Source organism: Phoenix dactylifera, chromosome 3 (assembly GCF_009389715.1).
Source record: "Phoenix dactylifera cultivar Barhee BC4 chromosome 3, palm_55x_up_171113_PBpolish2nd_filt_p, whole genome shotgun sequence".
NCBI classification, from domain to species: Eukaryota; Viridiplantae; Streptophyta; class Magnoliopsida; order Arecales; family Arecaceae; genus Phoenix; species Phoenix dactylifera.
The window spans coordinates 15,698,688-15,809,101 of record NC_052394.1 but is presented as its reverse complement, the minus strand read 5'-3'; the positions used below and the strand labels follow the sequence as shown (position 1 = coordinate 15,809,101).

General features: G+C 37.7%; 2 protein-coding genes across 4 annotated transcripts; one reads left to right on the top strand and one right to left on the bottom strand.

The window, feature by feature from the left end:
• Window positions 1–14,402: 14,402 nt before the first annotated feature.
• Window positions 14,403–81,114, bottom strand: LOC103706318 (proteasome adapter and scaffold protein ECM29). 3 transcript variants are annotated; one of them, XM_039124736.1, is made up of 35 exons: window positions 80,833–81,114; window positions 79,894–80,061; window positions 79,706–79,795; window positions 78,374–78,510; window positions 78,186–78,289; window positions 78,000–78,081; window positions 77,793–77,899; window positions 75,305–75,457; window positions 73,871–73,935; window positions 70,716–70,803; window positions 70,495–70,573; window positions 70,286–70,394; window positions 65,604–65,663; window positions 64,976–65,094; window positions 59,236–59,617; window positions 58,954–59,135; window positions 58,772–58,844; window positions 43,770–43,920; window positions 43,490–43,659; window positions 43,030–43,380; window positions 41,216–41,383; window positions 40,814–41,107; window positions 39,198–39,374; window positions 38,714–38,977; window positions 35,484–35,582; window positions 35,127–35,311; window positions 32,547–32,882; window positions 27,109–27,262; window positions 26,789–26,899; window positions 23,819–23,986; window positions 18,595–18,721; window positions 16,829–16,987; window positions 16,624–16,730; window positions 16,466–16,525; window positions 14,403–14,902 (listed from the first exon to the last, which is right to left on the bottom strand). In XM_039124736.1, exons 1-35 carry the CDS (start codon window positions 81,019–81,021, stop codon window positions 14,699–14,701), a joined length of 5,472 nt encoding a protein of 1,823 aa, XP_038980664.1. In that variant the 5' UTR covers window positions 81,022–81,114; the 3' UTR covers window positions 14,403–14,698. The 3 variants fall into 3 exon arrangements, with proteins under 3 accessions (XP_038980664.1, XP_038980662.1, XP_038980663.1); XM_039124734.1 differs by lacking the exon at window positions 80,833–81,114 and having other exon boundaries at window positions 78,199–78,289; window positions 79,894–80,014; XM_039124735.1 differs by lacking the exons at window positions 79,706–79,795; window positions 79,894–80,061; window positions 80,833–81,114 and having other exon boundaries at window positions 77,793–77,894; window positions 78,199–78,289; window positions 78,374–78,473.
• Window positions 81,115–89,238: 8,124 nt separating this feature from the next.
• Window positions 89,239–91,362, top strand: LOC103706320 (probable mediator of RNA polymerase II transcription subunit 26a). Its single transcript, XM_039124049.1, has 7 exons — window positions 89,239–89,601; window positions 89,764–89,832; window positions 89,906–89,988; window positions 90,469–90,521; window positions 90,638–90,784; window positions 90,892–91,060; window positions 91,197–91,362. Exons 1-7 carry the CDS (start codon window positions 89,239–89,241, stop codon window positions 91,360–91,362), a joined length of 1,050 nt encoding a protein of 349 aa, XP_038979977.1.
• The last annotated feature ends 19,052 nt before the right edge of the window (window positions 91,363–110,414 follow it).

The window sequence follows — 110,414 nt, the reverse complement described above, 5'->3', positions numbered from 1 at the left end:
AAAAAAAGCTTGCTTAATAGAAGTCTTATTATTATCATTTTTTGCTTAACAATCGAAGTTTTATTTAAAAATAAATCTTATGTGCTCTTTGGCATTGCCTTTATTTTTTTATAAATTGAACAAGAGAAAAAATATTTTTTAAAATTTGTAAATTATAAATGTTTGGTTTTTTTTTTTGGGGGGGGGGGGGGGGGGGGGGGGTGTGGGGGTGATGATGGGCGGGTGGACGAAGTGAAGATGGTGGAGATAATGATTAAATCTTTCTGAAGCTTTTATGAATTTTTTTTTTGATAAATAAGAGTTACTTCCTAATAATTAACTATTTTTTTTAATGTAATGTTAATTGATAGGGTTTATTGGTAAGTGATATATGTTGGTATGGAATAGATTTTTTTTTCATATAATTTTTACTTTTGAAAATAATGAAAATAAAATATTTTGAAAGGCAGAAGATTATAATAATATTGGCAAATATTTTTTTATCTTTATTGTTATGATTTTATTTTTAAAATAAAAAACAACAAATAGAGCAATGCGAAACAGGTCTGTACTTCATATACATTTTAATATCATGATTATCATTAATATTGAAAGAATTTCCATAACTAATTATTCTTCTGAGCATAGAAGCATATATCTAAATGGTTATAATTGTGGGGAATATCACAATTCCTTTTGAGCATCGATGGTTATAATTGTGGGGAATATCTAAATGGCTAAATTACAATTTCTAGTATTCCAACAGTTTAGTAAAAAAAAGCGTGGATGCTTTGACATCAAGGTCTCTTCATGTTACAATAGGATAACTAGAAGTATATATGTCATGAATAAAACAGTTACGTTTGACTCCTTCGGAGAATAAATTTAAGAAGAGCAAGAATTACTGATTAGGACTTACAAATTTATCTTTACCATTATACAATTAAGAAAGTAATCAATATATTGTTGTCGAAAGAAAAAAGAATAATGAAGTTTATCATTGATGACAAGAAGGGAAATCGACGATGCATAAAATTATTATGCCTTCAAATCATTGCAATGGAAAAGAAAGAATTGCTTGAATCCGTTGCTATTATTACAGAGTCGCAAATCTTCCTAAGAGAGAGGCATGGAGGATTAAGAGAGATAATCTGGCAAATTTGTTTCTACTTCTCTTTTCCTAATGTTCGTTGAATGGACGTAAGGAATCATATGAGCAGCCGTTTGATTTAAAACATCTTTCCTTCTCTAATGGAATTTGACATTTCTAGTCTATTTTTATTCAGTATAGATTTCTTGTGCTTGTTTCTTAGATCAAGAATGCAAAAAATGAATAAACAAGTACAATTTAACAATGATAGCGGTAGTTGTGGATAGAATTAGAGAGGGAGCCAAACTAGAGAGATTTTAGGAGGTAATTAGGCCATGACATGAGTGGAGAATTTGGATAATTTTAATTAGCAAGGAATGAAAGATTCTCTGTTTCTTTATCCGTACTAATTAGAATTAATCCCAGAAAGTGAATTTAGAACGCCCCGGTAATTGCTTGAGTAAGATGTGTGCGCGTGTTTGTGTGGCTTCTGTTGGCCCAAAAAAATTGGAATTTTATGGGAGATATCCCTTCTCCTATTCAAAAGCGCAGAATAAGATACTTTCTAGCATTTGGCTGAATGGATGATTGCAGGAAATATGGGATTTAATATGCACTAAACTTAGCGGACTTCATGGCAGATAAATTGCCCTCTTACTTTTTTGAGTGTTCAGAGATTGGATAGGGGTAAAACAGTAATTAGGATGAAATAAGCTTCCTCTCTTCCATGGTATAAGTCTATTCCACCTAAATAATGAAATAGAGCTATGACTTGTAGGCCCACTCAGACCTTCATGCAGTATAAGGTCCTATTCTTGATCCTGCTTTGGTATTTAGTAGGGGGATATCCCTCCACTTAATCAGCATCCAAATACACGTTTAGAGGTACTGCAGAACAATTGAGAGGCGGAATAGGGACGTATACCATGTTAGAGTATAAGAGGGCCAACATGGTGTTATTTTATCCCATCCTTTTGGTTTAATAGGATTACTCCTCGGAAGAAGCTTGTCCTTATTCCATCAAACGCCTTTTTGCCTTTATCCACTCTTTAAACATAAAAAAACGTAGGAAGGCAAATTTGTTTTTGTGATAAAATTTAAAATATCTCAAAACCAAATTTGAATCAAATGCACCTCATTTTGGCAACTTGTTCCTTGCACTGCTCCCTCCAATCAAATACCAAAATGTTTTTATTTGCAGAATAGGTTTATCCCTCCAATAATATGTTGGATATCCCATCCAAAATTTATTCTGCAACGAAACACTACTTTATAGAAGAAGCAGAAGGATCTAAACTTAGGTATTTGCAGGGTGATTAGGTGCATCTCGCGCTCGTTCTCTAGTTCGTATTTGATGGACAGAATAAGTGGTGGGATATTCACACAAAATGAATATATAGCTAATGTGATATAAAATGTATTCTGATGTTCCAGTTGCAGAATAACTTTCAGAAAGAACTTCAAGGAAAAAGAAAATCAAGATGGTGGCTGGATATATGCATTTCCTCAAATGGATGTCGATGCTGGATGGCCACATCAATTTCTTTCTGCATCAATGAATCTTCGAGCAGCTTCAAGACTAAGTTCTTTGTAAACCTGAGATGTATGCACATTCCATACATGAAATTAGGAAAGTTTAGGAACTACTTCAGCTGAACAAGAAAAATAGTTTGATGGTTAAGTGGAAGAGCATACAAGTCGCTCGTGGATGCTTTGAAATGCCCTGCAAAAATTCCGTGCCTTCGCTGGACCTACCTGAAACATGGAGACATCTTAATCACTGCTTCATGCATCAGATGTGTAATATTTGGTTACAAGGTGGTCAGAAAAGTAACAGGTAATGCAAATGAGATAGAAAAATAAATTCCCTAAAAAAAAAAGAGATCTCTTATAGGACGAGCTACGATCCGATGACATAACGGTTTCAAGGTTTCACATAATAGTTTCTAATTTCTAATAATTCCAATAATTCCTTTAGACATGAGAAAATCCAAAAAAAATTTAAGGACTCGTTTTTAACAAAAATTCAGCAATGAGGTACCTTAGTTTTTTAAGGACTCGTTTGGTTCTCAAAAAAAAATTTTCTTACTGAAATATTTTTTCTGAAAACATAAATTTTGAAAATATGTTGCTATGGTTTTGGCATGTTTGGTTGATCATGAAAAAGTAGCAAATTACATGGTCCACGGTTCATGTTAGATGGACCTAATGCAAATCAAAAAGGTTGATGTAAGTTAGCTAAAGCTGGTTGAGATATTGTTACATTTCACTTGCCAACCTAATAATGCTTTAGAACTACCAATGCGGTACATATAGACTCAAACAAAGAATGAAGGTGTGAGGAACTAAATATCTCAGCCCATCCCACTTGATTAGTTTAATGGTGTTGTTCAGTCTCATTTCAATAACTAACGTGCTTTTGCGCGCGCGCGCGCGCGCGCACATATATATATATATATATATATATATATATATATATATATATATATATATATATATATATATATATATATATATATTTGTGCATATTTGTAATATGTGTGCGCGCGCACATTAATTCATGACTGTACTGAAAATTTAGATGCAAAAAAAAAAAGTACACTTAACTACATGATGCAGCATAATTTAAGGAATCTAAGAACAAAACACCATTTTTTCTGTCTTTTACGGACTTCTAACAATAACAAAAATATCTCTAATGGTCTACATGAGCAATGGAAGCTCTTCTAATAGGTATAACATGCTAACTCTGCAGTTCTTAGAGAAGCAGATAAATGCTGAATATAAATAATGTAACGCACCTTTTTTTCAGCTGCTACTCTTAGTTTCTGCCAAAATGGATCTGTTAAATAAATAAAAACAATTAGAATTTTATGAATCAGAATGTGAAGAACACGAGGATGTTAGCTCAATCATCCTGCTTGTTCAACTTAGGCCAATGGATATTTTTTCTCCTACACCAACATTATTCACATCTAGTGAAAAATAAACATTGGGAAGCCACTGCAAATGGATATTTTTATCAAATCTTAAAGACAGCAATTGGATCTCTCAACTTCACCAAACAAATGCATGCAGAAGAATTGTACCTTTACATGCTCCTCCATTCTATGCTAAGAAGGTTTTAATAGGCACATAGGGATGTAGAGATGATCCTAAGCAAGCCAAACCTTGCTAAAGCTCGAGCTACACTCTGCTTATTGAGCTGATCCTGAGCTCAACTCAATTAATATTGGGTTACAAATGAGGCGCTGACTAGCAGTTCATCAAGCATTCCATGACTCACTTTGGTAATTGAGCTGAGCTTGAGCTTCTCTATTAAAATTAAGCTCCACATGAACTGTTGAAGAAGAGCTCAATAATCACCTCATTATTTTTTTGATTTAAGATTAAAAATATTTCTTTAACCATAGGAAATGCTTCATCCGACGAGTGAGATTCTATTCAAGTTACATATGCTTATATTAATCATACAATGTGCAGGTGCACTTGTATTTGTATGGGTGGGTGGGGGGTGTGTGTTTTTCTCAATTGTGAATTAATTACTTATTGAGTGAGTCCTTATTGAGTTATATGCTAAACGAACCTAAACCATTCACATATGTGTTGTTTGCCACAACGGAATGTGTGTATTTCTATTTCCATGAAAGAAATTTCAAATTTATTGGCTTAAATTATAGATTCCATCTCCAAATGAATGCAGATAATATAAATAAAAGATAGGTTACCCATTTTATCTAACCTATGGCAGGTAATTTGCTTTTTAGTAAACAAACTTTCTAGCATAGTTTACTATCCCAGTACCGGGTATTATACTATTTTCTTACTGGTATGATAAGGTACACCTGATATCATATGGTATAACCTTTCATACTGCATAGGGTCCAGAGACCCTTGTCGCACGCCAAATATGATGCCGCTCGAAACCGGATAGTACAAGTTGGTACAATATGAAACTGGGCGAAACTAGTTGTTTCCACATGGTGCAAGCTAGTTCGACCCCTATACGATATCAAACTTAAGTATCATTCAAGTATGGTAAGGTATGCTCGGTACTCAATAGTCTAGGTCAGTATTGCAAATCATGCTCTCTAGTCTATGTTCAATGGAGGAATAATGTAATAGATGGGATGGATGAGAGAACAATGGGCAAAGGCAAGGAGAGAGGGCAGTCGTGGAACCTTAGTTATCTGAAATAGGTACAAATGTAGGCAAGCAGATCTCTAGAAATAAATAAAAAAAAAAGGAACCAGTTAAGAAGCAGGTGTAAGACTAAGAGTAATTTTCCTTGAGGTGGTTGCCGCATCCTAAATAGAATTTTTGCTCTTAAAGGTGAAAAATTCATGATTAATCATTGATAAAGATCGAGAGAAGATAGGTTACTAAGAAGGGTGTACTATCACTAGTAATTATAACCATACAAATATATTGCATGTGAATGGTTAAAAAAAGTTACATGCAATGATTATAATTTCAATCCATCCAAACATGAGCTATCTACTGATGCATTTTCACACTGGGCTACTACATTAATAATTATAATATACAAATATATCGTATGTCTACATGGTTAGAGAAGTAAAGCTTCTAATTGTAATCCATCCAAAGGTGAGATATCTAACAATGCATTTTTACATTGATATACAATGTTATCAAGTCTTCAACTTAAATTAACCAGTCACTAATAGAAGCTCTAATAATTGCATGACTATAAGAAAAATCACCGAGTACTAAACTATGCACATACATGTTACGCATAAGGAGATACCTTCATCACTAGTTTTAGCTAAATCATCTTTCTCGACCATCTTATTCTGGGCATTTCTACAGCTTGCTATCTGTAACACAATTATATATAAGTCTGCTAATAAGCAACAAATATACGAAGTCCAACAAAAAAAAAGAGAGTAAACAGATGCAATTTTAAAACCTCATTCTTTGCTGAATGGGAACATGATTCTCTTTCTGTGTCCGCCTGAAGTTTCATTAAGATCAGTAGGACAAAAGCATATAGAATAAGAAAGGAACAAGCATTCTGAATAAGAAACACAATCACACCATTATTAAGTAAAAAACAACTGAAATTCGTTATAAGGATACATTCTTTTGTCCTTTTTTTTTCCTTCAAGGAAATCCCACTTTTCTAAACATGAAAATTTGATACTAAAGCTAAAAAATGCCAGTAAATCCGAGAAGGTGTCTAGGTCAGTATTAAAAGAAGATCGTATTGTGGCAAATTATTATGTGCAGTGTGTGCAATATAGGCTTTCAAAGCCACAGCAGCAATTAGTTTTCATTCATAATATGGATCATTATGTACTAACTTAGTGCTAACTTGGTTTCCCATCAGGACTCAAATTGTTGCATCATATCATCATTCTATGGCTCAGCATATTATAATACTAGGATGGATGCTATGCTGGCAAAGCACTGGTTTCAGTCAAACGACATCAAAACAGATGGCTTCACAGAGAGCACAATTAATTTTCCAAGTACTTATGATGCTTTGTGGTGATTCTGGAAATGGTTAAATATAAATTCCAGTAAATCCGAGAAGGTGTCTAGGTCAGTATTAAAAGAAGATCGTATTGTGGAAAATTATTATGTGCAGTGTGTGCAATATAGGCTTTCAAAGCCACGGCAGTAATTAGTTTTCATTCATAATATGGATCATTAGGTACTAACTTAGTGCTAACTTGGTTTCCCATCAGGACTCAAATTGTTGCATCATATCATCATTCTATGGCTCAGCATATTATAATACTAGGATGGATGCTATGCTGGCAAAGCACTGGTTTCAGTCAAACGACATCAAAACAGATGGCTTCACAGAGAGCACAATTAATTTTCCAAGTACTTATGATGCTTTGTGGTGATTCTGGAAATGGTTAAATATAAATTCCAGTAAATCCGAGAAGGTGTCTAGGTCAGTATTAAAAGAAGATCGTATTGTGGAAAATTATTATGTGCAGTGTGTGCAATATAGGCTTTCAAAGCCACGGCAGTAATTAGTTTTCATTCATAATCTGGATCATTAGGTACTAACTTAGTGCTAACTTGGTTTCCCATCAGGACTCAAATTGTTGCATCATATCATCATTCTATGGCTCAGCATATTATAATACTAGGATGGATGCTATGCTGGCAAAGCACTGGTTTCAGCCAAACAACATCAAAACAGATGGCTTCACAGAGAGCACAATTAATTTTCCAAGTACTTATGATGCTTTGTGGTGATTCTGGAAATGGTTAAATATATTGAAATAAGATGGAAAGTCTATTGCTTAAAAAAAAAAGGAAATACAAAAGCATGTGAATTCAATAATTATTGCCACATAATGCCTATGCCATGAACCCAAAATATATGCAATTATGATCTTTAATAAAAAAGAAATTGTCTAAGATAAATAATCAAGGTTTAGTACACCATCCAAGTCAAATAGCCTTTTATCCTATATAGCAATGAAAATCATTATTTTGAGTCATGTCGCAAGGACCAATCTTGTTCTGATTGGGATTGTATCATAATTATAGAAGGTTGAATCAAATCGTATCGTGGGCGAGATTGCAATCTGCAAGATTCTTTGTGATTTGTTTTGAGGACAAAATACAGAGTTGAAACAACATGTGAGGCAAAATGCATACATAACATGGTGGTCTGAATGGATAATGGGTAAGAAGCCATCATATAGGGACAAGAAAAAATCACTTTTGAACAGCCATAAGCTCATAAATATCATGTCCAAGAAATAAACAATATGCTTGATTAATCAATAGAGGTTTATTCCACCATATAGGTCAATATAGTATTTCAATTTGAGCTACTTGAACAAAAAAAGAGGATTTTGCAAGGATAATACACCCGCTTTTCCATTTTGCAAATTCAAAATCATTTTTATCGTTTTGCAGATTTATAGTGTTTCAAAATCTGGACAATGCTGTCCCCCAGACCTTTCAGGTTGGGTTTAATTTTTGATTTTGTCATGTCAACATTTCGATTCAGAATGCTTCATGTGAGAATTGACATTTCATACGTAAATTCGTTGACGATATGTCTACGCTGGTTCAAATCCAGCTCGGCCCAATAATTCGTTGCTCCATGAATATAAAATAACCAATTTGTCCTCCAGAAACAGAAATGCCTGATCCGTAGAAATGAAAAACTTGTGTAAGTTTTTAATACCCTTTATACAAGTTTTAAAAAGGTATTTATGCAATTTTGTAAAGAACAGAGTTCAAAAAAGCATCTAACATGACAATTGGTTTATAAAATTGTTCAGCAATAAATATAAAGAATAAATAACTAATACTACAACTTGTTAGGGCACAATAGATGAGTACTAATATATTGACAAACTTGCACAATATCCATGTGAGTTTTCTATTATGCTAACGCATTCTAAAATCAGTTATTCAAGACTTTGTGCAAATTGCCTTCAGAACTTGTGCAACCTAGACGAACTTGAGCATTGGTAAGCTACTGCAGAGGGGTGCCCCTAGCCCTTCCAAGTTAGATCTTTTTTTCCTTGCTATGTTGGCCTGTTGAAAATTTGCACATTTTTTTAAATAACTTTGACACAATTTTTGAATAGGATTTACATAGATTTGTAAAGGACAAAGTTTAATAATCCATTATAAAATTAATCAATAATAAATAAAAAAATAAACAACCAATGCTACAAGTTGTTAGAGCACAACAAATAGGTAAAGTATAAAGCTATAATATCGACGAACTTGCATAAGATCGATACATGCAGGTTTTCTATTATACTAACTATATGCTAAAATCAGTTGTTCAAACATTTGCGCAAATTGGACTTAGAACTACTGCAATCTAGACCAGCATTATGGGTTGGTGAGCTAATGTTGAAGGGCCAAGGGCAATTTTTCCTATTTTCAAAAATCTGTACCAAACCTACAAAAATAGAAAAACGATATTGAATGAAAAGGTGACTATATTTTTCTTCCAAAACCCACTAAAAAATATAGTAGACTTATTGAAATCCATTTTCCTGAGGTTAAGGGACCATAGACGGGACCGAATTTTTAAAAACAATAGAAGAGACAACTCTAAGCAATTAGTTTTTCTTTACTGTTGAAAGTCAAAAATTTTAAGGGAGACCATCAATCTGATGTCTTGGAACTTTAACAGTGATGAATTGATCATTCTATAAGTCAAAGAAATTAATTAATCTTAGAAGACAGATATATAAAAAGTTTCACTGCTGATACTAGTTGGTTGTTGAAAGAAGTTTAAGATAATACTTTCTCACATTCACAAAGGAGGTCTTGCACTTGCAGATGGACAAGAGAAACCCTTGGAAATTCCAATATATAGATACTTCTGATACAAGATATACATGAACAGCAAAGAGCTTCTTCTCAAATGATACTTATTTCTAGAGTGGCGTTTCATCAAAAGCAAAGAGAGTATTTATGCAAGAACCTTGATGAAAACCAAGGCGAGGTCTCAACCGATGGATATATCTCTCAAGTTTTTGTGACGAAGATTAATCACACATCATACCAACTTCCAACCCATTTAGAAAGGAAAGAAAAGCTACCAGGCATTTATGTTACATGATATAGCATATGCAGAAACTAGTTCTAAAGATCCACAAGTTTTCAAGATCAATTTCTTGGAATCCAAACATTAAGTAAATAAAAAAAAATCAATAACCAGTCGACGGACAACAAAATCACCGTGGTGATTAATTAGCCCATGTTTTGTAATTGTAGCCAAAAATAAGTTAATAAGAATGATCAGAAAATTTAAGTTTGGGAACATCAGAAAATTATCATGCAATATATTATATATGATAATAAGAATAATCAGAAAATTTAAGTTTGGGAACATCAATTCTAACAACAGAAAAAAGGGCAAATGCATATGTAAGTTCTTTTCATTGGCAAAAAACCAATTGAGACCCATTCATTTTCCTTCTTTTACCCTCATAGATTTGCTTTTCCTTACCATTTAAGGAATTGGGTAGCTACCATAATTTTCTGAATTCACACTTCTATAAGTCAATTTCAAGAACACCAAATAGTGTTCTATAATTTACTTTAATTATAAGTAAAGAAAAAGAACAAAATCCACATTACTTGAACAAACAAATGAATCAAGAAAAAAATGAAAATAGTGCAAAAAGAAATCCGCAGAAATTGACCAAAGATTTGTTTTAAAAGAAAAGAACAAAGAGAAGATGGGAGCACAGATTACACAGTAGTAACGAGAACGGACAACCGGGAAGCGGTCAAGAAGACGTCGGAAGTGGCGCTCTTCCATGGAGCTTCTTGAATTCGTCTTTTGGATGCCTCTAACTACGATTGGCCGTTTTATAACTGCCTGAAATAGTAAACCTTTAACTTAATGATGCCACATCAACCGTCTTTTCATTGGTATAAAACCGATTGAGACCCATATTCATTTTCTTTCTTTACCCTCATAGATTTACTTTTCCTTATTTACCCACCATTCAATGAATTGGCTTGCTACGATGTCTTTGTGAATTCACACTTCTATAAATCAATTTGAGGAACACTAAGGAGTGCTCTATAATTTATCTTAATTATAAGTAAACAAAAAGAACAAAATCCACATTACTTGAACAAACAAATGCATCAAGAATGGAATGAAAATGGCGCAAAAAAAAACCCGCAAACAATGACAAAAGATTTTAAAAAGAAAAGAACAAAAAGAAGGTGGGAGCATAGGTTACGCAGTAGTAACGAAAACGAACGACCAGAAAGCGATCAATAAGGTGTTGGAAGTGGTGCTCTTCCATGGAGCTTCTTGGATTCATCTTTCGGATGCCTCTAGCTGAGATTGACCGTTTTATAAATGGTGGACCTTCAACTTAACAATGCCATATCAACCGTCTGATGAATGCTTCATCAATCAGATAATTTGTTGAAATTCCTAGTGTTGCACACGTGCAATCCATGTGAGGTGATGCATGGATGGCTGCATTTTCTATTTTACAAAAAATATTTTATTATAATATGGAAAGTGTTTACTTAGGTGTTTAATACTATGTTAAAATTCTATCCGTAATCAGACGTTTAGATGGATGGATTCAAGAGTATATAAGCATCACAAAAATCCCTAATCTAGTTGTTGTGGGACTATCATTCCTCAACACCTACCAAGCTGATAATGTCTCGTCAGTTATACTCAAGACTTGTCATGGGAAAGAAAGGTAGAAAGAAATAAGGAAGTTCCATCCTTACCTTTATCCAGATTGAAGGAGAATATTTTTCTTATGTTGTATAGCTCTTATGACCTACAAATCTGTCATAATGGAAAAAAAATAAAAAAAAAGAGATATTGCCGCTGATCATGAAAAAATCAGTTTGCAGGTGACAGTTGTGGAATGGTGCAATGCACGGGAACAGTACACAATGTAAATATTGTGATAAATATTAGATGTTTATGAAAGAAAGCATATAGATGGTCTTTCTCAATGAGACGACCTTTTTATTGTTTTTGGTAGACAGGCGGCTGGCGTTTCGTCTTGGACGACTCTTTTATTTACCCCTAGTTTGCAGTCAGCACCTGATGGTCGCAAGAATTGGCTCTCTGTATAACTAGTATTCAGTTGTCATACAATGGATATGTATCCAATAACAGCTAATACCTGACATTATGAGTTGCATTTTTAAATTGGCATAGTGATTTGTGACAAGAAATAGAGCAGAAGTGAATGGTGCAAGACAGCTGAGTGACTTTTCTGGGTTATTTTTCTGAGTATTTTGTTAGCAATCAAATTGGACAAAATAATGATCAACTCGTTAGATTGCAACAGACCGCACTTAACAATAGGATTTTCTCAATGTTAAGTTCTGATGCAACTTTGTCGATGCTTTGTTGCTTAAAGGAAATTCAATTTGTGATGGGATAAAATGGAGAAGATTCTAGAGGAAATTTAATTTGTGCTCGTGATTGGAGAAAGGATGGCAAGCTAACAACTGCATGTTTTTTTTAATATATGCCCTATTTATCAAAATTTTTTGGAGAATCGGAAAGTATTTTCAGGCCCTTCAAAAATACTTTAGCTGGTTATTGCGATGTTTGGTGAAAAATATGAAAATTATTTTGGCTTTGACGTTTATTTCGAAGAAGCTCAACGTCTCACAAGTTCTGTGTTCCAAAATCTCTACTTTTCAAAAGCTCTACTGTCAAAAGCTCTAAAAACTCTGCTTCCAAAAGTTTTGCCAAACGAGATTTAAGTTATCTCAGGGGATTCTGCCCAAAAAAGTAATTAACGATAATCCTTTAATATATAATGAAACTGCAGATATGAAAGTAATTTTATCTTTTATGGCGAAAAAACTATTTGCCTTTTGGTCCCTTATTGTTAAGCACCAGATGGGCCTTACATGAGCTCGTATGTTCTTGATCTGGCTGCTGAAAAGCTTAAAGCCCTATTAGTGATGGTCGTGGAATGGCATATTTTTCGGTGCAGAAAAAATGTAACGGTCAAAGCTCCAAAACAATTTATATAAATCAAGCAGCAGTAATAAAAAAACGTATATATAAGAAATCTTCTTGAACAGAGAAGAAAGAACTTTTATTAAAAAGACGAAGAAAGTGGAACGGTAGCTCGGTTCCCTTGTAGACGCCTCAGGAGTTGACACTTTCCGACATCTTCATATCTCTCTCACCAAATGGAACACCTTTTTTTTTTTTCTTCCAGAAAACAGAAATGCACCGAACTCGTTGAAACAAGCATCGCTTTCCCACTAACGGACGAAAACTAATTATTTTATTGTTAACTAAACTCGACTAAAAGTCTTTTCTTATTAGAATTAGACTTTGTCAATTAAATCTAATGCTCAACCTAACTAACATGAACTAGCACCAACTTTAGTTAAAAATAAATAAATAAACTATCTAATACAGTTTAGAAGGTTCATAATTATTTCAGCATGCCGCTGCATGTTGAGCTCCATGCTAACTATATTGAATTTATCAACACCATGAAACACAGCATTAACCATTGCAGTTAGTACCACAGCGATAGTAACATGTAACAATTTGCCGAACCAATAATTAAATAATATAACTTTATTATTGGTTCGCATAATAACTCTTCAGTACATGTGTTGGAGTCGACAATATTCTCTAACAACTCTCTCTTAGCATCAACTCCATGATCATTACACCAAAGTTCCTTCGAATATCTAGTTGACACAAATGGTGTCAATTGCAATCACTGTTCATCATAGAATCAATCATAAAACTTTGGTCATATTTATATGCCTCCATTTGAGAAGTTATAAAATTAGCTAGCTTTTCCATCTCATGGATAATTACATCACTGCTAAGAACCTCCATATCCAGGGCAATTTTGCATGGGCCTCATCTATATGCTTCGGCTTATCGGCCTTAAGGCTGATTAAATCTTCAAAAGGAACATCCACATGTCAGATAGCTCCTGCATAGTTATCATCTACATGATTTGGCTCTTCAATATGGATCCCCATAACTGGATCATGTAGCATTCTTTGTCTCTTCTAAGCAACCATAAAATCAATTACCTCTTGAATTACAATCTCTTCTGAGTTTGATATAATATCTATTTGATTAGTCTCCTCTTACCCTCGATTTTTTTCTAGATTAAATGGATCCTTGATCTGATCAATCTTTCCTTGAATTTCTCCTAAACTCGATGCATCCTATAACCAACCGAGCTTCTCCTGCTATAAAACTTCATCGCTGAACCAGTCCTACATTTGATCTGGATCTGCTAGAAGCTTGGAACCAAAGTCCACCACATTTCCTTCTTGAGACTCCATGCGTCGGTTTCAGATCCCACTAGCCGGACGCCAGTTTTGTCATGCAGAACTGCATGCGACGACAACAAAATAACACAGACATAATATTGCAAAATTATGTCTTGAGGTTTGGAGGCCAAATACATTCAGGATGACGACAAATAGATAGGAAAACATTCTACAACTTTCAAACACCAACGTGTCATGGATTAGCATAACTAGCAAACCTGAAGAACAGCAACCTGAATTTTGGAGGGCTTTTATTGCATTTCATATTTACTATTAGAAGAAAATATCTGCAGGTCATATTGGATAGTTAGGAGCATAAATGCAATGCCTTGGTTCCAAGAGATGTGCAAGTATTTTAATGAGAACGTGGATATTACTATTTCCCCCTTGCTGGTCACTGTAGCACCCATAGGACAAGAAGCAGAATCCTTACCATCGCTTCACAAACAGCATACACTAATTGTTTTCCGTGACAATTAAGTTCCAGTGTTGTTTTTCTTAGCCCCTGATTTCATAGGCTAAGAGTTCCATCAAAACAAATTTGTCAATGCAACTTCAGCTGGTAATTTTTTCAAGCATTAAATCTACTAGAAATTACTCAGAAGTGCAATTTCTGAAACATATGAACTATTTTGCTAAAAAAAAAATTGTTACAACATATCATAAAATATGAGCATAATACAAAGAAAGAAAGAAAAAAGATCTTCTGGATTGCAGGATATTAGATGACTTTTCACTCAAAAAATGATGGCAAGAAAATAAGAGAAGGGCAAGAGAGCAAATGCTGATCGATGATGGTATATCACCATGTGGAAAGAATTTGGTATAGGTCCTCCCAACTTAGTTCATAGGTGTTATTTCTCGATCAAGATCTTCAAAAATGGCAATGCACTTTTTAAGCAATGTCTTTGCTTGCTCGCTTTTTTCCACCTCACATAGATGTATAAGCTCATCCTTGAACTCAATATCTTTTCTGTGTGTCAAAGGAATATCTCTATAGAGTCTGCTTATCTTCAGTAGGCACTCTGAAGCAGCAGTATGGACCTGTAAACGGAAAGCAGCAGGAATTTTACAGCAAGTGAATGCAGATGATAATTAATTTTAAAACTGGTTATATCTACTGAATGTTCTTAATTGGTTGATGACAGAATAACAGTTGGCAAAGAGGCCCTCTAGGAATCAATAACCGATCCATGGCCTTCAGCAAAGAATATCGTTATCCATTGAAGAGAATAAAACAGGATGATGGCAAGGAAATATCCAATGGAACATACTCTACTTACAAAAGTATATTTAGCAAGCCATTCTGTTATTAGAACTTAAGCTATGCTCATGTCGCATACCAAAACACATCTTCAATATTTAATACAGTTACCAGGCAGCAAAGTTTTAAAAACCAACAGACTTGTTAGAAGATCATGACAAGTAGAAGATTTCAGGAATTACAAATTTTGAGTCTACATCGACAGATGATGCACTAGTCAGACAAGCAATTCGATATCAACAGATAAAAGTCCGCTTCATTTCTAATTACCAGAACAATGCATAAGCAGTAGAAGCTAATCTGCAAACTCGGTTAGGTCTAAATTGAACGATGAGGGTCCTACATTGATGATCCGAGCTATTGGATATGTCTACTACCTCTACTAGCTTATCTATCAAAAATCATGTGATTTGGAGACCCCTAGCCTATGTATCAAGTGGTCAAAAATTGGACAACCTAAATAACATTGAATTATATATTTCTTTTGATCACTTGATGCATAGGCTAGGGGTCTCTAAATCACATGATTTTTTGTATGTAAGCAATTTAGAGATAGTAGATCACATTTTATAGATCGGCTCATCGATATGGGACTCCTATTATCCAATGTAGACTTGACCAGATCTGAGTAGCATAATCCAGAAACCACATCATAAAATATCAAAGAAAAAAAAGGGAAATAAGCCAAGCTATTCTTGTTAAATTGTAGATTTAAAATGTAAATTTTGAAGACAAAGTTGGGACTTCTCATTATGCCTTTAAGGCTGGTATAAACACCCTAACTCCTGCCTCCATTTCTCCTTATGGAATATCAACTATCCAAAATATGCCACAAATAATATTTGGTTTGCTCCTTTTCTTCATCAATACTGCAGCAGAGAACATCCACTTTGTCCGAAATGAAGGAAAACTTTCCACTTCACCCCTTATGAGAATTTACTAAGAGGATGAAATCATGCATCAAGGACATGCCTTTATCTCTTCAGAGTGTTTTTTAATCTTGGAAAGAATTTTTATTATCTAACAACTTGTAGCTCTACCTGACCTCTAATCAGTAAACTCACCAATATCCAGTGACAAGCAAATCTCAGTGGATAGGTTATTGGAAACAAGAAAGTGGCTGCAAGTTTTATGATCCCCTTAATATAAAGATCATAGAAAAGGGAAGAATACAATAATGAAAATCTGAGAGATAAGACCCCTGTGAAGATGAAAACTTTGAAGTAATGAAACAGAAGACTTATGTTCATCCACCTTTATGTATTGTTGGACAATAATTTAGTAAAAAACAGAAGCCAAACAACTATGCAATTTTGGAAAAAACAGCATAAGAGAATGGATACCTGAGAAATCTTTACCAAGCGAATGCAATCAACTATTTTTGGCGCCACAGAGTGAAATAACTGAATTAAAGAGAGAGAGAAAAAAAGTGAAGCCGCCAGAAAGAATTTGTTAGAAAAAGATTTGCTGAAAGATGCAGTCGCCAGGATATCAACATTACCTCATAAAGTAAAGCAGTTGCATCATGAGAATAAACAGGAGTACCATTGGAAATGGGGTGAAACTTTGAACATAACTCTCCAATTGATGAAAAAACTGACAATTTAACTGTCCATCAAGTTATGTAAAAATAGGTAAATATCCAAGTCTGTATCAACTAAAGTGCACTATTAACAAATTTAATGTCAGTACAGATTGCAAAATACCTGTCCAATTGAATCCAGGTGACAGGGAACTTGAAAAGACATATAATAATTTTTCTTTTTGTTTCAAAGCATCCTGAAGATGAGCTACATGGATACAAGATGCCACACAATCTAGAACCTTTTCAAGAGGAGCAGAGAAATCTTCAGTGCTGCTTTCTTCTGCAGCAAGAAAATTTTAAAAATACAAATTTAATTACAGCATTACAACTAATTTGATCAGTCAAGATTGAGCTCCATTTTACGTATCTCTACTATCAGTGACTATCACAAGTCACAGTGATCAAGTCAATTATAAAAACTGCTTCCACAATATATCCATACCTAACCACAAAATATTTATGCAATGAAAGAAGAAAACATCATATGGAGATTTCAGTATCACAGGTTTGTTTCATAAATGTCCCGTTGAACATGATGCTTTAGTAACTGGTCACAATTTTGAAGGATTGCTCATATCGTTCACCAGGCAGGAAAGAGTTGTCTAACACAAATGTTGTCATTCTGGTCATAACATTTGCATGTTGCTATTTATCCTAATCTCACGATCAAATTTCCTATGCGTGACTATACAACGCTCTGTCCCTGATGGTAGGGGACTGAAACAAGGAGGGAAGCGGTTCTTCCTACAAAAACCAAATTATGTCATGACACGAGCATCAGTGCTGATCAAAATTGTATCCATTATTTGTACTTGGTACAAACAGATTAAGAAGAAGATGGATATCATTGTGACCATGAATAAAACTAATTTTGTATCATGTGTCAGCCAACACATCATGGCCTTGGACATAGAGAGATGTCACGTATATCACATTCCCTGAATCCAGAACATGCTACATAAAATAACTGGTGCAGCACCATAAATGTTTAAGTCTATGCCAAATTGCCAATATTTAATAAATCAGGAATTTGTGGCATCAGCCAAATACCCCAAGCTCTTGCTTCTATGCATTTAAAACCTGCATTTCACTGGAAAGTAGAAGTTTGTGGGAGAATATTGACAAATTGTAGTGTGCCATATAAGAATTTTATATTTGGAAACAAATGGAGAAAGCACTACATGTACATTGACTGGAGACATGTTTATACAATCTCAATATAATGTTTATGCTTTAGCTTCTATCAGTTTTATGATGATATAGATGGAGGAACAATGATGGATGGAAATTGAAATAACTATCAAATCTGAGACACTCCACCATATTTGAAGTTGTCCTCTTCTTTCAATCAGAGACACATTACCTTTTTGCCACTCTTGTGAATACAATGTTATATAAATTTTTTGCTCATTCTTATGCTCCAGTGATATCCTTTGTTTATTTTTGCAATTCATTCAAATTTCAAATGCATAAAGAAGCACAGCAAGTTAATATCAAATAAATATTTCTCACGATAGGATACTGTTACTTTGAAGAAATAAACCTAGTATTGAAAAGAAGAGTTTAATGACTAAACAATGACATGCTTGCATATCAGATGAAAAATAAAATTCCATTTCATTATTAATGCAAAGGGTGATAATTTTCTCGTGTTAATAAACGATGCACAAATTATATAGAAAAAGAAAAGGACACATTTTCAAGCTTCATATCCCTAGTATGAAAGCATGTTGAACTATTTACCATCAGCACTGTTCAGAATCAATATGACAGATGCGTAACTTAAATCATACTACATTTTATCCACAATTAGATTTGATATTTCCCATAAAAGTATTTTTTAGCATGCTAACCCTTGTGCAGCCAACACTGAAACTTTGGCATTACCTGTACCCATGGCAGAGCTTACTAAAGGGGCATTCACAGTCTTGGAGACACCAGCTTTACTGCAAACCTCATATAGCATGGGGAAAACAGTGTTGAAAGAATCAGGGTTGCTAAATGCTGTTATAACCTGAAATTTGATGGAAATGAAATAAAAAATGAGAAGAAATCAGGGCAAAAATTCTAAGCAAACCATGTTAAACAGAAACACGACAATTGAATGTTGTGCTTCATACAAGAGCCATAGAATTGCTTGAAAAACAGGTTTGTCAGACAGCTTACGGTCATAAAAATTGGTCGATATAACCAAATATTGAATTCACAAACAAATAATTTAGTTGCATCTCTACAACATCCTAATATGTACTAGCTAGGTGTCTCAAGAAGTCAGAGCATGCATAATGCTTGTGACCAAAATGGTGCTTATTTGGATAACCCTCTAGTGGTAAATATAGTAAGCAAACAATTAGAGTTTTTCATCAAGATAAAAATTCACTTAAAATACGAAAAATAAGAAAAAAGGACACAAAAGAGAACCTCCAAAAAAAAGAAAAAAAAAACTATATCAGGAAATGAACATATCACTTTTATCTAGCTCATCATTGGAAACAAGTACTACTTCTAACTGGATGAAGTAGAGAAGTACACCTAGAGTGAGAAGTTTGAAACAACAAGGTTTTAAGAATAAAAGGAAAACTTTATATATGAAGGTAATACAGCCTGTGCCCAAAATGTTGGCAATCAAGAGGATCCAAGTATATGAGATGAGCAAGGTAGATAATACTCATGTAGATGTGTGGCAAAAGTCTCGACTCAACTCAACTAAGCCTTCATCCCAAACTAGTCAGGGCCAACTACGTAAATCCTTTTCCTCTATTCTGCTCTGTTTAGGGCTCACTTTCTAAAAGATGCAGCAATATCCAAATGTGTGGCAAAAGTATGGAAATAAAACGAGAATGAGTACATAAGAGGAAGTATAACAGTCCTAACAATAGAGAAGTAAGTGGTTAAAAATTTAGACTGTTACATTATTTGGTCATGGGCAGAAGAAAATAAGGAGGCCTTGGTAAAAAGGACTTAGATTTGTCCCAGGAATGAAGAAAGAAAAATGGAACGCTTGACAATATTATGGATAATAGTTGCTTGTTGCTACTACCTAGTAAGGACTCAAAAACATTCACTGTCAACAGATTAGCTCCTAATAAGACGTTAAAAATAATTGATAAAAAGGATTCACACAGTCAACCCCAATTACATCGAGCAATTCTTGTCATCATGATTATGCTCTAGGTTAACCGAACCATACTGAACTGGACCGGTCGGTTATTGGCATGATTCAAGACTTCGGTTCGGAAAATATAAGTATCGCCCTCCCCATTCTTCAATTCACTACGCTTCACTTCTCCCTCATTTCGAAACCCTAACCCAAAGCTCTCTCCACTCTCTCCACCTCACAATCCCTCCTCCATGTCGTCTTGCTCGTCATCAGCCTACCTCCATGGCTCCATGGCCACTCTCTCACACAATGGGGCGAAGGCCTTTGTCATGGACGTTAGGGACTGGCCTCATTGTTGACGTTGCAGCCTCTCTCCCCCACCATCATCCGACCCTAGATCTGGTCCCTGACCTCATCGCCGTCATGGCATGTCCTTCACCGGATCCATCGAAGGCCTCTGGATTCGGTCCAAGTGAGTCCCCCTCTCTCTCCCTCCCCTTCTTCCTCTCCACCCCGTGGTTCCAATATGCCGCAGTTCAGTAAGGTACGGACTGGTCCAACCTTGGTTATGCTCATTGTTGTCTATCCATTATCTTATGATTATACATGAGAGTAAGTTTAATTGATTATTGTTCATCTCTTTGCAAATGAAATGATTTAAGATAGCAAAAGATGAAACAAGAATGTAGAATCATCAACTAAGCAATCATAGGAATAGCAAGTTTGTAGACTGAATGGTGTTTTCTGTTGCTAAATTAGGACGTTGTCCAATGATTAGTTTAAGTTCAATGGCATGTTACAAGAATGACAAGCATTCGCCAGAGATACAAATACAAGTGACAAAGTGTACATACAAAGATCACCTACAAGGCAACAACCTTCAATAGTCATGACTCATATTCATCAGATAATTAACAATACTGATTTTTTAAAAAAAGATTTGTTCTAATTAACACATGTTTTTATCTGTACTTTAAAAAAACATTTTTTTAAATTTTGCATATATATTTAGATTTCATGAACCATAGCAAGTCAATCAAAAAGTCCTTTCTTACTACATGCTTCTCCTTTATTTTTTTTAATTTCTTTCTATTAATTATCATGATTTTTGCATGTTCCTGACCTCTCAGTTTGTCCAGAATTTTTGTCCTCATCAAACGAAGCTTAGAATTCTGAGATATGGAACTAGATACCACTTTGACAACAATTTGATATATGGTGGTATGTACACAGTATTTGGTGCACAGAAAAGAAAACCATATCTAGAAATCACTCACTACAAAATATAGTCCTCAATAATGACTCCTAAAATATTGACCACAATGGGCAATGTTGTATTATATCATATTTGATGTGTTCCCATCTTATTTGTTTGTATCTGTACTATAATTGCATGCCTCATGAGACATCCATATCCAATTGTTACTGTATGTACTGATATGGTTCTCTAAGTTGATCTTATTGCGTTTTTGCAACTAATCCTCACGTCTCAAGTTATATGGCTTAAGATTGGGGCTCTCACCATCCACTTCAAAGATTGATGTTTAGTATAGAATAATCATAACCAACTTCTGGTTTGATCAATACGGCATCATCTGCAAATCAATTTGTCATCAAATTTATTTATTGGTGAATTGCTATTTTTAGCCAGAATTTTTCAGATGGCTAGTGACACTGATAGCTGGGCCTTGCCTACCTTGACAAGGATAGGCTACACCTTGGTAAAATTTCCAGTTCATCTCTACATTATCATAAATCAGAATGGCTTGAAGGGTGCCTACTATATTGTTTCTAAAATCTCATGGGACAATGGAACTAAGCTTGCAAATATTCAAGGATAGTGTTGACACATGGTATGCTGGACCGACCGGTACCAGTCGGTTTAACCCGTACCGTACCGGTACCAACAGGCACCGATACGGTACGGCTATTGAAATCGGTTCCGATCCAATCGGGTCCGAACCGATCGGTTCATAGCTTGAACCGGTGCAAACCGGCTCGGGTCCACCGGTACATATCCGTACCAGTCGGTTCGCACCAGTACGGGGGGTGTTCTTCACGGGAGAGAGCGCATGGCTAAAGCCACGCGCTGTGGCATTTCAGTACGATATAGTACCGTACCGGTACCGATACGTTGGTACGACGAACTTTGGTACTTGACAGAATAGCAGCGCTAACATCACTATCTTGGATCAGACTCTAATCTAAATCACATTAAATACTCTTGTGGGTTTATCTAATCTCTAATTCTCTCTTCACTATTTGTGCTTCTTTTAAATTTTCTTGACCTTAAGCCATACAATTCTTTTCCTTTTCCTCTTTTTGGCACATAACTTTGTTAAGTATGGACATAGTTTAAGTCATATTTCAGCTTTCTTTCAAAGGATATTTTCTTGAATCTTACAATTTCCACCCCTTAAAGCTTTATTATAGCTTCCATTCACTGTGAGTGTTCTCTGACACCACTTTTGACCTGCTAATATGTTGCTACAAAGGAGAAGAAATACAATAGGAACTATAGCCTACACAAAAATGAAATATGATATAGTTCTTCTAATAGCGAGTGTTCTGTACAAAAACAGCTGGCCCACCTCATCTAAGCGATGCTAACATGATTCCATTGTTTTGTTATCTAAAGCTGGCATGTGTTGATTGCTTTAATTTCACCATATTCTCCCCAGTTCTATCTTTTCTCGCACCCTTCCATTCCTCTCAGGAGTCAAGGCCTAACCACATCTAAAGTTGTAGTAGCCATAAGTGGAGATTTGCAATCTTTGACATATTCATTATTTGGATCTTGCTGTCAAATTCATATTGGGAAGATTGTATCAACTATACACCCGGACCACATTAAAAATTTCCAAATCATTATCCATTTTGCAGGTTTAACTGAGAGCCAGCATCATCAATCATCATGCTCTTTTATGATACTAGCATGGGACATCATGATCCTCTTTCTATATGCTGCCATATTAAACATTGAAAGTTTTCATGCGATGCACAAAGTTTTGTCCATTACAAGCAATAAACTTAGAGTCAACTGGAGACCTGACGTCCACCATGGCCCTCTCCATTGCTTCCTAGTTATCGAGTCTTCCTATGGCACTTTCCCATTGGAGTTATAGCTGTTATCTAATTGACCTTCCTAGACAGACATCTGCATGCTTGATAACTAACTGAGCTTCATTAAAGGCTTTACAGCACCAGTTTTCACTTCCTAATCTGATTCACTATCAACTTTTATGTGGTTTATCTATTTGCTAATATCTGAATTGGGCAGTGCGCATCTGGTATATGTAATCAGGTTATCAGGTAGGGTTGTTAGTGCAAGCAAACATTATCAACTGATACTCCTAGAAGGAAACTTGGTTCCCTAAAATCCTTATCGCCACATTTGGACCACAACCTTGATGCAGTAACCTTTTTCCATTGCATGACAATGCAATAGTATGTCTCATAAATATTATTTCCTGTCAGTTCTCTGATACAACATGCCTGGCTTGTTCCTATAAATTGCAATGTGATTCTTTCCCTTTAGTTTACAAGAACTTGATTTACGCTATCTCATTGAGAAGGCTGCATTACTAAGCAAACCCAATGCCTTGATTTGAACTTACCCATTGTCACTGGATTTTGCTTTTAATGAAGGAGTGAACTATTACATGCTGGTAGCATGTTGTGCAGTGCCATTATATTCTAGTGTTTGACATGCTCAGTCATAGCAACATGCCAAATATTGGCAAGAAGCTGGTAGCATGCTGGGGTTGCATGCTGGCATGGCACTAGCACAGCATGTATCATGCCATTCCAAGCATGCCAACCAGCACTTAAACCCATTCTCCTAATGTTAATGACAAACAATTGCAGCAACAATTACGGATATAAAACAAAAAAAAACAAGAGCAAATAAATATTTGTTAGTCTCCATGTGAGCATCTATATAATCATAAACCTTAAATAGAAAATTTGATTCAAGAAATAAGGTAGAAAAATAAGAATCACAATTATTACTTGTTGTAGACATGAGAAAGCTGCTTCACGGTAAGATTTTACTTTTTTTGAGAATGCAGAAGTAATGGCAGTTAAAATAACAGCTGGAGTGGCAGAGTCTTCAGATGATATTGCATCATGGCAAGATGAACAGATTGAAGCAATTGCATATAAAATAACATCTTTTCCCTGCAAATGGGGCAAAAAGCATCAATGGTTAATTTACGAACATAACATCAAATTCTACTTGTCAACTTATGGCAACAAACAATATCACCTTTACTGAATCTTCTAATGTTGTTAAAATGCATTTCAAAATGGAAGGCCATATATTTTTCTTCTTTTTTCTATATTTATGTGCAATCTTTCTATTTTCACTGCTCTTATGGTTTTGATAACAACATTTACTACTGCAAGGAAAAACAAGACAATTTTCTGATATTTAAATTTGAATGGATAATTTGAGTTGCATCCTAATGGCACTCATCCATTTACTGATTATGCTGCTATGAGGAATTGTGCTTTTCCTGCACCTTGTAGAAATGCAGTTCTAGAACCCGAAGATGGCAATGGTTGGCAGTGGGCACCTTTTAAGGCCCCAACATGAATAACTCACTGTTATCATCAGCCCATAATGAACTCATTATTCTTGAGTTCATTAACATAATAAATAGTACCAAAAAGTGGGTCATTCCTTCTAAGTCATATGATGGCTGGGCTGAGTCTGAGCAGCAAAGGTCCTCACTGGCCAATCACCAGTTGTGCTTCTAAGGGAAGCTGTTCTTCGTATTTTCCTCCATCTTACTTTGGATCTGCACTCACGAATTCAACCACAGGATCTGAGTATGTACAAAAAAGACTCTGGAAAAGTTAATCGTGTTTCGCTTCTTTTTTTTTCTTCCTTTTTTGTGGGGGAATATGGTTCTCTTCGATTCAGGAAAGAATAGGAAAAAAAAGAAAGATGAATTACGGATGAAGAGAAGAAATAGATCCAAAGGGAGCAAAGACCTCAGGAACCTGCAATCTGGATTTGTTTATGGCAAGTCTAACAACTAAATTGAGAAGATAAGTAGCAGGATTTAATGGTCAATTATATTCAAGGAATCATTTCTCACAAACTAAATAAATTAGGACAGAGCAAGATATTATAGTGAAGTGTTGGGTTAGAATAACCTGAGTAGTCAATGCTAAAGAAATGAGCTGCAGCACATTAAAAAAGCTACCATGAAAGAGGTCCCATCAATTTGCAGTTGGTATTATGGTGCAACAACTGGTTCTGAGTCCAGTTCCATTACTCATATAAAATAGTCTTTAGTGATTGTCAGGGATTGTATATTTGCACAAACTTCTCTTCATGATGTGAGAAGGGATGGCTGCAAGTTGTCCATGGACCATATATTCATTCTTTTCTTAAATGTGGAAAGAACAAGACAATAGGACTAACTATTTATGTTTTAAGGAATATCTATGTGATTAGATTCTCATCCGAGGGAAGTTGGAGAAGTAACATCACCAGAAGGATTCTCGTAAAACTTGTTAAAGTTTATTTCACAGAGGATAATGCTCCCCAAAAAGTTATCTTTAAACACCAATCAACAAGATATCCAACATATAATGCCAAACCATCAAATATGCATTTTACAACATACTAAATATGCTGGTAAAATATAAGAGAAAAGCCATCCAGCCTAGGAACTTCTTACTCCTTGCTTCCTTTCTTCATTGGTCAACATAGGGTCCTATCACTACTGCATTATGGTATATATGCCATGCTACCTTCTTTCAACACCAATATGCCTTACTCTTGTAGCTGAATATTAGCTGCCACTAATTTATATCATAGACAAAGAATCAAACATCATCAGCAGATTCATTAAAACTTGCACCTTGCTTAGGAGCTTGTTTGTAAGATGTCATATACTCGATCACTCTAATTGCCAGCTTACTTGGAGATACTGGCAAATTTTTAAATCCCTATGCCACTTGCTATTGCTGCCATAAAATGCTTTCTAGAAACAAGTCTCCTTTGGGATGTGATGATGAGGCCAACAAGGGAGATATTGGGTAATTTTGATAGGAAGACAGAAATCTTGAAAAAGAGTTGGACAAAATACTACATTGTTGTCTCCTTTTATATTATATAAAGGTTGAGGTTGGATATAATTAATCTTGGCAAGTCTAACAATTTACAGGCTTATAATTAAGAATATGTCTTTATAGACGATCCAACCTTGGCAAGTCACAGCATCCGATTATCACATGTTGATTATTTTACAAACATCCCAGCTACCAAATTACTAAGATCCAGCAATCTGTAACCAAAAGCATTAAGATGAATGGAACTAAGTTTTTTTTCTTTTTACTGTATAGAACTCCTAAACTTATATTTTAAAAAATAAGGAGAATGTGTATATGCCTGCAAGTAAGAACTCGAGCCACCAATTTGTTTTTGAACTGTTCTTTCATCAGAAATAGTTAAACAAAGGAGGAAATAGAAACAATTGCATGTCCACTCTATCTGGATTTTTGGGTTAAAAATGTCAAGCAAAAAAGCAAAAGACAGGGTACTACATAGGAAGACCACAATATTTAAAATTAGTTGATCATCGAATTTGAGTAGGAATATATTTACTTGGAAGAAGGGTAGCAGTGAACCATGGAAAGTCTATTACATTTTAAAAATTAGAGAAACTGTGACAGTAGCATTACAATTATGTTTATGTTTTTTATCACATTTAGGACATCTGACAAGATGGTCTATGGTCTGCTGAAGGGATTCTGGAAACACAGACATGTAGAAAATTCTTTGTCAAAAAAATGGTTTCAATACTTTCACTGTTTGTTGAGACAACTGTTGTCTTCCTAACATCCATGATACTAATGTTCCTTCAAGTAATAGAAAATAAATCAGGATTAGAGGTATATAAATCATGTTATCTGCATTCCAAGGTGGGGGAAAACATTCTAATTTTGCATTCTATTAATGCATACCTCCCAAAGACGACCGGGTAGCTCTTTTAGAAGGCAATTGAGCAGATTGTGATGATGCGAAGAAAGAGATTCACCCAGGGTTTCACTCAGCTTCTTCATAGCCTTTGCTGACTGCAATTGTATACGAAATAAACCAATATCAAGGACAGAAAATCAAGTTAAGATAATATAAAATATATTATCCATATAAAACTACCATGAATTCCTGATTTTATATATATATATATATATATATATATATATATATATATATATATATATATATATATTGTAGACTTAGGTATAAATAACAGGATGAAAAAATGTTACAGAAACTGTACCTTTCTTTTACTTGCCCATGATGATGACGCAATGCAATCACAAAGAAGAGTAACAATTTCTGGTAAATATAACTGAAGGGTAACTCTTTCACTACTTGAGTTCTCTTCCCACAGCTCCTCAAATAAGGTACTAATATCCTTATCATCTTCAAATCTGCATATTCAAATCTTCATAAGAATTGAAATAATGGAGAAAAGTGTATGTTCTTTCTTTATCTACTCTGGTAATGGTGAATGTGACAGTCAATCAGAAGTAAAAGCTGGAGGTTAAGTGTGATTATGGTTTTAAGATGCACCAACAAGTTAAGAATCTTTTGAACATCAAATACTTCTGAAAGGATAGAACATAATAAGAATATAGAGGACTGTCCAATACAACGTGCACAGTAATAACAATCCATCATCTTAAGAGCATTGATCAGTGATTGTCAAGGCCAGCACTGGCAACTTTTATTGCTAACCTAGTATTTTGCTCCACAACAAAGTAAAAAACTATTATACAGAAACTCCCATAAGAAAGATTTACAAGAAATTCCAAGAAAAAGCCAGAGCATCTTATGTAGATTTGCAAGGGTTAAAATGCCTCCAAGATAAGAACACTAACCACCTAAACCACTTTAATAAGACTGTCAGAACGCAGACATGCCTTCTTATAATAATCATCATACAACCAGATATATTAGGAGCATTTCGTGAAATTCCAAACAAATTTGAACATCGATGATCCTGCTCGCAAGTTTAGCTTGCTGATGGACAAACACTCATTTCTATATCTACCGACATTGTAATAGGCAAGGTACTATGTACAAGGTTTGCAAGCTCCTACCATTTTACATTGAGATCTAGTGAATGGATAGGTAGCCAATTCTTTAGACATCATGCATGAGTACCTCACCAGCAATGGCCACAGTCAAATGTAAATCTGCAGATATATGACCTATATACCAATTAAATCTGAATTTGAGAACAGAACATTTATCATTACACAAATTAAGTATGACAGCATGACTGATACCCAACATCTTGCTCCTTGTGCTATTGCAAATATATAATGATCAGTATACAAAACAAATATATTGTGCTATAGTCAAGGATTTAACTCCCACCAAAACGGGATGGTACCGCCGGTTAGCATACCATTCCAACAGGAAACTAGGATCAGAACAACTACAGGATACCAGTCCTCTCTTGAACTAGGCTGTCCTAACTCTCTTGGTTGTGTCACGACTTGTCACATACCACGGCAGTTAAGAGAGACCAGGATGCATTTTTTTTATTTTTCCTTTCTATTGTTGTTGTTACTAGCTGTTTTGGTCAGTCTCGACTTTATTCTCCCATCCTGATATGGTACTGTCCCAGAAGCGAATCAAGACAGGGCCCAATGCCTAGATTTAAATCTTTGGCTGTGATATTGAAAACCGATCTAAAATTTTGCCTTTGGTTTGTTATATGAATGCATTTTTAGAGATGCCATTAGTTGTTATGAAAGCACATAACACCTTAGAGCAGCAAAATAGAAGCAAAACGGACTACTTTTATACTTTAGCATTTATACAGTAATATTCGAATTATTTGTAGAAATATAGATGTAAACAAGTGACTAAGCAAACAATGATCAGAAGCAACATCGATATCCCCCTCCACTTCCTCCTCTACATATCTTTTCTTCTTCTTCTATACATTTATAAAGCACCTATAAGCAAGGAATGTTGAACCGTACTGAATGAGCGGGTTCGAGGCATACCAAACTGGAATAATCGGGGCTAGCACAGTTTTTGCCTTTTAAAATGAGATAGGACCCTGGTTCATCTAAAGCCCCCCCCCCCCCCCCCCCCTCCCTCCCTCCCTCCCTCCCTCCCTCTTGGTTCGCTCAAACCATCCCGATTCGCTTAGATCCCGATTCAATTGTGCTTAAATTCCCCTCGCTCGCACTCAAGGTGTTCGAGTCTTCAAGAGGCCCCTGCCCCCAATTGTAAACAACACTCACTCCCCACCCCCTGGCTGCTAGCAATAGGCAGAGAGCATCCCCCCACCTCAGTAAGCCCCCCCCCCCTCTCTCTCTCTCTCTTTCACTCACACTCTCGCACGTGCACTCACTCCGAGGGTTAGGGTTTCATCCCTCCCTCTCTCCTTCTCCCTCCTCCCATATCAATATGCCCCAGAATGGCACAATATGGACCTGTACCGCACCGAACCGGTCGCTAGCTAGTACCCCCTATAGTACCGGTTCGGTGACCTTGCCTATAAGATTCTAGGTTAGAGACTTATCCTTGGAAAGAGGGCAGGTTGCCCAATGTCCTTTCCTACCTAAGTTCTACATGCTAACCATGTTGGTCAGTGTTGCCAAGTACATAGCATGCCAGGCTTGGATTGGCTAGGGCATGAAAACTTAGGATACCAAGTGGTATCAAACTGTGCCACCATGTATTAAACCAAGCTGGTTCATACAGTCAGACAACTCAATATTAACCTACACCGAGCTAAAAAAGTTTGAACACTTTTTTTCCTGTCATTTCATTGCCTAGGAGAGGGATTGAAATGTTGTTTCATGGCTATAAAGAGCTAAGAGCAGTTCCATTTTCATGGTACATGATAGTTATTGTATAAACAAAACCCAATTATTCCTTAAATATACTATAGTTATGCTTTAGCATATTATAGCTATAACAATTATAGGTATACTATTGTTGCTATGGCATACATATGATATAATTATAATCAAGGTCTGCGATACCAGCCGTACCGATGTACCGGTAGGTACGGATACTGGTATGGTACCGGTATCGTACCAACCCAGTTTGGGGACACAACACGCGAGAGCGCGGCCCCGCGCTCACGAAACGCGTGTCCTCGTTTCCCCACTTAAAACCGGAACCCAAACGTGTTTTCACGCGCCGTTTCCCTCGCAGGCGCATTTCCCTCGCGAGCCGGATTGCTTCTTCCCGAGCCTTCTGGTGTCTTCTCTTCTCTCCTCCGCTCTCCTCCTCTCTCCACTCTTCTCCCGCGAGCAAGCCCCGACAAGGATGCTCTCTCCTCCGCTCTTCTCCCGCGAGCAAGCCCCGACGAGGATCACCCCGACGAGGCCTGGTACCGGTAAGTCTCCTCTTTCTCTTCTTCTACTCTTTCTCTTCTTCTTCCTCTTCTTCTCCTCCTCCTCTTTTTCTTCTTCTTCCTCTTCTTTCTTCCTCTTTCTTCCTCTTCTTTCCAGTTCTTCTTCTTCCCCGATCGGTTCCGACCCAAAGGGTCGGAACCGATTTTATATGTCGTACCGTACCGGTGCGTGTCGGCACCGATTCGGTACAGGTTGAACCGACCGGAACCGGTCGGTTCAGCATACCATGGTTATAATATAGCTATAATATAGTTATATGAAGATCGAATAGAGATATGATATAACTAATCTATAGCAAAGATTTCGGTGCTGGTTGCTAGCATGGGAACTGGCACCGGTTCCTCAATCCGTGTTACATGAGTACATAATATAAGATTATAATATTATAGATACATTGAAGTTGTTAATAATATGCCTAATACAGATATGCTATAGTTACAATGTAGATACATAGAGTTATTCCACAGTTTTAACATAGTTACATAATAGTTATAGCACAATTGGGTGTATAGTTGTAATATAGTTATAAAATAATCATTATAGTAATACTGCAGTAAATATATAGCTATTCGTTAGTTCTATGCAAAGTTCGCCATCTCGGTACAAGACTCTATACCAGTGCCACACTAGCATAGTGTCGGTACATTACAGAATTTTTTGGTATTCCGAGTATCGATATGCCATCCGTACTGGATACCAGTATCAAACTGGTACGGTACGGTATGCCCTGTACCGCCAGGTTCAGGCCAGTACGGCATATCATGGTTCTATGTAATTTATTATTATTAGAAAATAATCATAATAGTTATACGATATTATACCATACTTATATTGTATAGTTGCACTACAGTTAGTATGTCACATTATTCAATACACTGAGTGCTTATCATGAATACATGCCTTCATTCTTGATTATATGACACTATATGGCTTGAACTTTTTTTGTTGTATGAAAAAAATCTTAACAATACTAAAAAATATACAAATTAGAAAGATATCAAAAAACATGCATGTGCCCATAGTGCCGAACCATGCTAATACAATGGCACTATGCCCAAGGAACGCCAGCCTATGCCATGCGTGCGCCAACCATGGCCAAAACAAGCATGGAACTTGATAAGTAATTCCTTCTTCCCATCTTTAAAAAAAATATAACCATCCCAACATTGTAGGCTAGTTCAAAAGCCCTACAAGTCGGTCATTTCCTAGACTGGTGACTTCTTCTAGAACTTAAGTGATGACTTAATTTCCCAAAACTTCATAGTGTGGCTTGTAAGTTTTAATTCCACAATAGCTGATCCAATATTGTGTACAGCTCTATTCTCAGACATTAGCTCAATGATACACTCTTCCAATCAATTGGTATTTTCAAAATCCCACTAAACTAGGGCCCATTTGGTATGGCTCTTATTTTCTGTTTTGTGTTTTAAAAAAACCAAAGAAAAATGAAACAGACTAAATAACGTTGGATGAAACCCATTTGGTATGGCTCTTATTTTCAAACTGTTTGTAAAAAATCTCTAGAGCTTTTGGAAGCAAAGATTTATGGCATGCAAAGCAGAGTGAAAAAAAAAAAAAAGCAAGGGATGGCAGAAGTTCTGTGCAAATGCTATCTTCAACACCAATCTCCATGCGATATTTCACTAATTTGTAAAGAAACAAAAACACAAAAACAAAAATGAAGCCAAACAGAACCTTAGTTAACCAATTTATCCCAATTCCCCATGATTTTACATAGCTCAACCAATATTTCTCAGCAATCTGTATTTTTAAAAAATAACAAAAAAATAGAGAAGGAATGGCTGGCAACTGCCCAAATTGTGCCTCTCATAAGCAAACTCCTTTAGCAATGTCTTCATTCAACAATTCTTAGAATTTCTATCATTCGATACTTTTCCTCATTTCTCAACCCACCCCCCCCCCCCCAACCCCACCCCTTTAGCCTCTCTCATAGCTCATGTAAATTGATCCATATCTCTAGTTTTCCTCTCCATGACCGTATTTAATTTATAGATTCCTTTGCTGTCTTATCTTGTGCTCGTGCTGAAGATAATTGTTTGGTCTTCACAGCAGGATGTGTTATTTATGATGTTACTGATCACATCGGCCAAGCAAGCAGTGGTAACAGTCAAAATCAAATCTTGACCTTGTTCACAGAATAAAACCAACCAGAAAGTACGGTCTAACATAGAATGCCAAAACAAACTGGTTTGTGAATCCAAATTGATGCATATCACAAAGTGTCGGCTACTATCATGATAGAATAAACATTTCAGAAACATATTTAACAGATCAATTGAAAGGTTCAGGAATGTCAGATACGAACCTTGAAACAAAAACAACGGGAATGACTATGGCATGGTAGCCACTGAGAACGTCTGCTGCAAGATTTAAGTAGTTTTTCAGAAGAATTGCGCAAGAAATCTGTGCATTTCTTTCACCCAAACTCAAACCAGCTGTCTCTTCAATCAATTTTTGGGCCTGAGAAGGGCTTGCATGCTTCAAAATGACAGCACAGGCAGCAGCAAAAGCTCGTTTTGCTGCACCACTCCTTTCTTCTATAACAGCATGATAAACAAGCTTGAGTAACATGCTTGTAAATGGCTTGATGTCTGCAGCTACTTGTTGAACCAACAAGGTGATGAAGCTGGCAACACCTACTCTGCAATTGAAACAGTTAGCAAAAGGAAAACTAAGAAGGTAGTTTCCTAAAAGACCTAAATTATTCTAGATAGAGATTCTTTTGAGAAAGAGATTAAAGTGATTAATATACTGATCAGTGATTACAGCACCTGCTTCTTCATTCAAAAACAGTCAGATATTTTAGTAACCTCTACAATGGCGTATGAGAAATACCATTTCTTTTGAAATGCACATATGCTATAGTTCTATTGATAGTGTTCGTAGTGTCCAGGAAGGAATGGTTACTCCTAATGAAGCTAGTGATTACTGAAACTGCAATAAGAAAGGTAATGAAAATGTGAAAGCTGTGATGCATGAAAGCTACAATATTGTATCACACGTCATTCAGATATAAGATTGCAAAAGGATAAGCTGGTATCATGAAACAAGATAGTGTTTCCAACTGTCTTCTTTAGATTAATACATTTATCTTAACAAAGGCAGATCAGTAAAGTAAATGTTAATTTTGAAAGGAATTTTTCTTTGATCATTTGATACTGCAGGGAATGACACTACTTAGTGTCTACAAGCAGTATACAAAAGTAATGTCTCATATTTTCTAGATATGGCATTTCCAAAATTAATCAAAACTTCTTTAGAGCTCGGCTTCCCTTCTCCCACTCCTAAACCTGCTTTGGCTCCATGCAACCAACTGTAGAGTCGAAATTTTGCAGACCAAGAATGAATAGGCCTATAGATGATGTTTCAATTATTAGAAAGGAAAGCAACTGACAGAGATAAGAAACTGTAAGAGGTAACTCAAACTTCGATCAAGTATTTCAAAACATAAAGCAAATTAAATTTACATAAGTAAGAAAAAGGAAAGCAACTAAAAATGATGCGCTTGCATTTTTTTTAAAAAAAAAAACAGGTGTGAAATAGTTAAGACATATACCAAGTACCTTAAGGAATTTTCTCAGACATATGAAAGAACCCACCCCCACAAAGAAAAAAAAAAAACGGAAGATAACAGGAAGGAATCAAGAAAAGAAATTATAGTAGAAGGAGGCTACGTTGTTACAATATCTGTCTTGACAATTAGAACCATTAATGTAGATAAGCAAGACCAACCAATAAGTACTACCAGTAACTTCACTGGAAGGTGAAGGAAGATTTCTAGGTGGTAAAAGACTCCAAAAAAGATTTGATTGACTTTGGTTGTTTAATCATTGAACTGGACATGGTTCATTGAACTGAAATACTGCAAACTTGAAAGCCAGTAACTCAATACACTCAATGGAGGATGAAAAAGAGATTAAATATGCTTGCTATCAAAACAAAATTTGTAGTCATGTTCTTGATAGTTGTTACAAACACAAACTTGAACCTCACAAGTCTTGGATGTTAGATTTTCATTTAGCATGCAACAAGGTTTTGAGCATAGATGCCAACAGGATATTCTGTTCACCTGCAGGTAAATCACCCATTGGCAAGGTACATGCCATGCTATGTTGGCATGTATGCTGACTGTGTTGACAAAAAGTTTCAAAGCTTTTCTAAAACTATAATATATATATATATATAAAGTGTTAAATAGGTGCTATAGATGCTGATCTGTGCAGCCTGCTGGTACTGGCCTGGCACAGCCAGGGCTGACTGGCACAGACTGGCAGTTAGAAACCATTTCATGCAATATATAAAGCGCATTCTAATGAATCTCCATAACATGCTTGAAAATTTAAAACAATCTCCATCTGCAAATCGAATTTTTTAACCCCAAATATTAAATTTAATAAAATCAAGGTAAAAATACAAATATGAAGACATACATGATTTCGTGCCTGATATTAACAATAAAGAGACAAAAGAAATAGTTGCTCCAAAAGGCCACAACAAATGTCCTGAACTCTCATAAAACAATAAGAACTTGCTATGAACTTCTTAATTTCCAAGGGAATAATGTATGAAACGTACTATGAGACAAAAGTTGTTTTGGTCCCTATGAAATTTATTTCTATAAGTTCCAAGGAAGTGCACAACCATGAACCCCTAAAAATGCGAACTATACAATTAAATATTGTATAATCCTGCTCTTCCTAGAGGCAGTTAAAAATAAAATTTTACTGACCATCTAGAAAAACTACAATAAAAACCAATAAGATGGCTTTTGTAGGTTTTCAAAATAAGTTACTTCATCGGAGAGAATTTGGGAAAAGCACCTAAATGTTTTGTCAAATAGTACAGTTTACATAGATCACTGCATTTTACTTGCATAGAAATGTACCTGGTATTAAGGCCAACTCCAGATCTGATCAACTGTCCAAGGCGAGGAACTAGTAGATCCAACGAGTGTGCATCAACAACTTTTAAACAAAGATCCAGAGTTTCCCACATTGGAGAATCTTTAGCAACAGCAATTCGCAAGTTTTCAAGTTTTTCAGTTTGAATTCCAACATTTGCTGCATGCAACTATTCTCCAAATAAAAAAAAAGATAAAAAACAATAATGCATGAGCAATCCTCTAATTAAAGGTCAGGTGCACCTAAAGATGGAGAATAATAAGAGCTATTTATATCTAAATTCTTTTGGAAAAAAAAAAGAAATTCAACATCAGGAATTGGCAGTTTTGACATGGCCAAACCTCCACATAATTGAGCCTCTGGTCCTCAAGGCTTGATAAAGATTCCAGCATGCAACAGACAAGATCAGGCAAATGCACTCGAAGTGCAAGCCCAGCATTCTGTAATAATAGTTATCTGATTAGATATAATTTTTGAAAATAAGAATCAAAGTAGACCTAGGAACAAGAAGATACCATACCTGCATAGTATATGTTATTCTATAATTGTTGGAAAAAGGCTTGATGGTTATGATGACAATGACAATAACTGTACGTATGTATGAATGTATGAATGTATGTATGTATGAATGTGTTCTTTGGTGTTGCTATAAGCTTTTTCATATTTTTCTCAGAAGTTCTCACCATATCAGATTACATCTCTCTTTACCTATACAAAATAAAAAAGACAATGTACCCAAAGACCAGTCACTGAACAAAGATATTCAAATTTTGTAATAGTTCGTCATATAAAAAATGTTGTATTTATTTCAGCCCCCACTAAGCAATACAAAGCCTCAGAAGGCATTAGATAATATCAAGGTGTAATGAGGCCATCATGACACAAAAACTTTAAATCTTGTTCACAACATCCAATAGAAATGTTACATCAAAGATATGAATGTGCATATACACACGTGCACCTTCAGGAAATGTTAAATCAAGTATGTGTAGGTATGAATGTATGTGAGTGTCCATGCATGTATAAGTTCTCACTCAAAGCCTATGGTCATTCCCCTAGCTTGGAGGCAATCCGAGGTCGTAGGCAAACCTTTCATCTGACTTTAAAGGTCAGTGCAACACTTTGCCATTGCAAACCAGCTAGGGTCCGTGGTCAGAAACCCTAGTGCCTCATGTCATGTAGACTTAAACGGACCATGTTTTAAACAATTTGATGCTATTTCAGGATTTTTTTTGGAGTTTTCTTTCCTTCAGTTGGTTTAATATTTAAAAATTTTACAATGTGTTGATAGCAATCACCATTTCCGGAAAGATTTCTCAGCCATATTAGGAAAGTGGGTGCTGCTTTCATGGCGTCCAGGTTGATCTGATTGTCAGGAATACACTAACAAATATACAAATGTGTATATGTACTACATTAAAACAAGACGGTTTCAAAATTTAGGACATTCCCCTGCTTGGTTGGTCAACTTTTTAGATGAAAAATACCTTTCATTTCTTAAATGCTTCCCATAGCTTAGGAAATAAAGAGAAGAAAAGGGAGGAAGGAAACAAAACTCTTGTATGCACTTCCCCATCTATTGCTTGCACTCCATCCATCCTGTGCATAAGCTCCCTCTCTCCCTAAGGTATCCTTGTTTCAGCCGCATCATAGCCACCAAAAATAAAGTATTTTAATATGAAATCCATGTACCAATATCTCTTTAAAACTTGAAAGCTTGTTTGCCGAACGGTATTACGGGTCAAACCAGCAGGCTTTGGGTATGGTACTTGTCCATACTGTGCTGACTTGACACATAACAGAACCAAGTGGAGGAAGAGGGAGAGGGGAGAGATAGAGGGAGGGAGAGAGACTGATGTACAGAGAGGAAGGGAGAGAGACTGAAGGACAGAGGGAGGGAGAGCAAGAGAGGGAAGGGTACCAGTCGTCAGCCTGGTCATCAGCATAAGCCTAGTCGGCAGCGGTGGCGGCGGCAACAAAAAGCAGAAAACCCTAGCAGCAAGGGTCTCGATCTCGCGAAGGACCATGAGCGCGAGCCGAGAGGCTCACACAATAAAGCGAGAACCCGGATGGAGGAATGTTTAAAGATAATTGGACCAGTCTAGCCCTCAAACCGAGTTGAACTGCTAGAAATTGAGAGGAACCCTTGGCTCCACTCGGTTTGGAGTGGTCTAGGACAATTCGCACATGTCCCGACCTGAACTATCTCAGTATGCGCAGAACTGGGCGGTTTGGGTCACAATGGCTCCTATTCTTTTGCTTGAAACATGGTAGGCATTGCTTGAAAGCCTTCCTATTCTTTTGTATGAGATGGGGTAACGATGGCTCCTCTATGGCTTGGTCTCCCTTGAGTTCGGTATGGCAATGACCCCTCTTTCAAAAATTTCTCCACTTTTCCCGTTTTCAAAGCCCACAAACACGTGATTTGATATCACTCTCTTAGAAGCAAGGGAGTGAGAGGTGAGGGATATGATGGGAGGTGGTGAGACATGAGGAATATGGTTTGTAATATTTACTTTATTTTATGTTCACTTTTCTATTTCTAATTTTATTTTTTCTTGTATTTTTAATTTTACAACAAATTCGGCAAAGCCCTGGTGCATAGATGATGAACTACAGGCTGCTGACATTTGGTGTCGGAAAATTCATGATTTTCAGAAGAGGAAAAAATAGAATCTAATAGAATGGTCCATTGTTGAATATCAAAAAATGCACAAACAACTTGAGATTTTACTCTCCACTATTATAGGTGCACTAAAACTATATCTCAAATCCCAATCCTCAGGTAGAGGGCCACATCACTAACAACCTAGTCTTTCATGAATTATACATCATTATTGAAGTTCATTCAAAAGAGAGGTGGTGGAAAGAAAAGATGGTAATAGACCTCATATCAACTTAAAAAATAAGAAATTTTATATGGCCACAAAGGCATTGAAATGAAGACAATTGAGAATTATTACAATACGTAGATAAGCTCGATCAAATTTATTTCATTTTACGTTTATTGCTGCAGGATCATTAAATTTATATAATTTTGTCATGGTTATTGTCCAATTTGAGTAAATCAATCATTATGATATTTACACAATCAAATCAATTCCTCAGACAGTTCAGGAGTGGAACTTTGTTAGGTTAAAGTTTCAGTCTGCATATACATGCATATACAATATTTATGTAGCATGCATATGCATGGATACTTGCAACATAGAAGTATGTCTGTACATGTATATATCAGAAAACGTGCATATTTGTACGTCTGTCACATATGAAGCACAAACCATCACATCTTAGTATCGAATACAGCAGCAAAATAACCAAACCAAAAAAAAAAGAGGGAGACAAAAGAAACACAGAATAAACATTTGCATCCATAGTATGATAAGTAGGAAGACAAAATTAATTACTTATAGCAGACAGCATACAGCGATACAGAAAACAAATTCTGAAAGAACTGTAAATTAAATAACCAATTGAACATATACTTCCATAACAGACATATATTAGATGCACTCCGTCAAGCACTTATTCCTGAAACAGAACCACTAAATCAATAAAAAAGGACCTTTACCTTTGCTAACTTCATAACCATGCTTATTGCTGCTTTTTGTATGCTGGAAACTTTACTGACTATCCCTTCAACAAGCAAGAATGGCAAAACAATATTCAGTGTTTCACTTGCATCTGAGACTGCAGTAAGGGAGACATCACATAGCCTGATTGTTAATGAGCTCACAGCACGGCACAAACTATCACCAGAATTCCGTACAGTTTCCTTTATGTCATCCATAGCACGAAATGCTGCAGTCCATATTCTTCTCAAATGCTTAGAAACCTGCATAACAAAAGAAACAATTGACGATAACAGACATAACAAAATGCTGCAGCTTATGGTACAGATGTCAAAAACAAATTTATAAGATGCACTACCAATAATAAGATATTCTATAAAGAAGAACTGCCTATGGTGGCTATGCCTTAGAGAATTAGCTAGCAGTGTTTCCTATTCAAACTGTAAGTAGCAGTCACATGTCACCCAATGCCTACACTTTTACCTGACTAAATCTGCGGCCTTGGATAATGTCTGCAAGGGCAAGACATGAAGCTTCACGTGAGCGCCAGAGTCTTGATCCAGATTGTGTCAACAAATCATCAGTAATAGTATCAAAATATTCATCAATGGTTTTCTTTGGATCTGCTACAATTGACTTCCAAATGTGTCCCATAGCATCCTAATAGCAAAGTTAAGATTCAACAGATCAGGAATGCATGCATCAGTTTAAAAGAACAGTGACACAGAAAAGGAAGCTAAACTCGCTGTTAAAAAAAGGTAAAGGTATCTAGGATTCAAGTAATGGTTTGCACCAGTCCATCCCTGACTATACTGTGTTGTACTGATAGGGAATCAGTACTTGGTATGCCCATCAGTCTGTACCATATCGACACATGGTAGGCATCTCAACTGTATCATATCGGACTCCAATTGGTAACTGTACCTATATGGTCCCCAACCAGTATGGTTTTGGATATCATTACTTTAACCATAGGGATTCATTTCGCATGCTCAAACCATAATTTGTGAATCATACAAATGCATGGAGCTCAAGAAAATGAACTTGTGCCTATCATAAGGCCAAGATGCACACCAATAATTAGCTGGTTAATATTAGTCTTAAATTCAACAAAAATCATTTAACTCCAGAAAACAGACATTGCATACTACATAATTATTTAGCCTAGAATATGTAAAATATTTGTCTACATGATACATCAATGTTCACAGTACCAGTGCATACCACCTTGTACTAGGTGTACTGCAGTACCAAACCAATACCCGGTGCAGAAGTGTACCGGGTGTTGGTATGCCAAACCGACCCTCATACCAGGTGTACCGACACTATACAAATACGGCATCAGTACGAGGCCCGATACCAAGATTGTGAACTTTAGCATACTCTTGTAAGTATGTAAAAATTGCATAAACATGTGAAGCTGTACCCAAATATACAAATATGTGCTTATGAATTCATCTACGTGCAAACTGGGGCAAATCAGTATTGATCTTACCATCACCAGAGCAGGCTTTAGAAAGAGATGACTGGATAGTATTCTAGTGAATGATATTTTGATATGTTTAAAGGGCTAGTAAACCTCTTTTTAAATTCTCAAATTGGTGTCGAAGATCCTGGACTTGTTGGTTAAGGAGGAATTAACTAATTACTCAATGCAGGCTAAATTATGGCAGTTGAGATATTCACTGTACCAAGTTTGACATGCCTGAATAACACTGATGTGGTTAGTGAAAAATGGGAAGCAAGAAATTAGATCACGCCTTCCAATTGGATGGAGGGAGAGTCATTACCGCCATAAATTTAGCATTGGTCGTCAACACGTTCTAATTCCAAAACCTACATAAACAATTCCTTGAAGATTATCTTCAGGACTTCTCTAACATCCTACTTTGTCTACCTGTCTAGCACAACAGCTTTAGATTACAATAATATTTTGATATCTGGTGTGAAAGTTTGAGACATGGTTGACCAACAATGTGGAAATGAACATCATGCAGAAACACAGATACAGATGCAAACTAAATGGCATAGAATGTAGAGACATATCAAGTGAATTTTGAAGCTGATAATTACCATAAAGAACATGGATGGTTCAATACCTGGACATTTTTATCAGGGTCATACTGGTAACGGACAAGCCTAGGGATCAACAGGCGTAGATGTGGATGGAGCACATCACCAGCTTGCTTTGCTATCTTAGAAAACCCATAGGCTGCACCCCTCTTGGAATTTAGAGAAGCCTGATAATTAGCCAGATCCATGAATTTATATATTAAGTCAGGTTGACCCATCTCATTAGCCAGGCTACAAAGTTCCTTATAAGAGCTTAGTTTTCCACCACTAAGACTTTCACCAATGGCCCCTTCTTGAAAAACTTCAGAATCTTCTGTCAGCTGCATGCCACAAAATAAATGAATATGCTAGCTTCTGGGAAAAAATAAACCATGTAGAAAACAAAAGAAAAAGAGAGAAATAAACAACAAAGGTGAATTGTGTTTCACCTTGATAGCTCTTTTCCTTTTCCCTGAGCCAGTCAACGTGCTTACAAGAGCATTTACGAGGTTCTGTTTCATAGATGGATCGCCTAGTTCGTAAACAATGCTCATGCCTTGGGAAGCCAACTCCTGTGTAAGATCATTCTGTTCACCAAGAAGGTGAGAAAAGGCTTCCTGCAGAAAAAATTAAGCATATAAGATTTTAAAAAATTGCTTTATCTAATATAACCAATCAATATTCTAAAGCAGATAAAGTGTTAATGTCATTGCAAGGATGTGTCGTGATGAAGCTTACTATTATCAGGCTAGCAGATTTGACTGTGAGATAAAGGCAGCAGTAGCAGAAAAAGAACAAAGATAGATTTATCAAAAGCCTCCTAACAATGCAATATTCTTTTGGTTTTTAGCCAACTGCTTCAGATAAACTTAACATAGGTAGGAATAAACTATAGCCTCCAGTTTAAACTGAATAACAGTGCCAGGAATATGAGTTTATCAGCCTGAAAGTTGTCTTCTGATATTGATGTTGATGACAGATCATGTATCTCATCATCTAATAATGGTAAGGATAGGTTAAGCTAAATATACATGTAGTAGGTTATTTTGGTCATCACCGCTTTGTGTTGTAAATGTTTTACATCTATCCTATTAAAAATAACATGTGAACCTTCACCTATCTAGTATCTTGATTTTCTTGAGTTTTTTTCTCACTTTTTTATCATTGAATAATCATTTCTGGTATCTGGATGGTTTATTCACAAAAGTATCAGTTCACAATCAATTCACACCCATCACCTGAGCAGATGTGTGATGATACAGTCATGGACACTTTTACTCTAGGTGCCCATTGGCTGCAAAAATTGTTGCCCTGCATACAATATTTACAAGCATTCTTTTGTTTTTAGCTGGATTACTGGCCACCATATCATGCTTCCAACTAAAAAGCTCTTAATTTTACCTCTTTAGTTTTGTTTAGTTAATACAATCATCTTATATAGAAACAAGCACTGTGTAGTGCAAGGTTTTAATACCTGGCCTCAGTGCCCATACCAGTACATCAGTATGGTATGAGGATGCCTAGGTACTAACATAATATGCTGTGGCATCCAAGTACCATACCAGGACCTCAAATTATTTTCTTTTCTTTTTGTTTTTGAATTTGTTTAATGCATGTTAATGATCTTTAGGATTTTTTATGTTTGATTACGGCTTTTTGTTTGTTTTGTTGTTTTTTTGTCTTTTCACTTTTTAGATGCCCGTTGATGTCCAGGCACCAATTTGGCCTTTTTTTCCTTTTTTTAAGATGTGTGTTTTTGTGTGAGGTCTTCTTCCCATCTTTTTCCCTTCTTCTTTCGTCCTCTCCACCTTTGGATGCAACACATAGCAAAAGAAAAAAGGGCCAGCTGGGCCTTTTCAACACCTCCTGGCTGGTCTTGGTTCTATGGTTTCAGGGTTTCAAACCTGTCCCAGGACCAGGTTGATTAAGGTCCAACCTGAGATGCCTGGTGTGGGTTAGTATTGGCCGGGACCGAAAACTTTGGTGTGAATATCAATACTTTTTAAGATTCTCCAAAGTTATAAATTTCATGGGAATGAAGGTTTGAAGCTCCCACATTAGGATGACTCTCACTTTCACTCCCCTTCATCTGACATTATTCCAAATGGGAAGACAAAATTTGAATGTCAAGCATTTCTTGCACACGCAATGCCCAACTGACTAACATCTTCTCACATAAATATATATCAACAGAAACAAAGGATTGTGAATAACAACGCAGTGCTCTTCTAAAAAGTAAAGCTAAACCCACAAAGTGACAAACCTGAATTTCAGGGAGAAGTTGCTGGATCTTTTGATGATACCCACAATACATTAGCAGTGACAACAACCAGACAGTTCCAGCACAGCGCTCTTCTTTTCTGCTACTGTAAAGGAGATCATCGAAAAGTTTTTTTGTTATCGCTTCCTGGATCATGACATGTGACTCCTCATCAGAGTTACAACTCTCAGATGAGCTACTTTGTATTATGGATAATGGCATTTCAGCGGTAAGATAGTTAGAACTCTGGGAAAGAGAACGATAATTTGATTTGAGTATCATATCTGCAGATACAGGCACTGCCCCCCAAATAAAACATAGGGCCTCCCCAGCAGAAAAAAGTATATCTTCAACCTGAAGATTCCATAATTTATATCATAAACTTTTGGGAAAAATACTATGCGTCAATAGCTACTACACTAACATGTACGGAGTTTATTACAAAGGATAACACCACGCCCACCTTTGATCGGCAGAGACCAAAAATTAAATCAAGAGCACTACTCAAGTGTGAAAATGAAGTTTCTCTTGCAGAAATATGTCCCAGAGAAACTAAAATCTTTTGAATTGCTTTGATATCACTTCCAGTAAGTAGTTTGCTCAATCTTTCATGTAAAATTGTCAAAACTCCAGCTGCAGTGATGAATATTAGTTTATTATATAACATAATTGTGAAATAAGCATAATAATATCACACAAAGCCATGCCTATCCCTGACAAAATATCAGTGAACAAGAAGGAACCTGAAACAGAATCACGATTCAGTGTAGGCAATGGGCAACGAAGGCCAATATGACCAAGTGCTTCCATTCCAGCCGAGGACAATGCTGTACTTTCTGACTCAACCACATGAACAAGAAGATTAACAGTACTCTCAAACAGCGCCTCTGTGATCTGTAATAACATTGACATACAGGTCACTAAAAAAAGATAATAAAACAGGTTGTGCATCTACCAATGTTACATAAGGTTATAAAAGCTGTTTAGGCTCAACAGGCAGAAAAAGCCTGACACTATGATTTCCCAAGTATATGCTATATACACTAGGTACATAGACACATTTACTGTACAGTGTACACAAAGAGGCAAGACTTAGGCTGGACATGCCATCTACTGAAACCACACAACCAACACTCACATACACTGGATGTGCAGTATTAATAATAAACTAAATATTGCCTCACCAAATAAAAAATTCTAAATATTGCAGAAACATAAAGTCCTGTCTGGCTGCTGAATAGTTAAAGAACAATTTTATGGAATAAATGAAAAGAAAGTAAAGAATTTTCTCTTGTTTGATTGCACTGACAAAGTTATGGATAAGGGAGAAATGGCCAGATCTGCTTGTCTCAAATTCGCCTCTTAGATTCATCTTCAGAAGAAGGAACAAAATTTAGGCTTTTTTGAGAAAAATTTGGCCTTTGATTTCCTCCTATTTTATTGAATTTTATTTTCATTGCCAAACATTGAAAAAGAATAGTCCGATCTAACTCTCTCTTTTCTTGCTTTCTCGACATCTGAACAGAACATAAAAGGCAAGAGGAATTAATTATATCTGCCAAGCCATGTCATTCCAAAAATAGATTATAGGCTGAGTAAGGATTCAGTTATTCCTATTTTCAGTTAATTTTTTTGAAAGATCAAATCTACAGGTTTATGCTTGCTCTAGCTAATGATCCCAAATCTCATACAGACCATTAATTCTTGTAAAGCTATTACAAATGCATGAAAACTGAAGAACCAGATATACATAAGATCAGCAAATGCATGTAAATTGAAGAATGACATATACATAAGATCAGCATATGTATTTAGGCGCCAGACATAAATCCACTATGCCATTATAAAAAGGCATATGCTTTTTTGCAACACAAGGATCCTTGTCAGTGGAGAAGGTGGAACTCTGAAGCTGTCAGTGGATGTATGCGGACCACACCTCATCTACTACAGAAGACTTGAAGTGTCACCAAAAAGCATTGACACTGTTAGGATGAGACAACAGAGACAGACTAGTTTACAATGCCAGGCCACTCAATAAACAATCATACTATGTATTGCAAGAACAGATAAAGGCTCTAGCTCATAAATACCAACAGTTGAAAAAGGAAACAAAACTAACAATTATAACAACTTGAAAGTGCTATGTCATTCATCATATGGCACTACCTGAAGAGGGTTACTAGCATGTGTCAAACAGATATGCCTGGTCCTAGTTAGGGCTGGCAATCTGTGAGTCAGGATGGGTTCAGGTTGGGCTGAGATCACAAATCAAGGCCCATAGACCCTCACCCAAACTCAACCTGCAGACCACCCACTGACCTGTTTTCCTTATCTCAAGCCTATTTTAGTGCTTCATGTTGTATGGTAGGTTATTTTTTCATATTTTTTGTACTGAATCATATGCATAACAAAGTAAGTAAAAAAACAATATAAATCACAAAACTCTAAACAAATGTTACATATCAACTCAAGTTTTAAAACAAGCTAATATGATGGTTGATCCAATGGCTCACATTCAGCCCACAACATTGTACAGTTAAAATGACATGAGACCATGTTTTACTATCATCTAAGCATTAAAATTCATTGATTTTTAATCTATATATGTTTTAACATGTGTAGACTATAATCAATAAGGCACAATCTTAAATTAAATGCTTTGTCATGTATTTTAGCATAGTAGCATAATGGAAACCATTTTTTTTGGCCATATGATGACATAGGTTAGAGATTACCAAAATACGTGATATATGATTTATAGGCATTTTTAGTGATATAGATATTGATCAAGTGTGAATCGTCAATTTGAATGCCCCATTATTGATTTTGGAGTCGAGAGGAGTGGATAACCTCTCCTCTTAAGAGAAGCATAATCAATCCCCCTATATATATATATATATAAAGAGAGTAAAAAATAATATAATAAATACCTGGGCCATAACCCAAACACAACCAACCCACCTGGCTGACCTGTACTCCACCCATGAACCTAATGGCTCAGGCAGGTTGGTTAAAAGTTGGTCTAGGTAAATAGGTCAGGTCAAAAATGGCTACCCTTAGATCTAGTGAATATGATTCCATGACTGAAGACTAACTAGAAAAAGTTATATGGCATGTCTTAGAATGATGAACTACTTATTTAAACTAAGGTTCACCGTATCGGTGAGCACCGTCCCATACCGAACATACCGAATGTACCGTACCATACCAATGTTAGATGTATGCCCTAGAAGCCAATCTGGCAGACACATTATTTTTTCTGGGACATAAATTTGTACTTGACTTTATTATTATTGAATAATAAATGGGCATCTTTTCATTCATATTGTTTATGTGTCTATGAATCGTCCAAGAAATTAATAAGATGATGATACATATTCTCAAGAGTTGAGAATTTGAGCCATGTATCATTGGTGATTAATTTCTAAATGCTCCTGATCAATGGATCATCACGAGGACGGTGATCGATCCGATCAGTGCACAGATCGCTTTCCTTATGGATGGACGAGACTCGAGTCCACAGTGTAGGGACACTGAAGTGAGAGTGCAGGTGCTTGTTAGAGAACAAGGGTACTGAGCGTGACCAAGACAAGAAGTCACTTGGATGTCTATCCACTCGTCAGTGACTTACTTGATGTTGCAGTAGTGTGACTGGTCCTTTGACCTGCGGTGCTTCGGCTACTCACAGTGAGGTTATTGTAGTTTGACTACACGTATACATGGTCTCTAGCCATATGGGTCCTTGTAGTGTAGATTGGCTGCAGTAAGTTCACTGTAGGAGTAGGGTATGCACTTACATGGAATCTATCGACCTTGATAGAAGAGGAGTGATCCTATGTGATTTGTTAGACTGAGTTCTAAGACCTTGGCCAGGGCAGAAATATAAAGTGGAGAAAGAGTTTTTCACTATCGAACTCAAGTCAAATAAATCTAGAAATATGACAGACGACGGGGTTTGACGAGTTTTCCATGACCTCCGATCTGTAGGGATCCACGATAGAAGGACTGTATCATACGATTGCTGCACCTAGAGGTTCATCATTCTATTCTGCTGGGTGGCCACTACATACTGCTAGGTGTCACTGGTGGATGGTGAGACTCACAGGGATCATCTCGATGGTCGATAATCCCTGGTGAGTTGAGTTGGAATTGTTTCAACCCATTGAAAGGAGTTTTCAATGATATTGTGATAGAGATCATAATATATCTCACTACCAGTCAGAATGGAACCTATGGGGTCACACACATTAGAGGTATTGACCGATCCAATGGTTGAATGTGATTAGGAATCACAAATAATCAATTAGATTGATAAATGAAAACCCGCTAAAAGTTAGTGGCTAGAAGAAGGAATAATTGCAATCGGATTGTAATTTAATTTAATTAATTGGATTTAATTAATTGGACTTGATCATGAGTCCTACTTGGAGTGGGAATCATGGAGTCCTAATTGGATTAGAATTTCAAATTAAATTAGAGTCCTACTTGGAATAGGATTTCTAATGTCCTAATTGTCTTAGGGCTGAAATTTGAACAAGTCCTGATTAGATTAGGATTTTCTTAAGTCCTAATTAATTTTAAATTTAATCTAATTAATTTCATGACTCCTAATTGGATTAGGATTGAAGAGTTCAATAGAGTCATGGTTCAAATAAGTCCTAATTAGATTAGGATTGGGAGGAAATTGAAATAGGTCCATACAAGTCCTATTTTGACTAGGATTGGACTCATGCACTAGACCCAAATTAAATCACCCATTAATTTGATTAAGTGGCAGATTTAAATGGATAAGAGGGAGGGGAATATGCCCCTCCCTTTGAGCCATGCGTGGGAGAAAAAGGAGGGGCGCATGCCCCTCCTAGGTGGCATGAAATAGAGATAAGGATGAGCTCCTAAAAAATAGGAGCTCATCTTTATCCCTTTGCAATTAAAAAGGGAGCATGGAATTTCGGCCAAAATGAATGTTTTTCTCCTCATTCCAGCCGTGAGCACCCTCCTCCATCTTCCTCCTTTGAGCCACAATCAAGAGAAGAAAAAGAAAAGCTTGGGACGCCCTCTTCCTTCTTCATCTTGGTTCCAAAAAGGAAGAAAAAGAGAAAGGCTGCGGGTCTTGTTTTCTTCTTCCTAAATCCATCCTTCTTCTTCTTCCTCTCAAGCCAATCAAAGGTTGATTCAAAGGAGAGGACTTCAGCCATCCATAGCCATCTCTGCAAGGGAGCTAGCACCCTGGTGAGATCCAAAGGCTTCGATCGAGTCAGTACTTCGTGTGGCTACCTGTAGAGGCCGGACGCGTGTGCGGCTTCCACTGAGCCTTGATCAAATACCACGTAAATCAGATTTGCGGAGACCATCTACCCGCACAAGGTGAAGATCTGATCTTCTTAATGATTTTAAAATGGTTTAAAATAATTTAATTCTAATCTATCTACAAACAAAATGTTTTAAAACACGTTCATGTGATGAACGGATCCCGCATATATTTTTCCGCTGCAATCTGAAAATTATTTCGAATTTTCATGGCATATGTGGGATGCTAACAGTGGTATCAGAGCCATGGTTATGTAGATTAAGATTAGAATTAAATTTTTCAAGGCATTTTAGATCTGAAATTTAAGGGATTAGGCTTGCTGAAATTTATGTATACAGAATTTTCAGCTTGCTGATTTTTCTGCATACTAATTTTTAGATGCTTAGATTAATGATTCTAAAGCTTTGATAATGTGATTACAAATATTTAGAGTCAAATCTAGCATGATCAGCAAGTCATGAGATGAAATAATCAGTTAAATATCAGATCTGAAAAATAATTTTTATGCATGTGATGCGTATGGTGATGATCATGGATGGACCCTTTGAATGTGCTGAAATGTTCTGCGATGTTCTGTGATGCATGTAATTTTAATTTTCAGATGCCTGCGTGCATCTTAAATTTATGTATTAGAGACCTGCGTGTCTCATGAAAAAGGGTTGTAATTTATTCTTTTATTTTATTTTAATTTTTAAAGCAATCTGGGATGTAATCTGTGATGTGTGTTGCACGTCGATGGTTGATCGATATGTACATCAACAAGCTCAACATGCGCAGATCGAGATCAAGGGTTGATTAAAGATGGATCAAGGAGTTGATCACAATTGGACCTAGAGGATCAAGATCGAGTCAAGAGTTGAAGACGATCAAACCAATTGACGTGCATGTGCTTGTAAAATGACCCCATCCTGGATCCATGATCATCACCATTTAATTTTATTTTTGATAAATGCCTGGATGTTTAATGCTTATGATTATGCGGGTAGACTTATATTTGCATGAGATGTGAATACGCGATTGAGTGAGACCTAAATCGAAACCTTCCTAATCAGTCGAGGGTGAACCAACATGAGTTAGTCATATTAGATTAATTGATCTAATTGGTGTCTAGGCAAGCCTATAAGGTGGTTACTTAATTAGGACCTTACTCTCTGAGTAAGGGGAGCCTCCCACCTGCTTACCTGGCCAATTGTTCGATTACCTCTTATGAAGAACTCAAGTTGCAAACACTAAGACTTGATTATGTAATATTAAGTCCATAGGTCTTCCACCGTAGTAGAGTTGCTAAGGTCTTTCCGGCGTTGATTTGTCTCGGCTGGACACAGTGGGCAAGTTGCATCGGGGGACTGGACCTCTCTATTAGACATGAGATGTTGTGGGGTAAAGGTGGGGTTGGGCACCAATAACTGTTAGGTGAGGACCCAATGACGACTTTATTTCTGCGGTTATACGGTGGGTATGACTTAACTAAGTAATGGGACCAATAACTGTTAGGTGAGGTCTTCATCACTTAGAGACCAAGTACCACTGCAATTTGCTTGAGAAGCATTGTACAAGAGTTGTACACTCATCCATTTATATGTCACCAATAACTGTTAGGTGAGGCGGCATATAAATCGGTGAGACCGCAGTACCCACTAGAAATCCTAGTCGCGTAGGATTTTCGTTTCTCCATCAGGGGAGTATGAAGGATTCGAGAAAATAGTGGGAGCATATTTGTTTTAAAAGTCCCTAGAACAAATTAAGTTCAAGTACAAAGTCTAACTAGAATCTTTACTCTCTATAGATCACAATGTCAGCTTCAAACCCTTTGACCCGAATCCTTGAGACCAACAGACTGACCGGAACCAACTATAAAGACTGGCTTAGGAACCTGAAAATTGTTCTGAATTGTGAGAAAATAGGATATGTGCTCGAGAATGATATCCCTAGGCTACCAGCACGTCCTACTGATGATCAGCAAGAGACGCATCAGAAGTGGACTGATGACGACATTAGGGTCAAGTGCTACATCATGGCATCCATGACTAACGAACTTCAATGCCAGCATGAGAATATAAAGACTGCTAGGAAAATACTGGCTCATCTGCAAGAGTTGTATGGTGAGCAGAGCCGCACTGCACGCTTTGAAGTGTCCAAGAGGCTCTTCAAGGCAAAAATGCGTGAGGGGCAGTCTGTCCACGATCACTGTTTGACTATGATCAAGGACCTCGAGGAACTTGAGAAGCTCGGTATGTCCATGCATAAGGAACTGCAGATAGATCTGATCCTGCAATCCCTTCCTGATTCATTTGGTCAGTTTATAGTAAACTACCATATGAATAAAATTGAATGCACAAAGACCGAATTGTTGAATATGTTGGTAATTGCTGAAGGGGCCTTGAAAGGTTCAAGGGGCTCTGTTCTGGCTGCTGAGCTGACTTCTGGTTCCAAGAGAAAGTCTACTTGGAAGAAAAAGAAGCCTGCTAAGAAGCAAAAGAAAGACAAGAAGCCAAAGAAGGAAGTTCACAAGAAAAGGGCTAATGACAAGGGAAAATGTTTCCACTGCAACGTCGACGGCCACTGGAAAAGGAACTGCCCTTCATACCTCGAGAGCCTGAAGAACAAAAAGGCAGACACACCTTCTGAAGGTATGTTAGATTTGCTCGTAATTGAAACTAATCTTACGGTTTCTTCTACTTCTAGTTGGGTTATAGATTCTGGTTCTAGTGCTCATTTGTGCACTACTATGCAGGGTCTAAAGGAAAGTAGGAGGCTGGCGGAAGGTGCAGTGACCCTTCGGGTTGGCAACGGGGCAAGAGTTGCTGCTGTGGCTGTAGGCACCTACCCTCTGCGATTACCGTCTGGATTTAGTTTATTGCTCAAAGACTGTTATTATGTCCCTGCTGCTAGCAGGAATTTGATTTTTGTTTCATGTTTAGCACAGGATGGTCATGTTTTGTCATTTGACAAAGACTGCTGTTCTATTTATTTCAGAAATAAATTAGTTGCACGTGGTTTCATGATTGACAGTCTTTATCACTTGCATATTGATGTATCTGTGAATGTGTCTGAGCAAGTAGTGGATGCCATAGGATCTAAAAGATCGAGAGATGAGATAAACCAGAAGTATTTGTGGCACCTCAGGCTTGACCATATTGGAGAGGACAGAATGAACAAAATGGAGAAAGATAGGCTTCTTGGCCCATTGACTTCTGAGTCATATCCAGTTTGTGAGTCCTGTCTTCAAGGAAAAATGGCTAGATTACCTTTTGTAGGACATGGGGAGAGGACCACTGAAATACTTACCCTGGTTCATACTGATGTATGTGGCCCATTTGATGTGTCAGCCAGGGGTCGTTATTCATACTTCATTACCTTTATCGATGATTATTCACGATATGGGTATGTGTATCTTATGAGATACAAATCTGAGTCTTTTGAAAAGTTCAAAGAGTTCAGAAATGAAGTAGAAAAACAGACTGGAAAAACCCTTAAGGTTCTTCGATCAGATCGAGGAGGAGAATACCTTAGTGGGGAATTCCGGGATTATCTCAAGAAAAATGGCATAGTCTCACAATGGACACCTCCGGGTACACCTCAACTCAACGGGGTGTCAGAAAGGAGGAATCAGACTCTATTGGATATGGTTCGATCCATGATGAGCTTCACTGATCTACCTATGTTTCTTTGGGAAGATGCCTTATTATCCGCAATTTATTTATTGAATAGAGTTCCCTCTAAATCCGTTCCTACCACACCTTATGAGATATGGCATGGTAAGAAGCCGAGTCTTGGTCATCTCAAGATTTGGGGATGTCCGGCCCACGTCAAGCGACTACAGGCGGACAAGTTAGAGTCTAGAACCATAAGTGCTCGTTTCATTGGATATCCTAAAGAGTCATTAGGATACAATTTTTACGTCTCAGAGGATCACAATGTATTTGTGAGCCGACATGCCGTCTTCTTGGAAAAACAGTTTATCCTTGATAGAGGCAGTAGGAGAAAAATTGAGCTTGAAGAGAGAGTCTCTGAAAAGCAATGAGTCATGGATCCTATAGAACCTATTCATACAGAGCCAGTACACGTAGTACCTCCTCCACCTCGTAGATCTAGTAGGGTCTCCCATCCTCCCGATAGATACTTAGGTATACTAGTAGAGGACACCGAGGAAATGTTCCTCATGGGAGATAGGGAACATGTACAGGATCCCAATACCTACGATGAGGCGATATCTAATATCGATTCCGAGAAATGGCAGGAAGCCATGAAGTCAGAGATAGACTCCATGTATTCCAACCAAGTCTGGACCTTAGTAGATCCACCAGAAGGTATAGTACCTATTGGATGCAAATGGATCTATAAAAGGAAGATAGGTTCGGATGGGAAGGTAGAGACCTATAAGGCAAGGCTAGTGGCGAAAGGGTATAGTCAGCGCGAAGGCATTGACTATCAGGAGACTTTTTCACCTGTAGCCATGCTAAAATCCATTCGAACATTGCTTGCCATTGCAGCGTTTCATGATTATGAAATATGGCAGATGGATGTGAAAACTGCTTTTCTGAATGGATATCTTGATGAAGATATCTATATAGAGCAGCCTTTGGGTTTCACTTCCAGTGATAGAGATCACAAGGTCTGCAAGCTGCAAAGGTCCATCTATAGACTAAAGCAAGCATCTCGGAGCTGGAATACTCATTTCAATGATGCAATCAAATCGTTTGATTTCATCAAGAACGAAGAGGAACCGTGTGTTTACAAGAAGGTTAGTGGGAGTGCTGTCGTGTTCCTCGTACTGTACGTGGATGACATCCTCTTGATTGGGAATGATGTTCCCATGCTAACCTCGGTCAAGGTCTGGTTGTCAAAAGAGTTCTCCATGAAAGACCTTGGGGAAGCATCCTACATTTTGGGGATTAAGATCTATAGAGATAGATCTAAGAGGTTGCTTGGCCTATCACAGAAGATGTACATAGAGGAGGTACTGAAGAGGTTCAGTATGGAAAACTCCAAGAGGGGTCTATTACCCCTTAGGCATGGGATTCATCTCTCCAAAAAGATGTGCCCCAACACATCTGAAGAGATTCAACGCATGAGCAGGATTCCTTATGCTTCTGCAATAGGGAGCCTCATGTATGCCATGCTATGTACACGACCTGATATAGCCCTTGCTGTGAGTGTCACTAGCAGATATCAGTCGAATCCAAGCGAAGAGCACTGGACAGCTGTGAAGAACATTCTTAAGTACTTAAGAAGAACTAAAGATTTGTTCTTGGTCTTTGGAGGAGCATCGGAGCTAAAGGTAGAAGGATACACAGATTCAGACTTTATGACTGATATTGATGATAGAAAGTCTACATCTGGATATGTGTTCTTGTGCAATGGTGGTACGGTAAATTGGAAGAGTTCCAAACAACCGATCATTGCTGATTCTACCATGGAAGCTGAGTATATCGCTGCCTCTGAAGCTGCAAAGGAAGCCTTCTGGTTCAAGAAATTCATTGCAGAGTTAGATGTAATGCCATCAGATGCCATCACACTCTACTGCGATAATAATGGCGCCATAGCTCTTGCTAAGGAGCCAAGGTCTCATCAGAAGTCCAAGCACATAGAGCGGCGCTTTCACCTCATACGCGAATACCTCGAGAAGAAATATGTCGAGGTGCAGAGAGTAGACTCCGCGGACAACGTGGCGGACCCGCTCACTAAGCAGTTAAATCAGCAGAAGACTGAAGCCCACCTTGAGAAGATAGGACTTAGATATATGGCTGATTGGCTTTAGTGCAAGTGGGAGATTGTTAGATGTATGCCCTAGAAGCCAATCTGGCAGACACATTATTTTTTCTGGGACATAAATTTGTACTTGACTTTATTATTATTATTGAATAATAAATGGGCATCTTTTCATTCATATTGTTTATGTATCTATGAATCGTCCAAGAAATTAATAAGATGATGATACATATTCTCAAGAGTTGAGAATTTGAGCCATGTATCATTGGTGATTAATTTCTAAATGCTCCTGATCAATGGATCATCACGAGGACGGTGATCGATCCGATCAGTGCACAGATCGCTTTCCTTATGGATGGACGAGACTCGAGTCCACAGTGTAGGGACACTGAAGTGAGAGTGCAGGTGCTTGTTAGAGAACAAGGGTACTGAGCGTGACCAAGACAAGAAGTCACTTGGATGTCTATCCACTCGTCAGTGACTTACTTGATGTTGCAGTAGTGTGACTGGTCCTTTGACCTGCGGTGCTTCGGCTACTCACAGTGAGGTTATTGTAGTTTGACTACACGTATACATGGTCTCTAGCCATATGGGTCCTTGTAGTGTAGATTGGCTGCAGTAAGTTCACCGTAGGAGTAGGGTATGCACTTACATGGAATCTATCGACCTTGATAGAAGAGGAGTGATCCTATGTGATTTGTTAGACTGAGTTCTAAGACCTTGGCCAGGGCAGAAATATAAAGGGGAGAAAGAGTTTTTCACTATCGAACTCAAGTCAAATAAATCTAGAAATATGACAGACGACGGGGTTTGACGAGTTTTCTATGACCTCCGATCTGTAGGGATCCACGATAGAAGGACTGTATCATACGATTGCTGCACCTAGAGGTTCATCATTCTATTCTGCTGGGTGGCCACTACATACTGCTAGGTGTCACTGGTGGATGGTGAGACTCACAGGGATCATCTCGATGGTCGATAATCCCTGGTGAGTTGAGTTGGAATTATTTCAACCCATTGAAAGGAGTTTTCAATGATATTGTGATAGAGATCATAATATATCTCACTACCAGTCAGAATGGAACCTATGGGGTCACACACATTAGAGGTATTGACCGATCCAATGGTTGAATGTGATTAGGAATCACAAATAATCAATTAGATTGATAAATGAAAACCCGCTAAGAGTTAGTGGCTAGAAGAAGGAATAATTGCAATCGGATTGTAATTTAATTTAATTAATTGGATTTAATTAATTGGACTTGATCATGAGTCCTACTTGGAGTGGGAATCATGGAGTCCTAATTGGATTAGGATTTCAAATTAAATTAGAGTCCTACTTGGAATAGGATTTCTAATGTCCTAATTGTCTTAGGGCTGAAATTTGAACAAGTCCTGATTAGATTAGGATTTTCTTAAGTCCTAATTAATTTTAAATTTAATCTAATTAATTTCATGACTCCTAATTGGATTAGGATTGAAGAGTTCAATAGAGTCATGGTTCAAATAAGTCCTAATTAGATTGGGATTGGGAGGAAATTGAAATAGGTCCATACAAGTCCTATTTTGACTAGGATTGGACTCATGCACTAGACCCAAATTAAATCACCCATTAATTTGATTAAGTGGCAGATTTAAATGGATAAGAGGGAGGGGAATATGCCCCTCCCTTTGAGCCATGCGTGGGAGAAAAAGGAGGGGCGCATGCCCCTCCTAGGTGGCATGAAATAGAGATAAGGATGAGCTCCTAAAAAATAGGAGCTCATCTTTATCCCTTTGCAATTAAAAAGGGAGCATGGAATTTCGGCCAAAATGAATGTTTTTCTCCTCATTCCAGCCGTGAGCACCCTCCTCCATCTTCCTCCTTTGAGCCACAATCAAGAGAAGAAAAAGAAAAGCTTGGGACGCCCTCTTCCTTCTTCATCTTGGTTCCAAAAAGGAAGAAAAAGAGAAAGGCTGCGGGTCTTGTTTTCTTCTTCCTAAATCCATCCTTCTTCTTCTTCCTCTCAAGCCAATCAAAGGTTGATTCAAAGGAGAGGACTTCAGCCATCCATAGCCATCTCTGCAAGGGAGCTAGCACCCTGGTGAGATCCAAAGGCTTCGATCGAGTCAGTACTTCGTGTGGATACCTGTAGAGGCCGGACGCGTGTGCGGCTTCCACTGAGCCTTGATCAAATACCACGTAAATCAGATTTGCGGAGACCATCTACCCGCACAAGGTGAAGATCTGATCTTCTTAATGATTTTAAAATGGTTTAAAATAATTTAATTCTAATCTATCTACAAACAAAAGGTTTTAAAACACGTTCATGCGATGAACGGATCCCGCATATATTTTTCCGCTGCAATCTGAAAATTATTTCGAATTTTCATGGCATATGTGGGATGCTAACAACCAATACCAAACCAAAACTTAGTATGAATGGCATATCGAGTCTCGGTCCGCCAAACTAACCGTCGTACTGAGCGTCCCAACATTGTACCAGCATGTTGGGTCCAGTACCGAGACGGCGAGCTTAAATTAAATAAATATAAATTTTTTTCCCTTTGTATAGATAATAATGCCATTTATTTAAACTATAAGTTAGAAAGTAAAAATATTTTTCCTTGTATAGGCAACAACCTTAGGGCTTGTTTGGACACCAGAAGATCTAGTCAGACCAATAAGATCTTTCCGGAATTCTTCGGTTGTAAACATGTGACCAAAACAAGGAGCTTCAAAGAGATTGAGGTGGCTGCCATATATATAATCCCTATATTTCTAAGATTTGATAAATCGTTTTGGAGAAGGAAACACTTATCCTCGAAAATAGGGATTACTTGTCATCCCAGCTGCCTAATCTCTTCAATTTACCCAACTTCCATCCTATTTTCATAATTGAAGAACCACCAAGATCTTATCAGTCTAACAAGATATTCTTGCATCCAAACAGGTCATCGCAAACTTGTTTGTCTAGAAAAGGCATCACATGAAAAATCCCTCCTAGTGGCACTCAGACTAGAACTTAAGGTGCAATACAAGTGCACAGGTGAGGGTAAAACACCACACAATTTAAGAAGACATTACGCAAGCATGAATTGTCTGCTTATCAATTCAATATGGTATGAAAGAAGTTTAAGTAGGTGATGGAAGTATTGTTAACGGACAAGTCCTAGATGATTCTCTCACATGGCTACACTTGCAGGATGCTCATGCATAGGGTTGTCAAGGGGCCAGCCAACCAAAAGACCCAACTAAAAATCATCCAGCCCCAATCTCATGTTTTAGGTACTTGGGCCAAAGAGTTGACTTCTGAGCCCTATAAACTTGCATGAACTTGGACAAGGCCTGGGCTTAGTATTTCAGTAAAAAAAAATGGACAAGTTCCAATGTGAGCCTAGCTTGTCTAGAGAGAGACAGAGAGAGAGGGAGAGAGGGAGGAAGGGGGAGCGCCATAATTCTGTCAATTCAGGCTCGATATCTGCAATCTAGTTTCTGCCATGCTAGCCTCGGGCTGAGATTTAAACCTCGGGCCGGGACCATGCTTGGGCCTGGGCCTGGCCTAAGGCCAGCCCAGCCCATTTAAAATATCTCATGCACAACTCCTTGCATACTCTTTTCACCTATGCTTTAAGGGCTGTCATAGCAATACATAATCTGTTGTACTTGTGACTATTGACATACCACTTATTGTGGACCTTGCATTCAGCACTGCTGTTAAGGAACAATACATAACAAAACACCGAACTTGTGAGATTCAACAGAACTTTGTTATAGATTTTGAATATAATGTTATCTCATGTGCTTGGAGAAGTTGATCGAAAAAGGATGCTCTCCCATGGAAAATCTACTTGTACCTGCCAGAGAGTCCCATTATCAACCAATGTTGATGACAGCAAAAGATGCATGAATTGCAAGGTCTGTGCATCAAATTAGAAGGTTGTGAGAGTGTTGGGTGGGTAATTTTGCTAGTACTTGTCAAAGGAATATAGTTCAAGTAATAGGACAGTAAAAGAAGGCAAGTAGCAACACTGCTGCTTGCATACTCCAACAGGAAGGAATGAGTGGAGCGCAAGCAAGATGAAACAAAAGTGTCGTGATGTAGTGTTCAAGACATATACAGAGGACAGTAGCACATGAAAAGCATTAAAGCCAAAAGGTGATTAAAAGTGAAAGATGAACTCTTTTATCTCATTGACAAAATATATTCATTATATGACAAAATGAAGAAAATTTCAAGCACCAGGGGCCAGAAAATCAAGGAGATGGTTTTTGTTTTTACATGCAAACAAACGTAAAATCGTTGTATCATTTTGAGAATCTGTTATCACCTTGAAATAGGTAAACCATGTACAACCTTTTTCTTTCAGCATATGATATTTCTCATTTAGCAACTGTAGAAAAAAGTAAGCACCTATCATCAACTCCTGTCACGGTTCATTTGTTTCAACATAAAGTATTAATTAGTTACATACACATGCGCATGCACACAAATACATGCACATCCACACAAAGAGAAGAGTTTGAATCAAGAGAGGGAAAAAATAATGCAGAAGCAATTTACAGAAAAAAATTCACGTAACATTTATGCTTCTGCAGATGGAAGAAAAATATGCAGGATATCAACCTTTCCAACAAAGTTGAACACTGGAACATAAATTGCCAGAAATACAAAATGTATGTGTTATGTAAAAGCTAGTAAAATCAAATTAAGAACACTATTTTGTAGGGGCAAGAAAACTCACACTAGGTGGTTCTTTCATGCATTCTGCTGTCACATATCCTATGGCACATAATGCCCCATGATGATTCTCAAATCTGGAAGAAATTCATACAAAGCAACTAAGAAAGGACCAACTCTATTCAACTAAAGGAAACTGAAAGCTATACAGGGGTTGGCAAACATGCATGAAATTATCACACCAACCTTAAGTGAGTACCAGTAACAGAGGAAGCAAGCTCAGATATAAGAGCAGATGCTGCAGAAGTAGAAATAGCAGAACATGCCATTCCCAGCAAGCGTGATGCAGATTCACGAGTGTCAGAGTCAATATGACCTAGTAAAGGTTTCAACCAAGCAATACGATCCGCGTATCGTGATGCTATGAACTGGAGGAGAAAAGAGGTGTTAAAAAGCAAGTACAGCTGAAAGAAGAGCAAACGAAAAACTCAAAATCTCAGCAGAAAAGCCAAAAAAAAAAAAGATAACCTGAGGCAAATGAGAACCAATTTCCACTAATGCCTTCGATGCAGTGGCATGCAACTCAGCAGATCCTTCAAATGCCATAGCATGTTCTAATAGCAGGCACATTGTTCCTACCGGAGAACAAGATATATCTGCACCAATATCAGAATTGTATATGCTAATATCTGCCTCAAAGCACTTCATTAGGAACTTAATCATGGCAACATATGTGTTTGATGGAAAAACAAGTTTTTCTTCCCTTAGTTCAGTAGAATCTAACAATTTTGGTTGCTGGCTACAGATATAGTCTAGCATCTTCTTCAGCTCAGGATATTTGAGATCAGCACCAGTTCCAAATGTCTGTCCTTGATCTTTCATAAGATAAAGACCTTCAAGAGCCATTTCCCTGAAAAGTAGAAAACAATAAAAGAGAACAAATATATCACTTATATTGAACTAGTTGGCATGAAAAAGAGAAGGTCTGGAACATCAAACTCTAAGGATAATCCAGTTTAAGACCAAAGGATAACAACATAACTGACTCGCTGTGAGATTCAAATGCATGTCTGTCTGCATGTATGGGTATGTAAGAGGATAGGTGGGTTTTTCTTTGGTGTAGCATGCATGCACGTGCATATGCATGATGTCCATGTGCACGTATGTATGTATATATGTATGCAAACAAAGAAATAGTATATGAAGGAAGACTGAAAGCATTGGTCAATTCTTGATAATATTGATGAAATGTAACCCAAGGGATTTCAACATTGTTGTTGGAACAAAACCAGATTTTGCACAAAAAGTCCCTTAGGCTTCCTTTTTGTAACATCTTACAATTATTAAAGACTAGAACATCATGTAAGTTGCAACTGTATTATCAGGATCTATCATGATGATGCATAGGACAAAAAATGGGATTAAGACATACCTGCTGGTGCTAATTAATCTTGATGATTTCCAATTCTTACACAAGAAACGGCCAAGCCCTTCTCCACTCTCCAACCACGGGCTTGATGGGGAGTATCTTTAGGGTTTTGTAGTTGTGACGAGAGAGAGAGGGGGGGGGCTTGAACCAAGTATAAATAGATTTCTATGTATGAAACCAACCTAAGATATGCCGTTTCGGTACCGAACCCTATACAAGTGCCAGCTAACACTAACATTAGTACAGTATGGTACGGGGCAATTCGGTATACCGAGTATCAGTACACTATCCGTATTGTGTACTGGTACCGAATTGATACAATACAGTACGTTCCGTACTACCCGGTTCAGTATGGTACAGCGTACCATGGCCCCACTCATGATAGGACTCCAAGTGTACTTCTAACTATATGTGAGGTTTAAATTCCTACAAGGGCCTGGCAAGTTTATGGGCCTTAATAAAGACCATATTTTCCAATAAGCCTAAAATAATTTGCTATGCCTTATGACTAAACCCTAAAACCAAAATTTTAGATGACACGATTTGTTGCTAGACCACATAAAGCCTAAGATATAAAATGTAATTTTAGCTTATTTACTAATAAAAGAAAAACCAATAGAAGCCCTCCAGGTATAAACTACTGCTAGATTTTGCAGTGAACGGCAAAAAGCATAATGGAAGGCAAGAAATTCTATTATCATAAGCACCCCTTTTTTGCTAAATAATACTTACAAGCAACAAAAATTCAAAATATTGTTGTTCAGTCAAATAGACATAATGGTAGAAATGCCACAAATAGAAGCCTCAAAAGAAATACAGGAATATTAGGCCTTCAAAACAAGAACAAATGTCACAAAGTGACTATGTATAAGCAAGTTTCATTCCTTAATTTTCCTTTCTCTATCAACTGTTTTGTCACCTATTAAATTAAAAAAGTTACAACCATCTCTTTAGATTAGCCCTTTCCTAAGGTACCTGCCAATTTCCATCGGTTTGTGTCCTTGTTTAGCCATCACCTAATGGCATTGCTCATATTACTGTCTATTTCAGCCTTGTCTATGTAACTTTAATTGTTTATTGCAAAAATAGAGAGTGATGCTGACAGCTGCTAGTTCAGTTAGTTGACACTCGTCTCCTAAGAGCTTGTAAGACCTTTCCTGTAGGAGAGATCCAGGGTTCAAATCTTGGTGGTGGCACATTACCACCATATTGCAGAGGAAAGAGAAGAAGCAAAAGAAGAAGAAGAGTGATAAAGTCCACCGATAGGTCAACGAGTGAGATGAAGTATACAGTAATAGAAACAATATCCGCATTGCAAGTTAATTGTTCCAAGCAAAGATTAAAGAATCTGGGCGATCATAAAGCAAGAGAGAACATAGCTTGTGCATGAAGAAACATTAAATTTACAGATCCATGAAGTACGGTCCACCAGCTGGACTGAGAGTGTAACGAAGCCTTTTTACCAAGATAGATAAAACGTGCAAGCTAAAGAAGTCAACAACTTATTCTAACAAGCATCGCAGTCCTGGCCTTCAGGTAGAACCAGAAGAATAGACAACAACACTCAGGCCAACCAAAATCACTCTTCAAGAAACCAACAAGTCCCCTCTCTCCTTCAGAAGATCGCCATTACCGCTTCCCCCAGCACTTCACTCAATGGACTAGAAGGGGACAAAATCATCCATCTCCAACAACAGCATAGCCATGATAACTAATAAGAAGTCTACAATAACATGTCATTTGCACGCATGCTTGCATAAGGGAAATATAGGATATAAGGACAGCATAACAGAATCCAGTTGTCAGTTTTTAGCAACCAACTGTACCAAAAGTTTGGCTTCTCAAACTTCTCATCATGGTTTAAACATTAAAACAAGTGACCTTCCATCAGTCCATGGTTTTGACCAATTGACACATTAATTTCATTTGGAGGCAGAGGAATTTTTACCCACCAAAATTGAATTGATTAGCAAATAAATGACAAAATCTAAATTAGCAACATACTTTTCTAGTTAATTAACAGCTGACATTTTAGCAGCAGCTAATGCTCAAGGTTCCCAAGTCAGCCAACAGTTGATCAGGGAGGGTTACTCAAATACCTAGGTGGTGATGAGGCAAACAAGATAGGTGCATAATGTTCTAAGAAGAACAAAAGAAACTAGAAAAGGGAGAAAAGGAAGGAAAATAGAAAGGTGAAGAAGCAAAGAGAAGGGGCATGAAAGAAAAAGAAAGATGGGTAAGATGGACGAGAAAGATAACTTAAAATTGACGTATCAGTTTGTGTTCAACATAATCCCTGACTAACCGAAACTTATAAAATATTCATTTGTAGAAATTAAATAGGACAAATTACAGCTAATCAAGTAGGCAAGACATACCCATTAGGCCAGAACCATAAGCATAACCAACAAGCATCACCCTTATAGTTTGGGTCACTATTATGAAACTTATAAAAATTATTTCAAACACCGTGGGTATATAGAATTAAATTACATACTGAATGTCCAATTGGTAAATCATATCCAAATTGTTGCTTCAGCATTTTATGATGGTTGATACCGAATTGCAAAAGACAGGATCATGTCTAAACATCCAGTAGCAGTAACAATTGGACTCTGATTGGTTCACGCAGGGTACATGGATCCCACATTGTCAAACTTTGAGGTCAACCGAGGGTGGGTCACCATGCCAAAAGTTAAAACTGATAAACATATAATATATTAATTTAAATATAAATGCATAAACATGAAGTAGTAAAGAGGGGAAAGAGAGTTGAATCTAGCTGCAATTTGCATTTTTACCGGGGCATCACTAAACAAACTGGTTATCATATAGCATCTGACCCTAGATTGCAACTAAGGGTGTGTTTGGACACATACAACTTGGTGTTAGCGAACCCCAGTTTCAGGACTCAATGTTCGGATTGCTATAAGCTGATCAAAATCATGTAAGCAAAATTGCACCTGGCGGCCCTTTGATAGTTTTGTCTTATGGCCAAATTTGCCAGAAGGCAAACTACTACAACTAGAAAAGGCTTTCAAGGCATCTTTATGATAGGTTTGTCACAACAATGACTGTGGTTAGTGCTGGCATAACTAATGCTGTTTTTATAGTACAACCAAATATAGTTATAATCGAGGTTCGCCGTACCGGTACCGAACTCCGTACCGGTGCCGCACTATTATAGGCGTACCGAGTGTCGGTATGGTACGGTACGGTATGCGGTACGCCAGGCGTACCGACATTGGCGTACCGATACCGGTACCCATCGGTATGGGTACGGTACGTCTGGTACGGATCGGTACTGACCGGTACAGCATACCATGGTTACAATTCTAATTTACAGGCAAACAAACATCAGATTTTATTTTACTACAATTTCAAACCCATTGAACCAAATCTTGGGCATGCAGTCTCAACTGCAGCAACTACAACCACATGTAACCCCAACTACATGCATTTCCAAACTGCAGGTGTCCAAAGGCACACTAATCGATGATAAAAATAATATATATAGGGAGTTAGGCCAAGATGCTTCTAAGATCATTTAGCTCTAAATGCTTCCCTGTCAAAAACAGTGAAATCCTCTCAAAAATGAAAATCAGCACCGTTGGTCATGATCTGACATTTGAATTGGCTAGAAATTAAAAATCATGCATTGAGGTGTTTTACCAACGCATCAAATGAAAAGAAAATCATGCATTTCTAAGGTCTTTTGCCCGTGTACCCAAATTAGCTTAAGTTTGATATGCATAAGTTTTAAAATATTCAGATCAAGATCAACAGTTTGGAATTACAAGTTATAACATTTGTGTTATGTTTTTGTCACTAGCTATATTTTATCGTGCATTTTTTTGCTGGCTTGATGCACAGGCAAGAGACCTCAAAAATAAAAAAAAAATAGTATCCAAGTATTTTAAATGTCATATATAATGACCAATGATGCTGATTTTCATTTGAGAGGTCTTTCATGGTTTTTGACTAGGAAGCATTTGGAGCCAAATGTTCTTAGCACATGGATATATGAACAGTACAAGCTTCCATTCCCCCACACTGACAGAAGGCAGAGAGAAAAGAAAAGATACCCCACACTTAAGCCACATGTCTGGCATGTCTTAGAAAACTTACAATGAGCTGAATTCTTCCAATGACAACTTTAGATGAATTCAATCCAATAAGCAACCAGCGAGGCCACTCTTGGATGCTCACAGAGCCAAAAATAAAACCATATAAAGTGCTTTGAATTGCAGTCTGAAAGTTGTTTAGAGCATTTATGAAGAGAACCACAGCGAAAATGATTACTTGACTCCTCGAGAATAACAGCTTACACACATACTAAAACTTATAACAACATCCCCGATTGTTATTCTTCTTAAACAACAACAAGCTGGTAGGTTAATTACCCTATTAAATGTATAAAATTAAAAGCAAATATGTAGTTTGATTTCAATCCCAATAGATATCATATACTACAACAGCGCTGTTAGAGAAGAAGGGATGAGACATTTTCAGATAAGAGATGTCAATGAAATGGCTTGAGTTGTTAATTATGTGAATACCAGTCTTTGGAAGCAAGCACTTTCACCAAGGAAATAGCATTTTAAGCAAATATTACATGACCACAGTGACAGAAGAGTACTCTCCCACCAAACAAAGACAGCCTACGATGAAGAGGATTTCAAAGAGAATAGAACTGAAACCCACAAAAACGATTATCAAAAAAGACTAATAAAGACAAAGTCCAGATATTAAAAGACAGTAATAAGAACAAAAATCCAGATATCAATCAAATGCACAAAAGGCAAGCTAATTAGTGGTTATAAAAAATTCACAAGTGACCTTATATCCAGCTTTGAATCTGCAGCACCAAGCATGCAAATGTACCGGCTGGGGCAATGCTGCAAATAAAATAAAGATGTTGCCCACCTCACAGCACAAAATCGCACCTCGCTTTGTTCCTTTAACAAATAGAACGAAAGGTTAGAAAAGATTAAATAGCCTATCATTGTGTTAGCCATCAAGTAGTTACAAAAGACAATACTAAGAGAAGTTCTAGCAGCAAACTGCCCATACAAGTTCACCTGGTGCTGTCCAATTTTCTTCAGACAGTGACCAGAAATGGATCATCATCTGTCTTATGCGCTACAAGCACTTCTCATGATAAGGCTTTATACATATGTGGACCATTTCCAAATTCCATTCACTTTCCTACTACAGCTTGCGGTGATTGTTGAATTTAAAGAAACCTCCAAACTAGATGATGTTAATGAATACTTAAAATTTCCATCTACTGAATATCAGAATGTCTGCTATTAAAGTTTCCAACATCAAGAAAACCAACTAGCAGATAGCTGTAATCCAATATTAAAATTTCCCTCCACCATATATCAGAATATCTTCAAAAAATGTTTTGCAAGAATGATGACATGAGGAATCCATGCACAAACTAAACCAGGAATAACCTTACCACTTGAGAATTTTCCAGCAGAAGTGCCTCTAAATCCTTCAAGACAGCTGCCGGAGCACCCTAATGTACAAGTAAGAAAGATTTATAAAATATTTCCAAGAAAATTTCCTTAAAAAGAGGATATCTTAATAGTAATCAAGAATGATAACATAATGATGAAATTATACATAGGCAAAGTAATCCTGACTACTCTGATCAGTAAATTACAATATGAAAAATGTACAAAACTAAAGACAAACATGTAGTTTGACTTAAATCCCATCTAATATCATGTAGCAGAATGGTGCTGCCAGAAATAAAAGGATAAATAGGGTATTCTGCAGGTTACTCTCTATAACCTTTCATATTTGCATATTAGTCTGTCTTTTTCTTATTAAGACAAAAATCCTTACAAAGTTCTTTATTTGTACAAATCGATCCTTCAACTAGTTTTCATCGACTATAACCTGGTTAAAGTTAACCAGGGTTGCCAAAAGGACAAAAATGCTCTTTTCTTAACAGTAAGACTCATGATTTGGCCTTTTGTCATTCACTTCACTCTCTTCATGCTCAGGACTTTGCCACTAGGAGACCAACAATGGAGGGGCATGGGTTAAGAGGTCCGTTCAGTATGAGGTCTAAGGGAAAAATGTCTAGAAAGACGTGAAGTTAACACTGCTAGGAGAATAAAAGTAGAATACTCCATTCTCATCTAATTAACTTAACCTAAGGGATGTGTTAGCAATAGGTTGCAAGATTTCGGGGATCAAATTACAAATATTGAAAAGATAGGGATTAATTGCAAATATAGAAGTAGGGACTGGTATGAAAAAATTCTTTTAGCAGGAGATGTGAATGAAATGGGAAAGTTTGGTGAGGACCTCCATAAACTTTTCTATCAAGATGAGTCAAACAAGTTGGTGAGATAATATTAAGCATTTAGGGGCTATTTAGTTGCCTGCAATTGCAATAGGCTGCAATTGAATTGCATATGCCCAAAAAAAGTGTTCGTATGCAGTTCAACTGCAAAAAAGCTCCAAAATTTGCAACTGGAACAGCAGCCAACATATCCAACTGCATAGAATCTTGTAATTGAGAAAGCCGTTGAAAAGCATTCCCTCACTACTCCAACCATTCCCTTATTATAAACAGCAATATTATAATAATACTATAGTATTATATATTATTATCATATTATATTATTAGTGTTATATTATTGTAATGTTAATAGTAATATAATATTGTTATAATAATATTTAGTTAATATTACTATTAAATTGTAATATCATAATATATTAGTACCATAGTATAATATTATTATACTATATTATATTATCATTCTACTAATAATAATGCTCTACTATTATTATATTATAATAATATTATTACGCTATAATAATATGATATTGTTATAATATATTACTAGAATAATATTACATTATTGTTATAATAGTAGTAGAACAATATTATATTCAGTATTATTACTATTACAATATTACAATAATATCATGATTCTAACAACTGCTAAAATATTATAATGCTGTTATAAGATTTATAGTATTATTCTTATTACTGTAACATAATATTCTTATAATAATTTATATTTTATAATAGTAGTGAAATATATTATACTAAATATTATTAGGATATTACAATAATATTATGATATCACTATAATTACTGGAATATTATAATATTATCAACATAAAATTATTATAAGACTATTATAATATTAATACTATAGTATTATACTATAATTATAATATTATAACTTATATCTCACATTATAATAATAATCATAACTGCATATAACAAATAACATATAATAACTAGTAGTTATTTTAATGATTATGACAAATAACATGTCTAGTTATTATAATATTAAATATTTTATATTCACAATTATTTTAGTAGATATTCTTATACTAATGCAATGATAATTTAATAGTATTATTATTTTTCTATTATAATTTAAATAATATAATATACATAATATATAATAAAAAGGTGAAAAGTTCACTGATTCAGGGGGGTAACCTTACCAGCTCAATTATAGGGTAACCATATCTCTATTCATATCAAACATCCAACCAAATAACTGCAATTGCATTTGCAATTTCACTCACAGACAACTAAACAAGGACCCTTTCTACAACTGCAATTCCAATTGCAGGCATTTTGAATTGCAACCTGTAATTGAATTGCAAGCAACCAAACAGCCCCTTATATCCCTAGAGAACAATGTAACTCACTAAGAAGAAGAAGAAGAAGAGAAATTTAATGACATAGCTATGAGCAACGTTATGCACTTCCATGTAAGTAGTTGGAAGTAAAAGAATAACAGTGCAAGATGCTGTATGTTAATTATGTTGGCCCATGGCTGGCATAAGAACAACTACTACTTAACTAAGCCTTTGTCCCAAACTAGTTGGAGTCCATCACATGAATCCTATGTCTCCATTCTACTCAATTTAGGACCATACAATTTGTAAGATGTTGAGATATCAAGTCCTTCCTTTCTACTTTCTCGCATGTGATTTTAGGTTACCTCTACACCCCTTTCTTTTACATGTATCAAATCATTCATTCTTACGTGCATCCCTCAACGTATGTTGTACATGTCCGAACCATCTAAGCCATGCTTCTCTCAATTTGTCCTTAATAATTGTGACAATGCCGTATCCTATATAGAACAAGGCACCAAAGAAAAGCCAAGCAAACATAGAACATAGATAAGCACTTTATGAGCATAGTATAATTTCTAGGAGTGAACAATTTTGATGAAATTCTTTTTTACTTTGTCCAGACCAAGGTATGTCGTACCGGCCCATACCGGCTGGTACGGACCGGTACCGGATCAGCATGGGATCCAGTACCGGAAGCTTTTCATTGGAAAACCGGCCGATACGACTGCCGTACTGGTACGCCAACCGGTGCCGCTACGGCGGACCTTGGTCCAGACCTTACTAAAGCAACTGGATTCTATTATATGAGAGAAATGACTCCTTCAGCCGATTGAGGTGGTTATTTGTATTACTATTATTAACTGGTTTTATATTCAATATCACCTTATAACAAACCTGTATATTTAACATATTATGCTGTCATTAATGTACCCACATAGATCGCAAAATTAGTCATATGGAGTAGCAAACTATTCATTTAGATAAGTCTATCAATGTTGAAATACATAGAAGATGTAAGGACCACTAGTATAAGCAGTACTACACCCTTGATCATGAAAACTCAATTGCTTGTTGAACCCTACAAATCACATAAAAGTAGGATACTCCAGAAGCAGAAGAGATGGAATTGCCTATCTAGCCTAGCCTCAGGATGATCGCATTGGGAGACTTCTCCAATGAGTCTGAAGAAATCCCTCCACATTCCCACATACACCTTAGAAGCTTCAATGGCCATTTGGAGAGGCCCAAGAGACACAAGTCAATGAAAACAAAATGGAGGTTGTGGTCCTTCCAGCTGATATGCCCGACTTGCAAGAAGCTCTCGAAGAAGTTGAGGATAGAGGAGGCCGAGTTCTTTTGGCATGTTTCTTTTTTCTTGGAATCAAAAAAAAAAGAAAGGAATGTGTTTTTTGAATGAAAGATTGCCCTGGATAGAATGTTTTGATTCTGAGCTGAAAGGAAGTTTTATTTCGAATTATGGAGGTCAGAATAAATACAATAATGAATGGAAAAAAAGTAGGGCAGATGTAACGAAGTGCATCAAGGCAATGGATTGTGAATCTACGATCCGCAGGATCGATTCTCATCATTCGTCGTTAGACCATAAAGAAGCTATCAAATCTCATCTAAGTTGGGCCAGCCTGTTTCTCGAGTTCCATACATTGGGCCTTTATGTTCATAACAACGTCATGCTCGCTTTTGGTACTCCAGAAAAAAAAAATCTTTATTGAAACCATAACCAATTTTTTGATAGACATGTAATTAATGGAATTAAAAATGGAGTTGGCCTTACAGGTTTCCTAATAGGTGAAGGAATCAGATACATGGGGATGGACAAATCTCGTCTCTTATCCATAAACTGCTAGGCTGGAAACCTAATACTTTGATCTTGTCAACTCAAGGAATAAGATGTTTAATCCTCTTGCTTCAAGGACACCCTTCTCAAGAAGGAAAAAAAGTAGGTGTTGCGAAGGGGGAGTTCGGCTTCCTGTACTACCCCTTGGTCCCAAGGGATAGAGGAGGCTAGGTTAGACGAAAAATGGTTATCAGTTCAAGAATACAAGGTGACCCTATAACCGAAAAGGGTTATCCGTGACATGGAAAATGAAAACTATGAGGCCCACAAAAGGTTTGTAAATAAGTGATTGTATGGTAATTAGCAAATATTTGTTAGCACTATATTTGGCTATCAATGAAAGTCTCTAGACTACAACTCGTGGGTGGCATTATGATCCCAAATGGCAAAGTAACAATCTTTGAATGACCATATTTAACATGTGAACCTTTCTTTTATACTTGTTAGCTACCACAAAGCCAAAGACAATATAAAATAACAATCACAAGTATGGTTCCATCTTTCATAAACAAAAAAAGAAAAGAAAAGACAACCCCCATAGAACATAGACTTCAAGTAATACAAAAAATACAAGTAACAAAACTACAGTTATATTGCATGATATCAGCAACAGAACCCACAAGAATGAAACAAGACAAACTCTTAAAGAAGTACTAAAGTACCTTGTAGGCTACTGCAAGGGAAGTAACTGCTTCTTGAATAGTAAGACGAAGCGACTGATCCTCCAATTTCAAAGCAGTGAAAAGTCGAACAGCCATGTCAATTTTGTCTCTGGTAAAAAGGGACAATGATAAGATGTAAGATCATTTTTGGGTTGCAGTAGCAACTTATGTAACCTAAGCATAAAAGTACAATTAAAAGGCAAACTTGCCTGAAAAGATGAGGCATGCGAGATGCAAGCAAGCCAATTGCTTGATAAGCAAATATTTTGACATCTCTAGCAGCAGCCTCTAAAATTAGTTTAAAAAAAAAAGCATTAAGAACAATACTTCCTAGAGTCTTTTGCAGATAATATAGCGGACATGCAGCTGACTTTCAACAAAAGTGTCAGGGACAAGAAGCAAAAATAAGAGTAAATAAAAAATTCTTGACCTGATTCCGTGATTGAGGAACCATCAAGTGATCGTAAAATCCCACTCAAGATGACAGGACCCATAAGCTTCAACTGATCCATAACTGCCTGCATGAAGAATTACAAGAAAATCTCTCCAGTTCCAAAACTTTTTCTTGCAAAGGAGATTGATATAATAATCACTATAGCAAAAAATTAAAGGGATATTGCATGGTAGAAAATTGTCAGTCAATTCAGCATAACGACAACAAAAAAAATACCATGTAGTATTCCTTATAAGCTCTTGGTTAATAAAGGAATTCAAGCAGGTAAGGTCCAAATGACTATGTTCAGCTACACTGCTCATCAATTACTACAGTCTGAACTGGTCATGATACGGCAGGGACCTAGCTTACGTGACAAGAAACCAGACAAGAGAACCAAAGCTTGCAGCTGTTGATGGAGACAAAATGCTCCCATGAAATTGATGGATGTGGTCAAATAGACCTTGAACAGGGTAAATTGGTAGAAGAAAAAATAAAAGCCCTAAAGGCTCCAATGCTATAAGGCAACTTTATTAAAAAAAGGAAAACTTTGTTATATGATGTAAAGCAGCTCAGTTTTAAAATCATAAGTGTGCTGCACTTTTTGTACATTATGCAGATACTGAATGTAAGATTAGTTTGACAGAAATTGTTTGCAAATGTACAAGCAAACAATTCAAACTTATTGGAATGTTTCTATTTGATTGGCAGTGCATTGGTATGTTGATTGCCATCAAACACCAAATTGGACAACTTGTCTGCCGACAATCAGCCATATCTCTAAAATCAATATGTATCATCAAGTAGTACTCAGGTTCAAACAGAACGAGTTTGGTTAAAGCAATGGCCTGTACGTTGGCTTGAGCCATATAGATAATCTAGGCAGATCCCATAGACTGTTGGGAGTTGGACTTTCCATCTTATTGTCATGCATGCGAAGATACCATTTAGCCGATTCACCTCCACTTGGTCCTCGATGGGATGCAGACAACTTAACTCATTTCTCTTTACATTTCCTAGATTTACTGCTCCACCTCAAAATAATTATACTCTCCATGTTCGTATTATGTTTAGACCATTTTTATTGCTCAACATTCTAAACCCTACGCTATGCGCCTATTGACATCTTACATTGCATCTTGATGGCACGCATAAACTGCACAATTCCATTAAAAATACTTTCACTTAATCCATTATGCTCTGATTCTGAAAGATAAGCCCTCCTCTATCTCTTTGGACTAAAATATGGACCCAGAAAAACAACAATGATTAAACCACTATCATGCTGTCTACTAAACATCAACTTTGATTTGAACATCATAAGCATTTCTGTTTCCACTAGTTTGGATTTCATATATTTTAACTGCTATCGAGTTTTAAATCCTTGACCTTTGAAATTTTCCTCCTCAAGTTCAATTAAATTATATTTTTATGTAAATATGGGTTGTCATATTAATAAAGTTAATGAATCAGTAAGGATCTTAAACTCCAGGAGACTGTAGCACCAAGACACTTGGGGTCATGATGTAGCCAAAGATTGGAGGTGGCTACAAGCATTGATGAAAGGTTGATTTCTTTATTTTTTTGACAAATTTACGATCCTTTCCCAACTAAAATCTTAAATAGCTGCCATTTTGATTGCTGAACTGTTGGAGTAAAGAAAGTTGCAGCAGCTTTGTTCATCTAGTTTCAGAAATGCTAAAACACAAATACTCTGCTTGATACTGCAGAATCCTGTCACAGCAGAAGGTGGAAATAAATATAGATAGAAGGGAAGGTAGAAAGAAGATGAAGAACAAACTTTCAGAAAGTTTAGAGAAGAACAGAGGAATACCACAAGAAAATACATAGACAAGGGAAAAGAGAGACCTGCAGCCCTTAAACTTTCTTATATAATATCTCATCGCATTACCGAAAACAGCTTGCCTATTCCCCCTTTTAAGAGGATTGATCTCTCACAAGTTATGCATATACTAGAACACTTCAGAAGGAACTAATAAAAGACTGGACCTGTCAACTTGCTCTCCTAATTATAGGAAAATGCATTGGGGTGCCAGTTATGTGCACATGAAAAGTTGGCTGGGCCAAAAAATGCTAGGCTAGCAACTCAACAACCACCTCCCTCCCACCTATGACACCAGTCCCTCTGTGCCATGTGGACCCTGCAAAATTTCCTTATTGAGTCCATTTGAAACTCTAAAATCAGTCCAGAGTCCAAAAGCAGTCCAGAGTCCCCTCAAATTGGACTCATAAAATATCCTAAACAGACTGCCATTCGACAGAGCCCATAAAGATATAAATATTACTAAATAAGTTAACTTGCAGCTCAACCAGCAGATCGATAAAATCCATCTTTGACTGCATTGCAGATCCCATAGGAGATCTAAATCTTAACTAAATATGTCAACTTGCAGCTCAAGAAATGGGCCATTAACTTATAGATCGACCCAGAATTCCTATCCAAGAAAAAAGAAAAAGAGCGTAAGAATTCTAGATGGTTGGGCATGGTGTAAAACAAGTAGGGTGCGAGTACATATTGTTACTAATCAGTATGTATGGACATATACTAAACAGAGATGCAGTAGCACAGATTAAAATGTAGCAATATAGGTTGACACTAATGGTAAAGAATACAAACTCCTACTTTTCCATATAGGATACCAGCATGGTATTGCCATAGATATTGCACAATAAATATACGCACTATAATCCTTGGCTACCTTGAATTGAATAGGTAAAATACGAGGACACGAAAATTAAATTTCTGTTTAGCAAGTTGCCACTTCACAAGTCCAGAAAAGTTAAATTATGAATGCAACAAGAAAATAGTAATACCTAAAGCAGTCTTCTACATTTCCAATGGCATGATTAACATACCACTATCAAGCCAATTAACCATGCAATTGCAGTATTGACCACAGATCTGCATTCATTATTCAGATAAAAACACATACACTTATGACAGATGGATAGATAGATGAAGAGAGAGAAAGAGAGTTGCCACATGTTGTTAACTCGTAGCTAATAACCACATCTGCTGCCTTCGATAAGGCATCAATACATGCTCTCCAATAAAGAGCAAAAAACAATAAACTGACAGGCAAAGAAAGATAAAATAAAAATAAATATATACATGGAAACCAAATCCTTACATGTTTAAACACCCAAACAGTGAATTCCATCCCCAACTGCTTTAATCTTGAAGTGGTCCCACTTCCTATCATATTAAGAAGTTCAAAGGAACCAAATAGAACTTAGGAAATTAACCTCAAAAATAATCAGCAATGAAAAGACAACTGTTATGATAAAATCAAGTTATAACCAAAAAAAAAAAATCAAAGACTATGATATCGAAAATATAGCAATGCGAGAATCATGTTCAAGCCAAGGTACATGATACATTTATCGTTGTCGAATGTGAGAATTGAGAAGTCAATTCTCAAACATAATGATCTGTCCGCGCTCAGAAAGTTGTCAACAATAATTCTTCATTTCTTCAATTTCATTTTCTATATTTAACAGTCCTTTCTCACATTCCAATCCCATTTTAAAATTTAAAGCAGATTTTTCCTGTAAAGTTTCTCCATTCATCCAGGTGAATGGTAAGGCAAAAAAGAAACATGAGAACAGCAAAAATAAAGAGAATGAAAAAAAGCATAATACAACATTACATTGCTAGTGAGGGTATCTCCAAGTGGGGAAAAAGAAAAGAACAGTACCAGTCAGCACCTAAAGAGCTTACAACAAGAAAAGCAAATTGCTTCTCAAATCTTGCCATTATTCCGTCTAAAGCAAAATCAGGACATACTATACAAACCCAACATCGGCTCCAGATGCTACATAATGATACACAGTAAAGGTGTTCTGCCAGCCGCAACAGTGTACCATGTGGCCATACAAGAAGCTGCCATACCATACCAAGCCATACTGAAAAGGTACCCGTATAGGGCATAGTACCAAGACTTGAAGCATTGGTCTAAAGCATCCTGACATGTGCCAAGCAACATCAGTTTTCAAATTTTATCATAACATCCAAATTTTGTTATAGGCAATTTGATTTCAAATGTTAGAAGAACCCAAAAACTTCATTAATGGTGTTTTACTGCTATATGAATAAACATAGATCATTATAGCAATGAGTTCTTAGTTTCAATTCATCTTTTTCTTTTTTTATGTTTCTTGATATGTTGCTTCTAAAAGATTTTATAGCTTTCAATCAAGTAAGGGCATGTGATGTATTCGATCATAAGAGGCTCACTCACATAACAGAGTCCAACTGCTTGTGACCTCCATGAAACCCATTAAGGACATTCTCAAAATGAAGAAAAACTAGAACTGTACAGAAATCAGGGGTTAAGACTCAGTAAAAAGAGTGGAGTGAAGAAGCATTTCCACTTCTGAAGAATTAATAAATGAAAAGCAAAATAATATCCAGCTCTACTGATTGATTCCCATGCAGCTACTTAGATGAAACACAGAACAAAAATCAATAGCTTGCATTAATGAGAATGATTCAATGAATAATATGCAAAACTAAAAGCAGATCCATGGTACAAAAAAGGAAGAAAAGAAAAGAAAAAGCTTACCATAGATGCAGGAAAAGATGCATTGAAGTGTTGAAGGAAAAGCATTAGCTGCAGTTATTGATCGGCAGAAAACAGACATTAGTCGCACTCGCAATGCAGAATTTGCTGGAGAAACCCTGGAATCTACTGCTATATTTTCAACCCCAACAGTACCTACCAGTAGTGAAATAAATTCAAATATTTATAATATAAAAACTCAACAAACAAACAATAATCAAAGATCAGCTACATGAAGCATCTTAACAGTAAAAGTGATACCAAACTGAAGGAAAGAAACATTAAGGTGTACTTTGTAGGCAAAATATTCAATCCAGACAAGTGAAAAGCAAAATAGCAAGAATATGAAACCCACAAGAAATATGTTTATGTCTGTATCCAAACAACAGTTCAATTCTCTCTGAGAAATGTACATGATTACATGTGGACAAAGTGTGAACCTATATAAATATTGATATGCCAAACCAAAAATAAACATCCTGACTTTGTAGATGTTCGCCTCACCTTCATATGCCTGTCAGTCTAGTCAGAGAAAGAAAGGTGCTACCTTGGCTTCATGACTGAATATCAAAGCAATGCATTTCAACTCAAACCACAGGTTCACAATCCAACCACAAATCACGGTATACGATTCACATAATTCCAATGAATGACACCTCGGTTTAGCAGCGTCCTAATATATTATTCTTTTGCCCACTTTTTAGTAATTTATTTACTTCCCTTGTTATCTTCTAGAATTCCACCACAAGGTTTGAAATCAGTTGCAACTCTGGCAAGCTTCTGGAGTTTTGGTGTCAGTAATTTCAGCAGTCTCAACAGTTTTGCTGTGACTTCCAGACTTTTGGTCATAAAAAGGGAATAACTTTTAAAAAAAGTCCAAAAACAAATTAAGGAAAATAAAAGAAACCAAGAAAAGTTACAACATCATATTTAGAGTGCCCATATCTTTATTCATGCAGTTTTGAACAATAGTTTTATGTTTTATGTCGAAGTTAATATTGCATCATAAGGCAAATTCAAAAAATGTACTAGTATTCTGTACCTGAGAATATATCATCTACTTCTTGAACTTTAATTGTTTGAAATTTTGTTGTACGTAGTAATTAAGAGCTTTCCTGTGCTGCGTGCATTTCGAGCTTTTTCATCATTTTTATTAGTAGCATTTGCAAATACATGAATTTGGACATTTCTTTCTGCTAATGTAAGTAACAATTCAGATAATTACATGCAGTTATAGAATGTCATATTTATTTTATATAAAAAGATGTTATTACTATACATGTACTATCTTCTATCTAGTTGTTTGCATTCATCTTTAAAGTACTATAATAACGGTCTTTTCCTTTCTCCAGTATATATATATAAATAAGGGTCCTTTCAAGGTCCTTAGCTGATCAAAAGTTATGTTTATCATCTATCCCCTTCTTTAACTCAAGAAAGAAGGAACACTGCAGCTTATATATTTAAAGAATTATCAGAAATGATATGACAGTAAACACCAAAATAGAGCTTATAAAAAGCATATATGGTTAGTTTTAAAATGTTTTTTGGCTGAAACGAGCCGAGACAACCAAAACCTGGTCAATTTCCAAAAGCTTATACTGGGGGTCAGTTTCAATTCAATCTCAGATGAAACTGACCCATTTCAGCCAAAATTGGATGGTGTTAGCCAAACTTAAAACCTTGAATTGCCACTTGAAAGTTCAATTACCTCGTATTTTTAAGTGACATAAGGATTAAAAAAACAAAAAAGGAGAATAATCCTGATCTTTCCAAACCCCAGAATCAAATACCAATTCTGTATATTTATCCAGTCTCAGAACTGTCTCTTGAGAACTGGTGAACAAAGGACCTAGTCTCAAGATATACCACCTGTGAAATCTATTGCATGTCGAGTTTTTAGTTGAACAGAAAAGGGAGAGATCTAAAAAGACTTTGTCTGAATTAATAGCAAAAGGATTCAATATGATTGACAAAAGAAATTTTTAAAAATTAGAAAGGATTTGCTATTGTTGTAATTATAGATTTGCACATGGAACACTTGCTTATTTTCCGATGACTGGTGAACTTCATTCAGAAGAACAAATAACAATAAATGAATAAATAAAAAAAAGGGTAATTTTAGTGAATATTACCCATCCTGACCTCAAAAACTTGCCAGTATATCACCTAACACAACTGCAGATCCAGACAAAACTCGTGTGAAGGCTGTCATATTAGGTCTTAAAAAACTATCTTTGTAAATAAGTGGAATCATCAAGTTGCATGGGTTTGGGGGGATTGACCATAAGGCTTCAATTTACACATCCAAGTGGAAGGAGATGCAAAAAATCTGGTATCCTCATAACTAAATTTCAATTATCTTAATGAAACAAGTATCATAAATTTGTATATTCATTTCTAGTAGACCAAGTTCTAGAATATGCGTCAAGGATAAACAAAATATGCTGTGGATTAATTTGCAGCAGTCAATAAATGACAGAACACATACCATTAAATAGCATAAATAGTCTTTTTATGAGATCGGGATCATCTAAATTGACACCTGCAGCCTTACGTTTTAAGAGCTCCTCTCCTCTCTTAACAACAGGCTCTTGACTTGAACAAAACAAAAAACAAATAGCACAACGCAATTAAAAATGCCTGTTAGGAGTAATAATGTAGCATTTCTTTATCAAACTATCGCGGAAATAAGTACCTATCTGAGGAGGCAGCTAAATAAATAGGATAGACATGCTCGGGACCCAATTGCATAGCTTCTATGATATTCAAATTCCAAGCTGTAGAAGAGATTATAATGTAAGCACAATGAGTAAATTTCTTGCACAGAAAGTGAAATGCTTGATAGTTGCAAATTATTGAAAGCACAAAGATTGAGAAACACAAAAAAGCCTTACTTTTCTCATCATCAGCATGTCACCTTTCAATGGAAGTTTCCCAGTAACACGATCTGATTGAACAGCTGAAAGACCTGTCGGGCATCCAACACTAGAAAGAACATAGAATTCATATTTGAAAGAATTTGCACCAATGTGATATTAAAATTTACAGATTGTAATGCCAGTGCCGTACCCTGGAGGCGGTGGCTGATACAAAATTGTGTGAAGGCAAAACTCTATGAAAACTTGTCCATCTTTACGACCGCCGATATCTCTATACTTCGCACCAATATTTTCAACAACCTGACTTGAATGGCATTCACCGGTCACCTGCAACCAAAAAGGTATCAAGCATAATAAGATGCAAACTGAGAATTTCAAAAATTGAACAAAATAAGGTCAGGAACTGGATTGCAGAAATATAATACATTCTTATGATTTTCAATAGATTTTCACTTCAGATCTTAATTAACACACGCTTCCACAAGAATTTTTATTGTAATCTTGGTTTCAACTTTTATCACTTTCATATGATCCCATAGCACTTGACTAGCTCTCTTATGGTGATCTTTAACAATTAGAAGTTCCAACACTACAAGATTCCAGGAAGCAGAGTAATTGGCATTTCGCAATCACTGATGCGTAGGAGTACTGGTATGTTTGTTATTCCTGATGCGATGGACAAGGATGGCAATGGTCAGATTTGGTCAAGTCATCTTAGAATAAAAACTTTTCCAATCTTTACCCATACCTAAGACAACCTGGTATCAGGTTGAGACAACTAGACCCAAACCAATCCACCAGGCACTTTTGAAGACCCAATCTTACTGACCCATAGCCTACTTTTACATCTGAAATCTAGCACCGTAACACTGACACTACAAACCATGACCAATACTAGCAAAGTTATAAACCTCCTATTTAAACTCAGTAATGCTGCTGAAACCAATGATTCAAAAACTAGTGCAAGTACCCTTGCTGGTCGACAGCCAATATATGGCATGATACAAGTATCATGCCATGCCAATTCAAAAGAAAAGGATGTTCTCCAACATCTAACCGAAGAACGCAGTGGTACTGACTACTGTGTGATACAGAGAGATGCCAATTTGGCACCTGGTTATTTGGGATAGCTCAGGTCAATTCACCCAGGTACCAGTGCTTTATCACATTTAATATTTAACATTTAATGCTTTATCACAAAAAAAAAAAATCTTTTTACATACGAGAGAGGTAAATCTAAAAATCATGATTTTCCAAGTCATGGACCAACAATGAAGCAGATGCTGGAAACATCTGGGATGTCTACAATGTATAATTTTGGATGCTACCAAAAAATCCCATGTGACGAGCTGGATTACTCTGATGATGCTGGACATTAGTCAAGGAAGCATCTAACCCATCATTTTGTCTGGATTTCTGCCCACCAATTCTACCAAAGAAGTTTAATAGCTGTGAAGTCAATGCACTGCTGCATCAAGGAAAAGGAAGAGAACGGGAGGGGGAATTGGGATTGCAATCTGACCTTTGAAACAATCCTCAAGATGATGCCTTGATGTTGAAGTGGAAGATTTGCAACACTAACTAAAAGATCAGGTGCCATATTTGCCTTCTCCTGAAATAGAAGGACATTTTAAAGCATAAATGGGAACGTTCATATTAGAGATAGAGACACAGAATAATTTTAAAAAAATAAAATTGAAAATGACTGACCTCACTAGACAAACGCTCAAATGACATCTCAATATAAACAATACAGAAGTTTTTAACCATCGAGGAAGCATCAGCTTCATTATAGATCTTCCACAACTCCAACATAGGCAGTCCGATCTCTGGGTGGTGCTTCACCCGTTTGTTGACATGACTCAGGATCTCCAAAACCTATTGGAAACCAAAGAAAATTCATGACTGCACTCAGTTATATCGAGAACATAAACAACAAGTGAGACCGTAATTGATGGAGAACTAAGAATTTAAAACCTTAAATTAATTAAGTATGAATGAATTTCAACAATCATTAAAAATCAAATGCATGGACATACTCCAGAAAACCAAACAGCGGTTATCTCCAAAAAATATGTGACCTAAAAAAAAACAAATAAACACAATTCATATTACTCTAGCGATTACCCAGCTACCAGGAAATAGAAACCAGTATTTTGTTGAATCATCACCCTAAAACAAACCCCTCCAACAATTTAAATGAAACGGAACTATGGTGAATCCCAACACAACAAAGGTGACACGGATTGTAAAGAAAGCAATGAAGCCCTATGCACAGAGCAAAGCGTTGGACGCATAGAGAGTTAAGAACTTAAATCCCTAAATTCTAATAAATTATACATAAAGAAATCCACCCAATTATTCAAAATCAAATACCTAGACGCGCTCAACTGAACCTAATAGCAATTGAACTAACTTTTTAAAAAGATATACGAGAGCAGCACAGATGGGAATCATACCGCTATCGGAAAACAGAAACCAATATCTTTCCCTAAACTGGAACCCTAAAACGTACTTTCGACCAAATCGAACGAAATTATTCAACAACAGCCCATCCCAACATTGCAAGAGTGACAAAAATAAAATAAAAAACAGTAATATAATTTCAGAGAAAAGGGAAGAGAGCACGAAAAAAGAGATGAAGGTTACCATTTTTCGGATGGAAGGGGAGGGAGAGGCGAGTGAGGAGATTGAGTAAGGGAGGATCTTGGAGAGCAACGGCTCGAGCTTGGAGTCGTCGGCGAGGGCGAGGCGGGTGAGCATCCGGTCGAGCATCTCCTCCCTCTCCGCGTCGGATTGCGCGGCCGCGGGCGAAGAGGAGGAAGAAGGTTCCGCCATTTCTGTCGCCTCCTTTCTCACTTCTTCCGCTGCAAGAAAAGAATAGTGGGAGAGACCGAGATGGAACGCTGGATGAGAAGCCCTCGAAAGTTGGGCGTTCGGCGGGCATATTTATGGGGTTGCCCGATGGCACACCGTAAATTCGTGTGCCAAGAAGGGAAAATTGACGAAGGACTGGCTGAGCGGCTGGGGACGACTCCTCGGTGGGACCAGGATTGCACGTGGGAGCCTCGGCGCACGAGCGGGAGACGGGGATGGGTAAGGGGTTATTCCATGGTATGATATTATTTAAGGTTCAATCACGCAGCACATAGATATCATACAATGTTAAGGCCCGGTCATACATCGCACAACTTAAAATTGAGATCCTTCGTGTCATACATTGCACAACTTAAAATTGAGATCTTCTTCTTCTTCTTTGGTTGAAAAAATAGGAAGGAGGAGAGGAAACCTCACCCGCGTAGCAGCCCCTACTGGACCCCTCTCCATCAGAAAATGTTTGATGCAGGCCACAAGTTTCCGCATATCTTCTCTGACCCGTGGGTTTTCCTCACTAGGTTCATTATCCACATGTGAGTACGACATCTAGCGCCACCTCAGTACCGACGGATCAGATAGCGACTCCACCGGATAAACCAAGTAGGGAGTATCTGGTCCTCACGTTTAATCGACACCCGTATGTTTCGAACCTGGATCACTTCAGTAGAATCTTAGTCTCGTTCCAACCGTGCTACCACCTTGGTGGTAAAATTGAGATCCTTCGTAATCATCTATTACTCATGTATTGCGGATGGCTTGACTGAATTAGATAAGGATGAACATACCACTAGATGAATTAGGATAATGGTGACAACAATGCCTTTTGAGATTTAAAATGGACTGCAAGTTTGCAGCCAACAATTAAATCCTTCCATCTAGGAGCAGGTTGTGAGTTGAGATTCCGTTACGTGCCTAAGTGTTTGGTTATGGTAACCTTCATTGATGGTCCTCCCCTTGTTACTCTCTCTCTCTCTCTCTCTCTCTCTCTCTCTCTCTATATATATATATATATATATATATATATATTTCAAAAAAAATGGTTGCAATATGGAAATATGTATTAAAAAAATAAAAAAATACCTAATACTATCGAAAAAAATAGTAAACTAGAAAGTATTTCTAGACGTAGGTAAAGCTATGTGGTTGTTGGGGGGAGAGGGGTGGAAGGAGAGTATGCCCTCTCTAACCTCAAAAATAATATATACACTAGCTTTATAACCCGTATGATGCATGGAGTATAATTTTTACTTCTTTCTCTAGTTGATTTTATAATATTTAATACTTTTGAAGCTTACATTTTATATGTTTAATTCAAGCATTTAAAAAAAATTGTTTAAAATTGACTTTACATGTTTTGAAAAGAAAAAAGTTAAATAAGGAATCTAATAATAATTCTAGGGTGTTTTTCTTTTGGGTTTCTATTTTCAAGTATTTGCCGTAACTTATACTAATTAGATGAGTTTTTTTGAGGTTCCAGCTCACATCAGCAACTCTTCCACCCTCCTCTCTCTCATAGATTGTCTCAATCTCAGATCTACCCTTCCTCTCTTGCTCTAGACAAGTAATCGAGCTCTCTTCCTCTTGGCTTGCTTGTGGGGGTAAAAGAAGAAGAAGAACAAAACACCTAGTCTACTATAGCAACCTCAACCTTTAAACTTGCCAAGGTTTTAAGGTTTTATCGAGTCCCAGCCTGATAACCAGTTTCAGGTATTTGTCTTTGAATGCTATGCGTGGGGACTATATTCGAAAAAAATCCAACTTATGGTGGTTGTAAGGAGGCAGTTTACTCTAGAATGATGAGGTAATTTGCTCCAAATTCCAATTGCAGCAAAGAAGTGTCATGCTTTGTTGTGCTCTGTTTTTGTCAGCCCAATTCTATAAGAATATCCAAACAAGCTCTTAATTGGAAATTAGTACCGAGTAAAAGAAACTAGCAAAATTAAGTGTCATATGGTAATACTCAACAAAATTTAAATGCAAGTTGCTTGCATGTACTAATGCTTAAAAACGCACAGAACGTTATCACCCTGGAAGTTGGACGTAAAGAAACAAGACAGCCAACATAACCAACTTTCAGATTCCCACAAAGACACGGTTGTCTGAAGGGACAAAGAACTTTCAACCTCTTTAGCTTCTGCAGTCCTTTCTGCAACAACCTTGGACATTCCAAACATCTGCAACAAAGAACCAAATGGGATTTTGAATAAATGCAGAACTACTACATCAAAAAAGAGGAATAAATGCACGAATAATATTCCTATTTGCTCTCTCTTAGAATAAGCAAACAAATAAGTAGTGCTACTTGACATGACAATGTAGAAGTATGAGTTTTCACTGCCACTTTACCTTTTGAATGGTCTTCTTAAAGCAAGTCTTGTGCTTGTCCATGGAAGCATGAATAAACTCATCAACATGATCTCTCAGGTCTTGCAAAAAGGTGGCATCCTCTGATTTCTTCTTTCAGCATGAGGTCTTTGCTGGATTGACCGCGGCAGATGGATGTTGGTTTTCAGATTGAGGTCTTTGGATTCCATCCTGAGATCAAGAAACTAGCTTAGTACTTCTGCATATGTTCCCATGTAACTATGATGCGCATAGCCTTAATTGCCAGACACAGAAAAGTCTATCACAAATCAAGCACTAGTCCTCCCACTTAATTAATAATGCCTGAGTGCCATTTTGCCAAATAAACAGGATCAGACATTAAATATAAAGAAGCAGTCCAGAGAGAGATTTTTGTTAGAGCTTAACCTACTAGCATGATACGCATACATATTTTCCACCTTAATATCTCTTTTTATAAGGAATACACAGTGACAAGGCATTATCAGATAGCTGGAATTGGATCAAACTATCTTCGTGACATTTAAGTAGATTTGAGACAAGAAAGTCTGCATTTTTGACATGAAAGCTCATAGTGTCGTCCAGCACTAAAAGCCCTCATAAAATTTAGTGTGGTTGCACCATCCACATCAAATATTGTTCTAATGCAAGGTTCTTCTACAATATATAGAGAAGAAACCAATTTTTGGAATAGACAGCTGCACAACATTTCATGTACATAATCTCACAAACTTTCTTCTTCGAATTAATAATGCATCTTTTAGGGGAATAAAACCAATTTTCTTAAGAAAATAAAATCACAGTTAGCATATGACTAAGGGCAAAAACAAAATCTTGGAACTTGGATTGTACCAATCATCCAGATTTACGTAAAAGCTAACAGGTTATAATTTTACAGAGCATGAAGTCCAAAAAATATTGAATTCCACAATTGACAATAAGAGTTCTTCTCAAGAAAACCATCGATGACAAGAGATGGGGTACAAATGAAAGAATTGATTCCTAACCCCATCCCACATGCTTTTGCAACAATATGAGGCAGGTTTGAACACAATATGGTTCTCATAAAAGAAGGAGCTCTGTTCGACCTTACATTTTGGAAAACAAGTTCCAGCCACCATGTCCAAGTTTCTCTCCAAACTAGCCAGGTAGGGGAAAGGTTCTAGGCCACACATATTAAGAAATCCTTATAGTTAAGTAGTTTTTTTGATGTAAAGGGAGGGAGGCAAAAGGAGCCACCCAGCTTTTATTGAAGATTAATCGTATTTACAACAGAGATGAGGGGCGGATATGAGTTACCTTATATTTAAGTAGTTGAACATATGATGTCTTCATTTTCATCCATTTTACCTCCAGTTAATTTTCTGGTATGGATAATGAAATATGAAATCCATCTAAGTTCTCCCATCCTCAAAGGTCATCATCCTACATCCCAAACTTCCAAATGTCTAAAAATTCACATGCCATCTTGTCAAACTTCTATAACAAAGGCAAAAATTCATATACAAGTGAACTCCAACAAGACTGCACACATGCATAGCATCGATCAAATTTTTACATAAACACCAATTACCAACATTCGATACCAACATAAAATAGAAATTGTCTTAAAATAATCTTCAAACAAAATCAAATGAGCCATTTAGAATTAGCGGATCAAATTACAATGAATTCGATCGGAAGCTAAAATAAATGAAATCCCCCTATCATACCTCCAATAGTTAAAAACCAATATTAAATCCAGCATGGGGTCCTGTTGCAGTCTGACATGAATATGATGAGCTACGTTTAGCAATCTGCCTAATTAACCACCGGTAACAATATCCATACCAAAATGCTAGCATACAGGCAGCATTAGTTTGCTATCTATTTTTCTTTTATCATTTGCTGATTTATACTTTGCAGCTATTTCAAAGAAAAAATTATTTCTTCTAAGAATGGTTCAAATAACCCACACTTTTTTTATAGAACTATAAAGATGCATTATCTTGCACATTTATGATTAATCATTGCACATAGAGACACCTTTATAGAGCCCGTTGGGTCATCGATTTGGTGGAAGTAGTTCTACTTCTCTTTTCCTACGGCGCGGATGCTGATTTATACTTTGCAGCTATTTCAAACAAAAGTTGTCACCTGTAAGTATGGTAGAACTGTTCGAAAAACAAATTGTAAATACCTCATATAATTTTTGTAAATTGAAAGATTGTCATTTACTTGCATAGCATCGATCAAGAATACTAAAACCACAATCAAAAATCCTTACGATTAATATACGCAATATATGTCATCCTTATGGCACCCTTAATAGTTAAAAGCCAACATTAAATCAACAATGAGGTTTGGCTAATATCAAGTCGACCACTATTATAATTAGGAAAGCAACTCTTACTGCTATAAATCAAATTAAACTTTACTAGAACAGTCAAATTTATTTACTAGAATGTCAGTGAAAGGCTGTCATTTCACTGACATTCTGGGCTCTGGCAGGGTCCTTTTTGTATTTCTTGCGGGACCGCCTCAAAGGCTCAAATGAAACGAGATAACCGAGAGCTCGGTTGGCGTTTCAGATACCATAACAAACGAGCTGCTTACAATGGTCCTCACCGCTTGTACACGTGCCTAATGGTCACGCCATAACAAACGAGGCTCCTGCACACGTGTAATTGCTGAGCTGGGGACCCAAACGCGTCAGATTCGTGCCAAAGCAAGCTAAAACTTAACCGACTACATTGCTGGTGATTAGATCCTTCCCTGTGGTTAGGGCCATCAACCGCATGGAACCTGTGCTTCTCTACATGGCATCTGTCCGTCAAATCTTGATCCTACGGTCCCCGAGTATCTTTTAAGATGATCTGTTGAAGAAAGAAAAAGAGACCGGTGAGAGCAGATCCAGCAGACGCAGTATCTCGAAACTGTAGACTGTCGGGTGCCACGTGGAATGGAACATTAGCGCGGCGACTAATCGGCGATCTTTTCACTTTTGAAAAGATGGATCTGGGGTGGCAAACGGATATTACGTTTTAAGCGCCTCTTTTAGTTAAATAACTAAAATGCCCTTATTGTATGGTACATGGATATCTGAGACTTGTTTGTTTCGGGGAAGCATTTATCACACATAATGTCTAAAAATAATAATTTTTATATATTTAGTTGATCAAAAATAATTGCTGCATCTATTTTTAAAAAAAAATATAAAATACTTATTATGCTATTAATTAAAAAAATCTATTCTATCTAAAAGCTTAAGAATACTTGAGCAAAACCGGAGTTCGGAACGAAGCACAGAGAAATAATCGAGCCGGACCACGGATGGGAAGGGTATGAGAAAAATACTTTTAGAAAAAAAATACTCCAATTTCTAGCAAATAGGAATTAAACTTTCTCATATCCCATATAGATTTTTCTCTTCCATAAAATATAAAAATTTTAATCCTAAGAGAAGCTACTTTCTCATCTTAATTTTTTGAAAACTCCAAGCAAATAGAAGGTGTTGCCGCTAAGAACTGACTAGCCCTAGTCACCGCGGCAAGAAGCGCGACGATGCTAGAGAGCTCGATGGTCGGTTGCTCCAGTCAAAATTGAAGAAGGCGAGCGGCACTTGATCACTGCAACCGCAATCTTGTCGGATGGCAGTACTCTGACCCGAAACAACACAGAGCAAAGAAATTTTCTGGCTGGAACATATCCAGCGGGGGATCTTTCGGTGCCTAAGTCAGTGTGGTAATCAGAAAACAGGAAGAAGTCGTCTTTCAATCTGTTAAAAGCGTTCTTCTTTCTTATCTTCTCTGCCCTCCTTTTGTATATGTTCGATGGAGGAGACTACTTACCACTATAGAATTAGGACATATGTGGGTCAACTAGAAATGATTGACTTGAGTATGGCCTGGACATTGAGCGTGAATGCTTCATACAAGAAAGACGTCCTGCCTGTAATATCGGTAGGATCTTGATGATCACTGGATATCTGGTTAGAATGTGGCCAACTGTAGAGATCTTCTAATATGTAAGCTCGACGATATGGTACTGGGCCCACCCAGTGGCCATGCTTCCAATCTACCATATGTTGACATCGTGGCGTATTTTAATTGAATGGACCTTCTAGTTGAGCGGTAGCCGGTTTAGAGCATATCAAGGGGTATGTTTTTATTTTGCTATTGACACACTTTTTTTTTTTCCTCTGCTTTCTACCAACCCAACGTGTTTTTGGCCGCATGACAAAAAGAAATCCCGCCTATCTTTGTGTTAGGACATGGCTCGTTTATGCACTTATATTGTCAGTGCTTGGTACAAACCTTCGAATAGAGTTGTACACTGACATCAAATGAATTAAATTGGAACGAAAAAACGGATGGCTCGCATCATTCATGAGATAGAGTCAGTTCTAAGCCAAGCTTCAGTTTCCAATTTATCCATGCGGCGGTCCGATGAAAGATGTGATGCTATCTCTCGACACGAGGTAAATTGTGAGAATAAAAGAAGCATATTCCGAGTAATAAAGCCGATGAAGACGGGACCACCCTGACCATGCTCGCACACATCCGCCATGGCATCCCCGTAATTAGATTAAAAATCTAAGGCCAGGATTTAAGAACCGCATCGCACGATTTTGATGCAATCTCGGCCGCCGCCAGCGAAGCGCCGGATGCAAGCGCCGGCGCGCCAAATTACTCGCGCCGTGTCCGTAGAGGCGTGAGAGCCGAGTAATAATAAGTTAACAACCAACGAAGGGAAACTAATCAAAGCATAAAAGATACACTGCGGATCATACGGTGCAACCATCTCTAAGGACCGTCCGATTTGGAAAGCCTTGATGCACATTTAGCTTGTCCAGTGTACCATCATGCAAACTAGGCAACTAAGTCAACACGATCCTGCTGCGATCTGATGAGAAAGAGCAAAAACGGGTATGTTAAAACCCCCAATGTCCGCTCAGATATGATCCAGATATGAAACAGATCAGGACCGTTCATCATGTGGACCATACATGGAACCGTTAAATGCCATGCATGGAGTGAAATAATGAGCTTTGAAGCAACTCTTGGAGAAGGCAGCTCAAAATATGTCACTGTCCGGGGTTAAGCCATGCGAGTTTGCTGGCTTACCTCCAACATTAATCCTTGGAGCTGGTCTTGCTTCGAGCCAACAACAGTGTTTGTCTTCTTCTCTTCGCTATACTGTGGTCTTGTCTTTCCTCTCAACCACCCTTCTTTTTCTTTTTTTTGATCTCTAATCTTGTGCTAGTTTTTTTAATGTTTGTGATTGATTAGCTTTTCCTCTTTTTTCTTTTTCTGTGTTATATTGTGTGGTTTAATCTTGGAATTGGTGTATCAGGTGTTGGATTCTCTCTATCTGGCAGGGAACTCACAGTTGTCTGTCGCTGATGTTGGCTTCCCTTTTTTTTTCTAGTTCTCCTCCTCCTTTCTTTGGATTTGAGTTTTTAGTGTGCAAAAAGAGGAACAAATTTATTCAAATCCCAAAGATTCAAACAGCATTTGAATCGTCTTCACTGTTTTATTGAATTTTTGCATTCTTTTCCATTAGTAAGATAGTGTGAATTTTGTGGAAGAAAAAAAAAACACTTGCCTAATTGAAACCAAGTGTATTTGAAAAAAAAAAAACTCATTCTTTCACATTCATTTCTTGCTGGCTGCTGATTTCTGATAGCAAATATCCTAATCTTTATTTCGATAACTGATCTTGGCATTGGAAATTCTGATAAAAAATTTGATCCTGGGTTGTTTTCTGATCGAAAATTAGCACTTTGACGTTGATTTTAGCCTCGTCCACCCTTCTTTTTGCCTCATCCTTATCACCCAAGCACCAATCTCTGAAATGGCCAGCAACTCTTATTCCCTTGATTACTGGAGGAAGCTCTTCCGCAGCACCAACACCAACATCTTCGAAGTGGTCGAGAATGCGGTCCTCATCGCCGCCACCGATTACCCGACCGAATTTGCTCATCGTAGGGATGAGCTGGTGGAGAGAATCTTCACATGCCGGCTAGACTACCGCTCTTGGTTGCCATCAGGTGGGGAGGAAAATGATGAAAAGGAGAGAGAGGAAGAGAGAAGAGAGCATAAGGTGGGCAATGAGCTCAGGAATGGTGAGGCGCCTTCGAATGAAGTCGAGGAGGCGAGCAGAGTGGTCTGCGAGATAACAAGAATCAAGAACGTGTTGAAGAATTGGCGCGAAGAGGTTAATTTGTATCATCTCTGTAATTAGATTGTGATTCCTATATTGCCTTGTGGTGCATCTGACAGCATTTTATTGTTTTTGGAATGGTTTCATTTGCATGAGTGTTTGATGTTTAGAGAAGTTCTAGTCTGAGAAACTTCCTAAAATGCTGTTGTTTTGCAGTCTGAAAGTGTTCTCCTTGAATCACTGCAGAGGCTGCAGTCAATGGAGATTTCCATACAAATCCTCAAGGTATTATTTTCCACTGTTTCGATATACCTGGAGATGTTGATATGACATCAGAATTTTGTCTCTGGGATCTCAGGAGACCAAGATAGGAAGGACTGTAAAGCATCTGATGAGACATGAATCAGAGGAGATCCAGCTCCTTGCACAGGCTCTCATTGAGTGAGTTTCTTTGTAAAGCTTAAAATAGTCGAAATAAGTGTGCTGGCTCCTACAGGGGATTGAAAGCTAGAGCATGGTTAATTAGTTGCTTGCTAAGCTGTAGTAGGTTTTCATAGACTGTTTGCTTCCCTTTCTGGTTGCAAAACTCAGACATCATAGAGATATGTCATCAACAAACCTTAGCTGAATATATGTACCATTTCGTGTAACCTGAATGCATTCCCTTGTCCAATGCTTAGATTAGTTGGTTCTAATTGTTTCCAAATCCTTTAAGTTTAAATACATTAAATTTTGCTACAGTTTCTCTTGAGCAACATGCAGTTACCTTCATTCTGTTGGCCTAGCCCTTGCTGCTGTAGAAATATAGACATTTTTGATGTTTCTTGTTTTGTTCCTTGTTAAAATTGTTGACAAATATATTTCAACTATTTGAGGTGCTGACTTTCTTTTTTCATGAATGATTTGCTTGTTGGATTGTAGTGGTTGGAGGAATGTTGTGAAGGAATGGGCCAATGAAGGGATCAATAGCGAAGGTGAACGTTATTTTCTAATGTTGATGGAGGTTACTATCTTTTCCTCTTACTTTTTGTTTGCTTAAACTGGGGCAAGGAATTGCCATGGTATCATATTCATGGATTAGTCTTCACAGATCCAGCTCCAGATTCTGCATCCAAGCCAACTAATGTAGAGGAGGGAGGTCTTGCTTTTCCTCCATGGGATGAAGCAGCCCTCCTAGCAACACAAACTACCTCGATGGAACTCACAAGGATCTTCGATGGGATTGACGACAATGGAAGTGAGTGTGATTCTTGGTATCTTTATTCTAATCATTAGTAGATCTCTTGCTTTATTGCTTATCACACTGTCATTTGTTGATGTAATCTCTGTTGGATTCTCTTACAGATATTGAAAATTGTGGACGATCTCAGGAGAACGGCAGAAGGCGGCTCCCCAAAGGTGAAGGAGAATTTAGGAAGCGCGAGGCCTCTATGCAAATGAGGCCTTTGGAAGCTTGCAATAGGCTTCCGGAGCCTCATTATTATGGAGAGAAGAGAAGGAGCGAGACCTTGAGGCAAATTAAACCTTTGGATGCTCCTAGGCCTCCAAAGCCTTATGCCGAGGGGAAAAGAAGAATGCAAGATTCCAGCCCTGCACAGCAAAGATCTCTGGAAGCTCACATTAGGCTTCCAAAGCTTCATGACCTGCAGGGAAACAACCACAAGCATATTGAAGATGACTCTGAACCATCAGCTGTTCCTGGGAGACCTCCAAGGACAGCTTTTGAGCACAAAGCTGGTGCTGAAACAAAATTTCAGCACAACCAAGGCCATTCACAGCTTCCAAAAACGCCTCCCTTCGTCATGCAAGCAGTAAGTCTAGCAAATGAAGCTGTAAGTATAGCAAGTGATGCAGCATCTGAGCATTAGTATAGTTTAAAATATTTGCAATGTGATCTCTTGTTATATCTATCTAGGCACCTCAGCAGTATGATGACTGGTTCCTGGCACAGAAGCTAGAGACTGCGAAGAGGAAGCTTCAGGGAGGATACCAGCAAGCAGAAAATGGTTTGTTGGTTTTCTCTTTTGCGGTTCCTATTCTGATAGAAGTCTCCAGATATTATGGACTATATGATTTCATTTATTGCAGCAAAGAGGCAGAGGACCATACAAATGGTGGAGCAAAGCAACATGCCAAAGCCCAGCCAAAACCCAAGGCAGCCTTCTCCGAATGTTCGAGATCGAATTATGAAAAAATTGGTCAAGCGACATTAAGTATATCGAATTCTCGAAGGAGTTCTAAATTAGACCTTCTGCTCCAATCATCCAAAGGAAATAGAAACTAGGTGCCCCAATCAGATGAGAGAGACATGAAGGTGAGGAAATTCAGGTATATAAAGGAACAACTCTGGAAACTCCTTGGAATCCAACAACCTCAAAAATGATTGCTGCTGACCATGTAAAATGAAATACCAATTTTGGCTAACCCAATGCTTCTTAACCTATATGTCATTTTCCTTCCATTCATGTTGATGTATAAGCATTCTATCTATGTGAACTTCTCAGTTCATGTTGTAACCAAGTGCAGATTGTATCTATTTGATTTTTTTAACAGTTTATGGTCCGCTCCAAGTGTGGGTTTTTATGGACCGAAAAAACACTCCACCTTAATATTTTTTCTGTTCTCTTAAAAAACTTGTCTCCCTCGAAGTTAACTGAAAAGAACTGAATTTTTCTTGGGCATGGTAGATTGAAATAGGCCTTCTTGTACCAAGAGACAGGATTTTGATCCACAGGCAGTTCAGCATTTTGGAGGTTAAGCACATTTTCAGCTGAATGGAATTTAGTGACAGCTTCATGCTCGTTGAAGGTTCAAGCTGCTAAATTCTTCATTGATTTATTATTTAATCTTTCGCAACATTAGAGGAACAACGATGTCGGAGGGCATCGACCATGTTACTATCAAATAGTAATAACAAATGGTCTTCCTGACTGTTTAAAGTTAGCTATTGCGGCAAAGTTCGTTGAACAGATCATGAATATTGTTTTGTTGGCCTATGCAGTCTGTCCCCCCTGTGAACTTGCAGGGGCATTTTCAAGGCAGAGAAGAGAAAGAAAAAGAAAATTTTCTCAACTAGATTTTTGATATTCAAGACATCCCTACAAGTACAGAGAATATTCAGACAAAAAAAGCATCACAGTACTGAATAGAATGGTGGTGGAATTACTGGATTAATATATGAATCAGTTTATTAGTTGAACATAGTCCTCTGAATTCATCCTAAAGTCTCCAACCATATTGGATCTGTCTGTCATGGTTGGATCTGAACTGCACCACCTAATACTGGAACATAGAACCCCCACTATGGAAATGATCACTGAACAACATCCAAATTGATGGTCTTGGCCAGTACAATACAATTCCAGTCTGAATGCCTAAACTCAATGAAACAAGGGATCCAACTTGACCAAATCCAGTTAAATAAGCAGATCCATGGGAGTCCAATACTAAACCCAAAACCTAATTGAGCCCTTAATAATTCGGGCTCCTTAATATGAACAGCAACATAAATCAATTCAAAGATCGAAAACTACTGGCTAACTAAACCAGAAGCCTAACTGAGTCCTTAATAATTCAGGTTCCTTAATATGAACGGCAACATAAATCCATCCAATGATCGAAAACCACTGCCAATGTAGCAATGCACTTTCATTACTCCTGACATTGGTCTTATTTATCTCTCCTTATATGCATTTGGTGCTTTTTTTTTGACCACCCTTTTTGAGGAGACTGGCTTCTACTTGCATCCCTTTTCACCAGCCTTGCCTTGCACAAAAAACTCCTATTAGACCACAGTGTAGATTAAGTCTCACACTCCAAACTCACCATCCAGGTCAATCACATGACACAGCCGTACACTCTTTAGAGTAAAGTTCTAGAGAATATATAAGGCTTAAAAATTTATTACAACCTCAATATCACTGAAAATTAATGATCTCAATTTACAACAAATAACAATATTTATACAATTACAAAATTTAATCATCCAACCGGTATCGGTGGTAGTCTATCTATTCTTTCTTTCGCCCATGATCCTAATTATAACCAAGTATTAAGCAACCTGCAACTCTGGAAAAAAGATGTAAGCTTTATAGCCCAGTAAGAATCTCCACACATCCATACTAATATAATAATATAATTTGAAAATAGCAATAAACGATATTAGAATGAAAACATAAATTACGAAACTGCTTTTTAAACATCCGGTAAAACTCAATTAAACTGACAAATATCCGCATAAATATATATCAAATATCTAGCTTATCAAAAGAGATATATCACGACATACAAATAAGTAAAATCTTTTATTCAATATTGGTTTTATGTGTCATATCATCCATTTCCCATTATCTCAATTTTAGATTCGATAACAATTATTTTCCGGCTTTGGACTAACCAAAATCATAGTCTAATCCAAGACTGCTAAACAAAATATCATGCATAAGCCCGTAGAAGCTATCCCACCCGTAAGCTTGTGGAGCTATCTCACGTATAAGCTTGCGGAGGTTGTTCCATGTGTAAGACCATAAAGACTATTCCACGCATAAGCTCATGAAGGTTGTCCCACGCATAAGATCGTAGAAGCTATCCCATGACGAAGTTAGTCCAAACTAATTCTTATCCATATAATTTATCCTTATCAAATCAAATTCTAATTGCACAATGTATTTCTCACAAATTCAAGGTATTTACGATCATTGTTCATATAGTTATGTTTTCAATAATTGATATCCTCATATAATAATTATACAAGTATGTTCAAATCGAAAATCATATAAAACATATTATCTTTTGCAGAACCAAATCCATGGACACAAACCACACGATGCAAAACTAGTAGTATAAATTTAATAAACATGCGTATATACTCGTGATCAGGTGTAGGAATTCTTACCTCTACTGCAACTAACTCAGCTATAGCGCTACCAATCCACACCTAATATATCCAATTAATTTAACATCAATATAAAACCAACTCATCCCTTATAGATCACTCGCAATATTAATGAATCAATTATTCACTAATTACCTAATTTCAGAGTTCTAAAATTCGAATTATCCATAATTTGTTTATCTTTGCCTTACCTAAAAATTAAAATAGATAAAAGGTTAGGATTTTATTTCGATCTAGAGACTAGTGCATAAATTCACTTACAGGTTTTTTCTTACCTGAATGACTATACCTCCACACGAAATCAAGACCGCCTACGAAAAGAGATTCAAATAGGAAGAAGTTTGAGGTCGGCTGGATGACAACGCCCAATTATTCGAATCAATCATCGCAATATAACTCAATCTATCTGATCAAGAAACATATATCCAACTAAGAAAAAGATAATAGATCAGAGATTATCAATTATGGATTCAATGGTAGCCGTCAAAAATCGGAGTAAAGAAAGGATATGGTCGACTAGGTAGCAGCATCCGACAATCTAAGTTGGTCTGTCTTGACCAATCCAACTAATCAACTCTTGAAACAAGAATCAGACCATGGTATAAGTAACACAATAGGGATTCGTGATGATAGAGTCTAGTGGTGCTCGACAATGGTTAAAGTAAGGCTGATGTGCTATATGGCCACAAGCGGGGTTCGAAACTCCCTTTCCTAAGGGTCAACTAGAGACCCATTGAGATGGTCAAATCCCTCCTTTAGGGTCCATAGATCCATGCAAAGAGAGAGAAAAAGAGGAAGAGAAAACAAAGAGAGGGCACCCTCTAGGGTCAGATCCCTCCCTTTCTTCTCGTATCAAGGGTGGTGCGACCAAGGCGGCCCAACACCTAGTAATGGTGGCCAAGGGTGAACCCTCTATTGTAGCATCATCGACAATGGTAGCCAGCTGGCATAAGAAAGAAGGGAGGAAGAAAGATCACAAAGAGCAAAGGATGATCCACATCAATCTCAATCTAGATTCAGGCCAGTCTACTACTAACCAGCTGCCACACAAACTCAAAGGTCCTAGAAGGCAGCGAAACTCGATCAAACCAGGCAGCTGACGGCGATGAACATGGAAAAAATAATTGACATAGGGCACCCCTATTTCAGATGGATTCCCGGCAATTCATCAACTCGGATAAAGGCGAAAGTGGCTAGGCGACCAGAAAAATAAAGAGAGAGACAGAGAGTCAGATGACTTTGCCTCGATCCGATGATGAGTGATGCTCTATCTAATCATCTCCTCCACCTGTGATCTCAATCATAGCCATATACTATACAACTTGCAACTCTAAGAAAGAGAAAGGGAAAGGGGTTATGAGCTTTACAACCCAGTAAGAATTTCAAACTACTACACCATAAGTAATAAGAAAATAATCAATTAACAATACCAGATAAATGAATATCGTATCAATACTTGGAAAGCTTGTAAATAATAAGCACACACACACACACATATATATATATCAAATATAACTAATGGTTCAACAACAATTTTTTATGTCATTTAATCAGTTTTCTATTAACTTGATTTTCAAATTTTTCATTAATTAACTTCCGACTTTGGACTAACCAAGATCATGACTCAGTCCAAGACTAATATTGTATCATGTTATAGCCCGTAGTGGCTATCCGACCCATGCTATAGCCCGTGGTGCTTTCCACACACAACCTCGTGGGGGCTTCCCATGTGTCAGCCAATAGGTGCTATGACAAGGTTAGTCCAAATTGTATCTTATCCGTCTGATTTACCTGTTACTCTTGTCAAATCAATTATCACATATACAATGAATATCTTTCAAATTAAAAGTATCTTTGTTTATATAATCATGTTCTTAATATCGGATACATATAATAACCATATGAATACATGTGTACTGGAAATCATATGAAACATATCATCACATGGCAAACCAAATTTATCGCTATAAATCTCACGATGCAAATCCAGCAGTATAAACCAATAAATACACACACACATATGTATGGTAACCCAGTACAAAAATTCTTGCCTCTATCGTAATCCAACGCAGCTATAATGCTACCAATCCACACCTAACATATCCATTCAATTTAGTATCAATATAACAACAACTTGTCCCTTATCAATCACTTGCCATATTCATGAATCAATTATTCAGTAATTACCTAATTTTAGAGTTCTAATATTTGAATTACCCATATTCTCTATTCTCTGTTAATTAAAAATTAAATATAGATAAAGGCTCAAGGTCTTACCTCAATTTAGAACTAGAGTACAAGATCTCGTTGGGCTTTTTTCTATTCAGATGACTGCAACCCCACACAAAACCAGGGTTGACTATGCAAATAGATTTGATAGTAAGTTATACGAGGCCAGCTAAATGACAATACCCAATTGTTCAAATCGGTCAACACAGCTTGACTCAATCCATCAGATCAAGAAATATATATCCAATTAAGAAAAAGATAATAAACCAGGGGTTATCAATTATAAAACCAATGGTAGCTAACAACAGTCGGATGCAGGAAGGATATGATTGATTAAATAGCAGCGTCCGAAGATCCGGCTCGGCCTGTTCTGTCCAATCCAATCAGTCAACTTATAAAATAAGAATCAGACTATGGTACAAGTAACACAATAGGAATTTATGAAGATAGAGTCCAACGGTGCTTGACAATGGTCAGGGTAAGGCTAGCGCGATAGGTGGTCGCAACAATACTAAACCAGGACCCTCTACTAGGGTCAACCGAGTAGTAATATGCGAGTGCTCAGATTGATCGGATATGGGTAGTCTAACGAGTCAACTCAAGTACAAGAGTCAGAATACAATATAGATGGCTCAATAAAGATCGATGATGATGAAATTCAAACGTACTTAATAAGCGTTTTGGTGGGGGGGCTGGTATGCCGCCCGATGACTATGGATCAGGACTCTTCACCAGAGCCAACCAAAAGTCACCGAGAGGCATCCTTACTAGGTCCAACAATCCTAGAAAGAGACAATCCAAGTAGAGAGAGAAATAAGAGAGGAGAGAGAAAAGAAGATAGAGAAGACTCTCTTCTTCTTCTCAAGAAGAGAGGAGAGCCCGTCTCTCCCTTTTCTCTTTTTAGATCAGGGTGGTGGCAGCCAAGGCAGTCAGCTCCGGTGGCGATGGCCCAAGACGGTCCTTTGGCCGCAGCTTCGCTGGAGATAGTGGCCGACCGGCACAAGAAAAAAGGAAAAAAATTATGGGAGAATTTGGCCTATATCACGGTCGATCTCCCTGACTGACAGCCACACAACCACAGATGTCCCGAAGGTGATGAAGTTCAGCCCAAACCAGCAACCAGCAGCGGTGAAACTCGAAAGAAAGGAGACTGTTGCCCAGATAAACAACCCAAGAGGGGGGGTGAATTGGGTTTTAAAATAATCTTACAATTTAAAACGATGTGGATGACTAATTAAAGCTATTGCAAGTTGTTCGATTAATTGCTATGTGCTGTGAGTGATATGAGAGTAAGAGAAAGAGAGACAATCAATCACAAACACCAAGTTTTATAGTGGTTCGGAGCTAACCCTTGCTCCTACGTCCACTCCCCAAGTCTCACTTGGGAATTCACTATAACCCCTTGGATTACAGCCGGTTGTTTTCCAAGCTCACAACCAAACTTGTTGTTTTACGAGCTCACAACGAACTCGGTCGGTTTTCCCAGGCTCACCGACTAGAACCAACCCCGATTGTTTTTCCGGGATCACAATCGAACCCTTACACGTTGGTTTTACACTCGGCTCACCAACCAACCTCTATACCCTTGATTCAATCCCCCGATTGAACCAAGCAAAGACAATGTGTAGATGAAAAGAACAAACAGAAAAATACAGCTTCTCAAAAGCAGATAAATGGCAATATGAACAATAACGAAGTTAAGAGCCCTCAAATGCTTTTAAGTTGGAGAAGAGAAAGGGCTTCTTGAACTTCGGGTCTCCTCTTGAATGTGTAGTCGACTTGAATGCAGGAGGAGGCTCTTTCACTGTTGGGAAGAAGTAGGTGGATGCAGTTAATGCTGCTCTTCCCTCTTTTTCGTTGAAGAACAAGTTGCAGAGATTGAAAGCTTGATTACTTGGAGTGGAATGGTTGTTCTCTGCTTTGCTACAGTCCTCTGTGGCTATTTAAACCAACCCCCACGGAAACTAGCCGTTAAAGAGCTTTTTCTGCCCGTTCTGCACACTCTGTACACCCTGACAATGTGTCCGTTGGTGGGTTGGAGTCGACTCGCGCGATCAGGAGTCGACTCGGCTGTAGCGGGAGTCGACTCATGCTTTTTTGGAGTCGACTCGGCAACTGTTTCGGATTTGAATTAAAGTAGCCTCTTAGGCTGGGAGTCGACTCGTCTTGACCTGGAGTCGACTCGCCAACTTCTGGAGCTGACTTGGCTTTCTCGGAGTCGGCTCATCCCATGGAGTCCGTGGATCTATTTTTGAATTTGGTCCACTCGAGTCGACTCGACAATCCTGGGAGTCGACTCGGCGCTCAGAGCCCGAACTCCCTATCTTCTGTCTTTTGCCTCGTCCAGTCTTGGAGTCGACTCGAACTTCCCCGGAGTCGACTCGGCTCTCAGTTTCCGAAACACTGTCTTCTGTCTTTTTGATGTAGAGCTGCCTTGGAGTCGACTCTAGCTGTCTGGGAGTCGACTCGAATCTCAGAGACAGTAAATTGGTCTTCTGTCTTCTTTGTGGTTGCGGAGTCTCGGAGTCGACTCGCGTATTGCGGGAGTCGACTCGAATCTCAGAGTTCGAAAAACGTTCTCTGACTTTTTCTTTGTGTTCCTCTGAGAGTCGACTCTCACTTTCTTTGAAGTCGACTTGCCAACCATCGGAGTCGACTCGCGTTCCACGGGAGTCGACTCGAATCTCAGACCCGAAAACTGCTCTCTGACTTTTCTGCCTGTGGCTCCTTGGAGTCGACTCTTGCTACCCTGGAGTCGACTCGGTGAACATCGGAGTCGACTCGCGCACTTTAGGAGTCGACTCGCTGACAGGTTTTGAGTTGATGCTTTCTGTTCGTCTGTCTGTTCTAAGTCGGAGTCGACTCGTACTTATCCGGAGTCGACTCGAGCCGGTGCCAGTGAACTTGATACGCTTGGAGTCGACTCGTGATACTCTGGAGTCGACTCGAGTCTCAGACTTTGGTTCAGGCTGACTTCTTAACTTATCCAAAATATTATGAACCAAGTCTAGAGACACTTAGACAAGATTTTCACTGAAACACTTAATTGAATTCATTAGTAAGCAAGAGATATACTCAAATGCTTTGAGCTCATCAAAATCAAATAGGGTTTTAATCAATCACTCCACAATCTCCCCCTTTTTGATGATGACAAAACATTGAGTATATGTAAAGTGAATTGCTCAATAAACAATGAAATAAAATCCATAATTGAATTCAAATGTCTGGTAATTCAATTTATCCAAGCTTGAAAGGAGTGAAACAATAAATTTCGGAGTTAAAGCTCCCCCTTTCATTTGGAATTATATAAGCCTTCATATTATACAATCAATTGTTTGGCTTATATATCTTTAATGATTTAGCTTGATTAATATTCAGATTCTCCCCCTCAACATATGCATTCTACTATGTTTTGATTCTCTGAATTTTTTTTTAATGCTTTGAAGTTTTTGAACTGAATTTTTTGTTTTTAGAGGAAAAATCTGTCAATTTGTTCTTGAGTAGAATTCAGCTAATCTCCGAATATCCCTTGAATAGATTCTGGAGATTACTCCATTAGGAGCCCCAAAAGAGAGATAATGAGCCTCGAGGTACCAAATCCACTTAGAACAAATTTTGTGTGTTTTAACAGTTTTTTTGATTTTCATTGATTCCTTTTACATATTTTATACATATTTCTCCCCCTTTTTGTCATCGTATCAAAAAGAAGGTAAGCACACACAATCAATGGCACAACCAATCAATCATCAAATGGCACAGAATTGAAGAAAATATGGCTACTCATTGTATTGATTTGCATGTAAATACATCTGAGAGTACAAAAAAAAATAAGGCAAAGCAATACAGTCAAAACAAAACACAAAAAGTAGCTATGGTCTCCTCGAGGATGTAGCTCCTCCTTTCGAAGATGTATCTCCTCCTCTCGAGGACGTGGCTCCTCCTCTCGAGGATGTAGCTCCTCCTCTCAATCTGCTCTGCTCCATGAGGAGGGTGACTGCATCTGTAACATGCCCGAGCTGAGTGATAATGGACGAAGTGGCTCTGCTATGTGTAGTAGAGAGCTCAGTCACCGACGTCTGAAGTGCGTCCAGCTTGTCGATGAGCACATTCGACAAGCGCTCGGCCCCCTCGGTAGTGGTGTGCATGTCACGACCGATGTCCTCCCTCATCTGTCGAGTGGTGCTCGTGACCTCACTCATGCTATGAAACTGGGCCTGGAGCAAAGTCCTTATGTTGTAGATCTCTTCCCGCACATGAGCCGTCATGTCAGTCACGGCCGTCAGGGAAGGGACCAACGCTGAAGATGGAGCGGGAGAGGGAGCAGGCAGCGAACCTCGGAGCTCCCGAAGCAACTCATCCCTCAGATCTCGGACTATCTCCTGCCGCAGCTCCCAGAGCTGCTCAGGAGCGATGCGGACCTCCATGGATGGTGGAGCCGAGGAGGAGGGTCCGGCGGAGGTGGTAGGAGCAGAAGTGGATGGAAAGTCTGGTAAGTCAGGAAGGTCAGAGTCTGGCTCAGGACTGGGGGAAGGTCTGGTGGTCTGTGTGGTGATGGAAGACTTCCTAACCCATGTCCCCTCTCTCTTCCGAAACCCCATCCTGTGTAGGGTCCCTGCACGCGTGCGATCAGTCCATCGCAATGCGCGAAAGGGTTCCCCCTCAGGGATAGGAATCTCGTACTCCCTAAATAACAAGGTGAAGACCATACCGTAGGGCAAAGTGAGCCTAGGTCTGTCTAGTGGCTCACACATGTATCGATATATGAGTTTGGGGAAGTTGATTGGGGTGTCATGAAGCATGTAGAACATGAGAGCTAGGTCTCTCTCAGATACAAAGTCAAATCTCCCGGTCTTAGGAAAGATGGACCTAGACAATATACTTAGGAGGATCCGCATCTCAATCGGAAGTGAGCTAGCGGATACCTCGTCTAAGGGTGACTGGGGTGGATGCCCTAGAACGGCCGTAAGGGCCTCAACCCTGTCCTCGGGATGTGTGGGAGCCACCCCTACTAGTGGAAGGTGGAGGATGTGGGCAATAAGATCCTCCGTAATGAACAGAGGGACACCGGCTACCGTGCCCTCGATACCCCCATCTTCCCGATGGACGGTACCGTAAAACTCTCTAATGAGCCCTGGATATGTGGGGAGATCTAAGGTGAGGAAGTACTCTAAGCCCTGGGCCCTAAGTCTATCACTTATAGTGAACCCTTCCCGGGAGAGATAGTCGAAGTCGACATATCTCCCGGTGGTGACGGCCTTCCCGGCTAATGGCCTCGCGGGAACCGCCCTTGGCGGGGAACGAGCCGGAGGTTGTGGCCTCGCGGGATCGTGCCGAGCCTTGGAGCGCCTCTCGGGACCGGCCTCGGGTCGGGACCTCTTCCGGACTACGGTTTTATGCGGCATAATGACCTAGAACGGGATGAAAACCTAAAGGATGGTGAAAGGTCGACGGAGAAGGCTTGGGAACGACCGGGGACGACCTAGGAAGGGAGGAAAACCCTAAGGGACGGTGAAAAATCGACGGAAAAAGGCCTTTGGGACGACCGGGGACGACCTAGGAGTCGGCTCTAGGGCTTGTGAACAGTGGCGGCTGAGAAAGAAGTGTTTTCGAAACGACAAAGTTAGGGTTAAAAAGTCGGATCCCGACTGCGAGTCGACTCCACTGAGTCGCGAGTCGACTCGACCTCGAGTCGACTCCAGAATATGCGCGAGTCGACTCTCCTTATGCGCCTGTAGACCTCGAGTCGACTCCCGACTATATGAGAGTCGACTCCCCCTCTACTGCCATCTTTGCGAGTCGACTCCCGCAAATGCGCGAGTCGACTCCCCCTTAGGAGCCGACTCTGAAACTTACTCGAGTCGTCTCTAACTTTGGCACGCACCTAAAAATCATGTTATGTTCGTGCCGAATGAGGGAAAATCACTAAATTATGATCTGATTTGATGATCATTGAAAAGAAACTCTATTTTAACCACAATCTAATCATCAAAATCAACGAATCTAGTGGAAACTACCACTAGGATGGATCAATCACTCCTAATCCCCTCCTAAGCACACTAAACCTCTCTTCACTTAGGGGTTTTGTAAAAATGTCTGCTAATTGATCATCAGTACAAACAAATTGTAGTGTCACATCACCATTCAGTACATGATCTCTTATGAAGTGATGTCTTATCTCAATGTGTTTAGTTCTTGAATGCTGAATTGGATTTTTAGTTAGATTAATGGCACTTGTATTATCACAGTTAATAGGTATTTTATCTTGTTTAATGCCATAATCTTCTAATTGTTGTTTGATCCACAAGATTTGAGCACAACAACTCCCGGCTGCAACATATTCAGCTTCAGCAGTAGATAATGCAACCGAGTTTTGTTTCTTGCTAAACCATGAGATTAGGTTTTCTCCTAGAAATTGACAAGACCCGCTGGTACTTTTTCTATCAAGCTTACATCCAGCGAAGTCTGAATCTGTGTATCCTATTAAGTTTAGGCTAGATTCTTTAGAGTACCATAACCCTATATTCTTAGTTCCTATTAAGTATTTAAAAATTCTCTTAACTGCAACTAGATGTGATTCCTTAGGATTAGCCTGATATCTAGCACACATGCAGACACTAAACATAATATCAGGTCTACTTGCAGTAAGATACAATAAAGATCCTATCATACCTCTATATAGTTTCTGATCTACAGATTTACCTGATTCATCTTGGTCTAATTTGCATGATGAGCTCATGGGGGTGCTGATTGACTTGTTTCCCTCCATATCAAACTTCTTGAGCATCTCCTTGATATATTTGGCTTGATTGATGAAGATGCCTCCTTCAGACTGTTTGATTTGAAGCCCGAGGAAGTAGTTCAGCTCTCCCATCATGCTCATCTCAAATTCACTCTACATCAAATCAGCAAATTCTTCGCAGAGGCGATTGTTAGTAGCACCGAAAATGATATCATCAACATAAATCTGTACTAGTAGCATATCTTGGTTTTTCTTTTTCAGAAATAGTGTTGTATCTACATTACCCCTAGAGAACTCATGTTCTAGTAGGAATTTGCTAAGCCTCTCATACCATGCTCTAGGTGCTTGTTTTAAACCATAAAGTGCTTTGTTCAGTTTATATACATGATTAGGGTATTGATGATTTTCAAAACCAGGAGGTTGTTCTACATATACCTCCTCATTTATATACCCATTTAAAAATGCACTTTTTACATCCATTTGAAATAGTTTGAAGTCCTTAGAGCATGCATATGCTAATAATAATCTAATAGCCTCAAGTCTAGCTACAGGAGCAAAGGTTTCATCAAAATCTATACCTTCTTCTTGATTATAACCCTTTGCTACTAGTCTAGCCTTATTCCTTATAACAATTCCATTTTCATCAAGTTTATTTTTATAAATCCATTTAGTACCTATAATCGGATATTCAGAAGGTCTCTCTACTAGATTCCATACCTTGTTTCTAGTAAATTGGTTTAATTCTTCTTGCATTGCATTTATCCAATTTACATCATTTTTGGCTTCTTCTATATGTTTGGGCTCAAAGTGTGAGACGAAAGCTAGATGGTTATTTAAATTCCTAAGAGATGCTCTAGTCCTAACCAGTTGAGATGGATCATCTAGAATTAGTTCCTTAGGATGCCCGTGAGCATACCTCCAAGCTTTAGTTAGCCCATGATTCACAATAGCCTCTTGGCTTGATGATGCTCCTTCAATCAATTTTTGATTATCATCTTGTAATGTCATCTCATCTATCTTTTCTTCAAGAATTTCAGCATCATCATCAAAGTTAACTTTCTTACTAGAGGAGATGTCACTAGAATCATCAAATACAACATGTATAGATTCTTCTATAACTAAGGTTCTTTTATTAAAGACTCTATAGGCTTTACTAGTTGTAGAGTAACCTAAGAATATTCCCTCATCAGATTTAGAGTCAAATTTACCTAGATTATCTTTCCCATTATTATGAACAAAACACCTACATCCAAAAACATGAAAGTAATTAACTTTTGGTTTTCTGTTTTTCCAAAGTTCATAAGGTGTTTTCTTTATGATGGGTCTCAATAGAACTCTATTTAATATATGACAAGAAGTATTAATGGCTTCTCCCCAAAAGTACTTAGGGAGGTTACTTTCACATAACATAGTTCTAGCCATTTCCTCTAGAGTTCTATTTTTCCTCTCCACAACTCCATTTTGTTGTGGTGTCCTAGGTGCAGAAAAATTATGGGTTATCCCCTTTTTACTACAAAACTCATCAAATGACTGATTTTCGAATTCGGTACCATGGTCACTTCTAATGGCTATTACTGAAGTATCTCTAGCATTGGTTACTTCCTTATGAAACTTTTTAAATACTGAAAAAGCTTGATCTTTATGTGCTAAGAACATAACCCAAGTGTATCTAGAATAGTCATCTACAATAACTAGACCATATTTATTTCCACCTAGGCTAGTGGTTCTAGTTGGTCCGAATAGGTCCATGTGTAATAATTCTAGAGGTCTAGATGTAGAGACACATTTTATGAAATTAAATGAGTTTCTAGATTGTTTGCCAAATTGACATGCTTCACATATTTTGTTCTTCTCAAATTTTAATTTTGGCAAACCTATCACGGAATCTCTTTTAACTAGTTTAGTTATTGTGTCCATGCTTGCATGACCTAACTTACGGTGCCATAACCAGCTAGCATCATTATCCTTAGTTTCATTAACAACTAGACATTGGTTATGTTTGGCAAGATCTTCAAGGTCTACAACATACACATTCCCACGTCTAATTCCTTTAAAAACTAAACGATTGTCATTAGGGTTTGTTATAATGCATAGTGATGGTTTAAACATAACATCATACCCTTTATCACATAATTGACTAATGCTTAATAAGTTATGCTTAAGACCATCAACATATCTAACATTATCAATAAAAGTAGAAGGGGTAATTTGAACTTTACCAATACCAATGATGTGACCTTGGTTGTTGTCTCCAAAAGTCACAGCACCTCCCTTCTCAGCTTCAAGGGTGAAAAATTGATCCTTATCACCCGTCATGTGTCTTGAGCAGCCACTATCCAAATACCAGCAGTTTTTGTTGACCTTGGCTGCAAGACACTCCTACACAAGCAAATCATATCATCTTAGGTACCCAAGTTTTCTTGGGTCCTTCATGGTTAGTCAAGTTGGTTCCTTTTGGAACCCATACCCTTTTAATTTTTCTTTTTGTTTTACCTTTCCTAAAATTACACACATTTGCTTTATGACCTATAGTTCCACAACAAAAGCAGGTTATTTTCTTAGTTTTACTTTCTCCAGCTTTAACAAAGAAGTTACTAAGAAGTTTTTGTTTATTTCTTGGTTTATATCCTAAATCCGCTTTATTAAATACTGCTCGTTGACTATTTAGTATCATATTTAACTTTTCAGAACTATATGTAAATTTTTCAACTAAAGGTTTGTATTTGTTAAGTTCTTTAGTTAGTGTTTGATTTTCTGCTTTTAGATCATTTAGTTCTTTTGTGAGATCCTTGTTTAAGATTTGTTTATGGTTTTTAAGTTCTGAAAATTCCTTAGTTAGTTCTTCGTTATCTTTACTTAAGGTGTTAGTTTTCTTAATTAAGAGTTGGTTGCTTGTCTTAAGTTCTAGATTTTCTTTGGTGATACAGTCCTTATCCTTAACTAGTTTATCGCATTTAAGTATGTATGATTGATTAGCTATTTTTAGTTCTTTATTCTTAAGATTTATGGCCTTATATTCTATCATTAATTCATTAAATGCATCATAAAGTTCATCAAAAGAAAAATCGAGATGTGATTCAGATGTTACCTCATTTTCATTGGCCATGAAGCACAAATTGGCCTTTTCTTCTTGTTCTTCATCCGATGATGAAGATGATGCGTCGGAGTCCGATAAGGTGGTGACGAGGGCTTTCTTCTTCTTGTACTTGTTGCCCTTCTTTAGTAAGGGACACTCAGCTCTGATGTGTCCCGGTTTTTTACACTCATAGCAGCCAATCCCCTCATTTTCCCTTTTCTTACCTTTGTCCTTGCGGTAGGAATTTGAGGGGCCTCTCCTTTGATGATAGGACTTCTTGTGGTTGATGAATTTTCTGAATTTGCGCACAAGAAGAGCCTCACCATCATCTTCCTCATGTTCTTCTTCTTCACTGCTGCTACTGCAAGACAAGTCCTTGTTAGATGAAGTAGATTTAAGAGCTATTACCTTTTTCTTATGGGAGGACTCTTCCTCGTTGTGTTGCTTCATGGTTAGCTCGTGCGTCATTAGGGATCCAAGAAGCTCCTCAAGTGGTAACTTGTTCAAGTCCTTGGCTTCTTGGATTGCCGTCACTTTAGCTTCCCATGACCTTGGTAGACAACGAAGGATTTTCCTGACAAGCTCACTGTTAGTATAGTTCTTGCCAAGGCTTTTTAGGCCATTGACTATGTCAGTAAACCTAGTGAACATGCATGTGATTGTTTCATTAGAATCCATTTTAAATAGTTCATACTTATGAACCAAAATATTTATTTTGGATTCTTTGACTTGATTCGTGCCCTCATGGGTCACTTCAAGTCTGTCCCAAATCTCTTTTGCAGAATTGCAAGTTGAGACCCTATTGAATTCATTTCTATCTAAGGCACAATAAAGCACATTCATAGCTTTAGAGTTTAGTTGTGCCTTTCTCATGTCATGTTCATCCCAATCCTTTTCTAGTTTGGGTACCGTGACACCCTCTACATATATGGATGGGATGTATGGGCCATTTACTACAATGGTCCACATCTCATAGTCTTGGGCTTGGATGAATATTCTCATCCTAGCCTTCCAATATGAGTAGTCGGATCCATTAAAGAATGGGGGTCTTTGGGTGGACTGACCCTCAATGTGGAAAGATCCAAATGGGGTTGTCATTTCGATCTTTTACTCTTGGGTGGAAGAGTTTAGGCTCTGATACCACTTGTTGCCCAGATAGACAACCCAAGAGGGGGGGTGAATTGGGTTTTAAAATAATCTTACAATTTAAAACGATGTGGATGACTAATTAAAGCTATTGCAAGTTGTTCGATTAATTGCTATGTGCTGTGAGTGATATGAGAGTAAGAGAAAGAGAGACAATCAATCACAAACACCAAGTTTTATAGTGGTTCGGAGCTAACCCTTGCTCCTACGTCCACTCCCCAAGTCTCACTTGGGAATTCACTATAACCCCTTGGATTACAGCCGGTTGTTTTCCAAGCTCACAACCAAACTTGTTGTTTTACGAACTCACAACGAACTCGGTCGGTTTTCCCAGGCTCACCGACTAGAACCAACACCGATTGTTTTCCCGGGATCACAATCGAACCCTTACACGTTGGTTTTACACTCGGCTCACCAACCAACCTCTATACCCTTGATTCAATCCCCCGATTGAACCAAGCAAAGACAATGTGTAGATGAAAAGAACAAACAGAAAAATACAGCTTCTCAAAAGCAGATAAATGGCAATATGAACAATAACGAAGTTAAGAGCCCTCAAACGCTTTTAAGTTGGAGAAGAGGAAGGGCTTCTTGAACTTCGGGTCTCCTCTTGAATGTGTAGTCGACTTGAATGCAGGAGGAGGCTCTTTCACTGTTGGGAAGAAGTAGGTGGATGCAGTTAATGCTGCTCTTCCCTCTTTTTCGTTGAAGAACAAGTTGCAGAGATTGAAAGCTTGATTACTTGGAGTGGAATGGTTGTTCTCTGCTTTGCTACAGTCCTCTGTGGCTATTTAAACCAACCCCCACGGAAACTAGCCGTTAGAGAGCTTTTTCTGCCCGTTCTGCACACTCTGTACACCCTGACAATGTGTCCGTTGGTGGGTTGGAGTCGACTCGCGCGATCAGGAGTCGACTCATGCTTTTTTGGAGTCGACTCGGCAACTGTTTCGGATTTGAATTAAAGTAGCCTCTTAGGCTGGGAGTCGACTCGTCTTGACCTGGAGTCGACTCGCCAACTTCTGGAGCTGACTTGGCTTTCTCGGAGTCGGCTCATCCCATGGAGTCCGTGGATCTATTTTTGAATTTGGTCCACTCGAGTCGACTCGACAATCCTGGGAGTCGACTCGGCGCTCAGAGCCCGAACTCCCTATCTTCTGTCTTTTGCCTCGTCCAGTCTTGGAGTCGACTCGAACTTCCCCGGAGTCGACTCGGCTCTCAGTTTCCGAAACACTGTCTTCTGTCTTTTTGATGTAGAGCTGCCTTGGAGTCGACTCTAGCTGTCTGGGAGTCGACTCGAATCTCAGAGACAGTAAATTGGTCTTCTGTCTTCTTTGTGGTTGCGGAGTCTCGGAGTCGACTCACGTATTGCGGGAGTCGACTCGAATCTCAGAGTTCGAAAAACATTCTCTGACTTTTTCCTTGTGTTCCTCTGAGAGTCGACTCTCACTTTCTTTGAAGTCGACTTGCCAACCATCGGAGTCGACTTGCGTTCCACGGGAGTCGACTCGAATCTCAGACCCGAAAACTGCTCTCTGACTTTTCTGCCTGTGGCTCCTTGGAGTCGACTCTTGCTACCCTGGAGTCGACTCGGTGAACATCGGAGTCGACTCGCGCACTTCACGAGTCGACTCGCTGACAGGTTTTGAGTTGATGCTTTCTGTTCGTCTGTCTGTTCTAAGTCGGAGTCGACTCGTACTTATCCGGAGTCGACTCGAGCCAGTGCCAGTGAACTTGATACGCTTGGAGTCGACTCGTGATACTCTAGAGTCGACTCGAGTCTCAGACTTTGGTTCAGGCTGACTTCTTAACTTATCCAAAATATTATGAACCAAGTCTAGAGACACTTAGACAAGATTTTCACTGAAACACTTAATTGAATTCATTAGTAAGCAAGAGATATACTCAAATGCTTTGAGCTCATCAAAATCAAATAGGGTTTTAATCAATCACTCCACAGAGACGTCGAAACAAGGCAAAATAGGAGATCATTTTTCCAGTCAATTTTTGGTTGATTTCTCGGCTGGCGGTCATGATTCCAGGTCGTGGGAAGAAGAAGAAGGCTAGAGCATTACCTCGACCCCGGCGACATCTAAAAGCCCAGATTTTTCAGCGAACATAGTAATGAGCAACCGCGAGCTCAATGGGAAAAGGAAGAAGAGCAAAAAGGAAGAAAGATCACTTGAGGTGGAAGATTTGGAGGAAGAGAGGTCTCCCTTTATAGAGGAGTTCTAAGATCCTAGTAGCCCTAGGATTCCGACTCCTAGTCAAAAATGCCGGAGGATAAGGAGACTCCAATCAGAGTCTCTCTTTTTTTTGTGTGTGGTGAAAACAGTAATTTACATAGCTCTAACGTGAGTACATCCTGCCAAATCAAAAGAAAGTAAAGAGTACAATGGAGGCGGGAGCTCTACTGTGAGCGTCCACAAGAACTCCCCGGAATGTCTCGCAATATAGGAGGCGACCCAGTCTGCAGCCAGCCAGCCCTATTCGCCTCTCGAAAAGCATGTACAACCTGAAACTCGCCCAGCTCCGCCACCAGTCTGCGTGTCTCACGAATAAGAAGGTGACCATCTCCGAACCTATCCGCACCCCATGTCCACTCAATCAGAGTCTCTTCCCTGCATCATGCCACAGGCACAATTTGTCTTCAGCCTAGCCTATTTGGGCCGGCCCACAAGCCCAAAGGTTGGGCAGTTACCTCTGTACTTATATTTAAGCTTTCTCGTATATTTATTTGTTATAATCTTTCAAATTGTTTAGATCTTCTTTCGCTGTTAATCATT

Excerpts from the sequence above, each read along its gene's own strand:
- LOC103706318 (XM_039124736.1), bottom strand. The coding sequence starts at position 81,021 with ATGGCGGAACCTTCTTCCTCCTCTTCGCCCGCGGCCGCGCAATCCGAC. Across the intron at positions 77,900-77,999 it reads TTAGCTGCCTCCTCAGATAG|TCAAGAGCCTGTTGTTAAGA; the intron begins GTACTTATTTCC and ends GTTTTGTTCAAG. Across the intron at positions 27,263-32,546 it reads CCCGTTGTTTTTGTTTCAAG|ATTTGAAGATGATAAGGATA; the intron begins GTTCGTATCTGA and ends TTGAATATGCAG.
- LOC103706320 (XM_039124049.1), top strand. The coding sequence starts at position 89,239 with ATGGCCAGCAACTCTTATTCCCTTGATTACTGGAGGAAGCTCTTCCGC. Across the intron at positions 89,989-90,468 it reads CTTGCACAGGCTCTCATTGA|TGGTTGGAGGAATGTTGTGA; the intron begins GTGAGTTTCTTT and ends GTTGGATTGTAG. Across the intron at positions 91,061-91,196 it reads AGAAGGAGCGAGACCTTGAG|GGAAACAACCACAAGCATAT; the intron begins GCAAATTAAACC and ends CATGACCTGCAG.